Here is a 144,179-nt window from a genome sequence, read left to right as displayed (position 1 = left end):
CTGAAACAAACACAGAATTGATTGACTGGTTTCTGGAAGTGGAGAAAAGGTGTCTTATTGTTGGTGACTCAAATTTATCCAGAATCCCTGAATATTCCATCCCAGATCTACAGATTGAGAGGTGTCCAGGTGCTAATTTTCGCCACATGCAGGCTTTATTTGAGATAGCCCACGTTCCGTGGGATTTGGTGGTTCAGAATGTGGTCATTGCAGCCGGCATTAACGCCAAAGGTCAGAACATTAAAGAAACTGCAGTTAAACAGCTCCAGCGGGCTCTGAAGATGGCTAAACACAGATTTCCATCTGCTGTCATCTGGGTTCCCTTGGTTAATTTTTCTGGTAACTTATCTGCAATGGAGCAGAACAACATGAAACTACTAAATCAGCATATTAAAAAAAAATATGAGACACATCCCCCTGCTGGAGGACTCGCATTTTGCAACAGAAAAAGATGCAATTCACTGGACCGAGGACACGGCCAGAGCAATGTTGGAACATTGGAGGTATTTTTTAAAGTGGAATACCCACTAAGTCCATTCAGGGTAGAGTGTGTAAGGGGACAGCCCTTTATGGCCCCACAATATCATGGTTTTGACTGAAAAGTGATGCCCTGACAGAACAACAAGGTGACCTCCTCAAAAACGGTTTAACTTTTATTTCCATAGATAACTTTTTAAAAAAATACAGACCCAAAACACAAGACTGTATTAATCATGTTTCCTGTTCTTTGTGGGATTAACATTTGGTGGGACAAACCGAAACTTTTGTTAGCACAAGAAAGTGACAACATAAATATAATATTGCTCATAATGGATAGGTGCATAACCCACTGGTGGAGCATTTTCTCATGACCCAGGGTTTTTCTTTATGGTGAACAGTGTGAGAGATTTTGTTATCATTGTTACTGTTATTATGGCTATTGTTCTTATGGTTCTTATTACTGTTTTATGATGATTATTATTATTACTTTAACCCTACCCCTGGTCCTGTTTCTAACCCTAACCTTTAGTTTAATCTGAACCCTAATCCCAACCCTTAATCAGTCATTAGAAATTTAAATAATCTTAAACATAAAGCAATAACATGGTTGGAAGGAAAAGGTTTTGTTTCACGTGTCTTTTTGCCTGGTTAGCAGTATGCATGCAGGGAGGAGGTGATGGGCAGGTTTGGTGTGAAGGAAAGGAATCTGGAGGGACAGATGGTGGTGGACTATGCGAAGAGGATGGAAATGGCTGTAGTCAACACTTACTTCCAGAAGAGAGAGGAACATAGAGTGACATACAGAAGTGGAGGTAGGAGTACTCAGGTGGACTACATCCTATGTAGACGAGGTCATTTGAGAGAGGTTAATGACTGCAAAGTGGTGGTAGGAGAGAGTGTAGCCAGACAGCACCGCATGGTGGTGTGTAAGATGACTCTGGAGGTCAGGAAGAAGAAGAGAGGGAAAACAGAAAAGAAGACCAAGTGGTGGAAGCTACAGAATGAAGAAACTTGTGAGGAATTTAGGCAGAAGTTGAGGCAGGTCCTGGGTGGTCAGGATGAGCTTCCAGAGGACTGGGAAACTACAGCAGAGATTATCAGGGAAACAGGTAGGAAGGTGCTAGGTGTGTCATCTGGAAAGAGGAAAGACGGTAAAGAGACTTGGTGGTGGAATGAGGAAGTACAGGAATGCGTCCAGAGGAAGAGGTTGGCTAAAAGGAAGTGGGATGTAGAAAGGACTGAGGAAGGTAGACAGGAGTACAAGGAAGCGCAGCGTAGAGTGAAGAGAGAGGTGGCAAAGGCCAAACAGAAAGCTTACGATGAGCTATATGACAGGTTAGACACAAAGGAAGGAGAGAAGGACTTGTACAGGCTAGCCAGACAGAGAGACAGAGATGGGAAGGACGTGCAACAGATAAGGGTGATTAAGGACAGAGATGGAAAGGTGCTAACAACCCAAGAGAGTGTACAGAAAAGATGGAAGGAGTATTTTGAGGAGCTGATGAACGAGGAAAATGACAGGGAAAGAAGGGAGGAAGATGTGGTTGTTGTGGAGCAGGAAGTAGCAGAGATTGGAAAGGATGAGGTTAGGAAGGCTCTGAAAAGGATGAAGAGCGGAAAGGCCGTTGGTCCTGATGACGTACCTGTGGAGGTATGGAAGTGCCTAGGAGAGACAGCAGTGGAATTTCTAACAAGGTTGTTCAATAGGATTTTAGAGAGTGAGAAGATGCCTGAGGAATGGAGGAGAAGCGTTCTGGTCCCAATCTTTAAGAACAAGGGTGACACGCAGAACTGCAGCAACTATAGAGGAATAAAGTTGATGAGCCACACAATGAAGCTGTGGGAAAGAGTAGTGGAAGCCAGGCTTAGGAAGAAGGTGGAGATTTGTGAGCAGCAGTATGGTTTCATGCCCCGTAAGAGCACCACTGATGCCATTTTTGCTTTGAGAATGTTGATGGAAAAGTACAGAGAAGGTCAGAAGGAGCTGCATTGTGTGTTCGTAGATTTAGAGAAGGCGTATGACAGGGTGCCGAGGGAAGAGCTGTGGTACTGTATGAGGTCGTCTGGAGTGGCAGAGAAGTATGTCAGAGTAGTTCAGGACATGTATGAGAGAAGTATGACGGTGGTGAGATGTGCTGTAGGTCAGACAGAGGAGTTCAAGGTGGAGGTGGGACTACACCAAGGATCAGCTTTGAGTCCTTTTTTGTTTGCTATGCTGATGGACAGGCTGACAGACGAGGTAAGACAGGAATCTCCCTGGACAATGATGTTTGCGGATGACATTGTAATTTGCAGTGAGAGTAGAGAGCAGGTGGAGGAACAGCTAGAGAGGTGGAGGTTTGCTCTGGAAAGGAGAGGTATGAAGGTCAGTCGTAGTAAGACAGAATACATGTGTCTGAACGAGAGGGATCAAGGTAGAAGCGTTAGGTTACAGGGGACTGAGGTGAAGAAGGTGCAGGAGTTTAAGTACTTGGGGTCAACAGTTCAGTGTGATGGGGAGTGTGGAAAAGAGGTGAAGAGGCGAGTGCAGGCAGGTTGGAGCGGTTGGAGGAAAGTGTCAGGAGTGTTGTGTGACAGAAGAGTGCCAGCAAGACTCAAAGGAAAGGTGTACAAGACAGTGGTGAGACCAGCTCTGCTCTATGGGTTAGAGACGGTAGCAGTGAGACAGAGACAAGAGGCTGAGATGGAGGTAGCGGAGATGAAGATGTTGAGGTTCTCCTTAGGAGTGACCAGGTTAGACAGGATAAGGAACGAGTACATCAGAGGGACGGCTCATGTTGCCTGTGTCAGCGACAAAGTCAGAGAAGCCAGACTGAGATGGTTTGGACATGTTCAGAGGAGGGATAGTGGATATATTGGTAGAAGGATGTTGGAGATGGAGCTGCCTGGCAGGAGGGCAAGAGGACGGCCAAAGAGGAGATACATGGATGTCTTAACAGAGGACATGAAGTTGGCTAATGTTAGGGTAGAAGATGTCCATGATAGAGTGAGGTGGAAAAGGATGATTCGCTGTGGCGACCCCTGATGGGAAAAGCCGAAAGAGAAAGAAGAAGAAGCAGTATGCATGCAGGGGAGGGGCTTAGAACGCACAGGGCCCATGGCTCAGGACACGCAGGGCCCATGAGGCCGACGCGTGCTCCTTGGTAAGACAGTGTGAATAAAACAGCCACCTTTTGTCTCTCACTTCACTTTTACGCCTGTCCAGCCAAGTTGTAGCTGTTGTGGTGTGCATAGAGCCTGATGAAGGCAGAATTTGCCGAAACGCGTAGCGAGCACACTTTATTCTAATTTTGTATTGTTTATTTATTTATTTTTTTACATTTTTGTGAATAAAAACACTCATTTAAGTGGTTGTCCCGCTTTTTTCTTTTTTTCTTTTTTCAAAGTTTGCAAGTTTTTCTATTTTTGATTACATTCTTGCCTGGTGGAAAAACCGTAACACCTGCCATGCACTTCTACGACGGAGAGGAGGATGGAGGTGCTTGGACCACGGTGCGCTACGGGAGGAGACACTACAGAAATCCCCGTGCGCTCAGCTTTAATTACCGGGGCCGACCGGACCATAGGATGGACCGTGCATTTCCCGTCTCCGGCTGGAAGAGGGCGCCAAGGTTCCCAAATTTTGGCTGGAGTAGGGCTTCACCTTCAAATCCTAACTGGCCTGCGCCTCCTATGTACGACGGGTCCCGGCCTTATTTTCCACAGCCCCGCTCTTATGCAGCAGCGGTCCGGGGCTCACCTACCAGACGAGCGACAAGATTTGGACCCCCAGCAGATGTTAGGCAGGACCTCCGGCGACCTGCAGATGAAAGACTTGGACAGCTTATCCGCAAATTACATGCTGTAATTAAGATGGTGCATCACTTACAAAACGTGACCATCACGCCGGACAGACCAGAACCTCTGATGATCGCTCGCATAGTGGACTCATTAACCTCACTGATTAAACCCGCTGATCCCACGGATGATGTGTTAGACCTCATTGAGGGCAACGCAAAAAACTGGGGACAGAACACACTGCAGATCCTCCAGGATCACTACCAAAAGAGGCTGGAGAAACTTTTACAGGATCTCCCCGGTGATTTAACCCGAGATTGGAGGGAAGCCTTCATCGTGGCGACACGATGGGCTTGCAGAAATCTACCTCGGATCACGCAGGATGTTCTCGATCAGGCAGAGGCCCTGATCATCACCTGCAGATCAGACTCGGAGCGGCGAAGTCCAGCGGCTACGACACCACCCCCCCGGCAGGGTCTGATAGCCGCCGGGGGCCGCGCACATCAGGAGGAAGAAAAAAAGAGGACCCGTCAACCTGAGCGGGTCTCCATGAGCATTCAAGCTGAATGTTACGAGGCCACAAACCGATCAGTTGGAACTATGACGGACATGAGACCAGCTTGGCCTCCAGATGCAGTTCCAGCAGCCGCTGCCGAGAAGCAGCGTGGACCGCGAACGGCGACCCGCCGCCACCCCTTCGTGGCGCGTGAGGAATTTCTCCCTCAGATTGTGGGGATAACTTCACCCTCTGCTCCCAGACCGGCAGCACGGGCGCCACCTTCCCGAATTTCAGCACTGGACAGCTCCCAGGAGGAGGAAAGCTCCGATAGAGAGGAGAACCGCGGCGGGGAGGTTCTTCACGAGGAGGAGGAGGAGGAGTTCGATAATGAATACGACAGCGAGGAAGATGGGGATGAGGCGGACACGGACGCTGACCCCCCAGCTTCAGGTAGTTCGGGGCTGGATCATATTGTAAGGCCTGGAAAGATGGGGTAAACAACAAAAAATTGAATGACGGGTATTGAAGGGCTAGAGGAATGATCTGGGGAGAGCGCACGCACACCACCAAAGAGGACCCAAATTCTTGGCCACAATGACAATTTATTCCGATGGAAAAAACATATGAATGGCCAAAAAGTTCCAGTTAAAAGACACTTAAAACAAGCATAAAATGCGTCTAAAAATTCTAGGCACGGATAAAAACAGTAAAACACGATAAAAATCCCAGGAACAGTTGAAAAAGGATAAAAGAGACCTAAAAGTCCAAAGAACAGTTAAAACTGGTTTAAAAATGCAGCTCAAAGGGGGGAATCACTGATCCCAAACCAGGAGACGTCTCTCTTCCCCCGACGCTGTTCCGAGGATCCCTCCAGTCATACACACAAAGACCTGGGGGGCGGGCTCCGTTCCGCCTCTGGGGTTTGTGACCGGCACTCCTCCGCGTCACCTCCAGCTGGCTCTCCTGGACACGCTGGAATCTGTGGAAACAGGCAAGCGGCAGCACGAAAAGCAATTCCTGATGCAGGCTGCCACTAGCCCTCCCACCTATTTCCACCAGTCTGCTGAAGCCCGTTCGGCTACTTACACACAGGCAGGGTCCCTGCCCTGCCCTTGCGTGTCGATCGCTCTGCAGACTGATGGTCCCAGCGCCCAGCGCTCTCAGAGTGTGTGTCCCGATCACAGCGAGTCTTCCCGACGTCTGGCGGTCCCGGCGTCCCACTCGCGCCCCGCGTGCATGCGCCTGCTGTCGGTGTGCGACTGCCTTTGGCTTTCCTCCTCAGGACTTTTATAAGTCCCTCCTGATGAGGAGCAGGTGTGGTGGATCGGCGCGCTATGTTACAAGGGGGGTGTGTCCATAGAAAGCATGCAACAAACAGGTAGCACCACAAACATGCAAAAGAAAAACACTCTACAACATGCAATCCCCCCACATCATCACAATATTTCGGACAGCCCGGGTGTGACAGAATGCCAGGAGGACAGCGCATCTCCAGCTTCAGCGGAGGAACGCTGTATTACAGGGCTGGAGCTAGCAGGTGACGGTGCTGAGCCACCAGTAGCCCGTGTTGACTTACCTGCCCCAGAGCGGCAGGTTTTCAAGGTAAAGCGTCACCCTGAAACAAACAGAGAATTGATTGACTGGTTTCTGGAAGTGGAGAAAAGGTGTCTTATTGTTGGTGACTCAAATTTATCCAGAATCCCTGAATATTCCATCCCAGATCTACAGATTGAGAGTTATCCAGGTGCTAATTTTCGCCACATGCAGGCTTTATTTGAGATAGCCCACGTTCCGTGGGATTTGGTGGTTCAGAATGTGGTCATTGCAGCCGGCATTAACGCCAAAGGTCAGAACATTAAAGAAACTGCAGTTAAACAGCTCCAGCGGGCTCTGAAGATGGCTAAACACAGATTTCCATCTGCTGTCATCTGGGTTCCCTTGGTTAATTTTTCTGGTAACTTATCTGCAATGGAGCAGAACAACATGAAACTACTAAATCAGCATATTAAAAAAGAAATATGAGACACATCCCCCTGCTGGAGGACTCGCATTTTGCAACAGAAAAAGATGCAATTCACTGGACCGAGGACACGGCCAGAGCAATGTTGGAACATTGGAGGTATTTTTTAAAGTGGAATACCCACTAAGTATATACCACCAGATGCTAATGCTAACTCGGCACTGGGACTCCTGCATAGCACGATTAGCAGCAACCAAGACAAATATCCTGAGGCTGTGCACATCATTGCCGGGGACTTTAACCATGCTGAATTAAAATCTGTGTTCCCGATGTTCCATCAGCATGTGAAATGCGCCACCAGAGGGGAAAAAACATTAGACAAAGTTTACTCCAACATAAAACATGGCTACAGAGCTATACAGCTCCCACACCTGGGCCAGTCAGACCACATTTCCCTGCTCCTAGCCCCTGCATATACCCCCCTCAGGAAACGGGCTCCCACCAAAAGAAAGACTATTAAAACTTGGCCCGAAGGTGCCTCCCACCAGCTGCAGGACTGCTTTGAAAGAACAAATTGGGAGATTTTCGACCACCCAGACCTGGAGGAGCACACAGCAGCAGTCCTGTGCTATATCAACCATTGCACAGACACTGTTACTGTGGAAAAGCACATCCGAGTGTATCCAAACCAAAAACCCTGGATGACCAGAGAGGTCCAGCGACTGCTGCGGGAGAGGAACACAGCCTTCAGGTCCGGTGACAGGAACCTGTACAGCTCTGCCAGAGCAAACCTGAAGAGAGGCATCCGACAGGCCAAAATAGACTACAAGCAAAAAATGGAAGACAACCTCAAAACAAACAACACACGGCAGGTTTGGCAAGGGATCCAACATCTAACCAACTACAGACCAAACCTTGCTGCTGTTGATGGGAACCCTTCACTGGCAGAGGAGCTTAACCTCTTCTTTGCCCGCTTCGAGGTGGAGCCACCAGAGACAGCTGCATTACAGGCATCAGCGAACAACGGCCCCTCCCTCAGGGTAGAGAAACATGAGGTGAGGCGCACGCTGAGGTCTGTGAACCCGAGGAAGGCTGTCGGACCTGATGGCATCACTGGACAGGTGCTGAAGGACTGTGCAGACCAGCTGGCGGGGGTCTTTACTAAGATCTTCAATCATTCCTTACATCAGTCCATTGTCCCACCCTGCCTCAAATCCTCAACTATTGTCCCTCTGCCCAAAACATCCACAATCACAGGCCTCAAGGACTATAGACCCGTCGCCTTGACCCCGATCATCACAAAATGCCTTGAGAAACTGGTACGCAACCACATTACCTCATGCCTTCCATCAACACTTGACAGCTACCAGTTTGCATACAGGGCGAACAGGTCCACAGAAGATGCCATCACCACCACTCTCCACACTGCTTTGCCCCATCTGGAGCAACCGGGGAACTACGTGAGGCTGCTGTTTGTGGATTTCAGTTCCGCCTTTAACACCATCCTCCCTCACAGACTTGTTTCCAAACTGGAGGCCCTCGGACTCCCCACCTCCACATGCCTCTGGATTTTGGACTTCTTGACAGCCCGCCCCCAGAGGGTTAGAGTAGGGTCCCACACGTCGACAGCTCTCACCCTCAGTACCGGCTCCCCACAGGGTTGTGTGCTGAGCCCCCTGCTCTACACCCTCTACACACAAGACTGCACCTCCACCCACCCCAGCAATACCATCATTAAGTTTGCAGACGACACCACAGTAGTGGGGCTCATCTCTGGGAATGATGAGTCCGCTTACCGGGACGAGGTGGAGCGGCTCTGTGTCTGGTGTGAAAAAAACAATCTAATCCTCAACACAACAAAAACCAAGGAACTGGTGGTGGACTACAGGAGGAAAAAAACTGTCATTCAGCCACTGTCTATTGGTGGGGATTGTGTGGAGAGGGTGGCTGCTTTCAAGCTCCTGGGCGTCACCATTGAGCAGGACCTGACCTGGAGCGCCAACACCACTGCTCTGGTGAAGAAGGCCCAGCAGAGACTGTACTTTCTCAGGCTTTTAAAGAAAAACAAACTGAGTGAGAAACTGCTGGTGTCCTTCTACCGCTGCTCAATAGAGAGCATTTTAACGTACTGTGTCTGTGCCTGGTTTGCCAGTTGCACAGCTGCGGCTAGGACAGCTCTCCAGAGAGTCGCCACGAGAGCCCAGAAGATCATCGGCTGCCCTCTCCCATCCCTGGAAGAACTGTACAGTTCCCGCTGCCTAAAAAAGGCTCAAAACATTCTGCTGGATCCATCACACCCCGGTCATTCCCAGTTTGAACTGCTGCCTTCAGGCAGGAGATACAGAACAATTAAAACAAGGACAAACAGATTAAAAAACAGCTTCTATCCGAGAGCCACCGTGGCCTTAAACGCTGCTAAGTAAAGTTTATTTATTAGGGAAGTGTGCAATAACCGGAGAAGGTGTAACCTCCTTTTATATTTTGTTGTATATTTTTTAACATATCTTTCTTATATTGTCTTATTTCGCAGTTTTTAGTTTTCTACTCTTACTTGACTTTTTATTCCACCGGAAAAAAATTGCACTGTAATTTCGTTGTACATGTACAATGACAAATAAAGATATTTCATTTCATATTTCATTTCAAGTCCATTCAGGGTAGAGTGTGTAAGGGGACAGCCCTTTATGGCCCCACAATATCATGGTTTTGACTGAAAAGTGATGCCCTGACAGAACAACAAGGTGACCTCCTCAAAAACGGTTTAACTTTTATTTCCATGGATAACTTTTTAAAAAAATACAGACCCAAAACACAAGACTGTATTAATCATGTTTCCTGTTCTTTGTGGGATTAACATTTGGTGGGACAAACCGAAACTTTTGTTAGCACAAGAAAGTGACAACATAAATATAATATTGCTCATAATGGATAGGTGCATAACCCACTGGTGGAGCATTTTCTCATGACCCAGGGTTTTTCTTTATGGTGAACAGTGTGAGAGATTTTGTTATCATTGTTACTGTTATTATGGCTATTGTTCTTATGGTTCTTATTACTGTTTTATGATGATTATTATTATTACTTTAACCCTACCCCTGGTCCTGTTTCTAACCCTAACCTTTAGTTTAATCTGAACCCTAATCCCAACCCTTAATCAGTTATTAGAAATTTAAATAATCTTAAACATAAAGCAATAACATGGTTGGAAGGAAAAGGTTTTGTTTCAGGTGTCTTTTTGCCTGGTTAGCAGTATGCATGCAGGGGAGGGGCTTAGAACGCACAGGGCCCATGGCTCAGGACACGCAGGGCCCATGAGGCCGACGCGTGCTCCTTGGTAAGACAGTGTGAATAAAACGGCCACCTTTTGTCTCTCACTTCACTTTTACGCCTGTGCAGCCAAGTTGTAGCTGTTGTGGTGTGCATAGAGCCTGATGAAGGCAGAATTTGCCGAAATGCGTAGCGAGCACACTTTATTCTAATTTTGTATTGTTTATTTATTTATTTTTTTACATTTTTGTGAATAAAAACATTCATTTAAGTGGTTGTCCCGCTTTTTTCTTTTTTTCTTTTTTCAAAGTTTGCAAGTTTTTCTATTTTTGATCACATTCTTGCCTGGTGGAAAACCGTAACACCTGCCATGCACTTCTACGACGGAGAGGAAGATGGAGGTGCTTGGACCACGGTGCGCTACGGGAGGAGACACTACAGAAATCCCCGTGCGCTCAGCTTTAATTACCGGGGCCGACAGGACCATAGGATGGACCGTGCATTTCCCGTCTCCGGCTGGAAGAGGGCGCCAAGGTTCCCAAATTTTGGCTGGAGTAGGGCTTCACCTTCAAATCCTAACTGGCCTGCGCCTCCTATGTACGACGGGTCCCGGCCTTATTTTCCACAGCCCCGCTCTTATGCAGCAGCGGTCCGGGGCTCACCTACCAGACGAGCGACAAGATTTGGACCCCCAGCAGATGTTAGGCAGGACCTCCGGCGACCTGCAGATGAAAGACTTGGACAGCTTATCCGCAAATTACATGCTGTAATTAAGATGGTGCATCACTTACAAAACGTGACCATCACGCCGGACAGACCAGAACCTCTGATGATCGCTCGCATAGTGGACTCATTAACCTCACTGATTAAACCCGCTGATCCCACGGATGATGTGTTAGACCTCATTGAGGGCAACGCAAAAAACTGGGGACAGAACACACTGCAGATCCTCCAGGATCACTACCAAAAGAGGCTGGAGAAACTTTTACAGGATCTCCCCGGTGATTTAACCCGAGATTGGAGGGAAGCCTTCATCGTGGCGACACGATGGGCTTGCAGAAATCTACCTCGGATCACGCAGGATGTTCTCGATCAGGCAGAGGCCCTGATCATCACCTGCAGATCAGACTCGGAGCGGCGAAGTCCAGCGGCTACGACACCACCCCCCGGCAGGGTCTGATAGCCGCCGGGGGCTGCGCACATCAGGAGGAAGAAAAAAGAGGACCCGTCAACCTGAGCGGGTCTCCATGAGCATTCAAGCTGAATGTTACGAGGCCACAAACCGATCAGTTGGAACTATGACGGACATGAGACCAGCTTGGCCTCCAGATGCAGTTCCAATTCAATTCAATTCAATTTTATTTGTATAGCCCAAAATCACAACAACAGTCGTCTCGATGGGCTTCGAAGTAAAACATGAAATCAAAAGGATCACGAATACAAAGAGTTCAATAGAAAAATACTAAAATGAACTAACAAACTGACTAAGCTATACTGGCATCCCTGCCCTTAGACCCCCCTTCGCGGTAAGGAAAAACTCCCAAAAAAACCGGATTCCGGAAAAAACGAAGAAACCTCAGGGGTGCCCACATGAAGGAGGGATCCTCCCCCAGGACGGACAGGCGATTTACCAGAAATCTTAGAGAAGAATTAACTTATCTAAATCTACAACTACATATATAAAAGTCCAGCAGACGAGCTTCATCCAGCCGTGGTTATCGGGACAGTCAAAGGCGCGAGTCGAGCCGGAGACAGGAACCACAGCCAGGTGTAGGAGCAGGAGCAGAGACGAGGTACTCGGTCAGGTACAGAGCAGAGACGAGCCAGAGATGAGCCAGAGGCAGGATCCACAGCCAGGTGTAGGAGCAGGAGCAAAGGCGAGGTAAACGGTCAGGAACTGGAGCACGGATGAGCCAACTGGAGTCTGGAAGCACTCCCACTCCCCAGGAGGGGAGAGGAAAAGAGGGACAATACATGAATCGCACTGCACGAAACAGAGGCATGGAGAACTAAATGATAAATTATGATCAAGAATAGAGGAGAGGAAGGGTAGAAGTAAAAAAGGAAAGAGGACAGAACCCCAGTGTACCATAGTTACCCCAGCTTGAACTTCTAGCAGCCTTTTAAAAGAAATAGTTATTATTAAGTTTAATTTAAACAAACTAACATTAAGTTAAATAATCTCTGAATACTAACTAGTCTGACAATAAGCCTGTCCAAAGAGGAATGTTTTCAGTCTAGCTTTGAATGTAGAAACTGAGTCGGCCTCTCTTATATGAGCTGGGAGTTTATTCCATAAGACAGGGGCTTGGTGGCTAAACGCTCTACCTCCAACCGTACTTTTACCAATTCTAGGAACCACAAGCAGTCCTGCATTTTGCGAGCGAAGTGTTCTGATTGGTTGGTAAGGGACTATGAGGTCCTTAATATAGGACGGGGCCATTCCATGTAAGGCATTATAGGTTAACAGGAGGATCTTGAACTTAATTCTAGAATCAACTGGGAGCCAATGGAGCGAAACTAACACAGGAGTGATGTGATCTCTTCTGCTGGTTCCAGCTAACAATCTAGCAGCTGCGTTCTGAACAAGCTGGAGACTTCTTAAGGAACTCTTAGGACACGCTGCTAACAAGGAGTTACAGTAATCCAGCCTCGACGTAACAAATGCATGGATGAGTTTTTCAGCATCACTCTTAGAAAGTATATTTCTGATCTTAGCAATATTCCGCAGGTGAAAAAAGGCAGTTCTACACGCCTGAGATATATGAGCCTTAAATGATAAATCCTGGTCAAGTAAAACCCCAAGGTTTCTAACTGTGGAATTGGGGGCTATACTTATACCATCCAGGGAGACTATCTGAGCAGACAGAGCATCTCTGAGGTTTTTAGGACCAAGTATAATGACCTCAGTTTTTTCTGGGTTCAAGAGGAGGTAATTAATTGTCATCCAGGTCTTGATGTCACTGATGCAGGCGTTCAGTTTCTCTATCTGGTCATTCTGGTCAGGCTTCATGGATAAATACAACTGCGTATCGTCGGCATAACAATGAAAATTAATGCTGTGTTTCCTGATTATGTTTCCTAGGGGTAACATATAAAGCGTAAACAGGATCGGTCCCAAGACTGAGCCCTGTGGGACTCCATAGTTGACTCGAGTGCACTGAGAGGAATGGCCATTTACATTAACGAACTGATACCTATCAGACAGATAGGATTTAAACCACTGGAGAGCAGATCCTCTGATCCCTATGTCCTGCTCTAATCTATGGAGTAAAATACCGTGGTCGATAGTGTCAAAGGCAGCACTGAGGTCCAACAGGACCAGAATAGAAAGTAGTCCCTTTTCTGAGGCCAATAACAAGTCATTAGAGACTCTAACTAGTGCAGTTTCCGTACTGTGGTGAGGTCTAAACCCCGACTGAAAGTCTTCAAAGTGGCTGTTGTCCTGTAGGTGGCAGTAAAGCTGCTTAACTACAACTCTTTCTAGGATTTTAGAAATAAAGGGCAGGTTTGATATCGGTCTATAGTTGGCCAAGATGCTAGGATCCAAACTGGGCTTTTTCAGAAGAGGTTTAACAACTGCATATTTAAAAGACTGTGGCACGTAACCCGTTTCCAGAGAGGCATTTATCATTGTTAATATGGGATCATTAATTAGGGGAAAAGTTTCTTTAAAAAGTCTAGTGGGAATTGGGTCTAACAGACACGTTGAGGATTTGGAGGACGTAATAATTGATGTTATTTCCGCTTGATCCACAGCAGTGAAGCAGTCTAATGTTACAGAGGTTTCTATGGATGCCTCCATTTCTACCGCTTCAGCCTGTTCTGGGCTGATAGTAGGAATAACTTGATTTAACTTATGTCTAATATTTGAGATTTTACTATCGAAAAATGTAAGAAAATCATCAGAGCTGAGAGAAACAGGAACATGTGGTTCTACTGAGCTCTGACTGCGAGTTAATTTAGCTATAGTGCTAAAAAGAAATCTTGGATTGTTTCCATTCTCTGATATTAAGGTTGAATAGTACTGGCTTCTAGCTCTACGCAGAGCTTTTTTATAATTTAATAGGCTATGTTTCCAGATATCCAGAGACTGCTCTGAACCGGAGCGGCGCCATTCTCTTTCCAACTTACGGGTTTCTCGTTTAAGAGAACGAGTTTCAGCGTTAAACCACGGTGCTACTCGGTTTTGTCTGACGAACTTAGGTTTCAAGGGGGCAACAACATCGAGTGTACTCCTGAGGGCTTGTAAGGCATCATTAACAAAGTGGTCATTTATACTAGGACTGATACTATGGGAGCTGGTCTCAGAGTATTTTCTCAGAATATCACTAAGTACTGGCTGAACTGTGTGTTTAAACTCAGACACAGAACGGTCAGTTAAGATTCTTCTAAGCTGTTTCTTATTCACTGGGGCAGAAGGATGTTCCAGTGTAAGCTGGAAGGTAATCAGAAAGTGATCAGAAATGATGGGGTTAAGAGGAAGGACACTCAGCTGGCTTATCTCTATACCATGGGTTAGAACAAGGTCCAGGGTGTGCTTATGACAGTGAGTGGGTTCATTCACACTTTGGGTGAAACCAACATCATCTAATAAAGCTGCAAAAGCCTTTCCTAGGCAGTCACTGGGGTCATCAACATGAATATTAAAATCCCCTAATATTATAATTTGATCAGAATCTAAGACAATAGTCGATAGGAAGTCGGAAAACTCAGTTAAAAATTCTGAATATGGGCCGGGGGGGGGGCGATAAATAATTATGAGTAAAACAGGTTTTCGAGTTTTCCTGTTTGGGTGACTTAAAGACAATATGATGCTTTCAAATGAATTATAAGCATTTTTAACTTTAGGGCTGAGAAGTAAGCTAGACTGTGATATTACTGCCAAACCCCCTCCTTTCCCTGAAATCCTGGATTTCTGATAGTTAGCATAAGTGGGGGGGGTTGCTTCATTCAATCTAACATAGTCATCCTGATGGAGCCAAGTTTCTGTTAAGGCTAAAAGACTAAGATTGTTATCAGTAATTAACTCGTTGACTAAGAGGGACTTGGAGGAAATGGATCGAATGTTTAATAAACCGCATTTAATGACATCAGAATTCTGCTTGTGAGAACTGCTGTCTGTCACTGTAAGGTTTCTATGACGCGCTCCTTTCATTTGTCTTTCAGCACATAAGCTAAAGCTAGGACCTGCTTGACTTTCCCTGCATGGGTTTTGCACCGGCACTAACCCTAAGGGAGGCTCAGAGGAGCGTTTTACACTGCTGCTCTGCGCCCGGGTCTCGTCTCTGGATTGTCAGGTTAACAGACTAAGGCTAGCAGAAATGTTTCTAGAAAGAAGAGCGGCACCGTCCCGAGTGGGATGGACGCCGTCTCTCCGCATGAGACCGGGCTTCCCCCAAAACGCGCTCCAGTTATCCACAAAACCAACGCCGTTTTCTGGGCACCATCTAGAAAGCCAGCGGTTAAATGATGAAAAGCGGCTGTACATTTCATCATTGACTAAGTTCGGCAGGGGACCAGAGAAAATTACAGTGTCGGACATCGTCTTAGCCAGTTTACACACCGAAGTTACGTTTAACTTAACCACCTCTGACTGTCTCCGTCGGGCATCATTACCGCCTGCGTGAATCACGACTCGACGGAACCTGGACTTACTCTGAGCTAACATCCTAAGGTTCCCCTCGATGTCACCAACTCTGGCCCCCGGATAACACCTGACAGTAGCCGCTGGGAGCTCCACGTTTCTAACTTCAGAAGAGCCTATAACCAGAGTTGAGTGTTCAGCGGGTGTGTCGCTGAGGGGGGAGAACCTATTACTAACGTGGAGTCTCGGGTGCTCTAAGTTTTTGCGTTTAGCACTATGTTTCCTCCCAACCGGTACAAACCCCTGACTGTCTCCCGGCTGTTGGGAGGGCGCTGGGGTGCTAGCTAAGTTAGCCCTGGTAGCGCGGCCCGCGCTACGAGTAACGACCTGGCTAGCCGGCTTAGCTTCCACTGTGCGGAGCCGCGCTTCTAACTGCTCCAGCCCGGCCTCCAAGTCTAACACAAGACTACACTTAACACACCTACCGCTATCTTCACTAAAGGAGGCAGGGTCATCACTAAACATATGGCACATGGGGCAGGAGAGAGGAGGAGAGGCGGAAGGAGTGGTGGTGGCCATACTAGGTTCTAAGCTAAGGCTAGCGGTGTTTAGGTAAAGAGAAGTGGTTTATTTAGCAAAATGAGAAAAGTGAACAGCAAGCGGTTTAACAGTGGTGAATTCGCTAATAAAAGGTACTAGATGTGAATATTAACCCAGATAACCCTTAGAGTAAGCAATAGTAGTAAGGCTAATGCCAAACAAGAGGACAGCAGTCACACAGCTAGCACTGGGAATAGCTCACCCGGAAATGACGTCACAGGAAGTCCACTGTGTGTGTCCAAGATCCGAGATGCCGAGAAGCAGCGTGGACCGCGAACGGCGACCCGCTGCAACCCCTTCGTGGCGCGTGAGGAATTTCTCCCTCAGATTGTGGGGATAACTTCACCCTCTGCTCCCAGACCGGCAGCACGGGCGCCACCTTCCCGAATTTCAGCACTGGACAGCTCCCAGGAGGAGGAAAGCTCCGATAGAGAGGAGAACCGCGGCGGGGAGGTTCTTCACGAGGAGGAGGAGGAGGAGTTCGATAATGAATACGACAGCGAGGAAGATGGGGATGAGGCGGACACGGACGCTGACCCCCCAGCTTCAGGTAGTTCGGGGCTGGATCATATTGTAAGGCCTGGAGGGTTGAAAGATGGGGTAAACAACAAAAAATTGAATGAGGGTATTGAAGGGCTAGAGGAATGATCTGGGGAGAGCGCACGCACACCACCAAAGAGGACCCAAATTCTTGGCCACAATGACAATTTATTCCGATGGAAAAAAACATATGAATGGCCAAAAAGTTCCAGTTAAAAGACACTTAAAACAAGCATAAAATGCGTCTAAAAATTCTAAGCACGGATTAAAACAGTAAAACACGATAAAAATCCCAGGAACAGTTGAAAAAGGATAAAAGAGACCTAAAAGTCCAAAGAACAGTTAAAACTGATTTAAAAATGCAGCTCAAAGGGGGGAATCACTGATCCCAAACCAGGAGACGTCTCTCTTCCCCCGACGCTGTTCCGAGGATCCCTCGTGCATGCGCCTGCTGTCGGTGTGCGACTGCCTTTGGCTTTCCTCCTCAGGACTTTTATAAGTCCCTCCTGATGAGGAGCAGGTGCGGTGGATCGGCGCGCTATGTTACAAGGGGGGTGTGTCCATAGAAAGCATGCAACAAACAGGTAGCACCACAAACATGCAAAAGAAAAACACCCTACAACATGCAATCCCCCCACATCATCACAATATTTCGGACAGCCCGGGTGTGACAGAATGCCAGGAGGACAGCGCATCTCCAGCTTCAGCGGAGGAACGCTGTATTACAGGGCTGGAGCTAGCAGGTGACGGTGCTGAGCCACCAGTAGCCCGTGTTGACTTACCTGCCCCAGAGCGGCAGGTTTTCAAGGCAAAGCGTCACCCTGAAACAAACAGAGAATTGATTGACTGGTTTCTGGAAGTGGAGAAAAGGTGTGTTATTGTTGGTGACTCAAATTTATCCAGAATCCCTGAATACTCCATCCCAGATCTACAGATTGAGAGGTGTCCAGGTGCTAATTTTCGCCACATGCAGGCTTTATTTGAGATAGCCCACGTTCCGTGGGATTTGGTGGTTCAGAATGTGGTCATTGCAGCCGGCATTAACGCCAAAGGTCAGAACATTAAAGAAACTGCAGTTAAACAGCTCCAGCGGGCTCTGAAGATGGCTAAACACAGATTTCCATCTGCTGTCATCTGGGTTCCCTTGGTTAATTTTTCTGGTAACTTATCTGCAATGGAGCAGAACAACATGAAACTACTAAATCAGCATATTAAAAAAAAATATGAGACACATCCCCCTGCTGGAGGACTCGCATTTTGCAACAGAAAAAGATGCAATTCACTGGACCGAGGACACGGCCAGAGCAATGTTGGAACATTGGAGGTATTTTTTAAAGTGGAATACCCACTAAGTCCATTCAGGGTAGAGTGTGTAAGGGGACAGCCCTTTATGGCCCCACAATATCATGGTTTTGACTGAAAAGTGATGCCCTGACAGAACAACAAGGTGACCTCCTCAAAAACGGTTTAACTTTTATTTCCATAGATAACTTTTTAAAAAAATACAGACCCAAAACACAAGACTGTATTAATCATGTTTCCTGTTCTTTGTGGGATTAACATTTGGTGGGACAAACCGAAACTTTTGTTAGCACAAGAAAGTGACAACATAAATATAATATTGCTCATAATGGATAGGTGCATAACCCACTGGTGGAGCATTTTCTCATGACCCAGGGTTTTTCTTTATGGTGAACAGTGTGAGAGATTTTGTTATCATTGTTACTGTTATTATGGCTATTGTTCTTATGGTTCTTATTACTGTTTTATGATGATTATTATTATTACTTTAACCCTACCCCTGGTCCTGTTTCTAACCCTAACCTTTAGTTTAATCTGAACCCTAATCCCAACCCTTAATCAGTTATTAGACATTTAAATAATCTTAAACATAAAGCAATAACATGGTTGGAAGGAAAAGGTTTTGTTTCACGTGTCTTTTTGCCTGGTTAGCAGTATGCATGCAGGGGAGGGGCTTAGAACGCACAGGGCCCATGGCTCAGGACACGCAGGGCCCATGAGGCCGACGCGTGCTCCTTGGTAAGACAGTGTGAATAAAACAGCCACCTTTTGTCTCTCACTTCACTTTTACGCCTGTCCAGCCAAGTTGTAGCTGTTGTGGTGTGCATAGAGCCTGATGAAGGCAGAATTTGCCGAAACGCGTAGCGAGCACACTTTATTCTAATTTTGTATTGTTTATTTATTTATTTTTTTACATTTTTGTGAATAAAAACACTCATTTAAGTGGTTGTCCCGCTTTTTTCTTTTTTTCTTTTTTCAAAGTTTGCAAGTTTTTCTATTTTTGATTACATTCTTGCCTGGTGGAAAAACCGTAACACCTGCCATGCACTTCTACGACGGAGAGGAGGATGGAGGTGCTTGGACCACGGCGCGCTACGGGAGGAGACACTACAGAAATCCCCGTGCGCTCAGCTTTAATTACCGGGGCCGACCGGACCATAGGATGGACCGTGCATTTCCCGTCTCCGGCTGGAAGAGGGCGCCAAGGTTCCCAAATTTTGGCTGGAGTAGGGCTTCACCTTCAAATCCTAACTGGCCTGCGCCTCCTATGTACGACGGGTCCCGGCCTTATTTTCCACAGCCCCGCTCTTATGCAGCAGCGGTCCGGGGCTCACCTACCAGACGAGCGACAAGATTTGGACCCCCAGCAGATGTTAGGCAGGACCTCCGGCGACCTGCAGATGAAAGACTTGGACAGCTTATCCGCAAATTACATGCTGTAATTAAGATGGTGCATCACTTACAAAACGTGACCATCACGCCGGACAGACCAGAACCTCTGATGATCGCTCGCATAGTGGACTCATTAACCTCACTGATTAAACCCGCTGATCCCACGGATGATGTGTTAGACCTCATTGAGGGCAACGCAAAAAACTGGGGACAGAACACACTGCAGATCCTCCAGGATCACTACCAAAAGAGGCTGGAGAAACTTTTACAGGATCTCCCCGGTGATTTAACCCGAGATTGGAGGGAAGCCTTCATCGTGGCGACACGATGGGCTTGCAGAAATCTACCTCGGATCACGCAGGATGTTCTCGATCAGGCAGAGGCCCTGATCATCACCTGCAGATCAGACTCGGAGCGGCGAAGTCCAGCGGCTACGACACCACCCCCCGGCAGGGTCTGATAGCCGCCGGGGGCCGCGCACATCAGGAGGAAGAAAAAAGAGGACCCGTCAACCTGAGCGGGTCTCCATGAGCATTCAAGCTGAATGTTACGAGGCCACAAACCGATCAGTTGGAACTATGACGGACATGAGACCAGCTTGGCCTCCAGATGCAGTTCCAGCAGCCGCTGCCGAGAAGCAGCGTGGACCGCGAACGGCGACCCGCCGCAACCCCTTCGTGGCGCGTGAGGAATTTCTCCCTCAGATTGTGGGGATAACTTCACCCTCTGCTCCCAGACCGGCAGCACGGGCGCCACCTTCCCGAATTTCAGCACTGGACAGCTCCCAGGAGGAGGAAAGCTCCGATAGAGAGGAGAACCGCGGCGGGGAGGTTCTTCACGAGGAGGAGGAGGAGGAGTTCGATAATGAATACGACAGCGAGGAAGATGGGGATGAGGCGGACACGGACGCTGACCCCCCAGCTTCAGGTAGTTCGGGGCTGGATCATATTGTAAGGCCTGGAGGGTTGAAAGATGGGGTAAACAACAAAAAATTGAATGAGGGTATTGAAGGGCTAGAGGAATGATCTGGGGAGAGCGCACGCACACCACCAAAGAGGACCCAAATTCTTGGCCACAATGACAATTTATTCCGATGGAAAAAACATATGAATGGCCAAAAAGTTCCAGTTAAAAGACACTTAAAACAAGCATAAAATGCGTCTAAAAATTCTAGGCACGGATTAAAACAGTAAAACACGATAAAAATCCCAGGAACAGTTAAAAAGGATAAAAGAGACCTAAAAGTCCAAAGAACAGTTAAAACTGGTTTAAAAATGCAGCTCAAAGGGGGGAATCACTGATCCCAAACCAGGAGACGTCTCTCTTCCCCCGACGCTGTTCCGAGGATCCCTCCAGTCATACACACAAAGACCTGGGGGGCGGGCTCCGTTCCGCCTCTGGGGTTTGTGACCGGCACTCCTCCGCGTCACCTCCAGCTGGCTCTCCTGGACACGCTGGAATCTGTGGAAACAGGCAAGCGGCAGCACGAAAAGCAATTCCTGATGCAGGCTGCCACTAGCCCTCCCACCTATTTCCACCAGTCTGCTGAAGCCCGTTCGGCTACTTACACACAGGCAGGGTCCCTGCCCTGCCCTTGCGTGTCGATCGCTCTGCAGACTGATGGTCCCAGCGCCCAGCGCTCTCAGAGTGTGTGTCCCGATCACAGCGAGTCTTCCCGACGTCTGGCGGTCCCGGTGTCCCACTCGCGCCCCGCGTGCATGCGCCTTCTGTCGGTGTGCGACTGCCTTTGGCTTTCCTCCTCAGGACTTTTATAAGTCCCTCCTGATGAGGAGCAGGTGCGGTGGATCGGCGCGCTATGTTACAAGGGGGGTGTGTCCATAGAAAGCATGCAACAAACAGGTAGCACCACAAACATGCAAAAGAAAAACACCCTACAACATGCAATCCCCCCACATCATCACAATATTTCGGACAGCCCGGGTGTGACAGAATGCCAGGAGGACAGCGCATCTCCAGCTTCAGCGGAGGAACGCTGTATTACAGGGCTGGAGCTAGCAGGTGACGGTGCTGAGCCACCAGTAGCCCGTGTTGACTTACCTGCCCCAGAGCGGCAGGTTTTCAAGGTAAAGCGTCACCCTGAAACAAACAGAGAATTGATTGACTGGTTTCTGGAAGTGGAGAAAAGGTGTCTTATTGTTGGTGACTCAAATTTATCCAGAATCCCTGAATATTCCATCCCAGATCTACAGATTGAGAGTTATCCAGGTGCTAATTTTCGCCACATGCAGGCTTTATTTGAGATAGCCCACGTTCCGTGGGATTTGGTGGTTCAGAATGTGGTCATTGCAGCCGGCATTAACGCCAAAGGTCAGAACATTAAAGAAACTGCAGTTAAACAGCTCCAGCGGGCTCTGAAGATGGCTAAACACAGATTTCCATCTGCTGTCATCTGGGTTCCCTTGGTTAATTTTTCTGGTAACTTATCTGCAATGGAGCAGAACAACATGAAACTACTAAATCAGCATATTAAAAAAAAATATGAGACACATCCCCCTGCTGGAGGACTCGCATTTTGCAACAGAAAAAGATGCAATTCACTGGACCGAGGACACGGCCAGAGCAATGTTGGAACATTGGAGGTATTTTTTAAAGTGGAATACCCACTAAGTCCATTCAACTCAACTCAACTCAACTCAACTCAACTTTATTTATAAAGCACTTTAAACAGAACAAGGTTCACCAAAGTGCTGAACAATACAAAAATTAATAAAAGCACATAAAAATATAAAGCATAAAACACATAAAATAGGTCCGGATCCCAACTCAGTTAAAAGCCAAAGTGAAAAAATATGTTTTAAGAGCAGATTTAAAAATACTGAGTGAGTTTATCTGTCTGAGGTACAGGGGCAATTCGTTCCAGATTTTTGGTCCGAAGACTGAGAAGGCTCGGTCACCTCTCAGTTTTCTCCTGGTCTTCGAGACGACCAGCTGTGTCTGATTTGTTGACCTAAGGGAGCGGGGGGGATTGTACACCTGAATCAGGTCAGACAAATATTTTGGGGCGAGTCCATGGAGACATTTAAAAACAAATAGGAGAATTTTAAAATCAATGCGTAAGCGAACTGGGAGCCAGTGAAGAGATGCTAAAATGGGAGTGATATGTTCTTGTTTCCGTGTACCAGTTAGAAGACGGGCAGCTGCATTTTGGACTAACTGCAAACGAGCAAGTAATTTCTGGGAAAGCCCAACATAGAGAGCATTACAGTAGTCCAAACGTGTTGAAATAAAAGCATGGATTAAAATCTCAAAGTCATGGCGGGAGAGGAGAGGTTTAACCTTGGCCAGTTGTCTCAGGTGAAAAAAACTGGATTTCACCACTAAGTTTATATGAGCATTAAAAGTTAAATTGCTATCCAGTTTCACACCTAGACTTGTTGCTGTCTGTTTCAGGTGATCATTTAAAACGCCTAAGTCGACATGTGCCTTAGAGACATCACTTGGACCAAATAGCAGAACCTCTGTTTTTTCCTGGTTTAAGTGCAGGAAGTTACATGACATCCATGTCTTAATGTCATCAAGACATTCTAGTAACTGGTGAGCAGAATATGCTTCTTCCTGTTTTAACGGTATGTAAATCTGACTGTCGTCAGCATAGAGGTGGAATGAAATCCCGTGTTTGCGGAGAATAGACCCAAGTGGAAGCAGGTACAATGAAAAAAGAAGAGGCCCCAGAACAGAGCCCTGAGGTACACCACATGTGAAAGTTGCTCTACGGGATTCTGCACGTCCAAGACGGACACAGAAGCTCCTCTCATTTAAATAAGATCTGAACCATTCTAAAGCACTACCTCGAAGACCCACCCAGCTTTCCAGGCGAGACAAAAGGATTTGGTGGTCAACTGTGTCGAATGCAGCTGCCAGATCGAGCAGAACCAAAACAACATGGTGACCGGCATCCGTTGCTAGAAAAATGTCATTTGAAACCCTCAATAGCGCAGACTCGGTACTGTGACGGGGTTTAAATCCTGACTGAAACACCTCAAGGATGCTGTTCTCCTCTAAAAACGTTGTTAACTGGCAGTACACAATTTTCTCCAAAACCTTCGAAAGGAAGGGGAGCTTAGAAATTGGTCTAAAGTTTGACAAAATGGAGGAGTCCAGGCCAGGCTTTTTAATAAGTGGTGTTACTACTGCATGTTTGAAGCACGAAGGCACACTCCCATGAATTAAACTGCCGTTAATTAAATCGAGAACATAGGGAGCCAGAGTGGGAAACACTTCTTTAAAAAGACGAGGTGGAACTGGATCATTGGGAGATCCTGATGGCTTCATCTGACTAATTAATTTTTCCAAGTAAGACAGACTGACATGCTCAAACCGGTGGAGAACAGTAGAACATGAGGTGGAGACGGAGTGACTGAAAGAGGGGGGGCTAATGAGGGTCCTAATGTTCTTGATTTTATCAATAAAAAAGGTCATAAACATCTCACAAACCTCAGTTGAGTTCTCAAGAGAGACCGGTTGTGGAACATTTAAAACAGAGTTAATGGTTTTAAATAAAACCCGAGGATTGTGCTGGTTGCTTGCAATGATGTCTGAAAAATGTTTAGTTTTAGCAGCCTTCATGGTCTTTTGATAAGATCGCCAGCTGCCTCTCAACAACTGGAAGGAAACTTGCAGCCGGTCTTTCTTCCATTTCCGCTCGGCTCTCCTGCACTCTCGCCTGACGGCACGAGTGGTCTCATCTAACCAGGGCTCAGACCTCAACCTGGAGAGCTTTGTTTTTAGTGGAGCTACACTGTCTAAAACAGTTTGACAGGTTGAATACAAGCAGGATGACATGTTCTCAACATCTGAATTGCAGCTCTGATGTTCTGGTAAAATGATGGTAGAGTTAAAAGCTGCAGAGAATTGTGCGGCCGTATGGGAGTTAATAGTGCGACTGCATAAAAAAGGGGCTGGAAATTTAACTGTGTGACATGGCAGCTGTACATTAAACAAAACAGGCATGTGGTCAGAAAACAAAGCATCACAGATTTCAAGGTCGAAAGTTGTTAAGCCATGGGTTAGAATTAAGTCAAGTGTGTGACCATGTTCTTGCGTAGGGGCAGACACAAGTTGAACAAGATTAAAAGAGTTGATAAGATTCAAAAAGTCTCTGGCCGGTGCTTTATCAGGACAGCAGACATGAATATTAAAATCCCCAACTATCAAAATTCTGTCATATTTTGGCATTATTCCAGCCAAGAACACAGCGAAATCATCAATGAAGTCCTTGTTGTATTTTGGCGGCCTGTATATAACAGCACAAAACATTGAGAGAGCAGGGTCTAGTTTAAAGACGCTTGCCTCAAAACTAGAGTAGGTCTTTGTTAAAGTCACCTGTTTACAGTTGTAGCTGGTCCTGTAGACGGTGGCCACACCCCCTCCTCGACCTGACGATCTAGGAGCGCTTAAATATGAGCAATCCGGTGGTAAAAGTTCAGTGAAAGCGCTACTGTCGTCTCCAGAGATCCAAGTTTCAGTTACATAAAGGAAATCCAGTCGATGGGTGACGAAGAAATCCTTTAGGATGAAGGTTTTGTTGGCTAGCGATCTAGCGTTCACGAGCGCCATCCTAGCCGGGATTGGAGTGCCCTTCATTGGCAGAGCGCGAGGAAGCTGCCGCAGGTTGTGGAGGCCTCTCCCCCGCTTGCGGAGGTACGGCAAGGTGGGTCGACGGCCCCGCAGCTCCACGTCCACGCCGACCAGAGAAACCAAACAGGGAGCGACCGGGTCCGTACAACGTACAGCTTTCAGTTTCACCAGTAAACCGCTACGTCTCCCTCGCCGCCTGCGCCGCCATCGCGGAAGCGGAGCACGATACAGGTGAGCTGGTATGCTTGAGAAAAGCGGGGGACAGCGCGATTCTTGCCCGGGGAATTTAAGTTGAAGCGGATTTTGAAACGGGTTTCTGAAGGGGGGACGTAGATTCAGAAGAGTTTGGCGATCGTAGATCAGCAACAAGTTGACATTCGTCACTAAAGTCAGTAAACAAAGCGCAAATACAAACAACACTCGTAGAGACAGAAGGCTAGCCAAGCACACCGGCGCCATCTTGACTAGTACGGGTTCAGGGTAGAGTGTGTAAGGGGACAGCCCTTTATGGCCCCACAATATCATGGTTTTGACTGAAAAGTGATGCCCTGACAGAACAACAAGGTGACCTCCTCAAAAACGGTTTAACTTTTATTTCCATAGATAACTTTTTAAAAAAATACAGACCCAAAACACAAGACTGTATTAATCATGTTTCCTGTTCTTTGTGGGATTAACATTTGGTGGGACAAACCGAAACTTTTGTTAGCACAAGAAAGTGACAACATAAATATAATATTGCTCATAATGGATAGGTGCATAACCCACTGGTGGAGCATTTTCTCATGACCCAGGGTTTTTCTTTATGGTGAACAGTGTGAGAGATTTTGTTATCATTGTTACTGTTATTATGGCTATTGTTTTTATGGTTCTTATTACTGTTTTATGATGATTATTATTATTACTTTAACCCTACCCCTGGTCCTGTTTCTAACCCTAAACTTTAGTTTAATCTGAACCCTAATCCCAACCCTTAATCAGTTATTAGAAATTTAAATAATCTTAAACATAAAGCAATAACATGGTTGGAAGGAAAAGGTTTTGTTTCACGTGTCTTTTTGCCTGGTTAGCAGTATGCATGCAGGGGAGGGGCTTAGAACGCACAGGGCCCATGGCTCAGGACACGCAGGGCCCATGAGGCCGACGCGTGCTCCTTGGTAAGACAGTGTGAATAAAACAGCCACCTTTTGTCTCTCACTTCACTTTTACGCCTGTCCAGCCAAGTTGTAGCTGTTGTGGTGTGCATAGAGCCTGATGAAGGCAGAATTTGCCGAAACGCGTAGCGAGCACACTTTATTCTAATTTTGTATTGTTTATTTATTTATTTTTTTACATTTTTGTGAATAAAAACACTCATTTAAGTGGTTGTCCCGCTTTTTTCTTTTTTTCTTTTTTCAAAGTTTGCAAGTTTTTCTATTTTTGATTACATTCTTGCCTGGTGGAAAACCGTAACACCTGCCATGCACTTCTACGACGGAGAGGAGGATGGAGGTGCTTGGACCACGGTGCGCTACGGGAGGAGACACTACAGAAATCCCCGTGCGCTCAGCTTTAATTACCGGGGCCGACCGGACCATAGGATGGACCGTGCATTTCCCGTCTCCGGCTGGAAGAGGGCGCCAAGGTTCCCAAATTTTGGCTGGAGTAGGGCTTCACCTTCAAATCCTAACTGGCCTGCGCCTCCTATGTACGACGGGTCCCGGCCTTATTTTCCACAGCCCCGCTCTTATGCAGCAGCGGTCCGGGGCTCACCTACCAGACGAGCGACAAGATTTGGACCCCCAGCAGATGTTAGGCAGGACCTCCGGCGACCTGCAGATGAAAGACTTGGACAGCTTATCCGCAAATTACATGCTGTAATTAAGATGGTGCATCACTTACAAAACGTGACCATCACGCCGGACAGACCAGAACCTCTGATGATCGCTCGCATAGTGGACTCATTAACCTCACTGATTAAACCCGCTGATCCCACGGATGATGTGTTAGACCTCATTGAGGGCAACGCAAAAAACTGGGGACAGAACACACTGCAGATCCTCCAGGATCACTACCAAAAGAGGCTGGAGAAACTTTTACAGGATCTCCCCGGTGATTTAACCCGAGATTGGAGGGAAGCCTTCATCGTGGCGACACGATGGGCTTGCAGAAATCTACCTCGGATCACGCAGGATGTTCTCGATCAGGCAGAGGCCCTGATCATCACCTGCAGATCAGACTCGGAGCGGCGAAGTCCAGCGGCTACGACACCACCCCCCGGCAGGGTCTGATAGCCGCCGGGGGCCGCGCACATCAGGAGGAAGAAAAAAGAGGACCCGTCAACCTGAGCGGGTCTCCATGAGCATTCAAGCTGAATGTTACGAGGCCACAAACCGATCAGTTGGAACTATGACGGACATGAGACCAGCTTGGCCTCCAGATGCAGTTCCAGCAGCCGCTGCCGAGAAGCAGCGTGGACCGCGAACGGCGACCCGCCGCAACCCCTTCGTGGCGCGTGAGGAATTTCTCCCTCAGATTGTGGGGATAACTTCACCCTCTGCTCCCAGACCGGCAGCACGGGCGCCACCTTCCCGAATTTCAGCACTGGACAGCTCCCAGGAGGAGGAAAGCTCCGATAGAGAGGAGAACCGCGGCGGGGAGGTTCTTCACGAGGAGGAGGAGGAGGAGGAGTTCGATAATGAATACGACAGCGAGGAAGATGGGGATGAGGCGGACACGGACGCTGACCCCCCAGCTTCAGGTAGTTCGGGGCTGGATCATATTGTAAGGCCTGGAGGGTTGAAAGATGGGGTAAACAACAAAAAATTGAATGAGGGTATTGAAGGGCTAGAGGAATGATCTGGGGAGAGCGCACGCACACCACCAAAGAGGACCCAAATTCTTGGCCACAATGACAATTTATTCCGATGGAAAAAACATATGAATGGCCAAAAAGTTCCAGTTAAAAGACACTTAAAACAAGCATAAAATGCGTCTAAAAATTCTAGGCACGGATTAAAACAGTAAAACACGATAAAAATCCCAGGAACAGTTGAAAAAGGATAAAAGAGACCTAAAAGTCCAAAGAACAGTTAAAACTGGTTTAAAAATGCAGCTCAAAGGGGGGAATCACTGATCCCAAACCAGGAGACGTCTCTCTTCCCCCGACGCTGTTCCGAGGATCCCTCCAGTCATACACACAAAGACCTGGGGGGCGGGCTCCGTTCCGCCTCTGGGGTTTGTGACCGGCACTCCTCCGCGTCACCTCCAGCTGGCTCTCCTGGACACGCTGGAATCTGTGGAAACAGGCAAGCGGCAGCACGAAAAGCAATTCCTGATGCAGGCTGCCACTAGCCCTCCCACCTATTTCCACCAGTCTGCTGAAGCCCGTTCGGCTACTTACACACAGGCAGGGTCCCTGCCCTGCCCTTGCGTGTCGATCGCTCTGCAGACTGATGGTCCCAGCGCCCAGCGCTCTCAGAGTGTGTGTCCCGATCACAGCGAGTCTTCCCGACGTCTGGCGGTCCCGGCGTCCCACTCGCGCCCCGCGTGCATGCGCCTGCTGTCGGTGTGCGACTGCCTTTGGCTTTCCTCCTCAGGACTTTTATAAGTCCCTCCTGATGAGGAGCAGGTGTGGTGGATCGGCGCGCTATGTTACAAGGGGGGTGTGTCCATAGAAAGCATGCAACAAACAGGTAGCACCACAAACATGCAAAAGAAAAACACCCTACAACATGCAATCCCCCCACATCATCACAATATTTCGGACAGCCCGGGTGTGACAGAATGCCAGGAGGACAGCGCATCTCCAGCTTCAGCGGAGGAACGCTGTATTACAGGGCTGGAGCTAGCAGGTGACGGTGCTGAGCCACCAGTAGCCCGTGTTGACTTACCTGCCCCAGAGCGGCAGGTTTTCAAGGTAAAGCGTCACCCTGAAACAAACACAGAATTGATTGACTGGTTTCTGGAAGTGGAGAAAAGGTGTCTTATTGTTGGTGACTCAAATTTATCCAGAATCCCTGAATATTCCATCCCAGATCTACAGATTGAGAGGTGTCCAGGTGCTAATTTTCGCCACATGCAGGCTTTATTTGAGATAGCCCACGTTCCGTGGGATTTGGTGGTTCAGAATGTGGTCATTGCAGCCGGCATTAACGCCAAAGGTCAGAACATTAAAGAAACTGCAGTTAAACAGCTCCAGCGGGCTCTGAAGATGGCTAAACACAGATTTCCATCTGCTGTCATCTGGGTTCCCTTGGTTAATTTTTCTGGTAACTTATCTGCAATGGAGCAGAAGAACATGAAACTACTAAATCAGCATATTAAAAAAAAATATGAGACACATCCCCCTGCTGGAGGACTCGCATTTTGCAACAGAAAAAGATGCAATTCACTGGACCGAGGACACGGCCAGAGCAATGTTGGAACATTGGAGGTATTTTTTAAAGTGGAATACCCACTAAGTCCATTCAGGGTAGAGTGTGTAAGGGGACAGCCCTTTATGGCCCCACAATATCATGGTTTTGACTGAAAAGTGATGCCCTGACAGAACAACAAGGTGACCTCTTCAAAAACGGTTTAACTTTTATTTCCATAGATAACTTTTTAAAAAAATACAGACCCAAAACACAAGACTGTATTAATCATGTTTCCTGTTCTTTGTGGGATTAACATTTGGTGGGACAAACCGAAACTTTTGTTAGCACAAGAAAGTGACAACATAAATATAATATTGCTCATAATGGATAGGTGCATAACCCACTGGTGGAGCATTTTCTCATGACCCAGGGTTTTTCTTTATGGTGAACAGTGTGAGAGATTTTGTTATCATTGTTACTGTTATTATGGCTATTGTTCTTATGGTTCTTATTACTGTTTTATGATGATTATTATTATTACTTTAACCCTACCCCTGGTCCTGTTTCTAACCCTAACCTTTAGTTTAATCTGAACCCTAATCCCAACCCTTAATCAGTTATTAGACATTTAAATAATCTTAAACATAAAGCAATAACATGGTTGGAAGGAAAAGGTTTTGTTTCACGTGTCTTTTTGCCTGGTTAGCAGTATGCATGCAGGGGAGGGGCTTAGAACGCACAGGGCCCATGGCTCAGGACACGCAGGGCCCATGAGGCCGACGCGTGCTCCTTGGTAAGACAGTGTGAATAAAACAGCCACCTTTTGTCTCTCACTTCACTTTTACGCCTGTCCAGTCAAGTTGTAGCTGTTGTGGTGTGCATAGAGCCTGATGAAGGCAGAATTTGCCGAAACGCGTAGCGAGCACACTTTATTCTAATTTTGTATTGTTTATTTATTTATTTTTTTACATTTTTGTGAATAAAAACACTCATTTAAGTGGTTGTCCCGCTTTTTTCTTTTTTCAAAGTTTGCAAGTTTTTCTATTTTTGATTACATTCTTGCCTGGTGGAAAAACCGTAACACCTGCCATGCACTTCTACGACGGAGAGGAGGATGGAGGTGCTTGGACCACGGTGCGCTACGGGAGGAGACACTACAGAAATCCCCGTGCGCTCAGCTTTAATTACCGGGGCCGACCGGACCATAGGATGGACCGTGCATTTCCCGTCTCCGGCTGGAAGAGGGCGCCAAGGTTCCCAAATTTTGGCTGGAGTAGGGCTTCACCTTCAAATCCTAACTGGCCTGCGCCTCCTATGTACGACGGGTCCCGGCCTTATTTTCCACAGCCCCGCTCTTATGCAGCAGCGGTCCGGGGCTCACCTACCAGACGAGCGACAAGATTTGGACCCCCAGCAGATGTTAGGCAGGACCTCCGGCGACCTGCAGATGAAAGACTTGGACAGCTTATCCGCAAATTACATGCTGTAATTAAGATGGTGCATCACTTACAAAAGGTGACCATCACGCCGGACAGACCAGAACCTCTGATGATCGCTCGCATAGTGGACTCATTAACCTCACTGATTAAACCCGCTGATCCCACGGATGATGTGTTAGACCTCATTGAGGGCAACGCAAAAAACTGGGGACAGAACACACTGCAGATCCTCCAGGATCACTACCAAAAGAGGCTGGAGAAACTTTTACAGGATCTCCCCGGTGATTTAACCCGAGATTGGAGGGAAGCCTTCATCGTGGCGACACGATGGGCTTGCAGAAATCTACCTCGGATCACGCAGGATGTTCTCGATCAGGCAGAGGCCCTGATCATCACCTGCAGATCAGACTCGGAGCGGCGAAGTCCAGCGGCTACGACACCACCCCCGGCAGGGTCTGATAGCCGCCGGGGGCCGCGCACATCAGGAGGAAGAAAAAAGAGGACCCGTCAACCTGAGCGGGTCTCCATGAGCATTCAAGCTGAATGTTACGAGGCCACAAACCGATCAGTTGGAACTATGACGGACATGAGACCAGCTTGGCCTCCAGATGCAGTTCCAGCAGCCGCTGCCGAGAAGCAGCGTGGACCGCGAACGGCGACCCGCCGCCACCCCTTCGTGGCGCGTGAGGAATTTCTCCCTCAGATTGTGGGGATAACTTCACCCTCTGCTCCCAGACCGGCAGCACGGGCGCCACCTTCCCGAATTTCAGCACTGGACAGCTCCCAGGAGGAGGAAAGCTCCGATAGAGAGGAGAACCGCGGCGGGGAGGTTCTTCACGAGGAGGAGGAGGAGGAGGAGGAGTTCGATAATGAATACGACAGCGAGGAAGATGGGGATGAGGCGGACACGGACGCTGACCCCCCAGCTTCAGGTAGTTCGGGGCTGGATCATATTGTAAGGCCTGGAGGGTTGAAAGATGGGGTAAACAACAAAAAATTGAATGAGGGTATTGAAGGGCTAGAGGAATGATCTGGGGAGAGCGCACACACACCACCAAAGAGGACCCAAATTCTTGGCCACAATGACAATTTATTCCGATGGAAAAAACATATGAATGGCCAAAAAGTTCCAGTTAAAAGACACTTAAAACAAGCATAAAATGCGTCTAAAAATTCTAGGCACGGATTAAAACAGTAAAACACGATAAAAATCCCAGGAACAGTTAAAAAGGATGAAAGAGACCTAAAAGTCCAAAGAACAGTTAAAACTGGTTTAAAAATGCAGCTCAAAGGGGGGAATCACTGATCCCAAACCAGGAGACGTCTCTCTTCCCCCGACGCTGTTCCGAGGATCCCTCCAGTCATACACACAAAGACCTGGGGGGCGGGCTCCGTTCCGCCTCTGGGGTTTGTGACCGGCACTCCTCCGCGTCACCTCCAGCTGGCTCTCCTGGACACGCTGGAATCTGTGGAAACAGGCAAGCGGCAGCACGAAAAGCAATTCCTGATGCAGGCTGCCACTAGCCCTCCCACCTATTTCCACCAGTCTGCTGAAGCCCGTTCGGCTACTTACACACAGGCAGGGTCCCTGCCCTGCCCTTGCGTGTCGATCGCTCTGCAGACTGATGGTCCCAGCGCCCAGCGCTCTCAGAGTGTGTGTCCCGATCACAGCGAGTCTTCCCGACGTCTGGCGGTCCCGACGTCTGGCGGTCCCGGCGTCCCACTCGCGCCCCGCGTGCATGCGCCTGCTGTCGGTGTGCGACTGCCTTTGGCTTTCCTCCTCAGGACTTTTATAAGTCCCTCCTGATGAGGAGCAGGTGCGGTGGATCGGCGCGCTATGTTACAAGGGGGGTGTGTCCATAGAAAGCATGCAACAAACAGGTAGCACCACAAACATGCAAAAGAAAAACACCCTACAACATGCAATCCCCCCACATCATCACAATATTTCGGACAGCCCGGGTGTGACAGAATGCCAGGAGGACAGCGCATCTCCAGCTTCAGCGGAGGAACGCTGTATTACAGGGCTGGAGCTAGCAGGTGACGGTGCTGAGCCACCAGTAGCCCGTGTTGACTTACCTGCCCCAGAGCGGCAGGTTTTCAAGGCAAAGCGTCACCCTGAAACAAACAGAGAATTGATTGACTGGTTTCTGGAAGTGGAGAAAAGGTGTCTTATTGTTGGTGACTCAAATGTATCCAGAATCCCTGAATATTCCATCCCAGATCTACAGATTGAGAGTTATCCAGGTGCTAATTTTCGCCACATGCAGGCTTTATTTGAGATAGCCCACGTTCCGTGTGATTTGGTGGTTCAGAATGTGGTCATTGCAGCCGGCATTAACGCCAAAGGTCAGAACATTAAAGAAACTGCAGTTAAACAGCTCCAGCGGGCTCTGAAGATGGCTAAACACAGATTTCCATCTGCTGTCATCTGGGTTCCCTTGGTTAATTTTTCTGGTAACTTATCTGCAATGGAGCAGAACAACATGAAACTACTAAATCAGCATATTAAAAAAAAAAAAATGAGACACATCCCCCTGCTGGAGGACTCGCATTTTGCAACAGAAAAAGATGCAATTCACTGGACCGAGGACACGGCCAGAGCAATGTTGGAACATTGGAGGTATTTTTTAAAGTGGAATACCCACTAAGTCCATTCAGGGTAGAGTGTGTAAGGGGACAGCCCTTTATGGCCCCACAATATCATGGTTTTGACTGAAAAGTGATGCCCTGACAGAACAACAAGGTGACCTCCTCAAAAACGGTTTAACTTTTATTTCCATAGATAACTTTTTAAAAAAATACAGACCCAAAACACAAGACTGTATTAATCATGTTTCCTGTTCTTTGTGGGATTAACATTTGGTGGGACAAACCGAAACTTTTGTTAGCACAAGAAAGTGACAACATAAATATAATATTGCTCATAATGGATAGGTGCATAACCCACTGGTGGAGCATTTTCTCATGACCCAGGGTTTTTCTTTATGGTGAACAGTGTGAGAGATTTTGTTATCATTGTTACTGTTATTATGGCTATTGTTCTTATGGTTCTTATTACTGTTTTATGATGATTATTATTATTACTTTAACCCTACCCCTGGTCCTGTTTCTAACCCTAACCTTTAGTTTAATCTGAACCCTAATCCCAACCCTTAATCAGTTATTAGACATTTAAATAATCTTAAACATAAAGCAATAACATGGTTGGAAGGAAAAGGTTTTGTTTCACGTGTCTTTTTGCCTGGTTAGCAGTATGCATGCAGGGGAGGGGCTTAGAACGCACAGGGCCCATGGCTCAGGACACGCAGGGCCCATGAGGCCGACGCGTGCTCCTTGGTAAGACAGTGTGAATAAAACAGCCACCTTTTGTCTCTCACTTCACTTTTACGCCTGTCCAGCCAAGTTGTAGCTGTTGTGGTGTGCATAGAGCCTGATGAAGGCAGAATTTGCCGAAACGCGTAGCGAGCACACTTTATTCTAATTTTGTATTGTTTATTTATTTATTTTTTTACATTTTTGTGAATAAAAACACTCATTTAAGTGGTTGTCCCGCTTTTTTCTTTTTTTCTTTTTTCAAAGTTTGCAAGTTTTTCTATTTTTGATTACATTCTTGCCTGGTGGAAAAACCGTAACACCTGCCATGCACTTCTACGACGGAGAGGAGGATGGAGGTGCTTGGACCACGGTGCGCTACGGGAGGAGACACTACAGAAATCCCCGTGCGCTCAGCTTTAATTACCGGGGCCGACCGGACCATAGGATGGACCGTGCATTTCCCGTCTCCGGCTGGAAGAGGGCGCCAAGGTTCCCAAATTTTGGCTGGAGTAGGGCTTCACCTTCAAATCCTAACTGGCCTGCGCCTCCTATGTACGACGGGTCCCGGCCTTATTTTCCACAGCCCCGCTCTTATGCAGCAGCGGTCCGGGGCTCACCTACCAGACGAGCGACAAGATTTGGACCCCCAGCAGATGTTAGGCAGGACCTCCGGCGACCTGCAGATGAAAGACTTGGACAGCTTATCCGCAAATTACATGCTGTAATTAAGATGGTGCATCACTTACAAAAGGTGACCATCACGCCGGACAGACCAGAACCTCTGATGATCGCTCGCATAGTGGACTCATTAACCTCACTGATTAAACCCGCTGATCCCACGGATGATGTGTTAGACCTCATTGAGGGCAACGCAAAAAACTGGGGACAGAACACACTGCAGATCCTCCAGGATCACTACCAAAAGAGGCTGGAGAAACTTTTACAGGATCTCCCCGGTGATTTAACCCGAGATTGGAGGGAAGCCTTCATCGTGGCGACACGATGGGCTTGCAGAAATCTACCTCGGATCACGCAGGATGTTCTCGATCAGGCAGAGGCCCTGATCATCACCTGCAGATCAGACTCGGAGCGGCGAAGTCCAGCGGCTACGACACCACCCCCCGGCAGGGTCTGATAGCCGCCGGGGGCCGCGCACATCAGGAGGAAGAAAAAAGAGGACCCGTCAACCTGAGCGGGTCTCCATGAGCATTCAAGCTGAATGTTACGAGGCCACAAACCGATCAGTTGGAACTATGACGGACATGAGACCAGCTTGGCCTCCAGATGCAGTTCCAGCAGCCGCTGCCGAGAAGCAGCGTGGACCGCGAACGGCGACCCGCCGCCACCCCTTCGTGGCGCGTGAGGAATTTCTCCCTCAGATTGTGGGGATAACTTCACCCTCTGCTCCCAGACCGGCAGCACGGGCGCCACCTTCCCGAATTTCAGCACTGGACAGCTCCCAGGAGGAGGAAAGCTCCGATAGAGAGGAGAACCGCGGCGGGGAGGTTCTTCACGAGGAGGAGGAGGAGGAGGAGTTCGATAATGAATACGACAGCGAGGAAGATGGGGATGAGGCGGACACGGACGCTGACCCCCCAGCTTCAGGTAGTTCGGGGCTGGATCATATTGTAAGGCCTGGAGGGTTGAAAGATGGGGTAAACAACAAAAAATTGAATGAGGGTATTGAAGGGCTAGAGGAATGATCTGGGGAGAGCGCACGCACACCACCAAAGAGGACCCAAATTCTTGGCCACAATGACAATTTATTCCGATGGAAAAAACATATGAATGGCCAAAAAGTTCCAGTTAAAAGACACTTAAAACAAGCATAAAATGCGTCTAAAAATTCTAGGCACGGATTAAAACAGTAAAACACGATAAAAATCCCAGGAACAGTTAAAAAGGATAAAAGAGACCTAAAAGTCCAAAGAACAGTTAAAACTGGTTTAAAAATGCAGCTCAAAGGGGGGAATCACTGATCCCAAACCAGGAGACGTCTCTCTTCCCCCGACGCTGTTCCGAGGATCCCTCCAGTCATACACACAAAGACCTGGGGGGCGGGCTCCGTTCCGCCTCTGGGGTTTGTGACCGGCACTCCTCCGCGTCACCTCCAGCTGGCTCTCCTGGACACGCTGGAATCTGTGGAAACAGGCAAGCGGCAGCACGAAAAGCAATTCCTGATGCAGGCTGCCACTAGCCCTCCCACCTATTTCCACCAGTCTGCTGAAGCCCGTTCGGCTACTTACACACAGGCAGGGTCCTTGCCCTGCCCTTGCGTGTCGATCGCTCTGCAGACTGATGGTCCCAGCGCACTCAGAGTGTGTGTCCCGATCACAGCGAGTCTTCCCGACGTCTGGCGGTCCCGACGTCTGGCGGTCCCGGCGTCCCACTCGCGCCCCGCGTGCATGCGCCTGCTGTCGGTGTGCGACTGCCTTTGGCTTTCCTCCTCAGGACTTTTATAAGTCCCTCCTGATGAGGAGCAGGTGCGGTGGATCGGCGCGCTATGTTACAAGGGGGGTGTGTCCATAGAAAGCATGCAACAAACAGGTAGCACCACAAACATGCAAAAGAAAAACACCCTACAACATGCAATCCCCCCACATCATCACAATATTTCGGACAGCCCGGGTGTGACAGAATGCCAGGAGGACAGCGCATCTCCAGCTTCAGCGGAGGAACGCTGTATTACAGGGCTGGAGCTAGCAGGTGACGGTGCTGAGCCACCAGTAGCCCGTGTTGACTTACCTGCCCCAGAGCGGCAGGTTTTCAAGGTAAAGCGTCACCCTGAAACAAACACAGAATTGATTGAGTGGTTTCTGGAAGTGGAGAAAAGGTGTCTTATTGTTGGTGACTCAAATTTATCCAGAATCCCTGAATATTCCATCCCAGATCTACAGATTGAGAGTTGTCCAGGTGCTAATTTTCGCCACATGCAGGCTTTATTTGAGATAGCCCACGTTCCGTGGGATTTGGTGGTTCAGAATGTGGTCATTGCAGCCGGCATTAACGCCAAAGGTCAGAACATTAAAGAAACTGCAGTTAAACAGCTCCAGCGGGCTCTGAAGATGGCTAAACACAGATTTCCATCTGCTGTCATCTGGGTTCCCTTGGTTAATTTTTCTGGTAACTTATCTGCAATGGAGCAGAACAACATGAAACTACTAAATCAGCATATTAAAAAAAAATATGAGACACATCCCCCTGCTGGAGGACTCGCATTTTGCAACAGAAAAAGATGCAATTCACTGGACCGAGGACACGGCCAGAGCAATGTTGGAACATTGGAGGTATTTTTTAAAGTGGAATACCCACTAAGTCCATTCAGGGTAGAGTGTGTAAGGGGACAGCCCTTTATGGCCCCACAATATCATGGTTTTGACTGAAAAGTGATGCCCTGACAGAACAACAAGGTGACCTCCTCAAAAACGGTTTAACTTTTATTTCCATAGATAACTTTTAAAAAAAATACAGACCCAAAACACAAGACTGTATTAATCATGTTTCCTGTTCTTTGCGGGATTAACATTTGGTGGGACAAACCGAAACTTTTGTTAGCACAAGAAAGTGACAACATAAATATAATATTGCTCATAATGGATAGGTGCATAACCCACTGGTGGAGCATTTTCTCATGACCCAGGGTTTTTCTTTATGGTGAACAGTGTGAGAGATTTTGTTATCATTGTTACTGTTATTATGGCTATTGTTCTTATGGTTCTTATTACTGTTTTATGATGATTATTATTATTACTTTAACCCTACCCCTGGTCCTGTTTCTAACCCTAACCTTTAGTTTAATCTGAACCATAATCCCAACCCTTAATCAGTTATTAGACATTTAAATAATCTTAAACATAAAGCAATAACATGGTTGGAAGGAAAAGGTTTTGTTTCACGTGTCTTTTTGCCTGGTTAGCAGTATGCATGCAGGGGAGGGGCTTAGAACGCACAGGGCCCATGGCTCAGGACACGCAGGGCCCATGAGGCCGACGCGTGCTCCTTGGTAAGACAGTGTGAATAAAACAGCCACCTTTTGTCTCTCACTTCACTTTTACGCCTGTCCAGCCAAGTTGTAGCTGTTGTGGTGTGCATAGAGCCTGATGAAGGCAGAATTTGCCGAAACGCGTAGCGAGCACACTTTATTCTAATTTTGTATTGTTTATTTATTTATTTTTTTGTGAATAAAAACACTCATTTAAGTGGTTGTCCCGCTTTTTTCTTTTTTCAAAGTTTGCAAGTTTTTCTATTTTTGATTACATTCTTGCCTGGTGGAAAAACCGTAACACCTGCCATGCACTTCTACGACGGAGAGGAGGATGGAGGTGCTTGGACCACGGTGCGCTACGGGAGGAGACACTACAGAAATCCCCGTGCGCTCAGCTTTAATTACCGGGGCCGACCGGACCATAGGATGGACCGTGCATTTCCCGTCTCCGGCTGGAAGAGGGCGCCAAGGTTCCCAAATTTTGGCTGGAGTAGGGCTTCACCTTCAAATCCTAACTGGCCTGCGCCTCCTATGTACGACGGGTCCCGGCCTTATTTTCCACAGCCCCGCTCTTATGCAGCAGCGGTCCGGGGCTCACCTACCAGACGAGCGACAAGATTTGGACCCCCAGCAGATGTTAGGCAGGACCTCCGGCGACCTGCAGATGAAAGACTTGGACAGCTTATCCGCAAATTACATGCTGTAATTAAGATGGTGCATCACTTACAAAACGTGACCATCACGCCGGACAGACCAGAACCTCTGATGATCGCTCGCATAGTGGACTCATTAACCTCACTGATTAAACCCGCTGATCCCACGGATGATGTGTTAGACCTCATTGAGGGCAACGCAAAAAACTGGGGACAGAACACACTGCAGATCCTCCAGGATCACTACCAAAAGAGGCTGGAGAAACTTTTACAGGATCTCCCCGGTGATTTAACCCGAGATTGGAGGGAAGCCTTCATCGTGGCGACACGATGGGCTTGCAGAAATCTACCTCGGATCACGCAGGATGTTCTCGATCAGGCAGAGGCCCTGATCATCACCTGCAGATCAGACTCGGAGCGGCGAAGTCCAGCGGCTACGACACCACCCCCCGGCAGGGTCTGATAGCCGCCGGGGGCCGCGCACATCAGGAGGAAGAAAAAAGAGGACCCGTCAACCTGAGCGGGTCTCCATGAGCATTCAAGCTGAATGTTACGAGGCCACAAACCGATCAGTTGGAACTATGACGGACATGAGACCAGCTTGGCCTCCAGATGCAGTTCCAGCAGCCGCTGCCGAGAAGCAGCGTGGACCGCGAACGGCGACCCGCCGCAACCCCTTCGTGGCGCGTGAGGAATTTCTCCCTCAGATTGTGGGGATAACTTCACCCTCTGCTCCCAGACCGGCAGCACGGGCGCCACCTTCCCGAATTTCAGCACTGGACAGCTCCCAGGAGGAGGAAAGCTCCGATAGAGAGGAGAACCGCGGCGGGGAGGTTCTTCACGAGGAGGAGGAGTTCGATAATGAATACGACAGCGAGGAAGATGGGGATGAGGCGGACACGGACGCTGACCCCCCAGCTTCAGGTAGTTCGGGGCTGGATCATATTGTAAGGCCTGGAGGGTTGAAAGATGGGGTAAACAACAAAAAATTGAATGAGGGTATTGAAGGGCTAGAGGAATGATCTGGGGAGAGCGCACGCACACCACCAAAGAGGACCCAAATTCTTGGCCACAATGACAATTTATTCCGATGGAAAAAACACATGAATGGCCAAAAAGTTCCAGTTAAAAGACACTTAAAACAAGCATAAAATGCGTCTAAAAATTCTAGGCACGGATTAAAACAGTAAAACACGATAAAAATCCCAGGAACAGTTAAAAAGGATAAAGGAGACCTAAAAGTCCAAAGAACAGTTAAAACTGGTTTAAAAATGCAGCTCAAAGGGGGGAATCACTGATCCCAAACCAGGAGACGTCTCTCTTCCCCCGACGCTGTTCCGAGGATCCCTCCAGTCATACACACAAAGACCTGGGGGGCGGGCTCCGTTCCGCCTCTGGGGTTTGTGACCGGCACTCCTCCGCGTCACCTCCAGCTGGCTCTCCTGGACACGCTGGAATCTGTGGAAACAGGCAAGCGGCAGCACGAAAAGCAATTCCTGATGCAGGCTGCCACTAGCCCTCCCACCTATTTCCACCAGTCTGCTGAAGCCCGTTCGGCTACTTACACACAGGCAGGGTCCCTGCCCTGCCCTTGCGTGTCGATCGCTCTGCAGACTGATGGTCCCAGCGCCCAGCGCTCTCAGAGTGTGTGTCCCGATCACAGCGAGTCTTCCCGACGTCTGGCGGTCCCGGCGTCCCACTCGCGCCCCGCGTGCATGCGCCTGCTGTCGGTGTGCGACTGCCTTTGGCTTTCCTCCTCAGGACTTTTATAAGTCCCTCCTGATGAGGAGCAGGTGCGGTGGATCGGCGCGCTATGTTACAAGGGGGGTGTGTCCATAGAAAGCATGCAACAAACAGGTAGCACCACAAACATGCAAAAGAAAAACACCCTACAACATGCAATCCCCCCACATCATCACAATATTTCGGACAGCCCGGGTGTGACAGAATGCCAGGAGGACAGCGCATCTCCAGCTTCAGCGGAGGAACGCTGTATTACAGGGCTGGAGCTAGCAGGTGACGGTGCTGAGCCACCAGTAGCCCGTGTTGACTTACCTGCCCCAGAGCGGCAGGTTTTCAAGGTAAAGCGTCACCCTGAAACAAACAGAGAATTGATTGACTGGTTTCTGGAAGTGGAGAAAAGGTGTCTTATTGTTGGTGACTCAAATTTATCCAGAATCCCTGAATATTCCATCCCAGATCTACAGATTGAGAGGTGTCCAGGTGCTAATTTTCGCCACATGCAGGCTTTATTTGAGATAGCCCACGTTCCGTGGGATTTGGTGGTTCAGAATGTGGTCATTGCAGCCGGCATTAACGCCAAAGGACAGAACATTAAAGAAACTGCAGTTAAACAGCTCCAGCGGGCTCTGAAGATGGCTAAACACAGATTTCCATCTGCTGTCATCTGGGTTCCCTTGGTTAATTTTTCTGGTAACTTATCTGCAATGGAGCAGAACAACATGAAACTACTAAATCAGCATATTAAAAAAGAAATATGAGACACATCCCCCTGCTGGAGGACTCGCATTTTGCAACAGAAAAAGATGCAATTCACTGGACCGAGGACACGGCCAGAGCAATGTTGGAACATTGGAGGTATTTTTTAAAGTGGAATACCCACTAAGTCCATTCAGGGTAGAGTGTGTAAGGGGACAGCCCTTTATGGCCCCACAATATCATGGTTTTGACTGAAAAGTGATGCCCTGACAGAACAACAAGGTGACCTCCTCAAAAACGGTTTAACTTTTATTTCCATAGATAACTTTTTAAAAAAATACAGACCCAAAACACAAGACTGTATTAATCATGTTTCCTGTTCTTTGTGGGATTAACATTTGGTGGGACAAACCGAAACTTTTGTTAGCACAAGAAAGTGACAACATAAATATAATATTGCTCATAATGGATAGGTGCATAACCCACTGGTGGAGCATTTTCTCATGACCCAGGGTTTTTCTTTATGCTGAACAGTGTGAGAGATTTTGTTATCATTGTTACTGTTATTATGGCTATTGTTCTTATGGTTCTTATTACTGTTTTATGATGATTATTATTATTACTTTAACCCTACCCCTGGTCCTGTTTCTAACCCTAACCTTTAGTTTAATCTGAACCCTAATCCCAACCCTTAATCAGTTATTAGAAATTTAAATAATCTTAAACATAAAGCAATAACATGGTTGGAAGGAAAAGGTTTTGTTTCACCTGTCTTTTTGCCTGGTTAGCAGTATGCATGCAGGGGAGGGGCTTAGAACGCACAGGGCCCATGGCTCAGGACACGCAGGGCCCATGAGGCCGACGCGTGCTCCTTGGTAAGACAGTGTGAATAAAACAGCCACCTTTTGTCTCTCACTTCACTTTTACGCCTGTCCAGCCAAGTTGTAGCTGTTGTGGTGTGCATAGAGCCTGATGAAGGCAGAATTTGCCGAAACGCGTAGCGAGCACACTTTATTCTAATTTTGTATTGTTTATTTATTTATTTTCTTACATTTTTGTGAATAAAAACACTCATTTAAGTGGTTGTCCCGCTTTTTTCTTTTTTTCTTTTTTCAAAGTTTGCAAGTTTTTCTATTTTTGATTACATTCTTGCCTGGTGGAAAAACCGTAACACCTGCCATGCACTTCTACGACGGAGAGGAGGATGGAGGTGCTTGGACCACGGTGCGCTACGGGAGGAGACACTACAGAAATCCCCGTGCGCTCAGCTTTAATTACCGGGGCCGACCGGACCATAGGATGGACCGTGCATTTCCCGTCTCCGGCTGGAAGAGGGCGCCAAGGTTCCCAAATTTTGGCTGGAGTAGGGCTTCACCTTCAAATCCTAACTGGCCTGCGCCTCCTATGTACGACGGGTCCCGGCCTTATTTTCCACAGCCCCGCTCTTATGCAGCAGCGGTCCGGGGCTCACCTACCAGACGAGCGACAAGATTTGGACCCCCAGCAGATGTTAGGCAGGACCTCCGGCGACCTGCAGATGAAAGACTTGGACAGCTTATCCGCAAATTACATGCTGTAATTAAGATGGTGCATCACTTACAAAACGTGACCATCACGCCGGACAGACCAGAACCTCTGATGATCGCTCGCATAGTGGACTCATTAACCTCACTGATTAAACCCGCTGATCCCACGGATGATGTGTTAGACCTCATTGAGGGCAACGCAAAAAACTGGGGACAGAACACACTGCAGATCCTCCAGGATCACTACCAAAAGAGGCTGGAGAAACTTTTACAGGATCTCCCCGGTGATTTAACCCGAGATTGGAGGGAAGCCTTCATCGTGGCGACACGATGGGCTTGCAGAAATCTACCTCGGATCACGCAGGATGTTCTCGATCAGGCAGAGGCCCTGATCATCACCTGCAGATCAGACTCGGAGCGGCGAAGTCCAGCGGCTACGACACCACCCCCCGGCAGGGTCTGATAGCCGCCGGGGGCCGCGCACATCAGGAGGAAGAAAAAAGAGGACCCGTCAACCTGAGCGGGTCTCCATGAGCATTCAAGCTGAATGTTACGAGGCCACAAACCGATCAGTTGGAACTATGACGGACATGAGACCAGCTTGGCCTCCAGATGCAGTTCCAGCAGCCGCTGCCGAGAAGCAGCGTGGACCGCGAACGGCGACCCGCCGCAACCCCTTCGTGGCGCGTGAGGAATTTCTCCCTCAGATTGTGGGGATAACTTCACCCTCTGCTCCCAGACCGGCAGCACGGGCGCCACCTTCCCGAATTTCAGCACTGGACAGCTCCCAGGAGGAGGAAAGCTCCGATAGAGAGGAGAACCGCGGCGGGGAGGTTCTTCACGAGGAGGAGGAGTTCGATAATGAATACGACAGCGAGGAAGATGGGGATGAGGCGGACACGGACGCTGACCCCCCAGCTTCAGGTAGTTCGGGGCTGGATCATATTGTAAGGCCTGGAGGGTTGAAAGATGGGGTAAACAACAAAAAATTGAATGAGGGTATTGAAGGGCTAGAGGAATGATCTGGGGAGAGCGCACGCACACCACCAAAGAGGACCCAAATTCTTGGCCACAATGACAATTTATTCCGATGGAAAAAACATATGAATGGCCAAAAAGTTCCAGTTAAAAGACACTTAAAACAAGCATAAAATGCGTCTAAAAATTCTAGGCACGGATTAAAACAGTAAAACACGATAAAAATCCCAGGAACAGTTAAAAAGGATAAAAGAGACCTAAAAGTCCAAAGAACAGTTAAAACTGCTTTAAAAATGCAGCTCAAAGGGGGGAATCACTGATCCCAAACCAGGAGACGTCTCTCTTCCCCCGACGCTGTTCCGAGGATCCCTCCAGTCATACACACAAAGACCTGGGGGGCGGGCTCCGTTCCGCCTCTGGGGTTTGTGACCGGCACTCCTCCGCGTCACCTCCAGCTGGCTCTCCTGGACACGCTGGAATCTGTGGAAACAGGCAAGCGGCAGCACGAAAAGCAATTCCTGATGCAGGCTGCCACTAGCCCTCCCACCTATTTCCACCAGTCTGCTGAAGCCCGTTCGGCTACTTACACACAGGCAGGGTCCCTGCCCTGCCCTTGCGTGTCGATCGCTCTGCAGACTGATGGTCCCAGCGCCCAGCGCTCTCAGAGTGTGTGTCCCGATCACAGCGAGTCTTCCCGACGTCTGGCGGTCCCGACGTCTGGCGGTCCCGGCGTCCCACTCGCGCCCCGCGTGCATGCGCCTGCTGTCGGTGTGCGACTGCCTTTGGCTTTCCTCCTCAGGACTTTTATAAGTCCCTCCTGATGAGGAGCAGGTGCGGTGGATCGGCGCGCTATGTTACAAGGGGGGTGTGTCCATAGAAAGCATGCAACAAACAGGTAGCACCACAAACATGCAAAAGAAAAACACCCTACAACATGCAATCCCCCCACATCATCACAATATTTCGGACAGCCCGGGTGTGACAGAATGCCAGGAGGACAGCGCATCTCCAGCTTCAGCGGAGGAACGCTGTATTACAGGGCTGGAGCTAGCAGGTGACGGTGCTGAGCCACCAGTAGCCCGTGTTGACTTACCTGCCCCAGAGCGGCAGGTTTTCAAGGCAAAGCATCACCCTGAAACAAACAGAGAATTGATTGACTGGTTTCTGGAAGTGGAGAAAAGGTGTCTTATTGTTGGTGACTCAAATTTATCCAGAATCCCTGAATATTCCATCCCAGATCTACAGTTTGAGAGTTATCCAGGTGCTAATTTTCGCCACATGCAGGCTTTATTTGAGATAGCCCACGTTCCGTGGGATTTGGTGGTTCAGAATGTGGTCATTGCAGCCGGCATTAACGCCAAAGGTCAGAACATTAAAGAAACTGCAGTTAAACAGCTCCAGCGGGCTCTGAAGATGGCTAAACACAGATTTCCATCTGCTGTCATCTGGGTTCCCTTGGTTAATTTTTCTGGTAACTTATCTGCAATGGAGCAGAACAACATGAAACTACTAAATCAGCATATTAAAAAAAAATATGAGACACATCCCCCTGCTGGAGGACTCGCATTTTGCAACAGAAAAAGATGCAATTCACTGGACCGAGGACACGGCCAGAGCAATGTTGGAACATTGGAGGTATTTTTTAAAGTGGAATACCCACTAAGTCCATTCAGGGTAGAGTGTGTAAGGGGACAGCCCTTTATGGCCCCACAATATCATGGTTTTGACTGAAAAGTGATGCCCTGACAGAACAACAAGGTGACCTCCTCAAAAACGGTTTAACTTTTATTTCCATAGATAACTTTTTAAAAAAATACAGACCCAAAACACAAGACTGTATTAATCATGTTTCCTGTTCTTTGTGGGATTAACATTTGGTGGGACAAACCGAAACTTTTGTTAGCACAAGAAAGTGACAACATAAATATAATATTGCTCATAATGGATAGGTGCATAACCCACTGGTGGAGCATTTTCTCATGACCCAGGGTTTTTCTTTATGGTGAACAGTGTGAGAGATTTTGTTATCATTGTTACTGTTATTATGGCTATTGTTCTTATGGTTCTTATTACTGTTTTATGATGATTATTATTATTACTTTAACCCTACCCCTGGTCCTGTTTCTAACCCTAACCTTTAGTTTAATCTGAACCCTAATCCCAACCCTTAATCAGTTATTAGACATTTAAATAATCTTAAACATAAAGCAATAACATGGTTGGAAGGAAAAGGTTTTGTTTCACGTGTCTTTTTGCCTGGTTAGCAGTATGCATGCAGGGGAGGGGCTTAGAACGGACAGGGCCCATGGCTCAGGACACGCAGGGCCCATGAGGCCGACGCGTGCTCCTTGGTAAGACAGTGTGAATAAAACAGCCACCTTTTGTCTCTCACTTCACTTTTACGCCTGTCCAGCAGAGTTGTAGCTGTTGTGGTGTGCATAGAGCCTGATGAAGGCAGAATTTGCCGAAACGCGTAGCGAGCACACTTTATTCTAATTTTGTATTGTTTATTTATTTATTTTTTTTACATTTTTGTGAATAAAAACACTCATTTAAGTGGTTGTCCCGCTTTTTTCTTTTTTTCTTTTTTCAAAGTTTGCATGTTTTTCTATTTTTGATTACATTCTTGCCTGGTGGAAAAACCGTAACACCTGCCATGCACTTCTACGACGGAGAGGAGGATGGAGGTGCTTGGACCACGGTGCGCTACGGGAGGAGACACTACAGAAATCCCCGTGCGCTCAGCTTTAATTACCGGGGCCGACCGGACCATAGGATGGACCGTGCATTTCCCGTCTCCGGCTGGAAGAGGGCGCCAAGGTTCCCAAATTTTGGCTGGAGTAGGGCTTCACCTTCAAATCCTAACTGGCCTGCGCCTCCTATGTACGACGGGTCCCGGCCTTATTTTCCACAGCCCCGCTCTTATGCAGCAGCGGTCCGGGGCTCACCTACCAAACGAGCAACAAGATTTGGACCCCCAGCAGATGTTAGGCAGGACCTCCGGCGACCTGCAGATGAAAGACTTGGACAGCTTATCCGCAAATTACATGCTGTAATTAAGATGGTGCATCACTTACAAAACGTGACCATCACGCCGGACAGACCAGAACCTCTGATGATCGCTCGCATAGTGGACTCATTAACCTCACTGATTAAACCCGCTGATCCCACGGATGATGTGTTAGACCTCATTGAGGGCAACGCAAAAAACTGGGGACAGAACACACTGCAGATCCTCCAGGATCACTACCAAAAGAGGCTGGAGAAACTTTTACAGGATCTCCCCGGTGATTTAACCCGAGATTGGAGGGAAGCCTTCATCGTGGCGACACGATGGGCTTGCAGAAATCTACCTCGGATCACGCAGGATGTTCTCGATCAGGCAGAGGCCCTGATCATCACCTGCAGATCAGACTCGGAGCGGCGAAGTCCAGCGGCTAGGACACCAACCCCCGGCAGGGTCTGATAGCCGCCGGGGGCCGCGCACATCAGGAGGAAGAAAAAAGAGGACCCGTCAACCTGAGCGGGTCTCCATGAGCATTCAAGCTGAATGTTACGAGGCCACAAACCGATCAGTTGGAACTATGACGGACATGACACCAGCTTGGCCTCCAGATGCAGTTCCAGCAGCCGCTGCCGAGAAGCAGCTTGGACCGCGAACGGCGACCCGCCGCAACCCCTTCGTGGCGCGTGAGGAATTTCTCCCTCAGATTGTGGGGATAACTTCACCCTCTGCTCCCAGACCGGCAGCACGGGCGCCACCTTCCCGAATTTCAGCACTGGACAGCTCCCAGGAGGAGGAAAGCTCCGATAGAGAGGAGAACCGCGGCGGGGAGGTTCTTCACGAGGAGGAGGAGGAGGAGTTCGATAATGAATACGACAGCGAGGAAGATGGGGATGAGGCGGACACGGACGCTGACCCCCCAGCTTCAGGTAGTTCGGGGCTGGATCATATTGTAAGGCCTGGAGGGTTGAAAGATGGGGTAAACAACAAAAAATTGAATGAGGGTATTGAAGGGCTAGAGGAATGATCTGGGGAGAGCGCACGCACACCACCAAAGAGGACCCAAATTCTTGGCCACAATGACAATTTATTCCGATGGAAAAAAACATATGAATGGCCAAAAAGTTCCAGTTAAAAGACACTTAAAACAAGCATAAAATGCGTCTAAAAATTCTAGGCACGGATTAAAACAGTAAAACACGATAAAAATCCCAGGAACAGTTAAAAAGGATAAAAGAGACCTAAAAGTCCAAAGAACAGTTAAAACTGGTTTAAAAATGCAGCTCAAAGGGGGGAATCACTGATCCCAAACCAGGAGACGTCTCTCTTCCCCCGACGCTGTTCCGAGGATCCCTCCAGTCATACACACAAAGACCTGGGGGGCGGGCTCCGTTCCGCCTCTGGGGTTTGTGACCGGCACTCCTCCGCGTCACCTCCAGCTGGCTCTCCTGGACACGCTGGAATCTGTGGAAACAGGCAAGCGGCAGCACGAAAAGCAATTCCTGATGCAGGCTGCCACTAGCCCTCCCACCTATTTCCACCAGTCTGCTGAAGCCCGTTCGGCTACTTACACACAGGCAGGGTCCCTGCCCTGCCCTTGCGTGTCGATCGCTCTGCAGACTGATGGTCCCAGCGCCCAGCGCTCTCAGAGTGTGTGTCCCGATCACAGCGAGTCTTCCCGACGTCTGGCGGTCCCGACGTCTGGCGGTCCCGGCGTCCCACTCGCGCCCCGCGTGCATGCGCCTGCTGTCGGTGTGCGACTGCCTTTGGCTTTCCTCCTCAGGACTTTTATAAGTCCCTCCTGATGAGGAGCAGGTGCGGTGGATCGGCGCGCTATGTTACAAGGGGGGTGTGTCCATAGAAAGCATGCAACAAACAGGTAGCACCACAAACATGCAAAAGAAAAACACCCTACAACATGCAATCCCCCCACATCATCACAATATTTCGGACAGCCCGGGTGTGACAGAATGCCAGGAGGACAGCGCATCTCCAGCTTCAGCGGAGGAACGCTGTATTACAGGGCTGGAGCTAGCAGGTGACGGTGCTGAGCCACCAGTAGCCCGTGTTGACTTACCTGCCCCAGAGCGGCAGGTTTTCAAGGCAAAGCGTCACCCTGAAACAAACAGAGAATTGATTGACTGGTTTCTGGAAGTGGAGAAAAGGTGTCTTATTGTTGGTGACTCAAATTTATCCAGAATCCCTGAATATTCCATCCCAGATCTACAGATTGAGAGTTATCCAGGTGCTAATTTTCGCCACATGCAGGCTTTATTTGAGATAGCCCACGTTCCGTGGGATTTGGTGGTTCAGAATGTGGTCATTGCAGCCGGCATTAACGCCAAAGGTCAGAACATTAAAGAAACTGCAGTTAAACAGCTCCAGCGGGCTCTGAAGATGGCTAAACACAGATTTCCATCTGCTGTCATCTGGGTTCCCTTGGTTAATTTTTCTGGTAACTTATCTGCAATGGAGCAGAACAACATGAAACTACTAAATCAGCATATTAAAAAAAAATATGAGACACATCCCCCTGCTGGAGGACTCGCATTTTGCAACAGAAAAAGATGCAATTCACTGGACCGAGGACACGGCCAGAGCAATGTTGGAACATTGGAGGTATTTTTTAAAGTGGAATACCCACTAAGTCCATTCAGGGTAGAGTGTGTAAGGGGACAGCCCTTTATGGCCCCACAATATCATGGTTTTGACTGAAAAGTGATGCCCTGACAGAACAACAAGGTGACCTCCTCAAAAACGGTTTAACTTTTATTTCCATAGATAACTTTTTAAAAAAATACAGACCCAAAACACAAGACTGTATTAATCATGTTTCCTGTTCTTTGTGGGATTAACATTTGGTGGGACAAACCGAAACTTTTGTTAGCACAAGAAAGTGACAACATAAATATAATATTGCTCATAATGGATAGGTGCATAACCCACTGGTGGAGCATTTTCTCATGACCCAGGGTTTTTCTTTATGGTGAACAGTGTGAGAGATTTTGTTATCATTGTTACTGTTATTATGGCTATTGTTCTTATGGTTCTTATTACTGTTTTATGATGATTATTATTATTACTTTAACCCTACCCCTGGTCCTGTTTCTAACCCTAACCTTTAGTTTAATCTGAACCCTAATCCCAACCCTTAATCAGTTATTAGAAATTTAAATAATCTTAAACATAAAGCAATAACATGGTTGGAAGGAAAAGGTTTTGTTTCACGTGTCTTTTTGCCTGGTTAGCAGTATGCATGCAGGGGAGGGGCTTAGAACGCACAGGGCCCATGGCTCAGGACACGCAGGGCCCATGAGGCCGACGCGTGCTCCTTGGTAAGACAGTGTGAATAAAACAGCCACCTTTTGTCTCTCACTTCACTTTTACGCCTGTCCAGCCAAGTTGTAGCTGTTGTGGTGTGCATAGAGCCTGATGAAGGCAGAATTTGCCGAAACGCGTAGCGAGCACACTTTATTCTAATTTTGTATTGTTTATTTATTTATTTTTTTTACATTTTTGTGAATAAAAACACTCATTCAAGTGGTTGTCCCGCTTTTTTCTTTTTTCAAAGTTTGCAAGTTTTTCTATTTTTGATTACATTCTTGCCTGGTGGAAAAACCGTAACACCTGCCATGCACTTCTACGACGGAGAGGAGGATGGAGGTGCTTGGACCACGGTGCGCTACGGGAGGAGACACTACAGAAATCCCCGTGCGCTCAGCTTTAATTACCGGGGCCGACCGGACCATAGGATGGACCGTGCATTTCCCGTCTCCGGCTGGAAGAGGGCGCCAAGGTTCCCAAATTTTGGCTGGAGTAGGGCTTCACCTTCAAATCCTAACTGGCCTGCGCCTCCTATGTACGACGGGTCCCGGCCTTATTTTCCACAGCCCCGCTCTTATGCAGCAGCGGTCCGGGGCTCACCTACCAGACGAGCGACAAGATTTGGACCCCCAGCAGATGTTAGGCAGGACCTCCGGCGACCTGCAGATGAAAGACTTGGACAGCTTATCCGCAAATTACATGCTGTAATTAAGATGGTGCATCACTTACAAAACGTGACCATCACGCCGGACAGACCAGAACCTCTGATGATCGCTCGCATAGTGGACTCATTAACCTCACTGATTAAACCCGCTGATCCCACGGATGATGTGTTAGACCTCATTGAGGGCAACGCAAAAAACTGGGGACAGAACACACTGCAGATCCTCCAGGATCACTACCAAAAGAGGCTGGAGAAACTTTTACAGGATCTCCCCGGTGATTTAACCCGAGATTGGAGGGAAGCCTTCATCGTGGCGACACGATGGGCTTGCAGAAATCTACCTCGGATCACGCAGGATGTTCTCGATCAGGCAGAGGCCCTGATCATCACCTGCAGATCAGACTCGGAGCGGCGAAGTCCAGCGGCTACGACACCACCCCCCGGCAGGGTCTGATAGCCGCCGGGGGCCGCGCACATCAGGAGGAAGAAAAAAGAGGACCCGTCAACCTGAGCGGGTCTCCATGAGCATTCAAGCTGAATGTTACGAGGCCACAAACCGATCAGTTGGAACTATGACGGACATGAGACCAGCTTGGCCTCCAGATGCAGTTCCAGCAGCCGCTGCCGAGAAGCAGCGTGGACCGCGAACGGCGACCCGCCGCAACCCCTTCGTGGCGCGTGAGGAATTTCTCCCTCAGATTGTGGGGATAACTTCACCCTCTGCTCCCAGACCGGCAGCACGGGCGCCACCTTCCCGAATTTTAGCACTGGACAGCTCCCAGGAGGAGGAAAGCTCCGATAGAGAGGAGAACCGCGGCGGGGAGGTTCTTCACGAGGAGGAGGAGGAGGAGTTCGATAATGAATACGACAGCGAGGAAGATGGGGATGAGGCGGACACGGACGCTGACCCCCCAGCTTCAGGTAGTTCGGGGCTGGATCATATTGTAAAGCCTGGAGGGTTGAAAGATGGAGTAAACAACAAAAAATTGAATGAGGGTATTGAAGGGCTAGAGGAATGATCTGGGGAGAGCGCACGCACACCACCAAAGAGGACCCAAATTCTTGGCCACAATGACAATTTATTCCGATGGAAAAAAACATATGAATGGCCAAAAAGTTCCAGTTAAAAGACACTTAAAACAAGCATAAAATGCGTCTAAAAATTCTAGGCACGGATTAAAACAGTAAAACACGATAAAAATCCCAGGAACAGTTAAAAAGGATAAAAGAGACCTAAAAGTCCAAAGAACAGTTAAAACTGGTTTAAAAATGAAGCTCAAAGGGGGGAATCACTGATCCCAAACCAGGAGACGTCTCTCTTCCCCCGACGCTGTTCCGAGGATCCCTCCAGTCATACACACAAAGACCTGGGGGGCGGGCTCCGTTCCGCCTCTGGGGTTTGTGACCGGCACTCCTCCGCGTCACCTCCAGCTGGCTCTCCTGGACACGCTGGAATCTGTGGAAACAGGCAAGCGGCAGCACGAAAAGCAATTCCTGATGCAGGCTGCCACTAGCCCTCCCACCTATTTCCACCAGTCTGCTGAAGCCCGTTCGGCTACTTACACACAGGCAGGGTCCCTGCCCTGCCCTTGCGTGTCGATCGCTCTGCAGACTGATGGTCCCAGCGCCCAGCGCTCTCAGAGTGTGTGTCCCGATCACAGCGAGTCTTCCCGACGTCTGGCGGTCCCGACGTCTGGCGGTCCCGGCGTCCCACTCGCGCCCCGCGTGCATGCGCCTGCTGTCGGTGTGCGACTGTCTTTGGCTTTCCTCCTCAGGACTTTTATAAGTCCCTCCTGATGAGGAGCAGGTGTGGTGGATCGGCGCGCTATGTTACAAGGGGGGTGTGTCCATAGAAAGCATGCAACAAACAGGTAGCACCACAAACATGCAAAAGAAAAACACCCTACAACATGCAATCCCCCCACATCATCACAATATTTCGGACAGCCCGGGTGTGACAGAATGCCAGGAGGACAGCGCATCTCCAGCTTCAGCGGAGGAACGCTGTATTACAGGGCTGGAGCTAGCAGGTGACGGTGCTGAGCCACCAGTAGCCCGTGTTGACTTACCTGCCCCAGAGCGGCAGGTTTTCAAGGCAAAGCGTCACCCTGAAACAAACAGAGAATTGATTGACTGGTTTCTGGAAGTGGAGAAAAGGTGTCTTATTGTTGGTGACTCAAATTTATCCAGAATCCCTGAATATTCCATCCCAGATCTACAGATTGAGAGATATCCAGGTGCTAATTTTCGCCACATGCAGGCTTTATTTGAGATAGCCCACGTTCCGTGGGATTTGGTGGTTCAGAATGTGGTCATTGCAGCCGGCATTAACGCCAAAGGTCAGAACATTAAAGAAACTGCAGTTAAACAGCTCCAGCGGGCTCTGAAGATGGCTAAACACAGATTTCCATCTGCTGTCATCTGGGTTCCCTTGGTTAATTTTTCTGGTAACTTATCTGCAATGGAGCAGAACAACATGAAACTACTAAATCAGCATATTAAAAAAAAATATGAGACACATCCCCCTGCTGGAGGACTCGCATTTTGCAACAGAAAAAGATGCAATTCACTGGACCAAGGACACGGCCAGAGCAATGTTGGAACATTGGAGGTATTTTTTAAAGTGGAATACCCACTAAGTCCATTCAGGGTAGAGTGTGTAAGGGGACAGCCCTTTATGGCCCCACAATATCATGGTTTTGACTGAAAAGTGATGCCCTGACAGAACAACAAGGTGACCTCCTCAAAAACGGTTTAACTTTTATTTCCATAGATAACTTTTTAAAAAAAATACAGACCCAAAACACAAGACTGTATTAATCATGTTTCCTGTTCTTTGTGGGATTAACATTTGGTGGGACAAACCGAAACTTTTGTTAGCACAAGAAAGTGACAACATAAATATAATATTGCTCATAATGGATAGGTGCATAACCCACTGGTGGAGCATTTTCTCATGACCCAGGGTTTTTCTTTATGGTGAACAGTGTGAGAGATTTTGTTATCATTGTTACTGTTATTATGGCTATTGTTCTTATGGTTCTTATTACTGTTTTATGATGATTATTATTATTACTTTAACCCTACCCCTGGTCCTGTTTCTAACCCTAACCTTTAGTTTAATCTGAACCCTAATCCCAACCCTTAATCAGTTATTAGAAATTTAAATAATCTTAAACATAAAGCAATAACATGGTTGGAAGGAAAAGGTTTTGTTTCACGTGTCTTTTTGCCTGGTTAGCAGTATGCATGCAGGGGAGGGGCTTAGAACGCACAGGGCCCATGGCTCAGGACACGCAGGGCCCATGAGGCCGACGCGTGCTCCTTGGTAAGACAGTGTGAATAAAACAGCCACCTTTTGTCTCTCACTTCACTTTTACGCCTGTCCAGCCAAGTTGTAGCTGTTGTGGTGTGCATAGAGCCTGATGAAGGCAGAATTTGCCGAAACGCGTAGCGAGCACACTTTATTCTAATTTTGTATTGTTTATTTATTTATTTTTTTTACATTTTTGTGAATAAAAACACTCATTCAAGTGGTTGTCCCGCTTTTTTCTTTTTTCAAAGTTTGCAAGTTTTTCTATTTTTGATTACATTCTTGCCTGGTGGAAAAACCGTAACACCTGCCATGCACTTCTACGACGGAGAGGAGGATGGAGGTGCTTGGACCACGGTGCGCTACGGGAGGAGACACTACAGAAATCCCCGTGCGCTCAGCTTTAATTACCGGGGCCGACCGGACCATAGGATGGACCGTGCATTTCCCGTCTCCGGCTGGAAGAGGGCGCCAAGGTTCCCAAATTTTGGCTGGAGTAGGGCTTCACCTTCAAATCCTAACTGGCCTGCGCCTCCTATGTACGACGGGTCCCGGCCTTATTTTCCACAGCCCCGCTCTTATGCAGCAGCGGTCCGGGGCTCACCTACCAGACGAGCGACAAGATTTGGACCCCCAGCAGATGTTAGGCAGGACCTCCGGCGACCTGCAGATGAAAGACTTGGACAGCTTATCCGCAAATTACATGCTGTAATTAAGATGGTGCATCACTTACAAAACGTGACCATCACGCCGGACAGACCAGAACCTCTGATGATCGCTCGCATAGTGGACTCATTAACCTCACTGATTAAACCCGCTGATCCCACGGATGATGTGTTAGACCTCATTGAGGGCAACGCAAAAAACTGGGGACAGAACACACTGCAGATCCTCCAGGATCACTACCAAAAGAGGCCGGAGACACTACAGAAATCCCCGTGCGCTCAGCTTTAATTACCGGGGCCGACCGGACCATAGGATGGACCGTGCATTTCCCGTCTCCGGCTGGAAGAGGGCGCCAAGGTTCCCAAATTTTGGCTGGAGTAGGGCTTGAAGGAAAGAGACTCGTCCGTTTTTGGGTTCTTTCCATCCATGCGTGTTCGATAGTCGAGAGTGGTAAAACAAACAAGGATTCAACCGGTTTAAAAATACACGGAGTTTATTTCCCTGACAATAGTTCTAAAGCACAGATTAAAACATTAATGCAGATATATCTGGATTCTCAAGTAAAGATCTACTGACGCACAAGTTACATGCGAATTACTCGTAGATTTTCCTAAGAACAATGGAAAACTTTGAAAACAGTCTTTTTAAGATGTGTTTGAATCTCCGCCTTCCGGAAAGATCATGGTCGCTGGTCCTCCGCCCCTGGTCGCTCTGATTCGTCAGCTGATAGCCCGCCTGCTTCCTCTGGCCAATAGCTGACGATTGCCAGCTTCGGATCCGCTCCGCCTCTCGGGGGGCCATTTCACCAGCGCACACAGTCCGATGATCAAGAGAGTCCCCATCTGGTCAGAGTAAATCATTCCTGGACAACTCAAGGTTCCTTTTACCGGTATCCAGAGCAAAGGTCAGCTTCAACCTCCACATGAGAACACGAATCTTCACACTTTCCCAGGGGAAGAATCTTCAACCCAGATGGTACGGATATCGCCCATGGCATATTTATGGCACCTAAGAAAAACACCTAAGTTTGCACAAAGAACATCCTATGTCTTCACAGGATGCTGCAACCATAAAGCAAAAAGGAATGTCACACGACCATAAATCTGGATAGTTCAAAATAAGTTCACTTCACACTAAGGATAAAGCTGTAACATAATAAAGAATAAGATATTAAAACATACATTTTCTACATTTCCCTCTCTTGATCACACAATGTGTGATCACCTAAAAGACTTAACACTACAACACTCAAAAACAACAAAACATTACAAACCTAACCTAACCTGACAGCTGTGGTCTAAAGCCCGCACAATCTGGAACACAAAATATTTCAAAGGAGTTAGGCGTCCATGCATGAACGTGCGAGCGAAACCTGTCTGGAGCATCAGTTAAACATTCAGTGTATAGTCTGACAGGAAAAGTCTCGCGACGGTTCCGTGCTCCTGCGACAACCACCCCGAAGGATGCCCATGCTTACAAGATCGACCTAACCCCTTGGCACAATGTCATTAAGTAAAGTTACATAGTACAAAAACTAAAGTGGTAAACAAGGTAAATAAAACAAATTCAAAGTCTAATTCAGTGTAAGTCAAAGTCAAATAGTAAAAAAAAAAGCATAACCGTAAAAAAGATAACAGTTCCTGTAAAGCAAAAGAACACCTGGAATTAAGGGGGAGGAAAGCGAGACATGTTAAGGCAGAACAAAATCACACAGATGACTAAAAGAAAAACAGAATTGTTAAACATAACAGCAAGCGTAATTCAGGAAATTACTTCCATCTCCTCCATGGGGTCCCATTGGAGGGGCTGTGATACATTGTTCTACCTAAATAAGAATAGCAATACGTAAAATGCAACAAAATCCAAAAGGTCGTTCAGGGCCTCGAACACTCGCGTCCTTCTGTATGTCCCACAAGCGCTGACCAGCTTGGACCAGGCATCCTATGAACTTCTCAATAAACTTGGTAATTAGAGATCTGATACAGAGGATACAACAGAACACCGTGAAAGAGCTTGGAGTGTCCACACATACGTACCTTCTCCCCAAGATGAATCTGCTGTGGATCTAAATATTGATTAGCGTTAGGGTCAGGAACTCTAAAATAAAAAGCAATAACCAAAAACCATATCAGAAAAACAAAACACAAGACACAAGAATCATGTTACGCCTGCGGAGGGGAGAGCAGCAAATGTGATGGGAAAAAGTCCATCAGTGTTTCTCTTCTCAAAGGTCTGCTTCTCCTCATGCTGTCATTAAGAACACAAGTGGGGAAGAAAAAAATTCAAGACAAAAAGAAAAGTTCATTAGAGACAGTCGTATAACTGCCTTATCAACCCAGGATGAGTGAACGAGAGGAACACACACACAAAGCTGTAGAAAAAGTGAAAAAGGTCAATCTGAGTTACCATTTAAACATCCCTTCTAAACAAATACATTTAAATGATAATAATAAAACAATTTGACGATGATAATAAAACAATTTCCTTAAGACTCCCTAATGTCCATCTCCCTCTCTTGGAGTGGAAACATTGCAGAGTCAAACAGAGATAAGGCACAAACACAAAACCAGATTAATTGAAAGGAAAAATATAAATTGATTAAAAATAGAAATTGAACATAAAATAGGAGAACAACAGACAGATCAGTGCACAGTTCAGATTAACAGGCATCCTTGTCCACGGTCCTGTGAAAAGCAAGATCACAAGGTGAAGAAATGAAACCACTTATTGTCGTTGCCTTGCAGCCGTGAGGTCTGTCACCCTTGTCGTTTAGCATTGACCTCAAGGAGCAGTAGGTTCCACAAAACAAAGAAGAAAATGTCTTCCATAACCACAAAGACTCAAGAAAACCATAATTTCTCTTACTGTCTCTGGACATTTATGCTGCATAACAGACTTTCTATGCTCCATAGACATCGAAGATCCTGCGCTGGAAACAGTTGTACCTAAAAATGTGACTTCCCTTCTGCAACGTTGCAAATTCCTGTTAGACACTTCAAAAAGTGATTGAAAATGCCAGGAGAATTTTTAAATCCTTGTGGCAAGCGTGTGTACTGCAAGCGGACACATTTATACTGTAATGCGAAGAGGTGTCTGCTGTTCTCATGGAATGGAATGCAAAAGAAGGCACTTGCTAAAGCAATAGCAGTGAACCACACACAAACCACACACATTGTGGGGTTAAAGTTGACAGCATGCTATGTGGATCAGGCACAGGGAGGACTGGAGTAATGGTGACTTCACTAACAGCCCTTAAATCATGTGCCATGCGATAAGTTTTATTATCTGCTTGTAAAACCGGTCTCAAAGGAGTAAACCGTGAAAAATATGAATGCTCAATTACACCAGAGTTCCACAAACCAATCAGAATTTCCTTCATCTGCATCCTTCACTCAGCTGCACTGAGATCTAAAAACATTTGTGCTCCTGCAGTTACCTGAATCTCCACCGGGGAAGCGGTGAAGCATGAACAAACATCAAATGAACCTCTTGACCATGAAGCATCAGAGAGCGTTTTTAACATCACCTCTGCATCTTCATGATCCGTCTTCTCTCTGCTGCGATGACTGACAATGCAGAAATGCTCCAAAGCTGCGGAGTTAGCTCTTGAATGCAAAGTTATCCTGTACATTTTTATTGAGGGAGAGAAGTGAACACCTGAAAATCACAGTTTAGACAGTTGTTTTGTTTACATCCCTCTCAGTCATGGGTCTGAGTTGTCGAGCTTCATGACCAGGGGAGTGCTAATTCTATGTGCAATACAGGTGTGACTAACTTCCGGTATCATTGCAAATGTGAGTGTGTGAATACAAAATAAACTATACACCCTCTTGACCAATTTATATGTCAGTGTAGTTTAAATACCACGTATGGCCATCTACCTGATGAAATGCTTCCCGGTACAGTTGATCATCCTCTCTGTCATAATAGAATGTGCAGTTCAGGTCATCGGAGGCGGAAAAATATTGCTTCTAGGACAGGACTCATGGCATCCAAACCCGAAATACATGGACACACCTGGCGTTTCAGGGCCCTCTGGATCCAGCAGGTGTCAGCAGCAGGGGTTGGCTGTGGGGTGTGGCATGGCATCCAGTCTGAAAGAATGCTGGCTCCTGTTTTGACAAAAACGTTCCGTCCCAACAGATTCACAGGCGTGTGTGGTGAATGCACAAATGAATGTTCCACCATCTGGTCAAAAGTCAGTTGGATGGTCTTTTGCCGGGTTTGAGGAGTCATATGTTCATTTGTCAGAGCTGATGGAGGCAACCGGCAGTTTATAGAGGAACACATTGCACCAGTGTCCATTCATGGAGTTACCTCTGAGCTTGAAAGGGACCATGGCTCCTACATCACCAAGTGGTATTGTCCGACTTGCCACCTGTGGTCCTCGCCACGGTGGAGGAGCTTGGAGCGGTTGTGGGTGCTGTTCATGTCCTCTGCTCCTGGTCTGTGCATTCTGCTGTTGGGTACCTTGTTGTGGGCAGTCGTTGCCATATGTCCTGAGCGCCACAGATGCCATTTCCAGCTGCTGCTGGGGGGTCCCTGGGTGGCCCACGCCTTCCAGGAGGGGATACCCGTCCTCCCGTCCCGGCCTCCGATACCTGAACATTGCTACAGGTCCTGAGGGTATTTAAACTCATCATGTTATGTGCCTTTTTTTTTTTTTAAACACCTTCATTATCCAGAGTGGATTGTTCCTGCAGTGTAAATGACTGTTTTTCAGTTGTTCAACTCCTCCCTTTGTCCTTTTTCTTCAAATGTGCTCTGCAGTGATGAATCAGATGTATTTTAAATAGACTCTTATCACCTCGCAGACGCTCCGATGCATTCTCCATGCATGCAGTCATGTCTTCATTTGATCAGCGGAGCTGACCTGAGGGTCAGACACTCCTAACACGGCTCCTTCCTGTGAAGCCAAAGAACTGAGAAATGCTCTTTTTGTCACTCACCCAATGAAGCAGAGGGGGTTTGCTGTGTAAAGATTTATGAGGTCTCAGGACTGCTCTGCGCCTTTCCTGCAACATTAAAGCTATGTGCTGCTTGGAAAAAACATGTTACTGCAGATGTTGTTAAAGCAGATTTGTTACTGTCATGCTTTCTTTTCACCATCACCAACTCTATGGATGCTAAAGTTGGTTAATCAATGATGAAAATCAGCAAAGGAAAAAAACCTTAAACTTTTCTCTGAACTATATGACGGATGTGGAGCAAAATCTTTGAAAAATACATTGTTTTAGATGCATACTGGCAGCTAATCATTCACTTTTAATCCAGAAACAAAGACAAATTGTTTTGACTTACCATTAAGGACTTGCTGTCCTACAAAAAGAATTCTGAGAAGTGCTAAAAGCAACAAAATTCCACAATTTAAGCTTTTCCTTATTTAACTAAAAACACAATTCACACTCTAAACCACAACAGGTTCGTTAAAACACAGACAATCAATACGCAGACAATAACTTTTAACCGTTTTCTCAAAACCCCACCAAAAGACATAACACAACAAATCAGGTGCCTTACACATAACAAAATAAACCATTTCACTGAAATGAATCGTTTATCACTAGCATTAACATTCATGTTCTCCGTTCTTCTGTTCTACTAGAACCAGCACCTTTCCTTACCATACCTTTCTGTGTCCACAGACCCTCTATCACTGCACATGCCTTTTATCTCTTCTCTAGTTCAATGCTTTGTCCTTTTCCCATTCTGTACATCATCCACTTACACTGTCTTCAAACTATAATTACATCAAAACATGGGATCTGCTTTAACTTTCATCTTTAAACACCAATAAACCCTTTAACACCAACACTAAGTAATGTATGAAATATCAAAACAAACATACAAACTAAATTAAGCATTGCAAACATTCTTTTTAAGGGAGTCCAGATCTAAACCAACAAATACTTACATTTAGCGTCAATAACATTACTTTTTAGTAAAACTTAACTAAATCATGGTAATTAGGAATTACAAATTAAGTAGAGACATTTATTCAAAATAAGAAAACCGAAATAATTGCAAAATCATTTAACAAAAAATATGTTAGACCGATATTACCTTACTCTGTTTTAGAAAGATTTGCCCAACTTTAGGCAAACTCCCGAGAAAGTTATTTTTGTTCGAGCAGAGGCAGAACAGAGACCGTTGCTGCAGGCTGCAGCTGTAGTCAAGCTGCTGTTGTGGCTGAAACTTCCATCGGAAGCGCTGCTCATAGACTCCTTTCTACTTAAAAATCTTTTTCGTCGAACTAAGACCACTGAAATTTGTTTTTATCGACGTCTTACAACCGAGGTCATGACCACGCTCAATAACTACGATGTCAGTTGTTATTTTACCTCAAATTAGATCGCAAACTCTTCAGCTTTGTTCCGTGAAAGTTTAGCGGAGGTCGAACATTTCGGTCTGCATGGACGCCGTCACGCCGACCACATGGTACAAACAAAGCCAATCAGAGCTGTCGACGCATTCGAAAGAAACTAAAACGTCCCGTTATTGGCTAATTCGAAACAAGATGGCCACGTCCATAGAGAAAACATTTCACACAGAAACATGGAAAATAAAGCCAAAATTCGCTACTTTCAAACAGTTTTTCATCCCATACTTTACAAAATCTAATGCATACATTTCATTCATAAGCAGTCACGTCTCCAAAATCTCATACATTCAGTCCGTTCATCAGCGATCACGTCTGTATTGTCATCAGTCAGTCGTCAAGTCATGTTGTCGTATTTGTCCTGACAAAATGCACAATTTTCCTCATCTTCTGTCAAATTCAGCGCTCATGTTTATTTTGAATCCTTCTTTGGTTTCTCTCCGCGTATAAAAAAATAATTTGTAGAGGCCGAAGCCTCCTTGGTGTTTCCGAAAATCCTAGACGCGCAAAATTAGTTCCTATAATAACTCTGTTTTTCGTAAGGGATTTCTTAACAGGTTGAACAGACGCAAACCTAGTCAATTTGCTGCTTTCCAAATATCACAAGCTCCCAATTTGCCAACGTTCAATTTTGTACAGGCCGAACAGACGAAAAACCTGCATAATTATAATTGTCCAATTTTTCAAAATCTTTTACTGCCGCCCAAAGTGTATATTTTGCCACCGTTCAATTCGCTGTTCTAGGGAGGGTGAACCCAACACTTATTTACTGGGGTGCGCTCGCCCGTTCGTTCGTATAGGGTACACTGTGCCACCCATACAATCGACTTCTCCTTTAATTTGAGATCATCAGTACGCAGACTTTACAAAAGGCTCTGCTCACCATGATTATGAATGAGGCCTCTGAAGAAGTCGACCGCATGGCAGGAAGCATCCCCAGACTTTACGTCGAAAGTCTCAGAAATCTCGTAATAAGCCACTATGATGTGGTCCAACCGGTCTGGTCCGCGTTTCCTATTCACCCCCGACTTCACGTCTCGAGGTCACCAAATTGAAGGAAAGAGAATCGTCCGTTTTTGGGTTCTTTCCATCCATGCGTGTTCGATAGTCGAGAGTGGTAAAACAAACAAGGATTCAACCGGTTTAAAAATACACGGAGTTTATTTCCCTGACAATAGTTCTAAAGCACAGATTAAAACATTAATGCAGATATATCTGGATTCTCAAGTAAAGATCTACTGACGCACAAGTTACATGCGAATTACTCGTAGATTTTCCTAAGAACAATGGAAAACTTTGAAAACAGTCTTTTTAAGATGTGTTTGAATCTCCGCCTTCCGGAAAGATCATGGTCGCTGGTCCTCCGCCCCTGGTCGCTCTGATTCGTCAGCTGATAGCCCGCCTGCTTCCTCTGGCCAATAGCTGACGATTGCCAGCTTCGGATCCGCTCCGCCTCTCGGGGGGCCATTTCACCAGCGCACACAGTCCGATGATCAAGAGAGTCCCCATCTGGTCAGAGTAAATCATTCCTGGACAACTCAAGGTTCCTTTTACCGGTATCCAGAGCAAAGGTCAGCTTCAACCTCCACATGAGAACACGAATCTTCACACTTTCCCAGGGGAAGAATCTTCAACCCAGATGGTACGGATATCGCCCATGGCATATTTATGGCACCTAAGAAAAACACCTAAGTTTGCACAAAGAACATCCTATGTCTTCACAGGATGCTGCAACCATAAAGCAAAAAGGAATGTCACACGACCATAAATCTGGATAGTTCAAAATAAGTTCACTTCACACTAAGGATAAAGCTGTAACATAATAAAGAATAAGATATTAAAACATACATTTTCTACAGGCTTCACCTTCAAATCCTAACTGGCCTGCGCCTCCTATGTACGACGGGTCCCGGCCTTATTTTCCACAGCCCCGCTCTTATGCAGCAGCGGTCCGGGGCTCACCTACCAGACGAGCGACAAGATTTGGACCCCCAGCAGATGTTAGGCAGGACCTCCGGCGACCTGCAGATGAAAGACTTGGACAGCTTATCCGCAAATTACATGCTGTAATTAAGATGGTGCATCACTTACAAAACGTGACCATCACGCCGGACAGACCAGAACCTCTGATGATCGCTCGCATAGTGGACTCATTAACCTCACTGATTAAACCCGCTGATCCCACGGATGATGTGTTAGACCTCATTGAGGGCAACGCAAAAAACTGGGGACAGAACACACTGCAGATCCTCCAGGATCACTACCAAAAGAGGCTGGAGAAACTTTTACAGGATCTCCCCGGTGATTTAACCCGAGATTGGAGGGAAGCCTTCATCGTGGCGACACGATGGGCTTGCAGAAATCTACCTCGGATCACGCAGGATGTTCTCGATCAGGCAGAGGCCCTGATCATCACCTGCAGATCAGACTCGGAGCGGCGAAGTCCAGCGGCTAGGACACCACCCCCCGGCAGGGTCTGATAGCCGCCGGGGGCCGCGCACATCAGGAGGAAGAAAAAAGAGGACCCGTCAACCTGAGCGGGTCTCCATGAGCATTCAAGCTGAATGTTACGAGGCCACAAACCGATCAGTTGGAACTATGACGGACATGAGACCAGCTTGGCCTCCAGATGCAGTTCCAGCAGCCGCTGCCGAGAAGCAGCGTGGACCGCGAACGGCGACCCGCCGCAACCCCTTCGTGGCGCGTGAGGAATTTCTCCCTCAGATTGTGGGGATAACTTCACCCTCTGCTCCCAGACCGGCAGCACGGGCGCCACCTTCCCGAATTTCAGCACTGGACAGCTCCCAGGAGGAGGAAAGCTCCGATAGAGAGGAGAACCGCGGCGGGGAGGTTCTTCACGAGGAGGAGGAAGAGGAGGAGTTCGATAATGAATACTACAGCGAGGAAGATGGGGATGAGGCGGACACGGACGCTGACCCCCCAGCTTCAGGTAGTTCGGGGCTGGATCATATTGTAAGGCCTGGAGGGTTGAAAGATGGGGTAAACAACAAAAAATTGAATGAGGGTATTGAAGGGCTAGAGGAATGATCTGGGGAGAGCGCACGCACACCACCAAAGAGGACCCAAATTCTTGGCCACAATGACAATTTATTCCGATGGAAAAAAACATATGAATGGCCAAAAAGTTCCAGTTAAAAGACACTTAAAACAAGCATAAAATGCGTCTAAAAATTCTAGGCACGGATTAAAACAGTAAAACACGATAAAAATCCCAGGAACAGTTAAAAAGGATAAAAGAGACCTAAAAGTCCAAAGAACAGTTAAAACTGGTTTAAAAATGCAGCTCAAAGGGGGGAATCACTGATCCCAAACCAGGAGACGTCTCTCTTCCCCCGACGCTGTTCCGAGGATCCCTCCAGTCATACACACAAAGACCTGGGGGGCGGGCTCCGTTCCGCCTCTGGGGTTTGTGACCGGCACTCCTCCGCGTCACCTCCAGCTGGCTCTCCTGGACACGCTGGAATCTGTGGAAACAGGCAAGCGGCAGCACGAAAAGCAATTCCTGATGCAGGCTGCCACTAGCCCTCCCACCTATTTCCACCAGTCTGCTGAAGCCCGTTCGGCTACTTACACACAGGCAGGGTCCCTGCCCTGCCCTTGCGTGTCGATCGCTCTGCAGACTGATGGTCCCAGCGCCCAGCGCTCTCAGAGTGTGTGTCCCGATCACAGCGAGTCTTCCCGACGTCTGGCGGTCCCGACGTCTGGCGGTCCCGGCGTCCCACTCGCGCCCCGCGTGCATGCGCCTGCTGTCGGTGTGCGACTGCCTTTGGCTTTCCTCCTCAGGACTTTTATAAGTCCCTCCTGATGAGGAGCAGGTGCGGTGGATCGGCGCGCTATGTTACAAGGGGGGTGTGTCCATAGAAAGCATGCAACAAACAGGTAGCACCACAAACATGCAAAAGAAAAACACCCTACAACATGCAATCCCCCCACATCATCACAATATTTCGGACAGCCCGGGTGTGACAGAATGCCAGGAGGACAGCGCATCTCCAGCTTCAGCGGAGGAACGCTGTATTACAGGGCTGGAGCTAGCAGGTGACGGTGCTGAGCCACCAGTAGCCCGTGTTGACTTACCTGCCCCAGAGCGGCAGGTTTTCAAGGTAAAGCGTCACCCTGAAACAAACAGAGAATTGATTGACTGGTTTCTGGAAGTGGAGAAAAGGTGTCTTATTGTTGGTGACTCAAATTTATCCAGAATCCCTGAATATTCCATCTCAGATCTACAGATTGAGAGTTATCCAGGTGCTAATTTTCGCCACATGCAGGCTTTATTTGAGATAGCCCACGTTCCGTGGGATTTGGTGGTTCAGAATGTGGTCATTGCAGCCGGCATTAACGCCAAAGGTCAGAACATTAAAGAAACTGCAGTTAAACAGCTCCAGCGGGCTCTGAAGATGGCTAAACACAGATTTCCATCTGCTGTCATCTGGGTTCCCTTGGTTAATTTTTCTGGTAACTTATCTGCAATGGAGCAGAACAACATGAAACTACTAAATCAGCATATTAAAAAAAAAATATGAGACACATCCCCCTGCTGGAGGACTCGCATTTTGCAACAGAAAAAGATGCAATTCACTGGACCGAGGACACGGCCAGAGCAATGTTGGAACATTGGAGGTATTTTTTAAAGTGGAATACCCACTAAGTCCATTCAGGGTAGAGTGTGTAAGGGGACAGCCCTTTATGGCCCCACAATATCATGGTTTTGACTGAAAAGTGATGCCCTGACAGAACAACAAGGTGACCTCCTCAAAAACGGTTTAACTTTTATTTCCATAGATAACTTTTTAAAAAAATACAGACCCAAAACACAAGACTGTATTAATCATGTTTCCTGTTCTTTGCGGGATTAACATTTGGTGGGACAAACCGAAACTTTTGTTAGCACAAGAAAGTGACAACATAAATATAATATTGCTCATAATGGATAGGTGCATAACCCACTGGTGGAGCATTTTCTCATGACCCAGGGTTTTTCTTTATGGTGAGCAGTGTGAGAGATTTTGTTATCATTGTTACTGTTATTATGGCTATTGTTCTTATGGTTCTTATTACTGTTTTATGATGATTATTATTATTACTTTAACCCTACCCCTGGTCCTGTTTCTAACCCTAACCTTTAGTTTAATCTGAACCCTAATCCCAACCCTTAATCAGTTATTAGACATTTAAATAATCTTAAACATAAAGCAATAACATGGTTGGAAGGAAAAGGTTTTGTTTCACGTGTCTTTTTGCCTGGTTAGCAGTATGCATGCAGGGGAGGGGCTTAGAACGCACAGGGCCCATGGCTCAGGACACGCAGGGCCCATGAGGCCGACGCGTGCTCCTTGGTAAGACAGTGTGAATAAAACAGCCACCTTTTGTCTCTCACTTCACTTTTACGCCTGTCCAGCCAAGTTGTAGCTGTTGTGGTGTGCATAGAGCCTGATGAAGGCAGAATTTGCCGAAACGCGTAGCGAGCACACTTTATTCTAATTTTGTATTGTTTATTTATTTATTTTTTTTACATTTTTGTGAATAAAAACACTCATTTAAGTGGTTGTCCCGCTTTTTTCTTTTTTCAAAGTTTGCAAGTTTTTCTATTTTTGATTACATTCTTACCTGGTGGAAAAACCGTAACACCTGCCATGCACTTCTACGACGGAGAGGAGGATGGAGGTGCTTGGACCACGGTGCGCTACGGGAGGAGACACTACAGAAATCCCCGTGCGCTCAGCTTTAATTACCGGGGCCGACCGGACCATAGGATGGACCGTGCATTTCCCGTCTCCGGCTGGAAGAGGGCGCCAAGGTTCCCAAATTTTGGCTGGAGTAGGGCTTCACCTTCAAATCCTAACTGGCCTGCGCCTCCTATGTACGACGGGTCCCGGCCTTATTTTCCACAGCCCCGCTCTTATGCAGCAGCGGTCCGGGGCTCACCTACCAGACGAGCGACAAGATTTGGACCCCCAGCAGATGTTAGGCAGGACCTCCGGCGACCTGCAGATGAAAGACTTGGACAGCTTATCCGCAAATTACATGCTGTAATTAAGATGGTGCATCACTTACAAAACGTGACCATCACGCCGGACAGACCAGAACCTCTGATGATCGCTCGCATAGTGGACTCATTAACCTCACTGATTAAACCCGCTGATCCCACGGATGATGTGTTAGACCTCATTGAGGGCAACGCAAAAAACTGGGGACAGAACACACTGCAGATCCTCCAGGATCACTACCAAAAGAGGCTGGAGAAACTTTTACAGGATCTCCCCGGTGATTTAACCCGAGATTGGAGGGAAGCCTTCATCGTGGCGACACGATGGGCTTGCAGAAATCTACCTCGGATCACGCAGGATGTTCTCGATCAGGCAGAGGCCCTGATCATCACCTGCAGATCAGACTCGGAGCGGCGAAGTCCAGCGGCTACGACACCACCCCCCGGCAGGGTCTGATAGCCGCCGGGGGCCGCGCACATCAGGAGGAAGAAAAAAGAGGACCCGTCAACCTGAGCGGGTCTCCATGAGCATTCAAGCTGAATGTTACGAGGCCACAAACCGATCAGTTGGAACTATGACGGACATGACACCAGCTTGGCCTCCAGATGCAGTTCCAGCAGCCGCTGCCGAGAAGCAGCGTGGACCGCGAACGGCGACCCGCCGCAACCCCTTCGTGGCGCGTGAGGAATTTCTCCCTCAGATTGTGGGGATAACTTCACCCTCTGCTCCCAGACCGGCAGCACGGGCGCCACCTTCCCGAATTTCAGCACTGGACAGCTCCCAGGAGGAGGAAAGCTCCGATAGAGAGGAGAACCGCGGCGGGGAGGTTCTTCACGAGGAGGAGGAGTTCGATAATGAATACGACAGCGAGGAAGATGGGGATGAGGCGGACACGGACGCTGACCCCCCAGCTTCAGGTAGTTCGGGGCTGGATCATATTGTAAGGCCTGGAGGGTTGAAAGATGGGGTAAACAACAAAAAATTGAATGAGGGTATTGAAGGGCTAGAGGAATGATCTGGGGAGAGCGCACGCACACCACCAAAGAGGACCCAAATTCTTGGCCACAATGACAATTTATTCCGATGGAAAAAACATATGAATGGCCAAAAAGTTCCAGTTAAAAGACACTTAAAACAAGCATAAAATGCGTCTAAAAATTCTAGGCACGGATTAAAACAGTAAAACACGATAAAAATCCCAGGAACAGTTGAAAAAGGATAAAAGAGACCTAAAAGTCCAAAGAACAGTTAAAACTGGTTTAAAAATGCAGCTCAAAGGGGGGAATCACTGATCCCAAACCAGGAGACGTCTCTCTTCCCCCGACGCTGTTCCGAGGATCCCTCCAGTCATACACACAAAGACCTGGGGGGCGGGCTCCGTTCCGCCTCTGGGGTTTGTGACCGGCACTCCTCCGCGTCACCTCCAGCTGGCTCTCCTGGACACGCTGGAATCTGTGGAAACAGGCAAGCGGCAGCACGAAAAGCAATTCCTGATGCAGGCTGCCACTAGCCCTCCCACCTATTTCCACCAGTCTGCTGAAGCCCGTTCGGCTACTTACACACAGGCAGGGTCCCTGCCCTGCCCTTGCGTGTCGATCGCTCTGCAGACTGATGGTCCCAGCGCCCAGCGCTCTCAGAGTGTGTGTCCCGATCACAGCGAGTCTTCCCGACGTCTGGCGGTCCCGACGTCTGGCGGTCCCGGCGTCCCACTCGCGCCCCGCGTGCATGCGCCTGCTGTCGGTGTGCGACTGCCTTTGGCTTTCCTCCTCAGGACTTTTATAAGTCCCTCCTGATGAGGAGCAGGTGCGGTGGATCGGCGCGCTATGTTACAAGGGGGGTGTGTCCATAGAAAGCATGCAACAAACAGGTAGCACCACAAACATGCAAAAGAAAAACACCCTACAACATGCAATCCCCCCACATCATCACAATATTTCGGACAGCCCGGGTGTGACAGAATGCCAGGAGGACAGCGCATCTCCAGCTTCAGCGGAGGAACGCTGTATTACAGGGCTGGAGCTAGCAGGTGACGGTGCTGAGCCACCAGTAGCCCGTGTTGACTTACCTGCCCCAGAGCGGCAGGTTTTCAAGGTAAAGCGTCACCCTGAAACAAACACAGAATTGATTGACTGGTTTCTGGAAGTGGAGAAAAGGTGTCTTATTGTTGGTGACTCAAATTTATCCAGAATCCCTGAATATTCCATCCCAGATCTACAGATTGAGAGGTGTCCAGGTGCTAATTTTCGCCACATGCAGGCTTTATTTGAGATAGCCCACGTTCCGTGGGATTTGGTGGTTCAGAATGTGGTCATTGCAGCCGGCATTAACGCCAAAGGTCAGAACATTAAAGAAACTGCAGTTAAACAGCTCCAGCGGGCTCTGAAGATGGCTAAACACAGATTTCCATCTGCTGTCATCTGGGTTCCCTTGGTTAATTTTTCTGGTAACTTATCTGCAATGGAGCAGAACAACATGAAACTACTAAATCAGCATATTAAAAAAAAATATGAGACACATCCCCCTGCTGGAGGACTCGCATTTTGCAACAGAAAAAGATGCAATTCACTGGACCGAGGACACGGCCAGAGCAATGTTGGAACATTGGAGGTATTTTTTTAAAGTGGAATACCCACTAAGTCCATTCAGGGTAGAGTGTGTAAGGGGACAGCCCTTTATGGCCCCACAATATCATGGTTTTGACTGAAAAGTGATGCCCTGACAGAACAACAAGGTGACCTCCTCAAAAACGGTTTAACTTTTATTTCCATAGATAACTTTTTAAAAAAATACAGACCCAAAACACAAGACTGTATTAATCATGTTTCCTGTTCTTTGTGGGATTAACATTTGGTGGGACAAACCGAAACTTTTGTTAGCACAAGAAAGTGACAACATAAATATAATATTGCTCATAATGGATAGGTGCATAACCCACTGGTGGAGCATTTTCTCATGACCCAGGGTTTTTCTTTATGGTGAACAGTGTGAGAGATTTTGTTATCATTGTTACTGTTATTATGGCTATTGTTCTTATGGTTCTTATTACTGTTTTATGATGATTATTATTATTACTTTAACCCTACCCCTGGTCCTGTTTCTAACCCTAACCTTTAGTTTAATCTGAACCCTAATCCCAACCCTTAATCAGTTATTAGAAATTTAAATAATCTTAAACATAAAGCAATAACATGGTTGGAAGGAAAAGGTTTTGTTTCACGTGTCTTTTTGCCTGGTTAGCAGTATGCATGCAGGGGAGGGGCTTAGAACGCACAGGGCCCATGGCTCAGGACACGCAGGGCCCATGAGGCCGACGCGTGCTCCTTGGTAAGACAGTGTGAATAAAACAGCCACCTTTTGTCTCTCACTTCACTTTTACGCCTGTCCAGCCAAGTTGTAGCTGTTGTGGTGTGCATAGAGCCTGATGAAGGCAGAATTTGCCGAAACGCGTAGCGAGCACACTTTATTCTAATTTTGTTTTGTTTATTTATTTTTTTTTTTTTACATTTTTGTGAATAAAAACACTCATTTAAGTGGTTGTCCCGCTTTTTTCTTTTTTCAAAGTTTGCAAGTTTTTCTATTTTTGATTACATTCTTGCGTGGTGGAAAAACCGTTACACCTGCCATGCACTTCTACGACGGAGAGGAGGATGGAGGTGCTTGGACCACGGTGCGCTACGGGAGGAGACACTACAGAAATCCCCGTGCGCTCAGCTTTAATTACCGGGGCCGACCGGACCATAGGATGGACCGTGCATTTCCCGTCTCCGGCTGGAAGAGGGCGCCAAGGTTCCCAAATTTTGGCTGGAGTAGGGCTTCACCTTCAAATCCTAACTGGCCTGCGCCTCCTATGTACGACGGGTCCCGGCCTTATTTTCCACAGCCCCGCTCTTATGCAGCAGCGGTCCGGGGCTCACCTACCAGACGAGCGACAAGATTTGGACCCCCAGCAGATGTTAGGCAGGACCTCCGGCGACCTGCAGATGAAAGACTTGGACAGCTTATCTGCAAATTACATGCTGTAATTAAGATGGTGCATCACTTACAAAACGTGACCATCACGCCGGACAGACCAGAACCTCTGATGATCGCTCGCATAGTGGACTCATTAACCTCACTGATTAAACCCGCTGATCCCACGGATGATGTGTTAGACCTCATTGAGGGCAACGCAAAAAACTGGGGACAGAACACACTGCAGATCCTCCAGGATCACTACCAAAAGAGGCTGGAGAAACTTTTACAGGATCTCCCCGGTGATTTAACCCGAGATTGGAGGGAAGCCTTCATCGTGGCGACACGATGGGCTTGCAGAAATCTACCTCGGATCACGCAGGATGTTCTCGATCAGGCAGAGGCCCTGATCATCACCTGCAGATCAGACTCGGAGCGGCGAAGTCCAGCGGCTACGACACCACCCCCCGGCAGGGTCTGATAGCCGCCGGGGGCCGCGCACATCAGGAGGAAGAAAAAAGAGGACCCGTCAACCTGAGCGGGTCTCCATGAGCATTCAAGCTGAATGTTACGAGGCTACAAACCGATCAGTTGGAACTATGACGGACATGAGACCAGCTTGGCCTCCAGATGCAGTTCCAATTCAATTCAATTCAATTTTATTTGTATAGCCCAAAATCACAACAACAGTCGTCTCGATGGGCTTCGAAGTAAAACATGAAATCAAAAGGATCACGAATACAAAGAGTTCAATAGAAAAATACTAAAATGAACTAACAAACTGACTAAGCTATACTGGCATCCCTGCCCTTAGACCCCCCTTCGCGGTAAGGAAAAACTCCCAAAAAAACCGGATTCCGGAAAAAACGAAGAAACCTCAGGGGTGCCCACATGAAGGAGGGATCCTCCCCCAGGACGGACAGGCGATTTACCAGAAATCTTAGAGAAGAATTAACTTATCTAAATCTACAACTACATATATAAAAGTCCAGCAGACGAGCTTCATCCAGCCGTGGTTGGGGGGACAGTCAAAGGCGCGAGTCGAGCCGGAGACAGGAACCACAGCCAGGTGTAGGAGCAGGAGCAGAGACGAGGTACTCGGTCAGGTACAGAGCAGAGACGAGCCAGAGATGAGCCAGAGGCAGGATCCACAGCCAGGTGTAGGAGCAGGAGCAAAGGCGAGGTAAACGGTCAGGAACTGGAGCACGGATGAGCCAACTGGAGTCTGGAAGCACTCCCACTCCCCAGGAGGGGAGAGGAAAAGAGGGACAATACATGAATCGCACTGCACCAAACAGAGGCATGGAGAACTAAATGATAAATTATGATCAAGAATAGAGGAGAGGAAGGGTAGAAGTAAAAAAGGAAAGAGGACAGAACCCCAGAGCACCATAGTTACCCCAGCTTCAACTTCTAGCAGCCTTTTAAAAGAAATAGTTATTATTAAGTTTAATTTAAACAAACTAACATTAAGTTAAATAATCTCTGAATACTAACTAGTCTGACAATAAGCCTGTCCAAAGAGGAATGTTTTCAGTCTAGCTTTGAATGTAGAAACTGAGTCGGCCTCTCTTATATGAGCTGGGAGTTTATTCCATAAGACAGGGGCTTGGTGGCTAAACGCTCTACCTCCAACCGTACTTTTACCAATTCTAGGAACCACAAGCAGTCCTGCATTTTGCGAGCGAAGTGTTCTGATTGGTTGGTAAGGGACTATGAGGTCCTTAATATAGGACGGGGCCATTCCATGTAAGGCCTTATAGGTTAACAGGAGGATCTTGAACTTAATTCTAGAATCAACTGGGAGCCAATGGAGCGAAACTAACACAGGAGTGATGTGATCTCTTCTGCTGGTTCCAGCTAACAATCTAGCTGCTGCGTTCTGAACAAGCTGGAGACTTCTTAAGGAACTCTTAGGACACGCTGCTAACAAGGAGTTACAGTAATCCAGCCTCGACGTAACAAATGCATGGATGAGTTTTTCAGCATCACTCTTAGAAAGTATATTTCTGATCTTAGCAATATTCCGCAGGTGAAAAAAGGCAGTTCTACACGCCTGAGATATATGAGCCTTAAATGATAAATCCTGGTCAAGTAAAACCCCAAGGTTTCTAACTGTGGAATTGGGGGCTATACTTATACCATCCAGGGAGACTATCTGAGCAGACAGAGCATCTCTGAGGTTTTTAGGACCAAGTATAATGACCTCAGTTTTTTCTGGGTTCAAGAGGAGGTAATTAATTGTCATCCAGGTCTTGATGTCACTGATGCAGGCGTTCAGTTTCTCTATCTGGTCATTCTGGTCAGGCTTCATGGATAAATACAACTGCGTATCGTCGGCATAACAATGAAAATTAATGCTGTGTTTCCTGATTATGTTTCCTAGGGGTAACATATAAAGCGTAAACAGGATCGGTCCCAAGACTGAGCCCTGTGGGACTCCATAGTTGACTCGAGTGCACTGAGAGGAATGGCCATTTACATTAACGAACTGATACCTATCAGACAGATAGGATTTAAACCACTGGAGAGCAGATCCTCTGATCCCTATGTCCTGCTCTAATCTATGGAGTAAAATACCGTGGTCGATAGTGTCAAAGGCAGCACTGAGGTCCAACAGGACCAGAATAGAAAGTAGTCCCTTTTCTGAGGCCAATAACAAGTCATTAGAGACTCTAACTAGTGCAGTTTCCGTACTGTGGTGAGGTCTAAACCCCGACTGAAAGTCTTCAAAGTGGCTGTTGTCCTGTAGGTGGCAGTAAAGCTGCTTAACTACAACTCTTTCTAGGATTTTAGAAATAAAGGGCAGGTTTGATATCGGTCTATAGTTGGCCAAGATGCTAGGATCCAAACTGGGCTTTTTCAGAAGAGGTTTAACAACTGCATATTTAAAAGACTGTGGCACGTAACCCGTTTCCAGAGAGGCATTTATCATTGTTAATATGGGATCATTAATTAGGGGAAAAGTTTCTTTAAAAAGTCTAGTGGGAATTGGGTCTAACAGACACGTTGAGGATTTGGAGGACGTAATAATTGATGTTATTTCCGCTTGATCCACAGCAGTGAAGCAGTCTAATGTTACAGAGGTTTCTATGGATGCCTCCATTTCTACCGCTTCAGCCTGTTCTGGGCTGATAGTAGGAATAACTTGATTTAACTTATGTCTAATATTTGAGATTTTACTATCGAAAAATGTAAGAAAATCATCAGAGCTGAGAGAAACAGGAACATGTGGTTCTACTGAGCTCTGACTGCGAGTTAATTTAGCTATAGTGCTAAAAAGAAATCTTGGATTGTTTCCATTCTCTGATAGTAAGGTTGAATAGTACTGGCTTCTAGCTCTACGCAGAGCTTTTTTATAATTTAATAGGCTATGTTTCCAGATATCCAGAGACTGCTCTGAACCGGAGCGGCGCCATTCTCTTTCCAACTTACGGGTTTCTCGTTTAAGAGAACGAGTTTCAGCGTTAAACCACGGTGCTACTCGGTTTTGTCTGACGAACTTAGGTTTCAAGGGGGCAACAACATCGAGTGTACTCCTGAGGGCTTGTAAGGCATCATTAACAAAGTGGTCATTTATACTAGGACTGATACTATGGGAGCTGGTCTCAGAGTATTTTCTCAGAATATCACTAAGTACTGGCTGAACTGTGTGTTTAAACTCAGACACAGAACGGTCAGTTAAGGTTCTTCTAAGCTGTTTCTTATTCACTGGGGCAGAAGGATGTTCCAGTGTAAGCTGGAAGGTAATCAGAAAGTGATCAGAAATGATGGGGTTAAGAGGAAGGACACTCAGCTGGCTGATCTCTATCCCATGGGTTAGAACAAGGTCCAGGGTGTGCTTATGACAGTGAGTGGGTTCATTCACACTTTGGGTGAAACCAACATCATCTAATAAAGCTGCAAAAGCCTTTCCTAGGCAGTCACTGGGGTCATCAACATGAATATTAAAATCCCCTAATATTATAATTTGATCAGAATCTAAGACAATAGTCGATAGGAAGTCGGAAAACTCAGTTAAAAATTCTGAATATGGGCCGGGGGGGCGATAAAAAATTATGAGTAAAACAGGCAGCGTGGACCGCGAACGGCGACCCGCCGCAACCCCTTCGTGGCGCGTGAGGAATTTCTCCCTCAGATTGTGGGGATAACTTCACCCTCTGCTCCCAGACCGGCAGCACGGGCGCCACCTTCCCGAATTTCAGCACTGGACAGCTCCCAGGAGGAGGAAAGCTCCGATAGAGAGGAGAACCGCGGCGGGGAGGTTCTTCACGAGGAGGAGGAGGAGGAGTTCGATAATGAATACGACAGCGAGGAAGATGGGGATGAGGCGGACACGGACGCTGACCCCCCAGCTTCAGGTAGTTCGGGGCTGGATCATATTGTAAGGCCTGGAGGGTTGAAAGATGGGGTAAACAACAAAAAAATGAATGAGGGTATTGAAGGGCTAGAGGAATGATCTGGGGAGAGCGCACGCACACCACCAAAGAGGACCCAAATTCTTGGCCACAATGACAATTTATTCCGATGGAAAAAACATATGAATGGCCAAAAAGTTCCAGTTAAAAGACACTTAAAACAAGCATAAAATGCGTCTAAAAATTCTAGGCACGGATTAAAACAGTAAAACACGATAAAAATCCCAGGAACAGTTAAAAAGGATAAAAGAGACCTAAAAGTCCAAAGAACAGTTAAAACTGGTTTAAAAATGCAGCTCAAAGGGGGGAATCACTGATCCCAAACCAGGAGACGTCTCTCTTCCCCCGACGCTGTTCCGAGGATCCCTCCAGTCATACACACAAAGACCTGGGGGGCGGGCTCCGTTCCGCCTCTGGGGTTTGTGACCGGCACTCCTCCGCGTCACCTCCAGCTGGCTCTCCTGGACACGCTGGAATCTGTGGAAACAGGCAAGCGGCAGCACGAAAAGCAATTCCTGATGCAGGCTGCCACTAGCCCTCCCACCTATTTCCACCAGTCTGCTGAAGCCCGTTCGGCTACTTACACACAGGCAGGGTCCCTGCCCTGCCCTTGCGTGTCGATCGCTCTGCAGACTGATGGTCCCAGCGCCCAGCGCTCTCAGAGTGTGTGTCCTGATCACAGCGAGTCTTCCCGACGTCTGGCGGTCCCGACGTCTGGCGGTCCCGGCGTCCCACTCGCGCCCCGCGTGCATGCGCCTGCTGTCGGTGTGCGACTGCCTTTGGCTTTCCTCCTCAGGACTTTTATAAGTCCCTCCTGATGAGGAGCAGGTGCGGTGGATCGGCGCGCTATGTTACAAGGGGGGTGTGTCCATAGAAAGCATGCAACAAACAGGTAGCACCACAAACATGCAAAAGAAAAACACCCTACAACATGCAATCCCCCCACATCATCACAATATTTCGGACAGCCCGGGTGTGACAGAATGCCAGGAGGACAGCGCATCTCCAGCTTCAGCGGAGGAACGCTGTATTACAGGGCTGGAGCTAGCAGGTGACGGTGCTGAGCCACCAGTAGCCCGTGTTGACTTACCTGCCCCAGAGCGGCAGGTTTTCAAGGTAAAGCGTCACCCTGAAACAAACAGAGAATTGATTGACTGGTTTCTGGAAGTGGAGAAAAGGTGTCTTATTGTTGGTGACTCAAATTTATCCAGAATCCCTGAATATTCCATCCCAGATCTACAGATTGAGAGTTATCCAGGTGCTAATTTTCGCCACATGCAGGCTTTATTTGAGATAGCCCACGTTCCGTGGGATTTGGTGGTTCAGAATGTGGTCATTGCAGCCGGCATTAACGCCAAAGGTCAGAACATTAAAGAAACTGCAGTTAAACAGCTCCAGCGGGCTCTGAAGATGGCTAAACACAGATTTCCATCTGCTGTCATCTGGGTTCCCTTGGTTAATTTTTCTGGTAACTTATCTGCAATGGAGCAGAACAACATGAAACTACTAAATCAGCATATTAAAAAAAAATATGAGACACATCCCCCTGCTGGAGGACTCGCATTTTGCAACAGAAAAAGATGCAATTCACTGGACCGAGGACACGGCCAGAGCAATGTTGGAACATTGGAGGTATTTTTTAAAGTGGAATACCCACTAAGTCCATTCAGGGTAGAGTGTGTAAGGGGACAGCCCTTTATGGCCCCACAATATCATGGTTTTGACTGAAAAGTGATGCCCTGACAGAACAACAAGGTGACCTCCTCAAAAACGGCTTAACTTTTATTTCCATAGATAACTTTTTAAAAAAATACAGACCCAAAACACAAGACTGTATTAATCATGTTTCCTGTTCTTTGTGGGATTAACATTTGGTGGGACAAACCGAAACTTTTGTTAGCACAAGAAAGTGACAACATAAATATAATATTGCTCATAATGGATAGGTGCATAACCCACTGGTGGAGCATTTTCTCATGACCCAGGGTTTTTCTTTATGGTGAACAGTGTGAGAGATTTTGTTATCATTGTTACTGTTATTATGGCTATTGTTCTTATGGTTCTTATTACTGTTTTATGATGATTATTATTATTACTTTAACCCTACCCCTGGTCCTGTTTCTAACCCTAACCTTTAGTTTAATCTGAACCCTAATCCCAACCCTTAATCAGTTATTAGACATTTAAATAATCTTAAACATAAAGCAATAACATGGTTGGAAGGAAAAGGTTTTGTTTCACGTGTCTTTTTGCCTGGTTAGCAGTATGCATGCAGGGGAGGGGCTTAGAACGCACAGGGCCCATGGCTCAGGACACGCAGGGCCCATGAGGCCGACGCGTGCTCCTTGGTAAGACAGTGTGAATAAAACAGCCACCTTTTGTCTCTCACTTCACTTTTACGCCTGTCCAGCCAAGTTGTAGCTGTTGTGGTGTGCATAGAGCCTGATGAAGGCAGAATTTGCCGAAACGCGTAGCGAGCACACTTTATTCTAATTTTGTATTGTTTATTTATGCATTTTTTTACATTTTTGTGAATAAAAACACTCATTTAAGTGGTTGTCCCGCTTTTTTCTTTTTTTCTTTTTTCAAAGTTTGCAAGTTTTTCTATTTTTGATTACATTCTTGCCTGGTGGAAAAACCGTAACACCTGCCATGCACTTCTACGACGGAGAGGAGGATGGAGGTGCTTGGACCACGGTGCGCTACGGGAGGAGACACTACAGAAATCCCCGTGCGCTCAGCTTTAATTACCGGGGCCGACCGGACCATAGGATGGACCGTGCATTTCCCGTCTCCGGCTGGAAGAGGGCGCCAAGGTTCCCAAATTTTGGCTGGAGTAGGGCTTCACCTTCAAATCTTAACTGGCCTGCGCCTCCTATGTACGACAGGTCCCGGCCTTATTTTCCACAGCCCCGCTCTTATGCAGCAGCGGTCCGGGGCTCACCTACCAGACGAGCGACAAGATTTGGACCCCCAGCAGATGTTAGGCAGGACCTCCGGCGACCTGCAGATGAAAGACTTGGACAGCTTATCCGCAAATTACATGCTGTAATTAAGATGGTGCATCACTTACAAAACGTGACCATCACGCCGGACAGACCAGAACCTCTGATGATCGCTAGCATAGTGGACTCATTAACCTCACTGATTAAACCCGCTGATCCCACGGATGATGTGTTAGACCTCATTGAGGGCAACGCAAAAAACTGGGGACAGAACACACTGCAGATCCTCCAGGATCACTACCAAAAGAGGCTGGAGAAACTTTTACAGGATCTCCCCGGTGATTTAACCCGAGATTGGAGGGAAGCCTTCATCGTGGCGACACGATGGGCTTGCAGAAATCTACCTCGGATCACGCAGGATGTTCTCGATCAGGCAGAGGCCCTGATCATCACCTGCAGATCAGACTCGGAGCGGCAAAGTCCAGCGGCTACGACACCACCCCCCGGCAGGGTCTGATAGCCGCCGGGGGCCGCGCACATCAGGAGGAAGAAAAAAGAGGACCCGTCAACCTGAGCGGGTCTCCATGAGCATTCAAGCTGAATGTTACGAGGCCACAAACCGATCAGTTGGAACTATGACGGACATGAGACCAGCTTGGCCTCCAGATGCAGTTCCAGCAGCCGCTGCCGAGAAGCAGCGTGGACCGCGAACGGCGACCCGCCGCAACCCCTTCGTGGCGCGTGAGGAATTTCTCCCTCAGATTGTGGGGATAACTTCACCCTCTGCTCCCAGACCGGCAGCACGGGCGCCACCTTCCCGAATTTCAGCACTGGACAGCTCCCAGGAGGAGGAAAGCTCCGATAGAGAGGAGAACCGCGGCGGGGAGGTTCTTCACGAGGAGGAGGAGGAGGAGTTCGATAATGAATACGACAGCGAGGAAGATGGGGATGAGGCGGACACGGACGCTGACCCCCCAGCTTCAGGTAGTTCGGGGCTGGATCATATTGTAAGGCCTGGAGGGTTGAAAGATGGGGTAAACAACAAAAAATTGAATGAGGGTATTGAAGGGCTAGAGGAATGATCTGGGGAGAGCGCACGCACACCACCAAAGAGGACCCAAATTCTTGGCCACAATGACAATTTATTCCGATGGAAAAAACATATGAATGGCCAAAAAGTTCCAGTTAAAAGACACTTAAAACAAGCATAAAATGCGTCTAAAAATTCTAGGCACGGATTAAAACAGTAAAACACGATAAAAATCCCAGGAACAGTTAAAAAGGATAAAAGAGACCTAAAAGTCCAAAGAACAGTTAAAACTGGTTTAAAAATGCAGCTCAAAGGGGGGAATCACTGATCCCAAACCAGGAGACGTCTCTCTTCCCCCGACGCTGTTCCGAGGATCCCTCCAGTCATACACACAAAGACCTGGGGGGCGGGCTCCGTTCCGCCTCTGGGGTTTGTGACCGGCACTCCTCCGCGTCACCTCCAGCTGGCTCTCCTGGACACGCTGGAATCTGTGGAAACAGGCAAGCGGCAGCACGAAAAGCAATTCCTGATGCAGGCTGCCACTAGCCCTCCCACCTATTTCCACCAGTCTGCTGAAGCCCGTTCGGCTACTTACACACAGGCAGGGTCCCTGCCCTGCCCTTGCGTGTCGATCGCTCTGCAGACTGATGGTCCCAGCGCCCAGCGCTCTCAGAGTGTGTGTCCCGATCACAGCGAGTCTTCCCGACGTCTGGCGGTCCCGGCGTCCCACTCGCGCCCCGCGTGCATGCGCCTGCTGTCGGTGTGCTACTGCCTTTGGCTTTCCTCCTCAGGACTTTTATAAGTCCCTCCTGATGAGGAGCAGGTGCGGTGGATCGGCGCGCTATGTTACAAGGGGGGTGTGTCCATAGAAAGCATGCAACAAACAGGTAGCACCACAAACATGCAAAAGAAAAACACCCTACAACATGCAATCCCCCCACATCATCACAATATTTCGGACAGCCCGGGTGTGACAGAATGCCAGGAGGACAGCGCATCTCCAGCTTCAGCGGAGGAACGCTGTATTACAGGGCTGGAGCTAGCAGGTGACGGTGCTGAGCCACCAGTAGCCCGTGTTGACTTACCTGCCCCAGAGCGGCAGGTTTTCAAGGTAAAGCGTCACCCTGAAACAAACACAGAATTGATTGACTGGTTTCTGGAAGTGGAGAAAAGGTGTCTTATTGTTGGTGACTCAAATTTATCCAGAATCCCTGAATATTCCATCCCAGATCTACAGATTGAGAGTTGTCCAGGTGCTAATTTTCGCCACATGCAGGCTTTATTTGAGATAGCCCACGTTCCGTGGGATTTGGTGGTTCAGAATGTGGTCATTGCAGCCGGCATTAACGCCAAAGGTCAGAACATTAAAGAAACTGCAGTTAAACAGCTCCAGCGGGCTCTGAAGATGGCTAAACACAGATTTCCATCTGCTGTCATCTGGGTTCCCTTGGTTAATTTTTCTGGTAACTTATCTGCAATGGAGCAGAACAACATGAAACTACTAAATCAGCATATTAAAAAAAAATATGAGACACATCCCCCTGCTGGAGGACTCGCATTTTGCAACAGAAAAAGATGCAATTCACTGGACCGAGGACACGGCCAGAGCAATGTTGGAACATTGGAGGTATTTTTTAAAGTGGAATACCCACTAAGTCCATTCAGGGTAGAGTGTGTAAGGGGACAGCCCTTTATGGCCCCACAATATCATGGTTTTGACTGAAAAGTGATGCCCTGACAGAACAACAAGGTGACCTCCTCAAAAACGGCTTAACTTTTATTTCCATAGATAACTTTTTAAAAAAATACAGACCCAAAACACAAGACTGTATTAATCATGTTTCCTGTTCTTTGCGGGATTAACATTTGGTGGGACAAACCGAAACTTTTGTTAGCACAAGAAAGTGACAACATAAATATAATATTGCTCATAATGGATAGGTGCATAACCCACTGGTGGAGCATTTTCTCATGACCCAGGGTTTTTCTTTATGGTGAACAGTGTGAGAGATTTTGTTATCATTGTTACTGTTATTATGGCTATTGTTCTTATGGTTCTTATTACTGTTTTATGATGATTATTATTATTACTTTAACCCTACCCCTGGTCCTGTTTCTAACCCTAACCTTTAGTTTAATCTGAACCCTAATCCCAACCCTTACTCAGTTATTAGAAATTTAAATAATCTTAAACATAAAGCAATAACATGGTTGGAAGGAAAAGGTTTTGTTTCACGTGTCTTTTTGCCTGGTTAGCAGTATGCATGCAGGGGAGGGGCTTAGAACGCACAGGGCCCATGGCTCAGGACACGCAGGGCCCATGAGGCCGACGCGTGCTCCTTGGTAAGACAGTGTGAATAAAACAGCCACCTTTTGTCTCTCACTTCACTTTTACGCCTGTCCAGCCAAGTTGTAGCTGTTGTGGTGTGCATAGAGTCTGATGAAGGCAGAATTTGCCGAAACGCGTAGCGAGCACACTTTATTCTAATTTTGTATTGTTTATTTATTTATTTTTTTACATTTTTGTGAATAAAAACACTCATTTAAGTGGTTGTCCCGCTTTTTTCTTTTTTTCTTTTTTCATGTTTGCAAGTTTTTCTATTTTTGATTACATTCTTGCCTGGTGGAAAAACCGTAACACCTGCCATGCACTTCTACGACGGAGAGGAGGATGGAGGTGCTTGGACCACGGTGCGCTACGGGAGGAGACACTACAGAAATCCCCGTGCGCTCAGCTTTAATTACCGGGGCCGACCGGACCATAGGATGGACCGTGCATTTCCCGTCTCCGGCTGGAAGAGGGCGCCAAGGTTCCCAAATTTTGGCTGGAGTAGGGCTTCACCTTCAAATCCTAACTGGCCTGCGCCTCCTATGTACGACGGGTCCCGGCCTTATTTTCCACAGCCCCGCTCTTATGCAGCAGCGGTCCGGGGCTCACCTACCAGACGAGCGACAAGATTTGGACCCCCAGCAGATGTTAGGCAGGACCTCCGGCGACCTGCAGATGAAAGACTTGGACAGCTTATCCGCAAATTACATGCTGTAATTAAGATGGTGCATCACTTACAAAACGTGACCATCACGCCGGACAGACCAGAACCTCTGATGATCGCTCGCATAGTGGACTCATTAACCTCACTGATTAAACCCGCTGATCCCACGGATGATGTGTTAGACCTCATTGAGGGCAACGCAAAAAACTGGGGACAGAACACACTGCAGATCCTCCAGGATCACTACCAAAAGAGGCTGGAGAAACTTTTACAGGATCTCCCCGGTGATTTAACCCGAGATTGGAGGGAAGCCTTCATCGTGGCGACACGATGGGCTTGCAGAAATCTACCTCGGATCACGCAGGATGTTCTCGATCAGGCAGAGGCCCTGATCATCACCTGCAGATCAGACTCGGAGCGGCGAAGTCCAGCGGCTAGGACACCACCCCCGGCAGGGTCTGATAGCCGCCGGGGGCCGCGCACATCAGGAGGAAGAAAAAAGAGGACCCGTCAACCTGAGCGGGTCTCCATGAGCATTCAAGCTGAATGTTACGAGGCCACAAACCGATCAGTTGGAACTATGACGGACATGAGACCAGCTTGGCCTCCAGATGCAGTTCCAGCAGCCGCTGCCGAGAAGCAGCGTGGACCGCGAACGGCGACCCGCCGCAACCCCTTCGTGGCGCGTGAGGAATTTCTCCCTCAGATTGTGGGGATAACTTCACCCTCTGCTCCCAGACCGGCAGCACGGGCGCCACCTTCCCGAATTTCAGCACTGGACAGCTCCCAGGAGGAGGAAAGCTCCGATAGAGAGGAGAACCGCGGCGGGGAGGTTCTTCACGAGGAGGAGGAGGAGGAGGAGGAGGAGTTCGATAATGAATACGACAGCGAGGAAGATGGGGATGAGGCGGACACGGACGCTGACCCCCCAGCTTCAGGTAGTTCGGGGCTGGATCATATTGTAAGGCCTGGAGGGTTGAAAGATGGGGTAAACAACAAAAAATTGAATGAGGGTATTGAAGGGCTAGAGGAATGATCTGGGGAGAGCGCACGCACACCACCAAAGAGGACCCAAATTCTTGGCCACAATGACAATTTATTCCGATGGAAAAAACATATGAATGGCCAAAAAGTTCCAGTTAAAAGACACTTAAAACAAGCATAAAATGCGTCTAAAAATTCTAGGCACGGATTAAAACAGTAAAACACGATAAAAATCCCAGGAACAGTTAAAAAGGATAAAAGAGACCTAAAAGTCCAAAGAACAGTTAAAACTGGTTTAAAAATGCAGCTCAAAGGGGGGAATCACTGATCCCAAACCAGGAGACGTCTCTCTTCCCCCGACGCTGTTCCGAGGATCCCTCCAGTCATACACACAAAGACCTGGGGGGCGGGCTCCGTTCCGCCTCTGGGGTTTGTGACCGGCACTCCTCCGCGTCACCTCCAGCTGGCTCTCCTGGACACGCTGGAATCTGTGGAAACAGGCAAGCGGCAGCACGAAAAGCAATTCCTGATGCAGGCTGCCACTAGCCCTCCCACCTATTTCCACCAGTCTGCTGAAGCCCGTTCGGCTACTTACACACAGGCAGGGTCCCTGCCCTGCCCTTGCGTGTCGATCGCTCTGCAGACTGATGGTCCCAGCGCCCAGCGCTCTCAGAGTGTGTGTCCCGATCACAGCGAGTCTTCCCGACGTCTGGCGGTCCCGGCGTCCCACTCGCGCCCCGCGTGCATGCGCCTGCTGTCGGTGTGCGACTGCCTTTGGCTTTCCTCCTCAGGACTTTTATAAGTCCCTCCTGATGAGGAGCAGGTGCGGTGGATCGGCGCGCTATGTTACAAGGGGGGTGTGTCCATAGAAAGCATGCAACAAACAGGTAGCACCACAAACATGCAAAAGAAAAACACCCTACAACATGCAATCCCCCCACATCATCACAATATTTCGGACAGCCCGGGTGTGACAGAATGCCAGGAGGACAGCGCATCTCCAGCTTCAGCGGAGGAACGCTGTATTACAGGGCTGGAGCTAGCAGGTGACGGTGCTGAGCCACCAGTAGCCCGTGTTGACTTACCTGCCCCAGAGCGGCAGGTTTTCAAGGTAAAGCGTCACCCTGAAACAAACAGAGAATTGATTGACTGGTTTCTGGAAGTGGAGAAAAGGTGTCTTATTGTTGGTGACTCAAATTTATCCAGAATCCCTGAATATTCCATCCCAGATCTACAGATTGAGAGTTATCCAGGTGCTAATTTTCGCCACATGCAGGCTTTATTTGAGATAGCCCACGTTCCGTGGGATTTGGTGGTTCAGAATGTGGTCATTGCAGCCGGCATTAACGCCAAAGGTCAGAACATTAAAGAAACTGCAGTTAAACAGCTCCAGCGGGCTCTGAAGATGGCTAAACACAGATTTCCATCTGCTGTCATCTGGGTTCCCTTGGTTAATTTTTCTGGTAACTTATCTGCAATGGAGCAGAACAACATGAAACTACTAAATCAGCATATTAAAAAAGAAATATGAGACACATCCCCCTGCTGGAGGACTCGCATTTTGCAACAGAAAAAGATGCAATTCACTGGACCGAGGACACGGCCAGAGCAATGTTGGAACATTGGAGGTATTTTTTAAAGTGGAATACCCACTAAGTCCATTCAGGGTAGAGTGTGTAAGGGGACAGCCCTTTATGGCCCCACAATATCATGGTTTTGACTGAAAAGTGATGCCCTGACAGAACAACAAGGTGACCTCCTCAAAAACGGTTTAACTTTTATTTCCATAGATAACTTTTTAAAAAAATACAGACCCAAAACACAAGACTGTATTGATCATGTTTCCTGTTCTTTGTGGGATTAACATTTGGTGGGACAAACCGAAACTTTTGTTAGCACAAGAAAGTGACAACATAAATATAATATTGCTCATAATGGATAGGTGCATAACCCACTGGTGGAGCATTTTCTCATGACCCAGGGTTTTTCTTTATGGTGAACAGTGTGAGAGATTTTGTTATCATTGTTACTGTTATTATGGCTATTGTTCTTATGGTTCTTATTACTGTTTTATGATGATTATTATTATTACTTTAACCCTACCCCTGGTCCTGTTTCTAACCCTAACCTTTAGTTTAATTTGAACCCTAATCCCAACCCTTAAACAGTTATTAGAAATTTAAATAATCTTAAACATAAAGCAATAACATGGTTGGAAGGAAAAGGTTTTGTTTCACGTGTCTTTTTGCCTGGTTAGCAGTATGCATGCAGGGGAGGGGCTTAGAACGCACAGGGCCCATGGCTCAGGACACGCAGGGCCCATGAGGCCGACGCGTGCTCCTTGGTAAGACAGTGTGAATAAAACAGCCACCTTTTGTCTCTCACTTCACTTTTACGCCTGTCCAGCCAAGTTGTAGCTGTTGTGGTGTGCATAGAACCTGATGAAGGCAGAATTTGCCGAAACGCGTAGCGAGCACACTTTATTCTAATTTTGTATTGTTTATTTATTTTATTTTTTTACATTTTTGTGAATAAAAACACTCATTTAAGTGGTTGTCCCGCTTTTTTCTTTTTTTCTTTTTTCAAAGTTTGCAAGTTTTTCTATTTTTGATTACATTCTTGCCTGGTGGAAAACCGTAACACCTGCCATGCACTTCTACGACGGAGAGGAGGATGGAGGTGCTTGGACCACGGCGCGCTACGGGAGGAGACACTACAGAAATCCCCGTGCGCTCAGCTTTAATTACCGGGGCCGACCGGACCATAGGATGGACCGTGCATTTCCCGTCTCCGGCTGGAAGAGGGCGCCAAGGTTCCCAAATTTTGGCTGGAGTAGGGCTTCACCTTCAAATCCTAACTGGCCTGCGCCTCCTATGTACGACGGGTCCCGGCCTTATTTTCCACAGCCCCGCTCTTATGCAGCAGCGGTCCGGGGCTCACCTACCAGACGAGCGACACGATTTGGACCCCCAGCAGATGTTAGGCAGGACCTCCGGCGACCTGCAGATGAAAGACTTGGACAGCTTATCCGCAAATTACATGCTGTAATTAAGATGGTGCATCACTTACAAAACGTGACCATCACGCCGGACAGACCAGAACCTCTGATGATCGCTCGCATAGTGGACTCATTAACCTCACTGATTAAACCCGCTGATCCCACGGATGATGTGTTAGACCTCATTGAGGGCAACGCAAAAAACTGGGGACAGAACACACTGCAGATCCTCCAGGATCACTACCAAAAGAGGCTGGAGAAACTTTTACAGGATCTCCCCGGTGATTTAACCCGAGATTGGAGGGAAGCCTTCATCGTGGCGACACGATGGGCTTGCAGAAATCTACCTCGGATTACGCAGGATGTTCTCGATCAGGCAGAGGCCCTGATCATCACCTGCAGATCAGACTCGGAGCGGCGAAGTCCAGCGGCTACGACACCACCCCCCGGCAGGGTCTGATAGCCGCCGGGGGCTGCGCACATCAGGAGGAAGAAAAAAGAGGACCCGTCAACCTGAGCGGGTCTCCATGAGCATTCAAGCTGAATGTTACGAGGCCACAAACCGATCAGTTGGAACTATGACGGACATGAGACCAGCTTGGCCTCCAGATGCAGTTCCAGCAGCCGCTGCCGAGAAGCAGCGTGGACCGCGAACGGCGACCCGCCGCAACCCCTTCGTGGCGCGTGAGGAATTTCTCCCTCAGATTGTGGGGATAACTTCACCCTCTGCTCCCAGACCGGCAGCACGGGCGCCACCTTCCCGAATTTCAGCACTGGACAGCTCCCAGGAGGAGGAAAGCTCCGATAGAGAGGAGAACCGCGGCGGGGAGGTTCTTCACGAGGAGGAGGAGGAGGAGTTCGATAATGAATACGACAGCGAGGAAGATGGGGATGAGGCGGACACGGACGCTGACCCCCCAGCTTCAGGTAGTTCGGGGCTGGATCATATTGTAAGGCCTGGAGGGTTGAAAGATGGGGTAAACAACAAAAAATTGAATGAGGGTATTGAAGGGCTAGAGGAATGATCTGGGGAGAGCGCACGCACACCACCAAAGAGGACCCAAATTCTTGGCCACAATGACAATTTATTCCGATGGAAAAAACATATGAATGGCCAAAAAGTTCCAGTTAAAAGACACTTAAAACAAGCATAAAATGCGTCTAAAAATTCTAGGCACGGATTAAAACAGTAAAACACGATAAAAATCCCAGGAACAGTTAAAAAGGATAAAAGAGACCTAAAAGTCCAAAGAACAGTTAAAACTGCTTTAAAAATGCAGCTCAAAGGGGGGAATCACTGATCCCAAACCAGGAGACGTCTCTCTTCCCCCGACGCTGTTCCGAGGATCCCTCCAGTCATACACACAAAGACCTGGGGGGCGGGCTCCGTTCCGCCTCTGGGGTTTGTGACCGGCACTCCTCCGCGTCACCTCCAGCTGGCTCTCCTGGACACGCTGGAATCTGTGGAAACAGGCAAGCGGCAGCACGAAAAGCAATTCCTGATGCAGGCTGCCACTAGCCCTCCCACCTATTTCCACCAGTCTGCTGAAGCCCGTTCGGCTACTTACACACAGGCAGGGTCCCTGCCCTGCCCTTGCGTGTCGATCGCTCTGCAGACTGATGGTCCCAGCGCCCAGCGCTCTCAGAGTGTGTGTCCCGATCACAGCGAGTCTTCCCGACGTCTGGCGGTCCCGACGTCTGGCGGTCCCGGCGTCCCACTCGCGCCCCGCGTGCATGCGCCTGCTGTCGGTGTGCGACTGCCTTTGGCTTTCCTCCTCAGGACTTTTATAAGTCCCTCCTGATGAGGAGCAGGTGCGGTGGATCGGCGCGCTATGTTACAAGGGGGGTGTGTCCATAGAAAGCATGCAACAAACAGGTAGCACCACAAACATGCAAAAGAAAAACACCCTACAACATGCAATCCCCCCACATCATCACAATATTTCGGACAGCCCGGGTGTGACAGAATGCCAGGAGGACAGCGCATCTCCAGCTTCAGCGGAGGAACGCTGTATTACAGGGCTGGAGCTAGCAGGTGACGGTGCTGAGCCACCAGTAGCCCGTGTTGACTTACCTGCCCCAGAGCGGCAGGTTTTCAAGGTAAAGCGTCACCCTGAAACAAACACAGAATTGATTGACTGGTTTCTGGAAGTGGAGAAAAGGTGTCTTATTGTTGGTGACTCAAATTTATCCAGAATCCCTGAATATTCCATCCCAGATCTACAGATTGAGAGTTATCCAGGTGCTAATTTTCGCCACATGCAGGCTTTATTTGAGATAGCCCACGTTCCGTGGGATTTGGTGGTTCAGAATGTGGTCATTGCAGCCGGCATTAACGCCAAAGGTCAGAACATTAAAGAAACTGCAGTTAAACAGCTCCAGCGGGCTCTGAAGATGGCTAAACACAGATTTCCATCTGCTGTCATCTGGGTTCCCTTGGTTAATTTTTCTGGTAACTTATCTGCAATGGAGCAGAACAACATGAAACTACTAAATCAGCATATTAAAAAAAAAAATATGAGACACATCCCCCTGCTGGAGGACTCGCATTTTGCAACAGAAAAAGATGCAATTCACTGGACCGAGGACACGGCCAGAGCAATGTTGGAACATTGGAGGTATTTTTTAAAGTGGAATACCCACTAAGTCCATTCAGGGTAGAGTGTGTAAGGGGACAGCCCTTTATGGCCCCACAATATCATGGTTTTGACTGAAAAGTGATGCCCTGACAGAACAACAAGGTGACCTCCTCAAAAACGGTTTAACTTTTATTTCCATAGATAACTTTTTAAAAAAATACAGACCCAAAACACAAGACTGTATTAATCATGTTTCCTGTTCTTTGTGGGATTAACATTTGGTGGGACAAACCGAAACTTTTGTTAGCACAAGAAAGTGACAACATAAATATAATATTGCTCATAATGGATAGGTGCATAACCCACTGGTGGAGCATTTTCTCATGACCCAGGGTTTTTCTTTATGGTGAACAGTGTGAGAGATTTTGTTATCATTGTTACTGTTATTATGGCTATTGTTCTTATGGTTCTTATTACTGTTTTATGATGATTATTATTATTACTTTAACCCTACCCCTGGTCCTGTTTCTAACCCTAACCTTTAGTTTAATCTGAACCCTAATCCCAACCCTTAATCAGTTATTAGACATTTAAATAATCTTAAACATAAAGCAATAACATGGTTGGAAGGAAAAGGTTTTGTTTCACGTGTCTTTTTGCCTGGTTAGCAGTATGCATGCAGGGAGGAGGTGATGGGCAGGTTTGGTGTGAAGGAAAGGAATCTGGAGGGACAGATGGTGGTGGACTTTGCGAAGAGGATGGAAATGGCTGTAGTCAACACTTACTTCCAGAAGAGAGAGGAACATAGAGTGACATACAGAAGTGGAGGTAGGAGTACTCAGGTGGACTACATCCTATGTAGACGAGGTCATTTGAGAGAGGTTAATGACTGCAAAGTGGTGGTAGGAGAGAGTGTAGCCAGACAGCACCGCATGGTGGTGTGTAAGATGACTCTGGAGGTCAGGAAGAAGAAGAGAGGGAAAACAGAAAAGAAGACCAAGTGGTGGAAGCTACAGAATGAAGAAACTTGTGAGGAATTTAGGCAGAAGTTGAGGCAGGTCCTGGGTGGTCAGGATGAGCTTCCAGAGGACTGGGAAACTACAGCAGAGATTATCAGGGAAACAGGTAGGAAGGTGCTAGGTGTGTCATCTGGAAAGAGGAAAGACGGTAAAGAGACTTGGTGGTGGAATGAGGAAGTACAGGAATGCGTCCAGAGGAAGAGGTTGGCTAAAAGGAAGTGGGATGTAGAAAGGACTGAGGAAGGTAGACAGGAGTACAAGGAAGCGCAGCGTAGAGTGAAGAGAGAGGTGGCAAAGGCCAAACAGAAAGCTTACGATGAGCTATATGACAGGTTAGACACAAAGGAAGGAGAGAAGGACTTGTACAGGCTAGCCAGACAGAGAGACAGAGATGGGAAGGACGTGCAACAGATAAGGGTGATTAAGGACAGAGATGGAAAGGTGCTAACAACCCAAGAGAGTGTACAGAAAAGATGGAAGGAGTATTTTGAGGAGCTGATGAACGAGGAAAATGACAGGGAAAGAAGGGAGGAAGATGTGGTTGTTGTGGAGCAGGAAGTAGCAGAGATTGGAAAGGATGAGGTTAGGAAGGCTCTGAAAAGGATGAAGAGCGGAAAGGCCGTTGGTCCTGATGACGTACCTGTGGAGGTATGGAAGTGCCTAGGAGAGACAGCAGTGGAATTTCTAACAAGGTTGTTCAATAGGATTTTAGAGAGTGAGAAGATGCCTGAGGAATGGAGGAGAAGCGTTCTGGTCCCAATCTTTAAGAACAAGGGTGACACGCAGAACTGCAGCAACTATAGAGGAATAAAGTTGATGAGCCACACAATGAAGCTGTGGGAAAGAGTAGTGGAAGCCAGGCTTAGGAAGAAGGTGGAGATTTGTGAGCAGCAGTATGGTTTCATGCCCCGTAAGAGCACCACTGATGCCATTTTTGCTTTGAGAATGTTGATGGAAAAGTACAGAGAAGGTCAGAAGGAGCTGCATTGTGTGTTCGTAGATTTAGAGAAGGCGTATGACAGGGTGCCGAGGGAAGAGCTGTGGTACTGTATGAGGTCGTCTGGAGTGGCAGAGAAGTATGTCAGAGTAGGTCAGGACATGTATGAGAGAAGTATGACGGTGGTGAGATGTGCTGTAGGTCAGACAGAGGAGTTCAAGGTGGAGGTGGGACTACACCAAGGATCAGCTTTGAGTCCTTTTTTGTTTGCTATGCTGATGGACAGGCTGACAGACGAGGTAAGACAGGAATCTCCCTGGACAATGATGTTTGCGGATGACATTGTAACTTGCAGTGAGAGTAGAGAGCAGGTGGAGGAACAGCTAGAGAGGTGGAGGTTTGCTCTGGAAAGAAGAGGTATGAAGGTCAGTCGTAGTAAGACAGAATACATGTGTCTGAACGAGAGGGATCAAGGTAGAAGCGTTAGGTTACAGGGGACTGAGGTGAAGAAGGTGCAGGAGTTTAAGTACTTGGGGTCAACAGTTCAGTGTGATGGGGAGTGTGGAAAAGAGGTGAAGAGGCGAGTGCAGGCAGGTTGGAGCGGTTGGAGGAAAGTGTCAGGAGTGTTGTGTGACAGAAGAGTGCCAGCAAGACTCAAAGGAAAGGTGTACAAGACAGTGGTGAGACCAGCTCTGCTCTATGGGTTAGAGACGGTAGCAGTGAGACAGAGACAAGAGGCTGAGATGGAGGTAGCGGAGATGAAGATGTTGAGGTTCTCCTTAGGAGTGACCAGGTTAGACAGGATAAGGAACGAGTACATCAGAGGGACGGCTCATGTTGCCTGTGTCAGCGACAAAGTCAGAGAAGCCAGACTGAGATGGTTTGGACATGTTCAGAGGAGGGATAGTGGATATATTGGTAGAAGGATGTTGGAGATGGAGCTGCCTGGCAGGAGGGCAAGAGGACGGCCAAAGAGGAGATACATGGATGTCTTAACAGAGGACATGAAGTTGGCTAATGTTAGGGTAGAAGATGTCCATGATAGAGTGAGGTGGAAAAGGATGATTCGCTGTGGCGACCCCTGATGGGAAAAGCCGAAAGAGAAAGAAGAAGAAGCAGTATGCATGCAGGGGAGGGGCTTAGAACGCACAGGGCCCATGGCTCAGGACACGCAGGGCCCATGAGGCCGACGCGTGCTCCTTGGTAAGACAGTGTGAATAAAACAGCCCCCTTTTGTCTCTCACTTCACTTTTACGCCTGTCCAGCCAAGTTGTAGCTGTTGTGGTGTGCATAGAGCCTGATGAAGGCAGAATTTGCCGAAACGCGTAGCGAGCACACTTTATTCTAATTTTGTATTGTTTATTTATTTATTTTTTTACATTTTTGTGAATAAAAACACTCATTTAAGTGGTTGTCCCGCTTTTTTCTTTTTTCAAAGTTTGCAAGTTTTTCTATTTTTGATTACATTCTTGCCTGGTGGAAAAACCGTAACACCTGCCATGCACTTCTACGACGGAGAGGAGGATGGAGGTGCTTGGACCACGGCGCGCTACGGGAGGAGACACTACAGAAATCCCCGTGCGCTCAGCTTTAATTACCGGGGCCGACCGGACCATAGGATGGACCGTGCATTTCCCGTCTCCGGCTGGAAGAGGGCGCCAAGGTTCCCAAATTTTGGCTGGAGTAGGGCTTCACCTTCAAATCCTAACTGGCCTGCGCCTCCTATGTACGACGGGTCCCGGCCTTATTTTCCACAGCCCCGCTCTTATGCAGCAGCGGTCCGGGGCTCACCTACCAGACGAGCGACAAGATTTGGACCCCCAGCAGATGTTAGGCAGGACCTCCGGCGACCTGCAGATGAAAGACTTGGACAGCTTATCCGCAAATTACATGCTGTAATTAAGATTGTGCATCACTTACAAAACGTGACCATCACGCCGGACAGACCAGAACCTCTGATGATCGCTCGCATAGTGGACTCATTAACCTCACTGATTAAACCCGCTGATCCCACGGATGATGTGTTAGACCTCATTGAGGGCAACGCAAAAAACTGGGGACAGAACACACTGCAGATCCTCCAGGATCACTACCAAAAGAGGCTGGAGAAACTTTTACAGGATCTCCCCGGTGATTTAACCCGAGATTGGAGGGAAGCCTTCATCGTGGCGACACGATGGGCTTGCAGAAATCTACCTCGGATCACGCAGGATGTTCTCGATCAGGCAGAGGCCCTGATCATCACCTGCAGATCAGACTCGGAGCGGCGAAGTCCAGCGGCTACGACACCATGCACCCCCCGGCAGGGTCTGATAGCCGCCGGGGGCCGCGCACATCAGGAGGAAGAAAAAAGAGGACCCGTCAACCTGAGCGGGTCTCCATGAGCATTCAAGCTGAATGTTACGAGGCCACAAACCGATCAGTTGGAACTATGACGGACATGAGACCAGCTTGGCCTCCAGATGCAGTTCCAGCAGCCGCTGCCGAGAAGCAGCGTGGACCGCGAACGGCGACCCGCCGCCACCCCTTCGTGGCGCGTGAGGAATTTCTCCCTCAGATTGTGGGGATAACTTCACCCTCTGCTCCCAGACCGGCAGCACGGGCGCCACCTTCCCGAATTTCAGCACTGGACAGCTCCCAGGAGGAGGAAAGCTCCGATAGAGAGGAGAACCGCGGCGGGGAGGTTCTTCACGAGGAGGAGGAGTTCGATAATGAATACGACAGCGAGGAAGATGGGGATGAGGCGGACACGGACGCTGACCCCCCAGCTTCAGGTAGTTCGGGGCTGGATCATATTGTAAGGCCTGGAGGGTTGAAAGATGGGGTAAACAACAAAAAATTGAATGAGGGTATTGAAGGGCTAGAGGAATGATCTGGGGAGAGCGCACGCACACCACCAAAGAGGACCCAAATTCTTGGCCACAATGACAATTTATTCCGATGGAAAAAAACATATGAATGGCCAAAAAGTTCCAGTTAAAAGACACTTAAAACAAGCATAAAATGCGTCTAAAAATTCTAGGCACGGATTAAAACAATAAAACACGATAAAAATCCCAGGAACAGTTAAAAAGGATAAAAGAGACCTAAAAGTCCAAAGAACAGTTAAAACTGGTTTAAAAATGCAGCTCAAAGGGGGGAATCACTGATCCCAAACCAGGAGACGTCTCTCTTCCCCCGACGCTGTTCCGAGGATCCCTCCAGTCATACACACAAAGACCTGGGGGGCGGGCTCCGTTCCGCCTCTGGGGTTTGTGACCGGCACTCCTCCGCGTCACCTCCAGTTGGCTCTCCTGGACACGCTGGAATCTGTGGAAACAGGCAAGCGGCAGCACGAAAAGCAATTCCTGATGCAGGCTGCCACTAGCCCTCCCACCTATTTCCACCAGTCTGCTGAAGCCCGTTCGGCTACTTACACACAGGCAGGGTCCCTGCCCTGCCCTTGCGTGTCGATCGCTCTGCAGACTGATGGTCCCAGCGCCCAGCGCTCTCAGAGTGTGTGTCCCGATCACAGCGAGTCTTCCCGACGTCTGGCGGTCCCGGCGTCCCACTCGCGCCCCGCGTGCATGCGCCTGCTGTCGGTGTGCTACTGCCTTTGGCTTTCCTCCTCAGGACTTTTATAAGTCCCTCCTGATGAGGAGCAGGTGCGGTGGATCGGCGCGCTATGTTACAAGGGGGGTGTGTCCATAGAAAGCATGCAACAAACAGGTAGCACCACAAACATGCAAAAGAAAAACACCCTACAACATGCAATCCCCCCACATCATCACAATATTTCGGACAGCCCGGGTGTGACAGAATGCCAGGAGGACAGCGCATCTCCAGCTTCAGCGGAGGAACGCTGTATTACAGGGCTGGAGCTAGCAGGTGACGGTGCTGAGCCACCAGTAGCCCGTGTTGACTTACCTGCCCCAGAGCGGCAGGTTTTCAAGGTAAAGCGTCACCCTGAAACAAACACAGAATTGATTGACTGGTTTCTGGAAGTGGAGAAAAGGTGTCTTATTGTTGGTGACTCAAATTTATCCAGAATCCCTGAATATTCCATCCCAGATCTACAGATTGAGAGTTGTCCAGGTGCTAATTTTCGCCACATGCAGGCTTTATTTGAGATAGCCCACGTTCCGTGGGATTTGGTGGTTCAGAATGTGGTCATTGCAGCCGGCATTAACGCCAAAGGTCAGAACATTAAAGAAACTGCAGTTAAACAGCTCCAGCGGGCTCTGAAGATGGCTAAACACAGATTTCCATCTGCTGTCATCTGGGTTCCCTTGGTTAATTTTTCTGGTAACTTATCTGCAATGGAGCAGAACAACATGAAACTACTAAATCAGCATATTAAAAAAAAATATGAGACACATCCCCCTGCTGGAGGACTCGCATTTTGCAACAGAAAAAGATGCAATTCACTGGACCGAGGACACGGCCAGAGCAATGTTGGAACATTGGAGGTATTTTTTAAAGTGGAATACCCACTAAGTCCATTCAGGGTAGAGTGTGTAAGGGGACAGCCCTTTATGGCCCCACAATATCATGGTTTTGACTGAAAAGTGATGCCCTGACAGAACAACAAGGTGACCTCCTCAAAAACGGCTTAACTTTTATTTCCATAGATAACTTTTTTAAAAAATACAGACCCAAAACACAAGACTGTATTAATCATGTTTCCTGTTCTTTGCGGGATTAACATTTGGTGGGACAAACCGAAACTTTTGTTAGCACAAGAAAGTGACAACATAAATATAATATTGCTCATAATGGATAGGTGCATAACCCACTGGTGGAGCATTTTCTCATGACCCAGGGTTTTTCTTTATGGTGAACAGTGTGAGAGATTTTGTTATCATTGTTACTGTTATTATGGCTATTGTTCTTATGGTTCTTATTACTGTTTTATGATGATTATTATTATTACTTTAACCCTACCCCTGGTCCTGTTTCTAACCCTAACCTTTAGTTTAATCTGAACCCTAATCCCAACCCTTACTCAGTTATTAGAAATTTAAATAATCTTAAACATAAAGCAATAACATGGTTGGAAGGAAAAGGTTTTGTTTCACGTGTCTTTTTGCCTGGTTAGCAGTATGCATGCAGGGGAGGGGCTTAGAACGCACAGGGCCCATGGCTCAGGACACGCAGGGCCCATGAGGCCGACGCGTGCTCCTTGGTAAGACAGTGTGAATAAAACAGCCACCTTTTGTCTCTCACTTCACTTTTACGCCTGTCCAGCCAAGTTGTAGCTGTTGTGGTGTGCATAGAGTCTGATGAAGGCAGAATTTGCCGAAACGCGTAGCGAGCACACTTTATTCTAATTTTGTATTGTTTATTTATTTATTTTTTTACATTTTTGTGAATAAAAACACTCATTTAAGTGGTTGTCCCGCTTTTTTCTTTTTTTCTTTTTTCAAAGTTTGCAAGTTTTTCTATTTTTGATTACATTCTTGCCTGGTGGAAAAACCGTAACACCTGCCATGCACTTCTACGACGGAGAGGAGGATGGAGGTGCTTGGACCACGGTGCGCTACGGGAGGAGACACTACAGAAATCCCCGTGCGCTCAGCTTTAATTACCGGGGCCGACCGGACCATAGGATGGACCGTGCATTTCCCGTCTCCGGCTGGAAGAGGGCGCCAAGGTTCCCAAATTTTGGCTGGAGTAGGGCTTCACCTTCAAATCCTAACTGGCCTGCGCCTCCTATGTAAGACGGGTCCCGGCCTTATTTTCCACAGCCCCGCTCTTATGCAGCAGCGGTCCGGGGCTCACCTACCAGACGAGCGACAAGATTTGGACCCCCAGCAGATGTTAGGCAGGACCTCCGGCGACCTGCAGATGAAAGACTTGGACAGCTTATCCGCAAATTACATGCTGTAATTAAGATGGTGCATCACTTACAAAACGTGACCATCACGCCGGACAGACCAGAACCTCTGATGATCGCTCGCATAGTGGACTCATTAACCTCACTGATTAAACCCGCTGATCCCACGGATGATGTGTTAGACCTCATTGAGGGCAACGCAAAAAACTGGGGACAGAACACACTGCAGATCCTCCAGGATCACTACCAAAAGAAGCTGGAGAAACTTTTACAGGATCTCCCCGGTGATTTAACCCGAGATTGGAGGGAAGCCTTCATCGTGGCGACACGATGGGCTTGCAGAAATCTACCTCGGATCACGCAGGATGTTCTCGATCAGGCAGAGGCCCTGATCATCACCTGCAGATCAGACTCGGAGCGGCGAAGTCCAGCGGCTACGACACCACCCCCCGGCAGGGTCTGATAGCCGCCGGGGGCCGCGCACATCAGGAGGAAGAAAAAAGAGGACCCGTCAACCTGAGCGGGTCTCCATGAGCATTCAAGCTGAATGTTACGAGGCCACAAACCGATCAGTTGGAACTATGACGGACATGAGACCAGCTTGGCCTCCAGATGCAGTTCCAGCAGCCGCTGCCGAGAAGCAGCGTGGACCGCGAACGGCGACCCGCCGCAACCCCTTCGTGGCGCGTGAGGAATTTCTCCCTCAGATTGTGGGGATAACTTCACCCTCTGCTCCCAGACCGGCAGCACGGGCGCCACCTTCCCGAATTTCAGCACTGGACAGCTCCCAGGAGGAGGAAAGCTCCGATAGAGAGGAGAACCGCGGCGGGGAGGTTCTTCACGAGGAGGAGGAGGAGGAGGAGGAGGAGTTCGATAATGAATACGACAGCGAGGAAGATGGGGATGAGGCGGACACGGACGCTGACCCCCCAGCTTCAGGTAGTTCGGGGCTGGATCATATTGTAAGGCCTGGAGGGTTGAAAGATGGGGTAAACAACAAAAAATTGAATGAGGGTATTGAAGGGCTAGAGGAATGATCTGGGGAGAGCGCACGCACACCACCAAAGAGGACCCAAATTCTTGGCCACAATGACAATTTATTCCGATGGAAAAAAACATATGAATGGCCAAAAAGTTCCAGTTAAAAGACACTTAAAACAAGCATAAAATGCGTCTAAAAATTCTAGGCACGGATTAAAACAATAAAACACGATAAAAATCCCAGGAACAGTTAAAAAGGATAAAAGAGACCTAAAAGTCCAAAGAACAGTTAAAACTGGTTTAAAAATGCAGCTCAAAGGGGGGAATCACTGATCCCAAACCAGGAGACGTCTCTCTTCCCCCGACGCTGTTCCGAGGATCCCTCCAGTCATACACACAAAGACCTGGGGGGCGGGCTCCGTTCCGCCTCTGGGGTTTGTGACCGGCACTCCTCCGCGTCACCTCCAGCTGGCTCTCCTGGACACGCTGGAATCTGTGGAAACAGGCAAGCGGCAGCACGAAAAGCAATTCCTGATGCAGGCTGCCACTAGCCCTCCCACCTATTTCCACCAGTCTGCTGAAGCCCGTTCGGCTACTTACACACAGGCAGGGTCCCTGCCCTGCCCTTGCGTGTCGATCGCTCTGCAGACTGATGGTCCCAGCGCCCAGCGCTCTCAGAGTGTGTGTCCCGATCACAGCGAGTCTTCCCGACGTCTGGCGGTCCCGACGTCTGGCGGTCCCGGCGTCCCACTCGCGCCCCGCGTGCATGCGCCTGCTGTCGGTGTGCGACTGCCTTTGGCTTTCCTCCTCAGGACTTTTATAAGTCCCTCCTGATGAGGAGCAGGTGTGGTGGATCGGCGCGCCATGTTACAAGGGGGGTGTGTCCATAGAAAGCATGCAACAAACAGATAGCACCACAAACATGCAAAAGAAAAACACCCTACAACATGCAATCCCCCCACATCATCACAATATTTCGGACAGCCCGGGTGTGACAGAATGCCAGGAGGACAGCGCATCTCCAGCTTCAGCGGAGGAACGCTGTATTACAGGGCTGGAGCTAGCAGGTGACGGTGCTGAGCCACCAGTAGCCCGTGTTGACTTACCTGCCCCAGAGCGGCAGGTTTTCAAGGTAAAGCGTCACCCTGAAACAAACACAGAATTGATTGACTGGTTTCTGGAAGTGGAGAAAAGGTGTCTTATTGTTGGTGACTCAAATTTATCCAGAATCCCTGAATATTCCATCCCAGATCTACAGATTGAGAGTTATCCAGGTGCTAATTTTCGCCACATGCAGGCTTTATTTGAGATAGCCCACGTTCCGTGGGATTTGGTGGTTCAGAATGTGGTCATTGCAGCCGGCATTAACGCCAAAGGTCAGAACATTAAAGAAACTGCAGTTAAACAGCTCCAGCGGGCTCTGAAGATGGCTAAACACAGATTTCCATCTGCTGTCATCTGGGTTCCCTTGGTTAATTTTTCTGGTAACTTATCTGCAATGGAGCAGAACAACATGAAACTACTAAATCAGCATATTAAAAAAAATATGAGACACATCCCCCTGCTGGAGGACTCGCATTTTGCAACAGAAAAAGATGCAATTCACTGGACCGAGGACACGGCCAGAGCAATGTTGGAACATTGGAGGTATTTTTTAAAGTGGAATACCCACTAAGTCCATTCAGGGTAGAGTGTGTAAGGGGACAGCCCTTTATGGCCCCACAATATCATGGTTTTGACTGAAAAGTGATGCCCTGACAGAACAACAAGGTGACCTCCTCAAAAACGGTTTAACTTTTATTTCCATAGATAACTTTTAAAAAAAATCAGACCCAAAAACACAAGACTGTATTAATCACGTTTCCTGTTCTTTGTGGGATTAACATTTAGTGGGACAAACCGAAACTTTTGTTAGCACAAGAAAGTGACAACATAAATATAATATTGCTCATAATGGATAGGTGCATAACCCACTGGTGGAGCATTTTCTCATGACCCAGGGTTTTTCTTTATGGTGAACAGTGTGAGAGATTTTGTTATCATTGTTACTGTTATTATGGCTATTGTTCTTATGGTTCTTATTACTGTTTTATGATGATTATTATTATTACTTTAACCCTACCCCTGGTCCTGTTTCTAACCCTAACCTTTAGTTTAATCTGAACCCTAATCCCAACCCTTAATCAGTTATTAGAAATTTAAATAATCTTAAACATAAAGCAATAACATGGTTGGAAGGAAAAGGTTTTGTTTCACGTGTCTTTTTGCCTGGTTAGCAGTATGCATGCAGGGGAGGGGCTTAGAACGCACAGGGCCCATGGCTCAGGACACGCAGGGCCCATGAGGCCGACGCGTGCTCCTTGGTAAGACAGTGTGAATAAAACAGCCACCTTTTGTCTGTCACTTCACTTTTACGCCTGTCCAGCCAAGTTGTAGCTGTTGTGGTGTGCATAGAGCCTGATGAAGGCAGAATTTGCCGAAACGCGTAGCGAGCACACTTTATTCTAATTTTGTATTGTTTATTTATTTATTTTTTTACATTTTTGTGAATAAAAACACTCATTTAAGTGGTTGTCCCGCTTTTTTCTTTTTTTCTTTTTTCAAAGTTTGCAAGTTTTTCTATTTTTGATTACATTCTTGCCTGGTGGAAAAACCGTAACACCTGCCATGCACTTCTACGACGGAGAGGAGGATGGAGGTGCTTGGACCACGGTGCGCTACGGGAGGAGACACTACAGAAATCCCCGTGCGCTCAGCTTTAATTACCGGGGCCGACCGGACCATAGGATGGACCGTGCATTTCCCGTCTCCGGCTGGAAGAGGGCGCCAAGGTTCCCAAATTTTGGCTGGAGTAGGGCTTCACCTTCAAATCCTAACTGGCCTGCGCCTCCTATGTACGACGGGTCCCGGCCTTATTTTCCACAGCCCCGCTCTTATGCAGCAGCGGTCCGGGGCTCACCTACCAGACGAGCGACAAGATTTGGACCCCCAGCAGATGTTAGGCAGGACCTCCGGCGACCTGCAGATGAAAGACTTGGACAGCTTATCCGCAAATTACATGCTGTAATTAAGATGGTGCATCACTTACAAAACGTGACCATCACGCCGGACAGACCAGAACCTCTGATGATCGCTCGCATAGTGGACTCATTAACCTCACTGATTAAACCCGCTGATCCCACGGATGATGTGTTAGACCTCATTGAGGGCAACGCAAAAAACTGGGGACAGAACACACTGCAGATCCTCCAGGATCACTACCAAAAGAGGCTGGAGAAACTTTTACAGGATCTCCCCGGTGATTTAACCCGAGATTGGAGGGAAGCCTTCATCGTGGCGACACGATGGGCTTGCAGAAATCTACCTCGGATCACGCAGGATGTTCTCGATCAGGCAGAGGCCCTGATCATCACCTGCAGATCAGACTCGGAGCGGCGAAGTCCAGCGGCTAGGACACCACCCCCGGCAGGGTCTGATAGCCGCCGGGGGCCGCGCACATCAGGAGGAAGAAAAAAGAGGACCCGTCAACCTGAGCGGGTCTCCATGAGCATTCAAGCTGAATGTTACGAGGCCACAAACCGATCAGTTGGAACTATGACGGACATGACACCAGCTTGGCCTCCAGATGCAGTTCCAGCAGCCGAGAAGTAGCGTGGACCGCGAACGGCGACCCGCCGCCACCCCTTCGTGGCGCGTGAGGAATTTCTCCCTCAGATTGTGGGGATAACTTCACCCTCTGCTCCCAGACCGGCAGCACGGGCGCCACCTTCCCGAATTTCAGCACTTGACAGCTCCCAGGAGGAGGAAAGCTCCGATAGAGAGGAGAACCGCGGCGGGGAGGTTCTTCACGAGGAGGAGGAGGAGGAGGAGTTCGATAATGAATACGACAGCGAGGAAGATGGGGATGAGGCGGACACGGACGCTGACCCCCCAGCTTCAGGTAGTTCGGGGCTGGATCATATTGTAAGGCCTGGAGGGTTGAAAGATGGGGTAAACAACAAAAAATTGAATGAGGGTATTGAAGGGCTAGAGGAATGATCTGGGGAGAGCGCACGCACACCACCAAAGAGGACCCAAATTCTTGGCCACAATGACAATTTATTCCGATGGAAAAAAACATATGAATGGCCAAAAAGTTCCAGTTAAAAGACACTTAAAACAAGCATAAAATGCGTCTAAAAATTCTAGGCACGGATTAAAACAGTAAAACACGATAAAAATCCCAGGAACAGTTGAAAAAGGATAAAAGAGACCTAAAAGTCCAAAGAACAGTTAAAACTGCTTTAAAAATGCAGCTCAAAGGGGGGAATCACTGATCCCAAACCAGGAGACGTCTCTCTTCCCCCGACGCTGTTCCGAGGATCCCTCCAGTCATACACACAAAGACCTGGGGGGCGGGCTCCGTTCCGCCTCTGGGGTTTGTGACCGGCACTCCTCCGCGTCACCTCCAGCTGGCTCTCCTGGACACGCTGGAATCTGTGGAAACAGGCAAGCGGCAGCACGAAAAGCAATTCCTGATGCAGGCTGCCACTAGCCCTCCCACCTATTTCCACCAGTCTGCTGAAGCCCGTTCGGCTACTTACACACAGGCAGGGTCCCTGCCCTGCCCTTGCGTGTCGATCGCTCTGCAGACTGATGGTCCCAGCGCCCAGCGCTCTCAGAGTGTGTGTCCCGATCACAGCGAGTCTTCCCGACGTCTGGCGGTCCCGACGTCTGGCGGTCCCGGCGTCCCACTCGCGCCCCGCGTGCATGCGCCTGCTGTCGGTGTGCGACTGCCTTTGGCTTTCCTCCTCAGGACTTTTATAAGTCCCTCCTGATGAGGAGCAGGTGCGGTGGATCGGCGCGCTATGTTACAAGGGGGGTGTGTCCATAGAAAGCATGCAACAAACAGGTAGCACCACAAACATGCAAAAGAAAAACACCCTACAACATGCAATCCCCCCACATCATCACAATATTTCGGACAGCCCGGGTGTGACAGAATGCCAGGAGGACAGCGCATCTCCAGCTTCAGCGGAGGAACGCTGTATTACAGGGCTGGAGCTAGCAGGTGACGGTGCTGAGCCACCAGTAGCCCGTGTTGACTTACCTGCCCCAGAGCGGCAGGTTTTCAAGGTAAAGCGTCACCCTGAAACAAACACAGAATTGATTGACTGGTTTCTGGAAGTGGAGAAAAGGTGTCTTATTGTTGGTGACTCAAATTTATCCAGAATCCCTGAATATTCCATCCCAGATCTACAGATTGAGAGTTATCCAGGTGCTAATTTTCGCCACATGCAGGCTTTATTTGAGATAGCCCACGTTCCGTGGGATTTGGTGGTTCAGAATGTGGTCATTGCAGCCGGCATTAACGCCAAAGGTCAGAACATTAAAGAAACTGCAGTTAAACAGCTCCAGCGGGCTCTGAAGATGGCTAAACACAGATTTCCATCTGCTGTCATCTGGGTTCCCTTGGTTAATTTTTCTGGTAACTTATCTGCAATGGAGCAGAACAACATGAAAGCGTTTAATATGCTGTAAATCAGCATATTAAAAAAAAAAATATGAGACACATCCCCCTGCTGGAGGACTCGCATTTTGCAACAGAAAAAGATGCAATTCACTGGACCGAGGACACGGCCAGAGCAATGTTGGAACATTGGAGGTATTTTTTAAAGTGGAATACCCACTAAGTCCATTCAGGGTAGAGTGTGTAAGGGGACAGCCCTTTATGGCCCCACAATATCATGGTTTTGACTGAAAAGTGATGCCCTGACAGAACAACAAGGTGACCTCCTCAAAAACGGTTTAACTTTTATTTCCATAGATAACTTTTTAAAAAAATACAGACCCAAAACACAAGACTGTATTAATCATGTTTCCTGTTCTTTGTGGGATTAACATTTGGTGGGACAAACCGAAACTTTTGTTAGCACAAGAAAGTGACAACATAAATATAATATTGCTCATAATGGATAGGTGCATAACCCACTGGTGGAGCATTTTCTCATGACCCAGGGTTTTTCTTTATGCTGAACAGTGTGAGAGATTTTGTTATCATTGTTACTGTTATTATGGCTATTGTTCTTATGGTTCTTATTACTGTTTTATGATGATTATTATTATTACTTTAACCCTACCCCTGGTCCTGTTTCTAACCCTAACCTTTAGTTTAATCTGAACCCTAATCCCAACCCTTAATCAGTTATTAGAAATTTAAATAATCTTAAACATAAAGCAATAACATGGTTGGAAGGAAAAGGTTTTGTTTCACGTGTCTTTTTGCCTGGTTAGCAGTATGCATGCAGGGGAGGGGCTTAGAACGCACAGGGCCCATGGCTCAGGACACGCAGGGCCCATGAGGCCGACGCGTGCTCCTTGGTAAGACAGTGTGAATAAAACAGCCACCTTTTGTCTGTCACTTCACTTTTACGCCTGTCCAGCCAAGTTGTAGCTGTTGTGGTGTGCATAGAGCCTGATGAAGGCAGAATTTGCCGAAACGCGTAGCGAGCACACTTTATTCTAATTTTGTATTGTTTATTTATTTATTTATTTTTTTTACATTTTTGTGAATAAAAACACTCATTTAAGTGGTTGTCCCGCTTTTTTCTTTTTTTCTTTTTTCAAAGTTTGCAAGTTTTTCTATTTTTGATTACATTCTTGCCTGGTGGAAAAACCGTAACACCTGCCATGCACTTCTACGACGGAGAGGAGGATGGAGGTGCTTGGACCACGGTGCGCTACGGGAGGAGACACTACAGAAATCCCCGTGCGCTCAGCTTTAATTACCGGGGCCGACCGGACCATAGGATGGACCGTGCATTTCCCGTCTCCGGCTGGAAGAGGGCGCCAAGGTTCCCAAATTTTGGCTGGAGTAGGGCTTCACCTTCAAATCCTAACTGGCCTGCGCCTCCTATGTACGACGGGTCCCGGCCTTATTTTCCACAGCCCCGCTCTTATGCAGCAGCGGTCCGGGGCTCACCTACCAGACGAGCGACAAGATTTGGACCCCCAGCAGATGTTAGGCAGGACCTCCGGCGACCTGCAGATGAAAGACTTGGACAGCTTATCCGCAAATTACATGCTGTAATTAAGATGGTGCATCACTTACAAAACGTGACCATCACGCCGGACAGACCAGAACCTCTGATGATCGCTCGCATAGTGGACTCATTAACCTCACTGATTAAACCCGCTGATCCCACGGATGATGTGTTAGACCTCATTGAGGGCAACGCAAAAAACTGGGGACAGAACACACTGCAGATCCTCCAGGATCACTACCAAAAGAGGCTGGAGAAACTTTTACAGGATCTCCCCGGTGATTTAACCCGAGATTGGAGGGAAGCCTTCATCGTGGCGACACGATGGGCTTGCAGAAATCTACCTCGGATCACGCAGGATGTTCTCGATCAGGCAGAGGCCCTGATCATCACCTGCAGATCAGACTCGGAGCGGCGAAGTCCAGCGGCTACGACACCACCCCCCGGCAGGGTCTGATAGCCGCCGGGGGCCGCGCACATCAGGAGGAAGAAAAAAGAGGACCCGTCAACCTGAGCGGGTCTCCATGAGCATTCAAGCTGAATGTTACGAGGCCACAAACCGATCAGTTGGAACTATGACGGACATGAGACCAGCTTGGCCTCCAGATGCAGTTCCAGCAGCCGCTGCCGAGAAGCAGCGTGGACCGCGAACGGCGACCCGCCGCCACCCCTTCGTGGCGCGTGAGGAATTTCTCCCTCAGATTGTGGGGATAACTTCACCCTCTGCTCCCAGACCGGCAGCACGGGCGCCACCTTCCCGAATTTCAGCACTGGACAGCTCCCAGGAGGAGGAAAGCTCCGATAGAGAGGAGAACCGCGGCGGGGAGGTTCTTCACGAGGAGGAGGAGGAGGAGGAGTTCGATAATGAATACGACAGCGAGGAAGATGGGGATGAGGCGGACACGGACGCTGACCCCCCAGCTTCAGGTAGTTCGGGGCTGGATCATATTGTAAGGCCTGGAGGGTTGAAAGATGGGGTAAACAACAAAAAATTGAATGAGGGTATTGAAGGGCTAGAGGAATGATCTGGGGAGAGCGCACGCACACCACCAAAGAGGACCCAAATTCTTGGCCACAATGACAATTTATTCCGATGGAAAAAAACATATGAATGGCCAAAAAGTTCCAGTTAAAAGACACTTAAAACAAGCATAAAATGCGTCTAAAAATTCTAGGCACGGATTAAAACAGTAAAACACGATAAAAATCCCAGGAACAGTTAAAAAGGATAAAAGAGACCTAAAAGTCCAAAGAACAGTTAAAACTGGTTTAAAAATGCAGCTCAAAGGGGGGAATCACTGATCCCAAACCAGGAGACGTCTCTCTTCCCCCGACGCTGTTCCGAGGATCCCTCCAGTCATACACACAAAGACCTGGGGGGCGGGCTCCGTTCCGCCTCTGGGGTTTGTGACCGGCACTCCTCCGCGTCACCTCCAGCTGGCTCTCCTGGACACGCTGGAATCTGTGGAAACAGGCAAGCGGCAGCACGAAAAGCAATTCCTGATGCAGGCTGCCACTAGCCCTCCCACCTATTTCCACCAGTCTGCTGAAGCCCGTTCGGCTACTTACACACAGGCAGGGTCCCTGCCCTGCCCTTGCGTGTCGATCGCTCTGCAGACTGATGGTCCCAGCGCCCAGCGCTCTCAGAGTGTGTGTCCCGATCACAGCGAGTCTTCCCGACGTCTGGCGGTCCCGGCGTCTGGCGGTCCCGGCGTCCCACTCGCGCCCCGCGTGCATGCGCCTGCTGTCGGTGTGCGACTGCCTTTGGCTTTCCTCCTCAGGACTTTTATAAGTCCCTCCTGATGAGGAGCAGGTGCGGTGGATCGGCGCGCTATGTTACAAGGGGGGTGTGTCCATAGAAAGCATGCAACAAACAGGTAGCACCACAAACATGCAAAAGAAAAACACCCTACAACATGCAATCCCCCCACATCATCACAATATTTCGGACAGCCCGGGTGTGACAGAATGCCAGGAGGACAGCGCATCTCCAGCTTCAGCGGAGGAACGCTGTATTACAGGGCTGGAGCTAGCAGGTGACGGTGCTGAGCCACCAGTAGCCCGTGTTGACTTACCTGCCCCAGAGCGGCAGGTTTTCAAGGTAAAGCGTCACCCTGAAACAAACACAGAATTGATTGACTGGTTTCTGGAAGTGGAGAAAAGGTGTCTTATTGTTGGTGACTCAAATTTATCCAGAATCCCTGAATATTCCATCCCAGATCTACAGATTGAGAGTTATCCAGGTGCTAATTTTCGCCACATGCAGGCTTTATTTGAGATAGCCCACGTTCCGTGGGATTTGGTGGTTCAGAATGTGGTCATTGCAGCCGGCATTAACGCCAAAGGTCAGAACATTAAAGAAACTGCAGTTAAACAGCTCCAGCGGGCTCTGAAGATGGCTAAACACAGATTTCCATCTGCTGTCATCTGGGTTCCCTTGGTTAATTTTTCTGGTAACTTATCTGCAATGGAGCAGAACAACATGAAACTACTAAATCAGCATATTAAAAAAAAAAATATGAGACACATCCCCCTGCTGGAGGACTCGCATTTTGCAACAGAAAAAGATGCAATTCACTGGACCGAGGACACGGCCAGAGCAATGTTGGAACATTGGAGGTATTTTTTAAAGTGGAATACCCACTAAGTCCATTCAGGGTAGAGTGTGTAAGGGGACAGCCCTTTATGGCCCCACAATATCATGGTTTTGACTGAAAAGTGATGCCCTGACAGAACAACAAGGTGACCTCCTCAAAAACGGTTTAACTTTTATTTCCATAGATAACTTTTTAAAAAAATACAGACCCAAAACACAAGACTGTATTAATCATGTTTCCTGTTCTTTGCGGGATTAACATTTGGTGGGACAAACCGAAACTTTTGTTAGCACAAGAAAGTGACAACATAAATATAATATTGCTCATAATGGATAGGTGCATAACCCACTGGTGGAGCATTTTCTCATGACCCAGGGTTTTTCTTTATGGTGAACAGTGTGAGAGATTTTGTTATCATTGTTACTGTTATTATGGCTATTGTTCTTATGGTTCTTATTACTGTTTTATGATGATTATTATTATTACTTTAACCCTACCCCTGGTCCTGTTTCTAACCCTAACCTTTAGTTTAATCTGAACCCTAATCCCAACCCTTAATCAGTTATTAGAAATTTAAATAATCTTAAACATAAAGCAATAACATGGTTGGAAGGAAAAGGTTTTGTTTCACGTGTCTTTTTGCCTGGTTAGCAGTATGCATGCAGGGGAGGGGCTTAGAACGCACAGGGCCCATGGCTCAGGACACGCAGGGCCCATGAGGCCGACGCGTGCTCCTTGGTAAGACAGTGTGAATAAAACAGCCACCTTTTGTCTCTCACTTCACTTTTACGCCTGTCCAGCCAAGTTGTAGCTGTTGTGGTGTGCATAGAGCCTGATGAAGGCAGAATTTGCCGAAACGCGTAGCGAGCACACTTTATTCTAATTTTGTATTGTTTATTTATTTATTTTTTTACATTTTTGTGAATAAAAACACTCATTTAAGTGGTTGTCCCGCTTTTTTCTTTTTTTCTTTTTTCAAAGTTTGCAAGTTTTTCTATTTTTGATTACATTCTTGCCTGGTGGAAAACCGTAACACCTGCCATGCACTTCTACGACGGAGAGGAGGATGGAGGTGCTTGGACCACGGTGCGCTACGGGAGGAGACACTACAGAAATCCCCGTGCGCTCAGCTTTAATTACCGGGGCCGACCGGACCATAGGATGGACCGTGCATTTCCCGTCTCCGGCTGGAAGAGGGCGCCAAGGTTCCCAAATTTTGGCTGGAGTAGGGCTTCACCTTCAAATCCTAACTGGCCTGCGCCTCCTATGTACGACGGGTCCCGGCCTTATTTTCCACAGCCCCGCTCTTATGCAGCAGCGGTCCGGGGCTCACCTACCAGACGAGCGACAAGATTTGGACCCCCAGCAGATGTTAGGCAGGACCTCCGGCGACCTGCAGATGAAAGACTTGGACAGCTTATCCGCAAATTACATGCTGTAATTAAGATGGTGCATCACTTACAAAACGTGACCATCACGCCGGACAGACCAGAACCTCTGATGATCGCTCGCATAGTGGACTCATTAACCTCACTGATTAAACCCGCTGATCCCACGGATGATGTGTTAGACCTCATTGAGGGCAACGCAAAAAACTGGGGACAGAACACACTGCAGATCCTCCAGGATCACTACCAAAAGAGGCTGGAGAAACTTTTACAGGATCTCCCCGGTGATTTAACCCGAGATTGGAGGGAAGCCTTCATCGTGGCGACACGATGGGCTTGCAGAAATCTACCTCGGATCACGCAGGATGTTCTCGATCAGGCAGAGGCCCTGATCATCACCTGCAGATCAGACTCGGAGCGGCGAAGTCCAGCGGCTACGACACCACCCCCGGCAGGGTCTGATAGCCGCCGGGGGCCGCGCACATCAGGAGGAAGAAAAAAGAGGACCCGTCAACCTGAGCGGGTCTCCATGAGCATTCAAGCTGAATGTTACGAGGCCACAAACCGATCAGTTGGAACTATGACGGACATGAGACCAGCTTGGCCTCCAGATGCAGTTCCAGCAGCCGCTGCCGAGAAGCAGCGTGGACCGCGAACGGCGACCCGCCGCAACCCCTTCGTGGCGCGTGAGGAATTTCTCCCTCAGATTGTGGGGATAACTTCACCCTCTGCTCCCAGACCGGCAGCACGGGCGCCACCTTCCCGAATTTCAGCACTGGACAGCTCCCAGGAGGAGGAAAGCTCCGATAGAGAGGAGAACCGCGGCGGGGAGGTTCTTCACGAGGAGGAGGAGTTCGATAATGAATACGACAGCGAGGAAGATGGGGATGAGGCGGACACGGACGCTGACCCCCCAGCTTCAGGTAGTTCGGGGCTGGATCATATTGTAAGGCCTGGAGGGTTGAAAGATGGGGTAAACAACAAAAAATTGAATGAGGGTATTGAAGGGCTAGAGGAATGATCTGGGGAGAGCGCACGCACACCACCAAAGAGGACCCAAATTCTTGGCCACAATGACAATTTATTCCGATGGAAAAAACATATGAATGGCCAAAAAGTTCCAGTTAAAAGACACTTAAAACAAGCATAAAATGCGTCTAAAAATTCTATGCACGGATTAAAACAGTAAAACACGATAAAAATCCCAGGAACAGTTAAAAAGGATAAAAGAGACCTAAAAGTCCAAAGAACAGTTAAAACTGCTTTAAAAATGCAGCTCAAAGGGGGGAATCACTGATCCCAAACCAGGAGACGTCTCTCTTCCCCCGACGCTGTTCCGAGGATCCCTCCAGTCATACACACAAAGACCTGGGGGGCGGGCTCCGTTCCGCCTCTGGGGTTTGTGACCGGCACTCCTCCGCGTCACCTCCAGCTGGCTCTCCTGGACACGCTGGAATCTGTGGAAACAGGCAAGCGGCAGCACGAAAAGCAATTCCTGATGCAGGCTGCCACTAGCCCTCCCACCTATTTCCACCAGTCTGCTGAAGCCCGTTCGGCTACTTACACACAGGCAGGGTCCCTGCCCTGCCCTTGCGTGTCGATCGCTCTGCAGACTGATGGTCCCAGCGCCCAGCGCTCTCAGAGTGTGTGTCCCGATCACAGCGAGTCTTCCCGACGTCTGGCGGTCCCGACGTCTGGCGGTCCCGGCGTCCCACTCGCGCCCCGCGTGCATGCGCCTGCTGTCGGTGTGCGACTGCCTTTGGCTTTCCTCCTCAGGACTTTTATAAGTCCCTCCTGATGAGGAGCAGGTGCGCTATGTTACAAGGGGGGTGTGTCCATAGAAAGCATGCAACAAACAGGTAGCACCACAAACATGCAAAAGAAAAACACCCTACAACATGCAATCCCCCCACATCATCACAATATTTCGGACAGCCCGGGTGTGACAGAATGCCAGGAGGACAGCGCATCTCCAGCTTCAGCGGAGGAACGCTGTATTACAGGGCTGGAGCTAGCAGGTGACGGTGCTGAGCCACCAGTAGCCCGTGTTGACTTACCTGCCCCAGAGCGGCAGGTTTTCAAGGCAAAGCGTCACCCTGAAACAAACAGAGAATTGATTGACTGGTTTCTGGAAGTGGAGAAAAGGTGTCTTATTGTTGGTGACTCAAATTTATCCAGAATCCCTGAATATTCCATCCCAGATCTACAGATTGAGAGGTGTCCAGGTGCTAATTTTCGCCACATGCAGGCTTTATTTGAGATAGCCCACGTTCCGTGGGATTTGGTGGTTCAGAATGTGGTCATTGCAGCCGGCATTAACGCCAAAGGTCAGAACATTAAAGAAACTGCAGTTAAACAGCTCCAGCGGGCTCTGAAGATGGCTAAACACAGATTTCCATCTGCTGTCATCTGGGTTCCCTTGGTTAATTTTTCTGGTAACTTATCTGCAATGGAGCAGAACAACATGAAACTACTAAATCAGCATATTAAAAAAAAATATGAGACACATCCCCCTGCTGGAGGACTCGCATTTTGCAACAGAAAAAGATGCAATTCACTGGACCGAGGACACGGCCAGAGCAATGTTGGAACATTGGAGGTATTTTTTAAAGTGGAATACCCACTAAGTCCATTCAGGGTAGAGTGTGTAAGGGGACAGCCCTTTATGGCCCCACAATATCATGGTTTTGACTGAAAAGTGATGCCCTGACAGAACAACAAGGTGACCTCCTCAAAAACGGTTTAACTTTTATTTCCATAGATAACTTTTTAAAAAAATACAGACCCAAAACACAAGACTGTATTAATCATGTTTCCTGTTCTTTGCGGGATTAACATTTGGTGGGACAAACCGAAACTTTTGTTAGCACAAGAAAGTGACAACATAAATATAATATTGCTCATAATGGATAGGTGCATAACCCACTGGTGGAGCATTTTCTCATGACCCAGGGTTTTTCTTTATGGTGAACAGTGTGAGAGATTTTGTTATCATTGTTACTGTTATTATGGCTATTGTTCTTATGGTTCTTATTACTGTTTTATGATGATTATTATTATTACTTTAACCCTACCCCTGGTCCTGTTTCTAACCCTAACCTTTAGTTTAATCTGAACCCTAATCCCAACCCTTAATCAGTTATTAGAAATTTAAATAATCTTAAACATAAAGCAATAACATGGTTGGAAGGAAAAGGTTTTGTTTCACGTGTCTTTTTGCCTGGTTAGCAGTATGCATGCAGGGGAGGGGCTTAGAACGCACAGGGCCCATGGCTCAGGACACGCAGGGCCCATGAGGCCGACGCGTGCTCCTTGGTAAGACAGTGTGAATAAAACAGCCACCTTTTGTCTCTCACTTCACTTTTACGCCTGTCCAGCCAAGTTGTAGCTGTTGTGGTGTGCATAGAGCCAGATGAAGGCAGAATTTGCCGAAACGCGTAGCGAGCACACTTTATTCTAATTTTGTATTGTTTATTTATTTATTTTTTTACATTTTTGTGAATAAAAACACTCATTTAAGTGGTTGTCCCGCTTTTTTCTTTTTTTCTTTTTTCAAAGTTTGCAAGTTTTTCTATTTTTGATTACATTCTTGCCTGGTGGAAAAACCGTAACACCTGCCATGCACTTCTACGACGGAGAGGAGGATGGAGGTGCTTGGACCACGGTGCGCTACGGGAGGAGACACTACAGAAATCCCCGTGCGCTCAGCTTTAATTACCGGGGCCGACCGGACCATAGGATGGACCGTGCATTTCCCGTCTCCGGCTGGAAGAGGGCGCCAAGGTTCCCAAATTTTGGCTGGAGTAGGGCTTCACCTTCAAATCCTAACTGGCCTGCGCCTCCTATGTACGACGGGTCCCGGCCTTATTTTCCACAGCCCCGCTCTTATGCAGCAGCGGTCCGGGGCTCACCTACCAGACGAGCACAAGATTTGGACCCCCAGCAGATGTTAGGCAGGACCTCCGGCGACCTGCAGATGAAAGACTTGGACAGCTTATCCGCAAATTACATGCTGTAATTAAGATGGTGCATCACTTACAAAACGTGACCATCACGCCGGACAGACCAGAACCTCTGATGATCGCTCGCATAGTGGACTCATTAACCTCACTGATTAAACCCGCTGATCCTACGGATGATGTGTTAGACCTCATTGAGGGCAACGCAAAAAACTGGGGACAGAACACACTGCAGATCCTCCAGGATCACTACCAAAAGAGGCTGGAGAAACTTTTACAGGATCTCCCCGGTGATTTAACCCGAGATTGGAGGGAAGCCTTCATCGTGGCGACACGATGGGCTTGCAGAAATCTACCTCGGATCACGCAGGATGTTCTCGATCAGGCAGAGGCCCTGATCATCACCTGCAGATCAGACTCGGAGCGGCGAAGTCCAGCGGCTACGACACCACCCCCCGGCAGGGTCTGATAGCCGCCGGGGGCCGCGCACATCAGGAGGAAGAAAAAAGAGGACCCGTCAACCTGAGCGGGTCTCCATGAGCATTCAAGCTGAATGTTACGAGGCCACAAACCGATCAGTTGGAACTATGACGGACATGACACCAGCTTGGCCTCCAGATGCAGTTCCAGCAGCCGCTGCCGAGAAGCAGCGTGGACCGCGAACGGCGACCCGCCGCAACCCCTTCGTGGCGCGTGAGGAATTTCTCCCTCAGATTGTGGGGATAACTTCACCCTCTGCTCCCAGACCGGCAGCACGGGCGCCACCTTCCCGAATTTCAGCACTGGACAGCTCCCAGGAGGAGGAAAGCTCCGATAGAGAGGAGAACCGCGGCGGGGAGGTTCTTCACGAGGAGGAGGAGGAGGAGTTCGATAATGAATACGACAGCGAGGAAGATGGGGATGAGGCGGACACGGACGCTGACCCCCCAGCTTCAGGTAGTTCGGGGCTGGATCATATTGTAAGGCCTGGAGGGTTGAAAGATGGGGTAAACAACAAAAAATTGAATGAGGGTATTGAAGGGCTAGAGGAATGATCTGGGGAGAGCGCACGCACACCACCAAAGAGGACCCAAATTCTTGGCCACAATGACAATTTATTCCGATGGAAAAAACATATGAATGGCCAAAAAGTTCCAGTTAATAGACACTTAAAACAAGCATAAAATGCGTCTAAAAATTCTAGGCACGGATTAAAACAGTAAAACACGATAAAAATCCCAGGAACAGTTGAAAAAGGATAAAAGAGACCTAAAAGTCCAAAGAACAGTTAAAACTGGTTTAAAAATGCAGCTCAAAGGGGGGAATCACTGATCCCAAACCAGGAGACGTCTCTCTTCCCCCGACGCTGTTCCGAGGATCCCTCCAGTCATACACACAAAGACCTGGGGGGCGGGCTCCGTTCCGCCTCTGGGGTTTGTGACCGGCACTCCTCCGCGTCACCTCCAGCTGGCTCTCCTGGACACGCTGGAATCTGTGGAAACAGGCAAGCGGCAGCACGAAAAGCAATTCCTGATGCAGGCTGCCACTAGCCCTCCCACCTATTTCCACCAGTCTGCTGAAGCCCGTTCGGCTACTTACACACAGGCAGGGTCCCTGCCCTGCCCTTGCGTGTCGATCGCTCTGCAGACTGATGGTCCCAGCGCCCAGCGCTCTCAGAGTGTGTGTCCCGATCACAGCGAGTCTTCCCGACGTCTGGCGGTCCCGACGTCTGGCGGTCCCGGCGTCCCACTCGCGCCCCGCGTGCATGCGCCTGCTGTCGGTGTGCGACTGCCTTTGGCTTTCCTCCTCAGGACTTTTATAAGTCCCTCCTGATGAGGAGCAGGTGCGGTGGATCGGCGCGCTATGTTACAAGGGGGGTGTGTCCATAGAAAGCATGCAACAAACAGGTAGCACCACAAACATGCAAAAGAAAAACACCCTACAACATGCAATCCCCCCACATCATCACAATATTTCGGACAGCCCGGGTGTGACAGAATGCCAGGAGGACAGCGCATCTCCAGCTTCAGCGGAGGAACGCTGTATTACAGGGCTGGAGCTAGCAGGTGACGGTGCTGAGCCACCAGTAGCCCGTGTTGACTTACCTGCCCCAGAGCGGCAGGTTTTCAAGGTAAAGCGTCACCCTGAAACAAACACAGAATTGATTGACTGGTTTCTGGAAGTGGAGAAAAGGTGTCTTATTGTTGGTGACTCAAATTTATCCAGAATCCCTGAATATTCCATCCCAGATCTACAGATTGAGAGTTATCCAGGTGCTAATTTTTGCCACATGCAGGCTTTATTTGAGATAGCCCACGTTCCGTGGGATTTGGTGGTTCAGAATGTGGTCATTGCAGCCGGCATTAACGCCAAAGGTCAGAACATTAAAGAAACTGCAGTTAAACAGCTCCAGCGGGCTCTGAAGATGGCTAAACACAGATTTCCATCTGCTGTCATCTGGGTTCCCTTGGTTAATTTTTCTGGTAACTTATCTGCAATGGAGCAGAACAACATGAAACTACTAAATCAGCATATTAAAAAAAAATATGAGACACATCCCCCTGCTGGAGGACTCGCATTTTGCAACAGAAAAAGATGCAATTCACTGGACCGAGGACACGGCCAGAGCAATGTTGGAACATTGGAGGTATTTTTTAAAGTGGAATACCCACTAAGTCCATTCAGGGTAGAGTGTGTAAGGGGACAGCCCTTTATGGCCCCACAATATCATGGTTTTGACTGAAAAGTGATGCCCTGACAGAACAACAAGGTGACCTCCTCAAAAACGGTTTAACTTTTATTTCCATAGATAACTTTTTAGAAAAATACAGACCCAAAACACAAGACTGTATTAATCATGTTTCCTGTTCTTTGTGGGATTAACATTTGGTGGGACAAACCGAAACTTTTGTTAGCACAAGAAAGTGACAACATAAATATAATATTGCTCATAATGGATAGGTGCATAACCCACTGGTGGAGCATTTTCTCATGACCCAGGGTTTTTTCTTTATGGTGAACAGTGTGAGAGATTTTGTTATCATTGTTACTGTTATTATGGCTATTGTTCTTATGGTTCTTATTACTGTTTTATGATGATTATTATTATTACTTTAACCCTACCCCTGGTCCTGTTTCTAACCCTAACCTTTAGTTTAATCTGAACCCTAATCCCAACCCTTAATCAGTTATTAGAAATTTAAATAATCTTAAACATAAAGCAATAACATGGTTGGAAGGAAAAGGTTTTGTTTCACGTGTCTTTTTGCCTGGTTAGCAGTATGCATGCAGGGGAGGGGCTTAGAACGCACAGGGCCCATGGCTCAGGACACGCAGGGCCCATGAGGCCGACGCGTGCTCCTTGGTAAGACAGTGTGAATAAAACAGCCACCTTTTGTCTCTCACTTCACTTTTACGCCTGTCCAGCCAAGTTGTAGCTGTTGTGGTGTGCATAGAGCCTGATGAAGGCAGAATTTGCCGAAACGCGTAGCGAGCACACTTTATTCTAATTTTGTATTGTTTATTTATTTATTTTTTTTACATTTTTGTGAATAAAAACACTCATTTAAGTGGTTGTCCCGCTTTTTTCTTTTTTTCTTTTTTCAAAGTTTGCAAGTTTTTCTATTTTTGATCACATTCTTGCCTGGTGGAAAACCGTAACACCTGCCATGCACTTCTACGACGGAGAGGAAGATGGAGGTGCTTGGACCACGGTGCGCTACGGGAGGAGACACTACAGAAATCCCCGTGCGCTCAGCTTTAATTACCGGGGCCGACAGGACCATAGGATGGACCGTGCATTTCCCGTCTCCGGCTGGAAGAGGGCGCCAAGGTTCCCAAATTTTGGCTGGAGTAGGGCTTCACCTTCAAATCCTAACTGGCCTGCGCCTCCTATGTACGACGGGTCCCGGCCTTATTTTCCACAGCCCCGCTCTTATGCAGCAGCGGTCCGGGGCTCACCTACCAGACGAGCGACAAGATTTGGACCCCCAGCAGATGTTAGGCAGGACCTCCGGCGACCTGCAGATGAAAGACTTGGACAGCTTATCCGCAAATTACATGCTGTAATTAAGATGGTGCATCACTTACAAAAGGTGACCATCACGCCGGACAGACCAGAACCTCTGATGATCGCTCGCATAGTGGACTCATTCACCTCACTGATTAAACCCGCTGATCCCACGGATGATGTGTTAGACCTCATTGAGGGCAACGCAAAAAACTGGGGACAGAACACACTGCAGATCCTCCAGGATCACTACCAAAAGAGGCTGGAGAAACTTTTACAGGATCTCCCCGGTGATTTAACCCGAGATTGGAGGGAAGCCTTCATCGTGGCGACACGATGGGCTTCCAGAAATCTACCTCGGATCACGCAGGATGTTCTCGATCAGGCAGAGGCCCTGATCATCACCTGCAGATCAGACTCGGAGCGGCGAAGTCCAGCGGCTACGACACCACCCCCCGGCAGGGTCTGATAGCCGCCGGGGGCCGCGCACATCAGGAGGAAGAAAAAAGAGGACCCGTCAACCTGAGCGGGTCTCCATGAGCATTCAAGCTGAATGTTACGAGGCCACAAACCGATCAGTTGGAACTATGACGGACATGAGACCAGCTTGGCCTCCAGATGCAGTTCCAGCAGCCGCTGCCGAGAAGCAGCGTGGACCGCGAACGGCGACCCGCCGCAACCCCTTCGTGGCGCGTGAGGAATTTCTCCCTCAGATTGTGGGGATAACTTCACCCTCTGCTCCCAGACCGGCAGCACGGGCGCCACCTTCCCGAATTTCAGCACTGGACAGCTCCCAGGAGGAGGAAAGCTCCGATAGAGAGGAGAACCGCGGCGGGGAGGTTCTTCACGAGGAGGAGGAGGAGGAGTTCGATAATGAATACGACAGCGAGGAAGATGGGGATGAGGCGGACACGGACGCTGACCCCCCAGCTTCAGGTAGTTCGGGGCTGGATCATATTGTAAGGCCTGGAGGGTTGAAAGATGGGGTAAACAACAAAAAATTGAATGAGGGTATTGAAGGGCTAGAGGAATGATCTGGGGAGAGCGCACGCACACCACCAAAGAGGACCCAAATTCTTGGCCACAATGACAATTTATTCCGATGGAAAAAAACATATGAATGGCCAAAAAGTTCCAGTTAAAAGACACTTAAAACAAGCATAAAATGCGTCTAAAAATTCTAGGCACGGATTAAAACAGTAAAACACGATAAAAATCCCAGGAACAGTTGAAAAAGGATAAAAGAGACCTAAAAGTCCAAAGAACAGTTAAAACTGGTTTTAAAATGCAGCTCAAAGGGGGGAATCACTGATCCCAAACCAGGAGACGTCTCTCTTCCCCCGACGCTGTTCCGAGGATCCCTCCAGTCATACACACAAAGACCTGGGGGGCGGGCTCCGTTCCGCCTCTGGGGTTTGTGACCGGCACTCCTCCGCGTCACCTCCAGCTGGCTCTCCTGGACACGCTGGAATCTGTGGAAACAGGCAAGCGGCAGCACGAAAAGCAATTCCTGATGCAGGCTGCCACTAGCCCTCCCACCTATTTCCACCAGTCTGCTGAAGCCCGTTCGGCTACTTACACACAGGCAGGGTCCCTGCCCTGCCCTTGCGTGTCGATCGCTCTGCAGACTGATGGTCCCAGCGCCCAGCGCTCTCAGAGTGTGTGTCCCGATCACAGCGAGTCTTCCCGACGTCTGGCGGTCCCGGCGTCCCACTCGCGCCCCGCGTGCATGCGCCTGCTGTCGGTGTGCGACTGCCTTTGGCTTTCCTCCTCAGGACTTTTATAAGTCCCTCCTGATGAGGAGCAGGTGCGGTGGATCGGCGCGCTATGTTACAAGGGGGGTGTGTCCATAGAAAGCATGCAACAAACAGGTAGCACCACAAACATGCAAAAGAAAAACACCCTACAACATGCAATCACCCCACATCATCACAATATTTCGGACAGCCCGGGTGTGACAGAATGCCAGGAGGACAGCGCATCTCCAGCTTCAGCGGAGGAACGCTGTATTACAGGGCTGGAGCTAGCAGGTGACGGTGCTGAGCCACCAGTAGCCCGTGTTGACTTACCTGCCCCAGAGCGGCAGGTTTTCAAGGCAAAGCGTCACCCTGAAACAAACAGAGAATTGATTGACTGGTTTCTGGAAGTGGAGAAAAGGTGTCTTATTGTTGGTGACTCAAATTTATCCAGAATCCCTGAATATTCCATCCCAGATCTACAGATTGAGAGTTATCCAGGTGCTAATTTTCGCCACATGCAGGCTTTATTTGAGATAGCCCACGTTCCGTGTGATTTGGTGGTTCAGAATGTGGTCATTGCAGCCGGCATTAACGCCAAAGGTCAGAACATTAAAGAAACTGCAGTTAAACAGCTCCAGCGGGCTCTGAAGATGGCTAAACACAGATTTCCATCTGCTGTCATCTGGGTTCCCTTGGTTAATTTTTCTGGTAACTTATCTGCAATGGAGCAGAACAACATGAAACTACTAAATCAGCATATTAAAAAAAAATATGAGACACATCCCCCTGCTGGAGGACTCGCATTTTGCAACAGAAAAAGATGCAATTCACTGGACCGAGGACACGGCCAGAGCAATGTTGGAACATTGGAGGTATTTTTTAAAGTGGAATACCCACTAAGTCCATTCAACTCAACTCAACTCAACTCAACTCAACTTTATTTATAAAGCACTTTAAACAGAACAAGGTTCACCAAAGTGCTGAACAATACAAAAATTAATAAAAGCACATAAAAATATAAAGCATAAAACACATAAAATAGGTCCGGATCCCAACTCAGTTAAAAGCCAAAGTGAAAAAATATGTTTTAAGAGCAGATTTAAAAATACTGAGTGAGTTTATCTGTCTGAGGTACAGGGGCAATTCGTTCCAGATTTTTGGTCCGAAGACTGAGAAGGCTCGGTCACCTCTCAGTTTTCTCCTGGTCTTCGAGACGACCAGCTGTGTCTGATTTGTTGACCTAAGGGAGCGGGGGGGATTGTACACCTGAATCAGGTCAGACAAATATTTTGGGGCGAGTCCATGGAGACATTTAAAAACAAATAGGAGAATTTTAAAATCAATGCGTAAGCGAACTGGGAGCCAGTGAAGAGATGCTAAAATGGGAGTGATATGTTCTTGTTTCCGTGTACCAGTTAGAAGACGGGCAGCTGAATTTTGGACTAACTGCAAACGAGCAAGTAATTTCTGGGAAAGCCCAACATAGAGAGCATTACAGTAGTCCAAACGTGTTGAAATAAAAGCATGGATTAAAATCTCAAAGTCATGGCGGGAGAGGAGAGGTTTAACCTTGGCCAGTTGTCTCAGGTGAAAAAAACTGGATTTCACCACTAAGTTTATATGAGCATTAAAAGTTAAATTGCTATCCAGTTTCACACCTAGACTTGTTGCTGTCTGTTTCAGGTGATCATTTAAAACGCCTAAGTCGACATGTGCCTTAGAGACATCACTTGGACCAAATAGCAGAACCTCTGTTTTTTCCTGGTTTAAGTGCAGGAAGTTACATGACATCCATGTCTTAATGTCATCAAGACATTCTAGTAACTGGTGAGCAGAATATGCTTCTTCCTGTTTTAACGGTATGTAAATCTGACTGTCGTCAGCATAGAGGTGGAATGAAATCCCGTGTTTGCGGAGAATAGACCCAAGTGGAAGCAGGTACAATGAAAAAAGAAGAGGCCCCAGAACAGAGCCCTGAGGTACACCACATGTGAAAGTTGCTCTACGGGATTCTGCACGTCCAAGACGGACACAGAAGCTCCTCTCATTTAAATAAGATCTGAACCATTCTAAAGCACTACCTCGAAGACCCACCCAGCTTTCCAGGCGAGACAAAAGGATTTGGTGGTCAACTGTGTCGAATGCAGCTGCCAGATCGAGCAGAACCAAAACAACATGGTGACCGGCATCCGTTGCTAGAAAAATGTCATTTGAAACCCTCAATAGCGCAGACTCGGTACTGTGACGGGGTTTAAATCCTGACTGAAACACCTCAAGGATGCTGTTCTCCTCTAAAAACGTTGTTAACTGGCAGTACACAATTTTCTCCAAAACCTTCGAAAGGAAGGGGAGCTTAGAAATTGGTCTAAAGTTTGACAAAATGGAGGAGTCCAGGCCAGGCTTTTTAATAAGTGGTGTTACTACTGCATGTTTGAAGCACGAAGGCACACTCCCATGAATTAAACTGCCGTTAATTAAATCGAGAACATAGGGAGCCAGAGTGGGAAACACTTCTTTAAAAAGACGAGGTGGAACTGGATCATTGGGAGATCCTGATGGCTTCATCTGACTAATTAATTTTTCCAAGTAAGACAGACTGACATGCTCAAACCGGTGGAGAACAGTAGAACATGAGGTGGAGACGGAGTGACTGAAAGAGGGGGGGCTAATGAGGGTCCTAATGTTCTTGATTTTATCAATAAAAAAGGTCATAAACATCTCACAAACCTCAGTTGAGTTCTCAAGAGAGACCGGTTGTGGAACATTTAAAACAGAGTTAATGGTTTTAAATAAAACCCGAGGATTGTGCTGGTTGCTTGCAATGATGTCTGAAAAATGTTTAGTTTTAGCAGCCTTCATGGTCTTTTGATAAGATCGCCAGCTGCCTCTCAACAACTGGAAGGAAACTTGCAGCCGGTCTTTCTTCCATTTCTGCTCGGCTCTCCTGCACTCTCGCCTGACGGCACGAGTGGTCTCATCTAACCAGGGCTCAGACCTCAACCTGGAGAGCCTTGTTTTTAGTGGAGCTACACTGTCTAAAACAGTTTGACAGGTTGAATACAAGCAGGATGACATGTTCTCAACATCTGAATTGCAGCTCTGATGTTCTGGTAAAATGATGGTAGAGTTAAAAGCTGCAGAGAATTGTGCGGCCGTATGGGAGTTAATAGTGCGACTGCATAAAAAAGGGGCTGGAAATTTAACTGTGTGACATGGCAGCTGTACATTAAACAAAACAGGCATGTGGTCAGAAAACAAAGCATCACAGATTTCAAGGTCGAAAGTTGTTAAGCCATGGGTTAGAATTAAGTCAAGTGTGTGACCATGTTCTTGCGTAGGGGCAGACACAAGTTGAACAAGATTAAAAGAGTTGATAAGATTCAAAAAGTCTCTGGCCGGTGCTTTATCAGGACAGCAGACATGAATATTAAAATCCCCAACTATCAAAATTCTGTCATATTTTGGCATTATTCCAGCCAAGAACACAGCGAAATCATCAATGAAGTCCTTGTTGTATTTTGGCGGCCTGTATATAACAGCACAAAACATTGAGAGAGCAGGGTCTAGTTTAAAGACGCTTGCCTCAAAACTAGAGTAGGTCTTTGTTAAAGTCACCTGTTTACAGTTGTAGCTGGTCCTGTAGACGGTGGCCACACCCCCTCCTCGACCTGACGATCTAGGAGCGCTTAAATATGAGCAATCCGGTGGTAAAAGTTCAGTGAAAGCGCTACTGTCGTCTCCAGAGATCCAAGTTTCAGTTACATAAAGGAAATCCAGTCGATGGGTGACGAAGAAATCCTTTAGGATGAAGGTTTTGTTGGCTAGCGATCTAGCGTTCACGAGCGCCATCCTAGCCGGGATTGGAGTGCCCTTCATTGGCAGAGCGCGAGGAAGCTGCCGCAGGTTGTGGAGGCCTCTCCCCCGCTTGCGGAGGTACGGCAAGGTGGGTCGACGGCCCCGCAGCTCCACGTCCACGCCGACCAGAGAAACCAAACAGGGAGCGACCGGGTCCGTACAACGTACAGCTTTCAGTTTCACCAGTAAACCGCTACGTCTCCCTCGCCGCCTGCGCCGCCATCGCGGAAGCGGAGCACGATACAGGTGAGCTGGTATGCTTGAGAAAAGCGGGGGACAGCGCGATTCTTGCCCGGGGAATTTAAGTTGAAGCGGATTTTGAAACGGGTTTCTGAAGGGGGGACGTAGATTCAGAAGAGTTTGGCGATCGTAGATCAGCAACAAGTTGACATTCGTCACTAAAGTCAGTAAACAAAGCGCAAATACAAACAACACTCGTAGAGACAGAAGGCTAGCCAAGCACACCGGCGCCATCTTGACTAGTACGGGTTCAGGGTAGAGTGTGTAAGGGGACAGCCCTTTATGGCCCCACAATATCATGGTTTTGACTGAAAAGTGATGCCCTGACAGAACAACAAGGTGACCTCCTCAAAAACGGTTTAACTTTTATTTCCATAGATAACTTTTTAAAAAAAATACAGACCCAAAACACAAGACTGTATTGATCATGTTTCCTGTTCTTTGTGGGATTAACATTTGGTGGGACAAACCGAAACTTTTGTTAGCACAAGAAAGTGACAACATAAATATAATATTGCTCATAATGGATAGGTGCATAGCCCACTGGTGGAGCATTTTCTCATGACCCAGGGTTTTTCTTTATGGTGAACAGTGTGAGAGATTTTGTTATCATTGTTACTGTTATTATGGCTATTGTTCTTATGGTTCTTATTACTGTTTTATGATGATTATTATTATTACTTTAACCCTACCCCTGGTCCTGTTTCTAACCCTAACCTTTAGTTTAATCTGAACCCTAATCCCAACCCTTAATCAGTTATTAGAAATTTAAATAATCTTAAACATAAAGCAATAACATGGTTGGAAGGAAAAGGTTTTGTTTCACGTGTCTTTTTGCCTGGTTAGCAGTATGCATGCAGGGGAGGGGCTTAGAACGCACAGGGCCCATGGCTCAGGACACGCAGGGCCCATGAGGCCGACGCGTGCTCCTTGGTAAGACAGTGTGAATAAAACAGCCACCTTTTGTCTCTCACTTCACTTTTACGCCTGTCCAGCCAAGTTGTAGCTGTTGTGGTGTGCATAGAGCCTGATGAAGGCAGAATTTGCCGAAACGCGTAGCGAGCACACTTTATTCTAATTTTGTATTGTTTATTTATTTATTTTTTTTACATTTTTGTGAATAAAAACACTCATTTAAGTGGTTGTCCCGCTTTTTTCTTTTTTCAAAGTTTGCAAGTTTTTCTATTTTTGATTACATTCTTGCCTGGTGGAAAAACCGTAACACCTGCCATGCACTTCTACGACGGAGAGGAGGATGGAGGTGCTTGGACCACGGTGCGCTACGGGAGGAGACACTACAGAAATCCCCGTGCGCTCAGCTTTAATTACCGGGGCCGACCGGACCATAGGATGGACCGTGCATTTCCGGTCTCCGGCTGGAAGAGGGCGCCAAGGTTCCCAAATTTTGGCTGGAGTAGGGCTTCACCTTCAAATCCTAACTGGCCTGCGCCTCCTATGTACGACGGGTCCCGGCCTTATTTTCCACAGCCCCGCTCTTATGCAGCAGCGGTCCGGGGCTCACCTACCAGACGAGCGACAAGATTTGGACCCCCAGCAGATGTTAGGCAGGACCTCCGGCGACCTGCAGATGAAAGACTTGGACAGCTTATCCGCAAATTACATGCTGTAATTAAGATGGTGCATCACTTACAAAACGTGACCATCACGCCGGACAGACCAGAACCTCTGATGATCGCTCGCATAGTGGACTCATTAACCTCACTGATTAAACCCGCTGATCCCACGGATGATGTGTTAGACCTCATTGAGGGCAACGCAAAAAACTGGGGACAGAACACACTGCAGATCCTCCAGGATCACTACCAAAAGAGGCTGGAGAAACTTTTACAGGATCTCCCCGGTGATTTAACCCGAGATTGGAGGGAAGCCTTCATCGTGGCGACACGATGGGCTTGCAGAAATCTACCTCGGATCACGCAGGATGTTCTCGATCAGGCAGAGGCCCTGATCATCACCTGCAGATCAGACTCGGAGCGGCGAAGTTCAGCGGCTACGACACCATGCACCCCCCGGCAGGGTCTGATAGCCGCCGGGGGCCGCGCACATCAGGAGGAAGAAAAAAGAGGACCCGTCAACCTGAGCGGGTCTCCATGAGCATTCAAGCTGAATGTTACGAGGCCACAAACCGATCAGTTGGAACTATGACGGACATGAGACCAGCTTGGCCTCCAGATGCAGTTCCAGCAGCCGCTGCCGAGAAGCAGCGTGGACCGCGAACGGCGACCCGCCGCCACCCCTTCGTGGCGCGTGAGGAATTTCTCCCTCAGATTGTGGGGATAACTTCACCCTCTGCTCCCAGACCGGCAGCACGGGCGCCACCTTCCCGAATTTTAGCACTGGATAGCTCCCAGGAGGAGGAAAGCTCCGATAGAGAGGAGAACCGCGGCGGGGAGGTTCTTCACGAGGAGGAGGAGGAGGAGGAGTTCGATAATGAATACGACAGCGAGGAAGATGGGGATGAGGCGGACACGGACGCTGACCCCCCAGCTTCAGGTAGTTCGGGGCTGGATCATAATTGTAAGGCCTGGAGGGTTGAAAGATGGGGTAAACAACAAAAAATTGAATGAGGGTATTGAAGGGCTAGAGGAATGATCTGGGGAGAACGCACGCACACCACCAAAGAGGACCCAAATTCTTGGCCACAATGACAATTTATTCCGATGGAAAAAACATATGAATGGCCAAAAAGTTCCAGTTAAAAGACACTTAAAACAAGCATAAAATGCGTCTAAAAATTCTAGGCACGGATTAAAACAGTAAAACACGATAAAAATCCCAGGAACAGTTGAAAAAGGATAAAAGAGACCTAAAAGTCCAAAGAACAGTTAAAACTGGTTTAAAAATGCAGCTCAAAGGGGGGAATCACTGATCCCAAACCAGGAGACGTCTCTCTTCCCCCGACGCTGTTCCGAGGATCCCTCCAGTCATACACACAAAGACCTGGGGGGCGGGCTCCGTTCCGCCTCTGGGGTTTGTGACCGGCACTCCTCCGCGTCACCTCCAGCTGGCTCTCCTGGACACGCTGGAATCTGTGGAAACAGGCAAGCGGCAGCACGAAAAGCAATTCCTGATGCAGGCTGCCACTAGCCCTCCCACCTATTTCCACCAGTCTGCTGAAGCCCGTTCGGCTACTTACACACAGGCAGGGTCCCTGCCCTGCCCTTGCGTGTCGATGGCTCTGCAGACTGATGGTCCCAGCGCCCAGCGCTCTCAGAGTGTGTGTCCCGATCACAGCGAGTCTTCCCGACGTCTGGCGGTCCCGGCGTCCCACTTGCGCCCCGCGTGCATGCGCCTGCTGTCGGTGTGCGACTGCCTTTGGCTTTCCTCCTCAGGACTTTTATAAGTCCCTCCTGATGAGGAGCAGGTGCGGTGGATCGGCGCGCTATGTTACAAGGGGGGTGTGTCCATAGAAAGCATGCAACAAACAGGTAGCACCACAAACATGCAAAAGAAAAACACCCTACAACATGCAATCCCCCCACATCATCACAATATTTTGGACAGCCCGGGTGTGACAGAATGCCAGGAGGACAGCGCATCTCCAGCTTCAGCGGAGGAACGCTGTATTACAGGGCTGGAGCTAGCAGGTGACGGTGCTGAGCCACCAGTAGCCCGTGTTGACTTACCTGCCCCAGAGCGGCAGGTTTTCAAGGTAAAGCGTCACCCTGAAACAAACACAGAATTGATTGACTGGTTTCTGGAAGTGGAGAAAAGGTGTCTTATTGTTGGTGACTCAAATTTATCCAGAATCCCTGAATATTCCATCCCAGATCTACAGTTTGAGAGTTATCCAGGTGCTAATTTTCGCCACATGCAGGCTTTATTTGAGATAGCCCACGTTCCGTGGGATTTGGTGGTTCAGAATGTGGTCATTGCAGCCGGCATTAACGCCAAAGGTCAGAACATTAAAGAAACTGCAGTTAAACAGCTCCAGCGGGGTCTGAAGATGGCTAAACACAGATTTCCATCTGCTGTCATCTGGGTTCCCTTGGTTAATTTTTCTGGTAACTTATCTGCAATGGAGCAGAACAACATGAAACTACTAAATCAGCATATTAAAAAAGAAATATGAGACACATCCCCCTGCTGGAGGACTCGCATTTTGCAACAGAAAAAGATGCAATTCACTGGACCGAGGACACGGCCAGAGCAATGTTGGAACATTGGAGGTATTTTTTAAAGTGGAATACCCACTAAGTCCATTCAGGGTAGAGTGTGTAAGGGGACAGCCCTTTATGGCCCCACAATATCATGGTTTTGACTGAAAAGTGATGCCCTGACAGAACAACAAGGTGACCTCCTCAAAAACGGTTTCACTTTTATTTCCATAGATAACTTTTTAAAAAAATACAGACCCAAAACACAAGACTGTATTAATCATGTTTCCTGTTCTTTGTGGGATTAACATTTGGTGGGACAAACCGAAACTTTTGTTAGCACAAGAAAGTGACAACATAAATATAATATTGCTCATAATGGATAGGTGCATAACCCACTGGTGGAGCATTTTCTCATGACCCAGGGTTTTTCTTTATGGTGAACAGTGTGAGAGATTTTGTTATCATTGTTACTGTTATTATGGCTATTGTTCTTATGGTTCTTATTACTGTTTTATGATGATTATTATTATTACTTTAACCCTACCCCTGGTCCTGTTTCTAACCCTAACCTTTAGTTTAATCTGAACCCTAATCCCAACCCTTAATCAGTTATTAGAAATTTAAATAATCTTAAACATAAAGCAATAACATGGTTGGAAGGAAAAGGTTTTGTTTCACGTGTCTTTTTGCCTGGTTAGCAGTATGCATGCAGGGGAGGGGCTTAGAACGCACAGGGCCCATGGCTCAGGACACGCAGGGCCCATGAGGCCGACGCGTGCTCCTTGGTAAGACAGTGTGAATAAAACAGCCACCTTTTGTCTCTCACTTCACTTTTACGCCTGTCCAGCCAAGTTGTAGCTGTTGTGGTGTGCATAGAGCCTGATGAAGGCAGAATTTGCCGAAACGCGTAGCGAGCACACTTTATTCTAATTTTGTATTGTTTATTTATTTATTTTTTTACATTTTTGTGAATAAAAACACTCATTTAAGTGGTTGTCCCGCTTTTTTCTTTTTTTCTTTTTTCAAAGTTTGCAAGTTTTTCTATTTTTGATTACATTCTTGCCTGGTGGAAAAACCGTAACACCTGCCATGCACTTCTACGACGGAGAGGAGGATGGAGGTGCTTGGACCACGGTGCGCTACGGGAGGAGACACTACAGAAATCCCCGTGCGCTCAGCTTTAATTACCGGGGCCGACCGGACCATAGGATGGACCGTGCATTTCCCGTCTCCGGCTGGAAGAGGGCGCCAAGGTTCCCAAATTTTGGCTGGAGTAGGGCTTCACCTTCAAATCCTAACTGGCCTGCGCCTCCTATGTACGACGGGTCCCGGCCTTATTTTCCACAGCCCCGCTCTTATGCAGCAGCGGTCCGGGGCTCACCTACCAGACGAGCGACAAGATTTGGACCCCCAGCAGATGTTAGGCAGGACCTCCGGCGACCTGCAGATGAAAGACTTGGACAGCTTATCCGCAAATTACATGCTGTAATTAAGATGGTGCATCACTTACAAAACGTGACCATCACGCCGGACAGACCAGAACCTCTGATGATCGCTCGCATAGTGGACTCATTAACCTCACTGATTAAACCCGCTGATCCCACGGATGATGTGTTAGACCTCATTGAGGGCAACGCAAAAAACTGGGGACAGAACACACTGCAGATCCTCCAGGATCACTACCAAAAGAGGCTGGAGAAACTTTTACAGGATCTCCCCGGTGATTTAACCCGAGATTGGAGGGAAGCCTTCATCGTGGCGACACGATGGGCTTGCAGAAATCTACCTCGGATCACGCAGGATGTTCTCGATCAGGCAGAGGCCCTGATCATCACCTGCAGATCAGACTCGGAGCGGCGAAGTCCAGCGGCTAGGACACCACCCCCGGCAGGGTCTGATAGCCGCCGGGGGCCGCGCACATCAGGAGGAAGAAAAAAGAGGACCCGTCAACCTGAGCGGGTCTCCATGAGCATTCAAGCTGAATGTTACGAGGCCACAAACCGATCAGTTGGAACTATGACGGACATGAGACCAGCTTGGCCTCCAGATGCAGTTCCAGCAGCCGCTGCCGAGAAGCAGCGTGGACCGCGAACGGCGACCCGCCGCCACCCCTTCGTGGCGCGTGAGGAATTTCTCCCTCAGATTGTGGGGATAACTTCACCCTCTGCTCCCAGACCGGCAGCACGGGCGCCACCTTCCCGAATTTCAGCACTGGACAGCTCCCAGGAGGAGGAAAGCTCCGATAGAGAGGAGAACCGCGGCGGGGAGGTTCTTCACGAGGAGGAGGAGGAGGAGGAGTTCGATAATGAATACGACAGCGAGGAAGATGGGGATGAGGCGGACACGGACGCTGACCCCCCAGCTTCAGGTAGTTCGGGGCTGGATCATATTGTAAGGCCTGGAGGGTTGAAAGATGGGGTAAACAACAAAAAATTGAATGAGGGTATTGAAGGGCTAGAGGAATGATCTGGGGAGAGCGCACGCACACCACCAAAGAGGACCCAAATTCTTGGCCACAATGACAATTTATTCCGATGGAAAAAACATATGAATGGCCAAAAAGTTCCAGTTAAAAGACACTTAAAACAAGCATAAAATGCGTCTAAAAATTCTAGGCACGGATTAAAACAGTAAAACACGATAAAAATCCCAGGAACAGTTAAAAAGGATAAAAGAGACCTAAAAGTCCAAAGAACAGTTAAAACTGGTTTAAAAATGCAGCTCAAAGGGGGGAATCACTGATCCCAAACCAGGAGACGTCTCTCTTCCCCCGACGCTGTTCCGAGGATCCCTCCAGTCATACACACAAAGACCTGGGGGGCGGGCTCCGTTCCGCCTCTGGGGTTTGTGACCGGCACTCCTCCGCGTCACCTCCAGCTGGCTCTCCTGGACACGCTGGAATCTGTGGAAACAGGCAAGCGGCAGCACGAAAAGCAATTCCTGATGCAGGCTGCCACTAGCCCTCCCACCTATTTCCACCAGTCTGCTGAAGCCCGTTCGGCTACTTACACACAGGCAGGGTCCCTGCCCTGCCCTTGCGTGTCGATGGCTCTGCAGACTGATGGTCCCAGCGCCCAGCGCTCTCAGAGTGTGTGTCCCGATCACAGCGAGTCTTCCCGACGTCTGGCGGTCCCGACGTCTGGCGGTCCCGGCGTCCCACTCGCGCCCCGCGTGCATGCGCCTGCTGTCGGTGTGCAACTGCCTTTGGCTTTCCTCCTCAGGACTTTTATAAGTCCCTCCTGATGAGGAGCAGGTGCGGTGGATCGGCGCGCTATGTTACAAGGGGGGTGTGTCCATAGAAAGCATGCAACAAACAGGTAGCACCACAAACATGCAAAAGAAAAACACCCTACAACATGCAATCCCCCCACATCATCACAATATTTCGGACAGCCCGGGTGTGACAGAATGCCAGGAGGACAGCGCATCTCCAGCTTCAGCGGAGGAACGCTGTATTACAGGGCTGGAGCTAGCAGGTGACGGTGCTGAGCCACCAGTAGCCCGTGTTGACTTACCTGCCCCAGAGCGGCAGGTTTTCAAGGCAAAGCGTCACCCTGAAACAAACAGAGAATTGATTGACTGGTTTCTGGAAGTGGAGAAAAGGTGTCTTATTGTTGGTGACTCAAATTTATCCAGAATCCCTGAATATTCCATCCCAGATCTACAGATTGAGAGTTATCCAGGTGCTAATTTTCGCCACATGCAGGCTTTATTTGAGATAGCCCACGTTCCGTGGGATTTGGTGGTTCAGAATGTGGTCATTGCAGCCGGCATTAACGCCAAAGGTCAGAACATTAAAGAAACTGCAGTTAAACAGCTCCAGCGGGCTCTGAAGATGGCTAAACACAGATTTCCATCTGCTGTCATCTGGGTTCCCTTGGTTAATTTTTCTGGTAACTTATCTGCAATGGAGCAGAACAACATGAAACTACTAAATCAGCATATTAAAAAAAAAATATGAGACACATCCCCCTGCTGGAGGACTCGCATTTTGCAACAGAAAAAGATGCAATTCACTGGACCGAGGACACGGCCAGAGCAATGTTGGAACATTGGAGGTATTTTTTAAAGTGGAATACCCACTAAGTCCATTCAGGGTAGAGTGTGTAAGGGGACAGCCCTTTATGGCCCCACAATATCATGGTTTTGACTGAAAAGTGATGCCCTGACAGAACAACAAGGTGACCTCCTCAAAAACGGTTTAACTTTTATTTCCATAGATAACTTTTTAAAAAAATACAGACCCAAAACACAAGACTGTATTAATCATGTTTCCTGTTCTTTGCGGGATTAACATTTGGTGGGACAAACCGAAACTTTTGTTAGCACAAGAAAGTGACAACATAAATATAATATTGCTCATAATGGATAGGTGCATAACCCACTGGTGGAGCATTTTCTCATGACCCAGGGTTTTTCTTTATGGTGAACAGTGTGAGAGATTTTGTTATCATTGTTACTGTTATTATGGCTATTGTTCTTATGGTTCTTATTACAGTTTTATGATGATTATTATTATTACTTTAACCCTACCCCTGGTCCTGTTTCTAACCCTAACCTTTAGTTTAATCTGAACCCTAATCCCAACCCTTAATCAGTTATTAGAAATTTAAATAATCTTAAACATAAAGCAATAACATGGTTGGAAGGAAAAGGTTTTGTTTCACGTGTCTTTTTGCCTGGTTAGCAGTATGCATGCAGGGGAGGGGCTTAGAACGCACAGGGCCCATGGCTCAGGACACGCAGGGCCCATGAGGCCGACGCGTGCTCCTTGGTAAGACAGTGTGAATAAAACAGCCACCTTTTGTCTCTCACTTCACTTTTACGCCTGTCCAGCCAAGTTGTAGCTGTTGTGGTGTGCATAGAGCCTGATGAAAGCAGAATTTGCCGAAACGCGTAGCGAGCACACTTTATTCTAATTTTGTATTGTTTATTTATTTATTTTTTTACATTTTTGTGAATAAAAACACTCATTTAAGTGGTTGTCCCGCTTTTTTCTTTTTTTCTTTTTTCAAAGTTTGCAAGTTTTTCTATTTTTGATTACATTCTTGCCTGGTGGAAAACCGTAACACCTGCCATGCACTTCTACGACGGAGAGGAGGATGGAGGTGCTTGGACCACGGTGCGCTACGGGAGGAGACACTACAGAAATCCCCGTGCGCTCAGCTTTAATTACCGGGGCCGACCGGACCATAGGATGGACCGTGCATTTCCCGTCTCCGGCTGGAAGAGGGCGCCAAGGTTCCCAAATTTTGGCTGGAGTAGGGCTTCACCTTCAAATCCTAACTGGCCTGCGCCTCCTATGTACGACGGGTCCCGGCCTTATTTTCCACAGCCCCGCTCTTATGCAGCAGCGGTCCGGGGCTCACCTACCAGACGAGCGACAAGATTTGGACCCCCAGCAGATGTTAGGCAGGACCTCCGGGGACCTGCAGATGAAAGACTTGGACAGCTTATCCGCAAATTACATGCTGTAATTAAGATGGTGCATCACTTACAAAACGTGACCATCACGCCGGACAGACCAGAACCTCTGATGATCGCTCGCATAGTGGACTCATTAACCTCACTGATTAAACCCGCTGATCCCACGGATGATGTGTTAGACCTCATTGAGGGCAACGCAAAAAACTGGGGACAGAACACACTGCAGATCCTCCAGGATCACTACCAAAAGAGGCTGGAGAAACTTTTACAGGATCTCCCCGGTGATTTAACCCGAGATTGGAGGGAAGCCTTCATCGTGGCGACACGATGGGCTTGCAGAAATCTACCTCGGATCACGCAGGATGTTCTCGATCAGGCAGAGGCCCTGATCATCACCTGCAGATCAGACTCGGAGCGGCGAAGTCCAGCGGCTAGGACACAACCCCCGGCAGGGTCTGATAGCCGCCGGGGGCCGCGCACATCAGGAGGAAGAAAAAAGAGGACCCGTCAACCTGAGCGGGTCTCCATGAGCATTCAAGCTGAATGTTACGAGGCCACAAACCGATCAGTTGGAACTATGACGGACATGAGACCAGCTTGGCCTCCAGATGCAGTTCCAGCAGCCGCTGCCGAGAAGCAGCGTGGACCGCGAACGGCGACCCGCCGCCACCCCTTCGTGGCGCGTGAGGAATTTCTCCCTCAGATTGTGGGGATAACTTCACCCTCTGCTCCCAGACCGGCAGCACGGGCGCCACCTTCCCGAATTTCAGCACTGGACAGCTCCCAGGAGGAGGAAAGCTCCGATAGAGAGGAGAACCGCGGCGGGGAGGTTCTTCACGAGGAGGAGGAGGAGGAGGAGGAGTTCGATAATGAATACGACAGCGAGGAAGATGGGGATGAGGCGGACACGGACGCTGACCCCCCAGCTTCAGGTAGTTCGGGGCTGGATCATATTGTAAGGCCTGGAGGGTTGAAAGATGGGGTAAACAACAAAAAATTGAATGAGGGTATTGAAGGGCTAGAGGAATGATCTGGGGAGAGCGCACGCACACCACCAAAGAGGACCCAAATTCTTGGCCACAATGACAATTTATTCCGATGGAAAAAACATATGAATGGCCAAAAAGTTCCAGTTAAAAGACACTTAAAACAAGCATAAAATGCGTCTAAAAATTCTAGGCACGGATTAAAACAGTAAAACACGATAAAAATCCCAGGAACAGTTAAAAAGGATAAAAGAGACCTAAAAGTCCAAAGAACAGTTAAAACTGGTTTAAAAATGCAGCTCAAAGGGGGGAATCACTGATCCCAAACCAGGAGACGTCTCTCTTCCCCCGACGCTGTTCCGAGGATCCCTCCAGTCATACACACAAAGACCTGGGGGGCGGGCTCCGTTCCGCCTCTGGGGTTTGTGACCGGCACTCCTCCGCGTCACCTCCAGCTGGCTCTCCTGGACACGCTGGAATCTGTGGAAACAGGCAAGCGGCAGCACGAAAAGCAATTCCTGATGCAGGCTGCCACTAGCCCTCCCACCTATTTCCACCAGTCTGCTGAAGCCCGTTCGGCTACTTACACACAGGCAGGGTCCCTGCCCTGCCCTTGCGTGTCGATCGCTCTGCAGACTGATGGTCCCAGCGCCCAGCGCTCTCAGAGTGTGTGTCCCGATCACAGCGAGTCTTCCCGACGTCTAGCGGTCCCGGCGTCCCACTCGCGCCCCGCGTGCATGCGCCTGCTGTCGGTGTGCGACTGCCTTTGGCTTTCCTCCTCAGGACTTTTATAAGTCCCTCCTGATGAGGAGCAGGTGCGGTGGATCGGCGCGCTATGTTACAAGGGGGGTGTGTCCATAGAAAGCATGCAACAAACAGGTAGCACCACAAACATGCAAAAGAAAAACACCCTACAACATGCAATCCCCCCACATCATCACAATATTTCGGACAGCCCGGGTGTGACAGAATGCCAGGAGGACAGCGCATCTCCAGCTTCAGCGGAGGAACGCTGTATTACAGGGCTGGAGCTAGCAGGTGACGGTGCTGAGCCACCAGTAGCCCGTGTTGACTTACCTGCCCCAGAGCGGCAGGTTTTCAAGGCAAAGCGTCACCCTGAAACAAACAGAGAATTGATTGACTGGTTTCTGGAAGTGGAGAAAAGGTGTCTTATTGTTGGTGACTCAAATTTATCCAGAATCCCTGAATATTCCATCCCAGATCTACAGATTGAGAGTTATCCAGGTGCTAATTTTCGCCACATGCAGGCTTTATTTGAGATAGCCCACGTTCCGTGGGATTTGGTGGTTCAGAATGTGGTCATTGCAGCCGGCATTAACGCCAAAGGTCAGAACATTAAAGAAACTGCAGTTAAACAGCTCCAGCGGGCTCTGAAGATGGCTAAACACAGATTTCCATCTGCTGTCATCTGGGTTCCCTTGGTTAATTTTTCTGGTAACTTATCTGCAATGGAGCAGAACAACATGAAACTACTAAATCAGCATATTAAAAAAAAAATATGAGACACATCCCCCTGCTGGAGGACTCGCATTTTGCAACAGAAAAAGATGCAATTCACTGGACCGAGGACACGGCCAGAGCAATGTTGGAACATTGGAGGTATTTTTTAAAGTGGAATACCCACTAAGTCCATTCAGGGTAGAGTGTGTAAGGGGACAGCCCTTTATGGCCCCACAATATCATGGTTTTGACTGAAAAGTGATGCCCTGACAGAACAACAAGGTGACCTCCTCAAAAACGGTTTAACTTTTATTTCCATAGATAACTTTTTAAAAAAATACAGACCCAAAACACAAGACTGTATTAATCATGTTTCCTGTTCTTTGCGGGATTAACATTTGGTGGGACAAACCGAAACTTTTGTTAGCACAAGAAAGTGACAACATAAATATAATATTGCTCATAATGGATAGGTGCATAACCCACTGGTGGAGCATTTTCTCATGACCCAGGGTTTTTCTTTATGGTGAACAGTGTGAGAGATTTTGTTATCATTGTTACTGTTATTATGGCTATTGTTCTTATGGTTCTTATTACAGTTTTATGATGATTATTATTATTACTTTAACCCTACCCCTGGTCCTGTTTCTAACCCTAACCTTTAGTTTAATCTGAACCCTAATCCCAACCCTTAATCAGTTATTAGAAATTTAAATAATCTTAAACATAAAGCAATAACATGGTTGGAAGGAAAAGGTTTTGTTTCACGTGTCTTTTTGCCTGGTTAGCAGTATGCATGCAGGGGAGGGGCTTAGAACGCACAGGGCCCATGGCTCAGGACACGCAGGGCCCATGAGGCCGACGCGTGCTCCTTGGTAAGACAGTGTGAATAAAACAGCCACCTTTTGTCTCTCACTTCACTTTTACGCCTGTCCAGCCAAGTTGTAGCTGTTGTGGTGTGCATAGAGCCTGATGAAGGCAGAATTTGCTAAAACACTTTATTCTAATTTTGTATTGTTTATTTATTTATTTTTTTTACATTTTTGTGAATAAAAACACTCATTTAAGTGGTTGTCCCGCTTTTTTCTTTTTTTCTTTTTTCAAAGTTTGCAAGTTTTTCTATTTTTGATTACATTCTTGCCTGGTGGAAAAACCGTAACACCTGCCATGCACTTCTACGACGGAGAGGAGGATGGAGGTGCTTGGACCACGGTGCGCTACGGGAGGAGACACTACAGAAATCCCCGTGCGCTCAGCTTTAATTACCGGGGCCGACCGGACCATAGGATGGACCGTGCATTTCCCGTCTCCGGCTGGAAGAGGGCGCCAAGGTTCCCAAATTTTGGCTGGAGTAGGGCTTCACCTTCAAATCCTAACTGGCCTGCGCCTCCTATGTACGACGGGTCCCGGCCTTATTTTCCACAGCCCCGCTCTTATGCAGCAGCGGTCCGGGGCTCACCTACCAGACGAGCGACAAGATTTGGACCCCCAGCAGATGTTAGGCAGGACCTCCGGCGACCTGCAGATGAAAGACTTGGACAGCTTATCCGCAAATTACATGCTGTAATTAAGATGGTGCATCACTTACAAAACGTGACCATCACGCCGGACAGACCAGAACCTCTGATGATCGCTCGCATAGTGGACTCATTAACCTCACTGATTAAACCCGCTGATCCCACGGATGATGTGTTAGACCTCATTGAGGGCAACGCAAAAAACTGGGGACAGAACACACTGCAGATCCTCCAGGATCACTACCAAAAGAGGCTGGAGAAACTTTTACAGGATCTCCCCGGTGATTTAACCCGAGATTGGAGGGAAGCCTTCATCGTGGCGACACGATGGGCTTGCAGAAATCTACCTCGGATCACGCAGGATGTTCTCGATCAGGCAGAGGCCCTGATCATCACCTGCAGATCAGACTCGGAGCGGCGAAGTCCAGCGGCTAGGACACCACCCCCGGCAGGGTCTGATAGCCGCCGGGGGCCGCGCACATCAGGAGGAAGAAAAAAGAGGACCCGTCAACCTGAGCGGGTCTCCATGAGCATTCAAGCTGAATGTTACGAGGCCACAAACCGATCAGTTGGAACTATGACGGACATGAGACCAGCTTGGCCTCCAGATGCAGTTCCAGCAGCCGCTGCCGAGAAGCAGCGTGGACCGCGAACGGCGACCCGCCGCAACCCCTTCGTGGCGCGTGAGGAATTTCTCCCTCAGATTGTGGGGATAACTTCACCCTCTGCTCCCAGACCGGCAGCACGGGCGCCACCTTCCCGAATTTCAGCACTGGACAGCTCCCAGGAGGAGGAAAGCTCCGATAGAGAGGAGAACCGCGGCGGGGAGGTTCTTCACGAGGAGGAGGAGGAGGAGGAGTTCGATAATGAATACGACAGCGAGGAAGATGGGGATGAGGCGGACACGGACGCTGACCCCCCAGCTTCAGGTAGTTCGGGGCTGGATCATATTGTAAGGCCTGGAGGGTTGAAAGATGGGGTAAACAACAAAAAATTGAATGAGGGTATTGAAGGGCTAGAGGAATGATCTGGGGAGAGCGCACGCACACCACCAAAGAGGACCCAAATTCTTGGCCACAATGACAATTTATTCCGATGGAAAAAACATATGAATGGCCAAAAAGTTCCAGTTAAAAGACACTTAAAACAAGCATAAAATGCGTCTAAAAATTCTAGGCATGGATTAAAACAGTAAAACACGATAAAAATCCCAGGAACAGTTAAAAAGGATAAAAGAGACCTAAAAGTCCAAAGAACAGTTAAAACTGGTTTAAAAATGCAGCTCAAAGGGGGGAATCACTGATCCCAAACCAGGAGACGTCTCTCTTCCCCCGACGCTGTTCCGAGGATCCCTCCAGTCATACACACAAAGACCTGGGGGGCGGGCTCCGTTCCGCCTCTGGGGTTTGTGACCGGCACTCCTCCGCGTCACCTCCAGCTGGCTCTCCTGGACACGCTGGAATCTGTGGAAACAGGCAAGCGGCAGCACGAAAAGCAATTCCTGATGCAGGCTGCCACTAGCCCTCCCACCTATTTCCACCAGTCTGCTGAAGCCCGTTCGGCTACTTACACACAGGCAGGGTCCCTGCCCTGCCCTTGCGTGTCGATCGCTCTGCAGACTGATGGTCCCAGCGCCCAGCGCTCTCAGAGTGTGTGTCCCGATCACAGCGAGTCTTCCCGACGTCTGGCGGTCCCGACGTCTGGCGGTCCCGGCGTCCCACTCGCGCCCCGCGTGCATGCGCCTGCTGTCGGTGTGCGACTGCCTTTGGCTTTCCTCCTCAGGACTTTTATAAGTCCCTCCTGATGAGGAGCAGGTGTGGTGGATCGGCGCGCTATGTTACAAGGGGGGTGTGTCCATAGAAAGCATGCAACAAACAGGTAGCACCACAAACATGCAAAAGAAAAACACCCTACAACATGCAATCCCCCCACATCATCACAATATTTCGGACAGCCCGGGTGTGACAGAATGCCAGGAGGACAGCGCATCTCCAGCTTCAGCGGAGGAACGCTGTATTACAGGGCTGGAGCTAGCAGGTGACGGTGCTGAGCCACCAGTAGCCCGTGTTGACTTACCTGCCCCAGAGCGGCAGGTTTTCAAGGTAAAGCGTCACCCTGAAACAAACACAGAATTGATTGACTGGTTTCTGGAAGTGGAGAAAAGGTGTCTTATTGTTGGTGACTCAAATTTATCCAGAATCCCTGAATATTCCATCCCAGATCTACAGATTGAGAGTTATCCAGGTGCTAATTTTCGCCACATGCAGGCTTTATTTGAGATAGCCCACGTTCCGTGGGATTTGGTGGTTCAGAATGTGGTCATTGCAGCCGGCATTAACGCCAAAGGTCAGAACATTAAAGAAACTGCAGTTAAACAGCTCCAGCGGGCTCTGAAGATGGCTAAACACAGATTTCCATCTGCTGTCATCTGGGTTCCCTTGGTTAATTTTTCTGGTAACTTATCTGCAATGGAGCAGAACAACATGAAACTACTAAATCAGCATATTAAAAAAAAAAAAAATGAGACACATCCCCCTGCTGGAGGACTCGCATTTTGCAACAGAAAAAGATGCAATTCACTGGACCGAGGACACGGCCAGAGCAATGTTGGAACATTGGAGGTATTTTTTAAAGTGGAATACCCACTAAGTCCATGCAGGGTAGAGTGTGTAAGGGGACAGCCCTTTATGGCCCCACAATATCATGGTTTTGACTGAAAAGTGATGCCCTGACAGAACAACAAGGTGACCTCCTCAAAAACGGTTTAACTTTTATTTCCATAGATAACTTTTTAAAAAAATACAGACCCAAAACACAAGACTGTATTAATCATGTTTCCTGTTCTTTGCGGGATTAACATTTGGTGGGACAAACCGAAACTTTTGTTAGCACAAGAAAGTGACAACATAAATATAATATTGCTCATAATGGATAGGTGCATAACCCACTGGTGGAGCATTTTCTCATGACCCAGGGTTTTTCTTTATGGTGAACAGTGTGAGAGATTTTGTTATCATTGTTACTGTTATTATGGCTATTGTTCTTATGGTTCTTATTACTGTTTTATGATGATTATTATTATTACTTTAACCCTACCCCTGGTCCTGTTTCTAACCCTAACCTTTAGTTTAATCTGAACCCTAATCCCAACCCTTAATCAGTTATTAGAAATTTAAATAATCTTAAACATAAAGCAATAACATGGTTGGAAGGAAAAGGTTTTGTTTCACGTGTCTTTTTGCCTGGTTAGCAGTATGCATGCAGGGGAGGGGCTTAGAACGCACAGGGCCCATGGCTCAGGACACGCAGGGCCCATGAGGCCGACGCGTGCTCCTTGGTAAGACAGTGTGAATAAAACAGCCACCTTTTGTCTCTCACTTCACTTTTACGCCTGTCCAGCCAAGTTGTAGCTGTTGTGGTGTGCATAGAGCCTGATGAAGGCAGAATTTGCCGAAACGCGTAGCGAGCACACTTTATTCTAATTTTGTATTGTTTATTTATTTATTTTTTTACATTTTTGTGAATAAAAACACTCATTCAAGTGGTTGTCCCGCTTTTTTCTTTTTTCAAAGTTTGCAAGTTTTTCTATTTTTGATTACATTCTTGCCTGGTGGAAAAACCGTAACACCTGCCATGCACTTCTACGACGGAGAGGAGGATGGAGGTGCTTGGACCACGGTGCGCTACGGGAGGAGACACTACAGAAATCCCCGTGCGCTCAGCTTTAATTACCGGGGCCGACAGGACCATAGGATGGACCGTGCATTTCCCGTCTCCGGCTGGAAGAGGGCGCCAAGGTTCCCAAATTTTGGCTGGAGTAGGGCTTCACCTTCAAATCCTAACTGGCCTGCGCCTCCTATGTACGACGGGTCCCGGCCTTATTTTCCACAGCCCCGCTCTTATGCAGCAGCGGTCCGGGGCTCACCTACCAGACGAGCGACAAGATTTGGACCCCCAGCAGATGTTAGGCAGGACCTCTGGCGACCTGCAGATGAAAGACTTGGACAGCTTATCCGCAAATTACATGCTGTAATTAAGATGGTGCATCACTTACAAAACGTGACCATCACGCCGGACAGACCAGAACCTCTGATGATCGCTCGCATAGTGGACTCATTAACCTCACTGATTAAACCCGCTGATCCCACGGATGATGTGTTAGACCTCATTGAGGGCAACGCAAAAAACTGGGGACAGAACACACTGCAGATCCTCCAGGATCACTACCAAAAGAGGCTGGAGAAACTTTTACAGGATCTCCCCGGTGATTTAACCCGAGATTGGAGGGAAGCCTTCATCGTGGCGACACGATGGGCTTGCAGAAATCTACCTCGGATCACGCAGGATGTTCTCGATCAGGCAGAGGCCCTGATCATCACCTGCAGATCAGACTCGGAGCGGCGAAGTCCAGCGGCTACGACACCACCCCCCGGCAGGGTCTGATAGCCGCCGGGGGCCGCGCACATCAGGAGGAAGAAAAAAGAGGACCCGTCAACCTGAGCGGGTCTCCATGAGCATTCAAGCTGAATGTTACGAGGCCACAAACCGATCAGTTGGAACTATGACGGACATGAGACCAGCTTGGCCTCCAGATGCAGTTCCAGCAGCCGCTGCCGAGAAGCAGCGTGGACCGCGAACGGCGACCCGCCGCCACCCCTTTGTGGCGCGTGAGGAATTTCTCCCTCAGATTGTGGGGATAACTTCACCCTCTGCTCCCAGACCGGCAGCACGGGCGCCACCTTCCCGAATTTCAGCACTGGACAGCTCCCAGGAGGAGGAAAGCTCCGATAGAGAGGAGAACCGCGGCGGGGAGGTTCTTCACGAGGAGGAGGAGGAGGAGGAGTTCGATAATGAATACGACAGCGAGGAAGATGGGGATGAGGCAGACACGGACGCTGACCCCCCAGCTTCAGGTAGTTCGGGGCTGGATCATATTGTAAGGCCTGGAGGGTTGAAAGATGGGGTAAACAACAAAAAATTGAATGAGGGTATTGAAGGGCTAGAGGAATGATCTGGGGAGAGCGCACGCACACCACCAAAGAGGACCCAAATTCTTGGCCACAATGACAATTTATTCCGATGGAAAAAACATATGAATGGCCAAAAAGTTCCAGTTAAAAGACACTTAAAACAAGCATAAAATGCGTCTAAAAATTCTAGGCACGGATTAAAACAGTAAAACACGATAAAAATCCCAGGAACAGTTGAAAAAGGATAAAAGAGACCTAAAAGTCCAAAGAACAGTTAAAACTGGTTTAAAAATGCAGCTCAAAGGGGGGAATCACTGATCCCAAACCAGGAGACGTCTCTCTTCCCCCGACGCTGTTCCGAGGATCCCTCCAGTCATACACACAAAGACCTGGGGGGCGGGCTCCGTTCCGCCTCTGGGGTTTGTGACCGGCACTCCTCCGCGTCACCTCCAGCTGGCTCTCCTGGACACGCTGGAATCTGTGGAAACAGGCAAGCGGCAGCACGAAAAGCAATTCCTGATGCAGGCTGCCACTAGCCCTCCCACCTATTTCCACCAGTCTGCTGAAGCCCGTTCGGCTACTTACACACAGGCAGGGTCCCTGCCCTGCCCTTGCGTGTCGATCGCTCTGCAGACTGATGGTCCCAGCGCCCAGCGCTCTCAGAGTGTGTGTCCCGATCACAGCGAGTCTTCCCGACGTCTGGCGGTCCCGGCGTCTGGCGGTCCCGGCGTCCCACTCGCGCCCCGCGTGCATGCGCCTGCTGTCGGTGTGCGACTGCCTTTGGCTTTCCTCCTCAGGACTTTTATAAGTCCCTCCTGATGAGGAGCAGGTGCGGTGGATCGGCGCGCTATGTTACAAGGGGGGTGTGTCCATAGAAAGCATGCAACAAACAGGTAGCACCACAAACATGCAAAAGAAAAACACCCTACAACATGCAATCCCCCCACATCATCACAATATTTCGGACAGCCCGGGTGTGACAGAATGCCAGGAGGACAGCGCATCTCCAGCTTCAGCGGAGGAACGCTGTATTACAGGGCTGGAGCTAGCAGGTGACGGTGCTGAGCCACCAGTAGCCCGTGTTGACTTACCTGCCCCAGAGCGGCAGGTTTTCAAGGTAAAGCGTCACCCCGAAACAAACAGAGAATTGATTGACTGGTTTCTGGAAGTGGAGAAAAGGTGTCTTATTGTTGGTGACTCAAATTTATCCAGAATCCCTGAATATTCCATCCCAGATCTACAGATTGAGAGTTATCCAGGTGCTAATTTTCGCCACATGCAGGCTTTATTTGAGATAGCCCACGTTCCGTGGGATTTGGTGGTTCAGAATGTGGTCATTGCAGCCGGCATTAACGCCAAAGGTCAGAACATTAAAGAAACTGCAGTTAAACAGCTCCAGCGGGCTCTGAAGATGGCTAAACACAGATTTCCATCTGCTGTCATCTGGGTTCCCTTGGTTAATTTTTCTGGTAACTTATCTGCAATGGAGCAGAACAACATGAAACTACTAAATCAGCATATTAAAAAAAAAAATGAGACACATCCCCCTGCTGGAGGACTCGCATTTTGCAACAGAAAAAGATGCAATTCACTGGACCGAGGACACGGCCAGAGCAATGTTGGAACATTGGAGGTATTTTTTAAAGTGGAATACCCACTAAGTCCATTCAGGGTAGAGTGTGTAAGGGGACAGCCCTTTATGGCCCCACAATATCATGGTTTTGACTGAAAAGTGATGCCCTGACAGAACAACAAGGTGACCTCCTCAAAAACGGTTTAACTTTTATTTCCATAGATAACTTTTTAAAAAAATACAGACCCAAAACACAAGACTGTATTGATCATGTTTCCTGTTCTTTGTGGGATTAACATTTGGTGGGACAAACCGAAACTTTTGTTAGCACAAGAAAGTGACAACATAAATATAATATTGCTCATAATGGATAGGTGCATAGCCCACTGGTGGAGCATTTTCTCATGACCCAGGGTTTTTCTTTATGGTGAACAGTGTGAGAGATTTTGTTATCATTGTTACTGTTATTATGGCTATTGTTCTTATGGTTCTTATTACTGTTTTATGATGATTATTATTATTACTTTAACCCTACCCCTGTTTCTAACCCTAACCTTTAGTTTAATCTGAACCCTAATCCCAACCCTTAATCAGTTATTAGAAATTTAAATAATCTTAAACATAAAGCAATAACATGGTTGGAAGGAAAAGGTTTTGTTTCACGTGTCTTTTTGCCTGGTTAGCAGTATGCATGCAGGGGAGGGGCTTAGAACGCACAGGGCCCATGGCTCAGGACACGCAGGGCCCATGAGGCCGACGCGTGCTCCTTGGTAAGACAGTGTGAATAAAACAGCCACCTTTTGTCTCTCACTTCACTTTTACGCCTGTCCAGCCAAGTTGTAGCTGTTGTGGTGTGCATAGAGCCTGATGAAGGCAGAATTTGCCGAAACGCGTAGCGAGCACACTTTATTCTAATTTTGTATTGTTTATTTATTTATTTTTTTACATTTTTGTGAATAAAAACACTCATTTAAGTGGTTGTCCCGCTTTTTTCTTTTTTTCTTTTTTCAAAGTTTGCAAGTTTTTCTATTTTTGATTACATTCTTGCCTGGTGGAAAAACCGTAACACCTGCCATGCACTTCTACGACGGAGAGGAGGATGGAGGTGCTTGGACCACGGTGCGCTACGGGAGGAGACACTACAGAAATCCCCGTGCGCTCAGCTTTAATTACCGGGGCCGACCGGACCATAGGATGGACCGTGCATTTCCCGTCTCCGGCTGGAAGAGGGCGCCAAGGTTCCCAAATTTTGGCTGGAGTAGGGCTTCACCTTCAAATCCTAACTGGCCTGCGCCTCCTATGTACGACGGGTCCCGGCCTTATTTTCCACAGCCCCGCTCTTATGCAGCAGCGGTCCGGGGCTCACCTACCAGACGAGCGACAAGATTTGGACCCCCAGCAGATGTTAGGCAGGACCTCCGGCGAGCTGCAGATGAAAGACTTGGACAGCTTATCCGCAAATTACATGCTGTAATTAAGATGGTGCATCACTTACAAAACGTGACCATCACGCCGGACAGACCAGAACCTCTGATGATCGCTCGCATAGTGGACTCATTAACCTCACTGATTAAACCCGCTGATCCCACGGATGATGTGTTAGACCTCATTGAGGGCAACGCAAAAAACTGGGGACAGAACACACTGCAGA

This window comes from Oryzias latipes, chromosome 12 (assembly GCF_053564925.1).
Source record: "Oryzias latipes strain Hd-rR chromosome 12, Olatipes_Hd-rR_3.1".
NCBI classification, from domain to species: domain Eukaryota; kingdom Metazoa; phylum Chordata; class Actinopteri; order Beloniformes; family Adrianichthyidae; genus Oryzias; species Oryzias latipes.
Note: the sequence above shows the minus strand (reverse complement) of the source record.